Here is a 144,179-nt window from a genome sequence, read left to right as displayed (position 1 = left end):
GATTTATTAGCTTCAATACATAAAGGAGATGGAAGCATTAGGATAACTTCCAGGTTTTTGGCTTGTAAAATCACAGGGGTAGTGCAGCTACTCTTTGAGATATTTATGTACAAGAAGAGTTGCACAATGAATGAGAATTGAAATTCAGTTAAGGGTTTAGAACACAAATCAGCAATTTAACTAAGAACTCCAGGATGTGGCCTTTACAAAGTACAGATACTTTTATAAGTCCTGGAGCTATTTCAATAACAAAATGCATTTGGTATGGTAAGTATGAAAATGTAGTAATGAACTCTTATGTTCTTGTTCAGTTGTCTTCCAACTAGACCATGCATGTCCCCCTGCAGTGGCACAAGGGTACATGGGTGCACCTGCATTTTAATTTTTCCTATCTTAAATTTGTTTTTCAGTATATGCTCATTCATAAAGCCATTTGCCTGTGAAAAGGCCTATCATCAGCAACATACACAAGCCTGCCTTCCATAATCCTACTTTTCTCACTTTTACAATCAAAGGGCTTACTTCTCACCTTTCCTTAATCCTACTGTGATACTCTTAGGCTGGGGTGCATAAGTAAACAAAATCAAACACATTACCTTCTGGATTCCGACTCATAGAGACCCTACAGGACAGAGTAGAACTGCCCTGTAGAGTTTCTAAGGAATGGCTGGTGGATTTGAACTGCCGGCCTTTTTGTTTAGTAACCGTAGCCCTTAACCACTGCACCACAAGGGCTTCAAGAAAACAAAAAACAAAACAAAAAAAACCCTTGCTTCATGGAGTTTTTATTTCAGTTACTAAAAGGATAATTTAAATTATGAGTGTTGGTGTTGAGGTGAAAAAGCTTAATAACGAGATTAAAAAAATTGTGAACTGCATGTGGTTTTTAATATTTGCAATCAAAAGAATTTAGATATCAAATAATTGAGCAGCACTGTCACAGCAAAACTTTCAAATTCGCTCTAGTTATTATTTTAAACCAGATTTCTTAGTAATTACACTATATAAATCAAAATAACTGATGCTGAATCCTATCTTATTCATGCAGTAGGGAATAAAGTCCATGAATATACAAAATAATTTGAGAAATAAGCCTGTCCTTTTTTTTTTCCTCATTTAGGTGCAGTTCCGTAATTCTTTTAGATTCAATTTTTTGTTAATCTAAGTTGTAATATGCCTGTTGTATACTAATTACAATTTTAATGGCATCTAATTCTAGAAGGCACTTTTTTTTTTATTAACTTTTATTGAGCTTCAAGTGAACGTTTACAAATCAAGTCAGTCTGTCACATATAAGTTTACTTACGTCTTACTCCGTACTCACACTTGCTCTCCCCCTAATGAGTCAGCCCTTCCAGTCTCTCCTTTCGTGACAATTTTGCCAGCTTCCCACTCTCTGTATCCTCCCATCCCCCCTCCAGACAGGAGATGCCAACACAGTCTCAAGTGTCCACCTGATATAATTAGCTCACTCTTCATCAGCATCTCCCTCCCACCCACTGTCCAGTCCTTTTCATGTCTGATGAGTTGTCTTCGGGGATGGTTCCTGTCCTGTGCCAACAGAAGGTCTGGGGACCGTGGCCGTCGGGATTCCTCTAGTCTCAGTCAGACCATTAAGTTTGGTCTTTTTATGAGAATTTGGGGTCTGCATCCCACTGATCTCCTGCTCCCTCAGGGGTTCTCTGTTGTGCTCCCTGTCAGGGCAGTCATCAATTGTGGCTGGGCACCAACTAGTTCTTCTGGTCTCAGGATGATGTAGGTCTCTGGTTCATGTGGCCCTTTCTGTCTCTTGGGCTCTTAGTTGTCGTGTGACCTTGGTGTTCTTCATTTTCCTTTGCTCCAGGTGGGTTGAGACCAATTGCTGCATCTTAGATGGCCGCTTGTTAGCATTTAAGACCCCAGAGGCCACATTTCAAAGTGGGATGCACAATGTTTTCATAATAGAATTATTTTGCCAATTGACTTAGAAGTCCCCTTAAACCATGGTCCCCAAACCCCCGCCCTTGCTCCACTGACCTTTGAAGCATTCATTTTATCCCGGAAACTTCTTTGCTTTTGGTCCAGTCCAAATGAGCTGACCTTCCATGTATTGAGTGTTGTCTTTCCCTTCACCTAAAGCAGGTCTTATCTATTAATTAATCAATAAAAAAAACCCTCTCCCTCCCTCCCTCCCCCCCTCATAACCACAAAAGTATGTGTTCTTCTCCGTTTTTTCTATTTCTCAAGATCTTATAATAGTGGTCTTATACAATATTTGTCCTTTTGCCTCTCACTAATTTCGCTCAGCATAATGCCTTCCAGATTCCTCCATGTTATGAAATGTTTCACAGATTCCTCACTGTTCTTTATCGATGCGTAGTATTCCATTGTGTGAATATACCACAATTTATTTACCCATTCATCCATTGATGGACACCTTGGTTGCTTCCAGCTTTTTGCTATTGTAAACAGAGCTGCAGTAAACATGGGTGTGCATATATCTGTTTGTGTGAAGGCTCTTGTTTCTCTAGGGTATATTCCGAGGAGTGGGATTTCTGGTTTGTATGGTAGTTCTATTTCTAACTGTTTAAGATAACGCCAGATAGATTTCCAAAGTGGTTGTACCATTTTACATTCCCACCAGCAGTGTATAAGAGTTCCAATCTCTGCGCAGCCTCGCCAACATTTATTGTTTTGTGTTTTTTGGATTAATGCCAGCCTTGTTGGAGTGAGATGGAATCTCATCGTAGTTTTCACCTGCATTTCTCTAATGGCTAATGATCGAGAGCATTTTCTCATGTATCTGTTAGCTGCCTGAATATCTTCTTTAGTGAAGTGTGTGTTCATATCCTTTGCCCACTTCTTGATTGGGTTGTTTGTCTTTTTGTGGTTGAGTTTTGACAGAATCATGTAGATTTTAGAGATCAGGCACTGGTCGGAGATGTCATAGCTGAAAATTCTTTCCCAGTCTGTAGGTGGTCTTTTTACTCTTTTGGTGAAGTCTTTAGATGAGCGTAGGTGTTTGATTTTTAGGAGCTCCCAGTTATTGGGTTTCTCTTCATCATTTTTGGTAATGTTTTGTATTCTGTTTATGCCTTGTATTAGGGCTCCTAGAGTTGTCCCTATTTTTTATTCCATGATCTTTATCGTTTTAGTCTTTATGTTTAGGTCTTTGATCCACTTGGAGTTAGTTTTTGTGCATGGTGTGAGGTATGGGTCCTGTTTCATTTTTTTGCAAATGGATATCCAGTTATGCCAGCACCATTTGTTAAAAAGACTATCTTTTCCCCAATTAACTGACACTGGTCCTTTGTCAAATATCAGCTGCTCATACGTGGATGGATTTATATCTGGGTTCTCAATTCTGTTCCATTGGTCTATGTGCCTGTTGTTGTACCAGTACCAGGCTGTTTTGACTACTGTGGCTGTATAATAGCTTCTGAAATCAGGTAGAGTGAGGCCTCCCACTTTCTTCTTCTTTTTCAGTAATGCTTTGCTTATCCGAGGCTTCTTTCCCTTCCATATGAAATTGGTGATTTGTTTCTCTATCACCTTAAAAAATGACATTGGAATTTGGATCGGAAGTGCGTTATATGTATAGATGGCTTTTGGTAGAATAGACATTTTTACTATGTTAAGTCTTCCTATCCATGAGCAAGGTATGTTTTTCCACTTAAGTATATCCTTTTGAATTTCTTGTAGTAGAGCTTTGTAGTTTTCTTTGTATAGGTCTTTTACATCCTTGGTAAGATTTATTCCTAAGTATTTTATCTTCTTGGGGGCTACTGTGAATGGTATTGATTTGCTTATTTCCTCTTCGGTATTCTTTTTGTTGATGTAGAGGAATCCAAGTGATTTTTGTATGTTTATTTTATAACCTGAGACTCTGCCAAACTCTTCTACTAGTTTCAGTAGTTTTCTGGAGGATTCCTTAGGGTTTTCTGTGTATAAGATCATGTCATCTGCAAATAGTGATAGCTTTACTTCCTCCTTGCCAATCCGGATGCCTTTTATTTCTTTGTCTAGCCTAATTGCCCTGGCTAGGACTTCTAGCACGATGTTGAATAAGAGCAGTGATAAAGGGCATCCTTGTCTGGTTTCCGTTCTCAAGGGAAATGCTTTCAGGTTCTCTCCATTTAGAGTGATATTGGCTGTTGGCTTTGCATAGATGCCCTTTATTATGTTGAGGAATTTTCCTTCAATTCCTATTTTGGTGAGAGTTTTTATCATAAATGGGTGTTGGACTTTGTCAAATGCCCTTTCTGCATCAATTGATAAGATCATGTGGTTTTTGTCTTTTGTTTTATTTATGTGATGGATTACATTAATGGTTTTTCTGATATTAAACCAGCCTTGCATACCTGGTATAAATCCCACTTGATCAGGGTGAATTATTTTTTTGATATGTTGTATTCTATTGGCTAGAATTTTGTTGAGGATTTTTGCATCTATGTTCATGAGGGATATAGGTCTGTAATTTTCTTTTTTTGTAATGTCTTTACCTGGTTTTGGTATCAGGGAGATGGTGGCTTCATAGAAAGGGTTGGGTAATATTCCGTCATTTTCTATGCTTTGAAATACCTTCAGTAGTAGTGGTGTTAACTCTTCTCTGAAAGTTTGGTAGAACTCTGCAGTGAAGCCGTCCGGGCCAGGGTTTTTTTTTGTTGGGAGTTTTTTAATTACCGTTTCAATCTCTTTTTTTGTTATGGGTCTATTTAGTTGTTCTACTTCTGAATGTGTTAGTTTAGGTAGGTAGTGTTTTTCCAGGAATTCATCCATTTCTTCTAGGTTTGCAAATTTGTTAGAGTACAATTTTTTGTAATAATCTGATATGATTCTTTTAATTTCATTTGGTTCTGTTGTGATGTGGTCCTTCTCGTTTCTTATTCGGGTTATTTCTTTTTTTTCCTGTATTTCTTTAGTCAGTCTAGCCAATGGTTTATCAATTTTGTTAATTTTTTCAAAGAACCAGCTTTTGGCTTTGTTAATTCTTTCAATTGTTTTTCTGTTCTCTAATTCATTTAGTTCAGCTCTAATTTTTATTATTTGTTTGCTTCTGGTGCCTGATGGATTCTTTTGTTGCTCACTTTCTATTTGTTCAAGTTGTAGGGACAGTTCTCTGATTTTGGCTCTTTCTTCTTTTTGTATGTGTAAAAAAAAAATGTGTGCATTTATCGATATAAATTGGCCTCTGAGCACTGCTTTTGCTGTGTCCCAGAGGTTTTGATAGGAAGTATTTTCATTCTCGTTGCATTCTATGAATTTCCTTATTCCCTCCTTGATGTCTTCTATAACCCAGTCTTGTTTCAGGAGGGTATTGTTCAGTTTCCAAGTATTTGATTTCTTCTCCCTACTTTTTCTGTTATTGATTTCTAGTTTTTATTGCCTTGTGGTCTGAGAAGATGCTTTGTAATATTTCAATGTTTTGGACTCTGCAAAGGTTTGTTTTATGACCTAATATGTGGTCTATTCTAGAGAATGTTCCATGTGCGCTAGAAAAAAAAGTGTACTTTGCAGCAGTTGGGTGGAGAGTTCTGTATAAGTCAATGAGGTCAAGTTGGTTGATTGTTGTAATTAGGTCTTCCGTGTCTCTATTGAGCTTCTTACTGGATGTCCTGTCCTTCTCCGAAAGTGGTGTGTTGAAGTCTCCTACTATAATTGTGGAGGTGTCTATCTCGCTTTTCAATTCTGTTAAAATTTGATTTATGTATCTTGCAGCCCTATCATTGGGTGCATAAATATTTAATATGGTTATGTCTTCCTGATCAATTGTCCCTTTTATCATTATGTAGTGTCCTTCTTTATCCTTTGTGGTGGATTTAAGTCTAAAGTCTATTTTGTCAGAAATTAATATTGCTACTCCTCTTCTTTTTTGCTTATTGTTTGCTTGATATATTTTTTTCCATCCTTTGAATTTTAGTTTGTTTGTGTCTCTAAGTCTAAGGTGTGTCTCTTGTAGGCAGCATATAGACGGATCGTGTTTCTTTATCCAGTCCGAGACTCTCTGTCTCTTTATTGGTGCATTTAGTCCATTTACATTCAGCGTAATTATAGATAAATAAGTGTTTAGTGTTGTCATTTTGATGCCTTTTTATGTGTGTTCTTGACAATTTCATTTTCCACATACTTTTTTGTGCTGAGACGTTTTTCTTATTAAATTGTGATATCCTCATTTTCGTAGTGTTTGACTTTATGTTTGTTGAGTCGTTACGTTTTTCTTGGCTTTTATCTCGAGTTATGGAGTTGTTATACCTCTTTGTGGTTACCTTATTATTTACCCCTATTTTTCTAAGTAAAAACCTAACTTGTATTGTTCTATATCGCCTTGTATCACTCTCCATATGGCAGTTCTATGCCACCTGTATTTAGTCCCTCTTTTTGATTATTGTGATCTTTTACATATTGACTTCCCTGATTCCCTGTTATGAGTGTTTTTTTTTTTTTAATTAATCTTAATTTGTTTTTGTGATTTCCCTATTTGAGTTGATATCAGGACGTTCTGTTTTGTGACCTTGTGTTGTGCTGGTATCTGATATTATTGGTTTTCTGACCAAACAATATCCTTTAGTATTTCTTGTAGCTTTGGTTTGGTTTTTGCAAATTCTCTAAACTTGTGTTTATCTGTAAGTATCTTAATTTCGCCTTCATATTTCAGAGAGAGTTTTGCTGGATATATGATCCTTGGTTGGCAGGTTTTCTCGTTCAGTGCTCTGTATATGTTGTCCCATTCCCTTCTTGCCTGCATGGTTTCTGCTGAGTAGCCTGAACTTATTCTTATTGATTCTCCCTTGAAGGAAACCTTTCTTTTCTCCCTGGTTGCTTTTCAAATTTTCTGTTTATCTTTGGTTTTGGCAAGTTTGATGATAATATGTCTTGGTGTTTTTCTTTTTGTATCAATCTTAAATGGGGTTCGATGAGCATATTGGATAGATAACCTTTTGTCTTTCATAATGTCAGGGAAGTTTTGTGTCAGGAGTTCTTCAACTATTTTCTCTGTGTTTTCTGTCCCCCCTCCCTGTTCTGGGACTCCAATCACCCGCAAGTTATCCTTCTTGATAGAGTCCCACATGATTCTTAGGGTTTCTTCTTTTTTTTTAATTCTTTTCTCTGATTTTTTTTCAGCTATGTTGGTGTTGATTCCCTGGTCCTCCAGATGTCCCAGTCTGCATTCTAATTGCTCGAGTCTGCTCCTCTGACTTCCTATTGCGTTGTCTAATTCTGTAATTTTATTGTTAATCTTTTGGATTTCTACATGCTGTGTCTCTATGGATTCTTGCAACTTATTAATTTTTCCACTATGTTCTTGAATAATCTTTTTGAGTTCTTCAACTGTTTTATCAGTGTGTTCCTTGGCTTTTTCTGCAGTTTGCCTTATTTCGTTTGTGATGTCTTGAAGCATTCTCTAAATTAGTTTTTTATATTCTGTATCTGATAATTCCAGGATTGTATCTTCATTTTGGGAAAGATTTTGATTCTTTTGTTTGGGGGGTTGGAGAAGCTGTCATGGTCTGCTTCTTTATGTGGTTTGATATGGACTGCTCTCTCCGAGCCATCACTGGGAAACTAGTTTTTCCAGAAAATCCGCTAAAAACAAATGCAGTCAGATCCCTATCAGAATTGCCTTTGGATTATAACTGTCACCTTGTTCCCTGTAAGGATGAAAGTCTGAGATTTGGATCATATTTGCTTGGCTGTAGCTGGTTCTGTGTTTTTAGTCCAATTAGGGGTGGATTTTTGGTCCCTGGGTTTTTTTTTTTTTTTTTTTTTTTTTGCTCCTTCTCTCAGGCCGAGTGGGTTAGGAAAAGACCAAAAGAAAAAAAAAAGGGGGGGAAAGCAAAGCTGCTGCGGAGCCGGAGCCGTTCTCCCTCTGGCTCAGGCAATTCCAATGTTAATGAAGCAGCCTGGGAAGGGTGGGGGAGGGATCAGAGAGATAGGATTGTGGCACCTCAGAATATAGCCAGAGTTGCTTGTCTTGCTTGGAAAGACTATTATATCTGAGATTCCCGCAGGGCTTGTCGCCTATGTGTGCTGGCTGTGTGGAGATTGCCCCCGGGGGTCTGGCCCTCTGAAGCCACCCGCTGCCAATCTAAATCCTAGCGTCAAGGTTCCCCTGCTGGGACGCTTTACTCCCGGCTCCAAAATCAGTCGCTGCCTCCCGGGGACTTCTCGTCCCGCCAGCCGAGTCGCTGTGCCACTTCCGCGGACCAGCTGGGCCCCCTCCTGGGGTTAGTTCAGGGGAGTGGAGCAGCTCCCCGTGCTTGGGCCGTACCAGCGCCCAGTCAAAAATCCCGGCGGGATTGTTCCCTGGCTGGGACGCTGCTCTCCCAGGTCCAAGACCAGTCACTGCCTCCCGGGACTTCTCCCACCGGCTGCATCACCACACAGCCCGTGCGAACCGGCTGGGCCCCCTCCCGGGGTGAGTTCGGGGGGTAGGGCTGGGCCCCTTGTTTGCGCCATCAGCTCCCCTGGGCTATGCCCTAAATCGGGCGCCAAAGGTTACCTGACTGGGATGCTGGCTCCAGGCTCCGAAAACAATCGCTGCTTCCCCGTATTTGTTCGTTTTCCGTCTCTAAATCTGTGTTTGTTGTTCAGGGTTCGTAGATTGTTATGTACTTGATTGATTCACTTGTTTTTCCGAGTCTTTGTTGCAAGAGGGATCCGAGGTAGCATCTACCTCATCCGCCATCTTGGCCCCCTCCTCTAGAAGGCACTTTTAAAATGTTTAGACAGTTACAGTCATGGGAAATAAAGCTATTTGCAATTCAAGTTTATATGGCTAGATACAGACATACATATAGCTAGGTATAGATATAAGTAGATATTGTTGGAAGTTCATGTTAAAATGATGAAAAACACTATTAAGTACAACAACATATCCTATTGGGTTAAATTCATCAGAAGAATATCCCTCCCTCCCCCCCCCCACCACCAGAGGCTCATCCATTTATTTACTAAATGGTTATTCACTGAACTTGTTAAAAAATAAAAATAAAACAGTTCTCAATTTTATTCCAGTTGATGGCAACCTCGTGTATAACAGAGTAGGACTATACTCCATAATATTTTCTTTTATTTATTTTGTTATTGTCATTGTTGTTGAAAATATACACGGCAAAACATACACCAATTCAACAATTTTGTACATGAGCCATTCAGTAACATTGGTTACATTCTTCTAGTTGTACAACCATTCTCATCCTCCTTTTATGAGTTTTTCCTCTTATTTACATAAACTCACTGCCCCCTAAGTTTCATACCTAATCTTTCAGGTTGTTGTTGTCGGTTTGATCCCTTATAGTTAAATCTTGAATGAGCACAATGCTCAAGGCAGACATACTTTACTAGTTAAGCTAATCTATTGTTTGGTTTTAAGATCACTTCAGGGGATATTTTTGGCTTAATGACATTAGAAGTATAATATAAATCAAAATGATTTAAAATATCCATTTGTAAAAGAAGAATCTGATAAATAATCCAGTTTTTACCCTTTTGGCGTTCTAAAACCACATATATGGGCATACATATAGCTAGGTATAGATATAAGTAGATATTGTTAGAAGTTTGTTCTAAAATGATGAAAAACACTATTAAGAACATACAAGAACATATTTTATTTGGATAAATTTATCAGCAGAATCCACCACCCACCACGGGGGCTGGGGAGTATTTCTTTCTTAAGCCACAAATATATTGTGAATACATTTTGTAGTAGTCTATGGGCAACTTGAGGGCAGAGTTCCTTTCCTGTTCATTTTAATTCCTATCTCAATACTTCCTAAGTGTGTTAGTTATCTATGACTCCACAACTTAGTGTTTTAAATTAACAACACTTGTTATCTCACAGGTTCTGTGGGTCAGGAATCAGGATATGTCTTTGTTGGGTCCTTTGATCCGGGCCAATTAACTCAAGTCAACTGAAGACTAAGAAGGATCTGCTTTAAAGGTGACTCTTGTGGTTGTTGCCTGGATTTAGTTTCTTGTGGCTTTTTGGACTGAGGCTTTATTTCCTCACAAGCTGATGCCTGAGACCTCTCTCAGCTCCTTACCATGAGGCCTCTCCTTAGATGGTTTCACATCATAGAAGCTTGCTTTATCAGATCAAGCAAGTGAGAAGGCATGCAACAGTACCAGCAAGGGATAAAGAAAGGTCTGGAAAGACAGAAGTAATGGTCTTTTGTAACTTAATCACTAAAAATAATATCTCTATATTTTTGTTGTCTTCTCTTGGTTAGAAGCCAGTCACTAGGTCCAACCCATACTTAAGGGGAGAGGAAAAGAGTATGATTACAGGGAGGTGGAGGTCATCGTGAGACGTGTCAGAAGCAGACTACCACACTAAGTAAAATAAACAAACAAAAAAAAATCAAACCAATTGCCCTTAAGTTGATTCCAACTCATGGCAACCCTATGCGTGTCAGAGTAGAACTGCACTCCATAGGATTCTCATGACTGTGACCTTTAGGACCTTTCTTCTGAGGCATCTCTGGGTAGGTTCAAATTGTCAGTCTTTTGGTTAGTAGCCAAGCTCTTAACTGTTTGCACCACCCAGGGACCCCTCACTAAGTAAACAAGTCCTTAATTAATAGATATTTAAATGAAGTTAATTCAACAAACATTGATTGGGTACCCATCATGTACCACGGTGAAAGGAAACAGTAATTACACATACCTTTATTCATAAACCACATTGTTGTTTTTGTTATTTGCTGTTGAGTTGGCTCCTGACTGATGATGGCTCCCTGTAGAACTGCTCCATTGGGTTTATAATCTTTGTATTTATTTATTGTAGAAAACTGTTACAATACATAAATTTGGCCATAGACATGTAACTAGTAAGCTACATAAAGCAATTGGTTTAAAGACCTCATATTACAGAAGTCAAATTACCTTCACAATGGAGGCTGGAGAATTTTCGTTATGTCAGTCCTTTGAGGAAATTTATATGAGAAAATCATGGAGGGATCATATATTTAAAGGGGTTTAATGGAAGAATAGGCTGGTGGCACAGTGGTTAAGCACTCAGCTGCTAACTGAAAGGCAGTGGTTTGAACCCAACAGCTTCTCCATAGGAGAAAGATATGGCAGTCTGCTTCTGTAAAGATTACAGCCTTGGAAACCCTATGGTGCAGTTCTACTCTGTCCTATAGGGTTGCTATGAGTTGGAATTGACTTGATGGCAGTGGATTTGGTTTTGGTTTTGGAATGGAAGATTATACACACACTACATACAGAATCAACTCCATGGCAATGGGTTTATTAGACAATCAATTATGTTTTAGTATCCTATTCAGGGTATTTCAGTAAACTTTAGATCAGTGATTCTAAAAGTGTGGTTCACTTTTAGAACTTGAAGATCACACTTGGAGATTCCTAAAACTATTTCAGGTCCTCCCAGCCAAAATTATTTTCATAATACAGTGAAATCTGTGAGAGCCAGAACTCAAAAGGACTGCATTGTTTTTCTGGGTCTCACAAGTTTTCCATCTTTGACAGGGTGGGGCTTACCACTCTCTATTGCTCTCTATTAGTGGAAAATATTTGATTTTTCCTTCTCTGATGGTTTTCTGCCTTACACAGGCTCTGGCTTTTGCAGGTTTTACTGTAATATTTAGACATCATTTTCACTCTCATTCTCTCAAAAGCGTACAGTAGAGTTTTCCTGAGATAACAGATAAAATATTTTGGGGAGTATAATTATTTTCACAAATATACTATTTTTGTAAATACATAAATGTTAAATAAAAATGCTATTTTTGAACAAAATACATATATGTATTTTTAATTTCTCATATTCAATTTCTAACTATTGATATGTATGTAATATATATACATAAAATCCACTTGGACTAAAGCCGTTAGATATTTTTTAAGAGTGAAAAGGGATTCTTAGAGCAAAAGTTTGAGAATTATTAAATTAGACAATTCTTAGAGTACAGCAGGATTCTGAACAACTTAAAGGGAAAACACTGATTTGAGACAACAATTTACATCATTAGACTTTTTGTCTTATATTTTTGCTTTATTTTAACTCAAAATTCAGATGTTACCACTTCGATAAACATTGGCATTCTTAAAAAGTGGCAATCATCTTTAAAATAAAATCATTTTGTGTGTGAATGCAAAATCAATGACCCCCTTTAATCACAGCAAGAACATTTATTATACTAATGGAACTCAAAAATCTTAAAAAAAAAAAAACCATTCTCCTCTCTAATAGAGTAAGGTTATAAAGTCAAGATCATAATTATATGAGCAAAACCAGTGTGAGGGCAAAGTATAATGGCTTTTAATAGATTTTAGGTGTATATTTTTAGTAAAGTTTGCACTTTATTGAAAAAAACACAGACTGTCAGTGGAATGGGGGCACAACTTTACTAATCTGGGTATACAGTACTTCTTCACCATAAAAAACCACCCTCTGTTACCTCCAGTTATACGTTTGCAGGGACTTGCCTTTTTTAGTAATTAGTTTTAACGATATACTATGGTAGAACATTATCAATCGGTGTTTTAGAAGTAGGAATAGAAAATATCATTACATCTAGCCAGAATGGTAGTGTTCACTGATGGACTGTAACAAGAGAGCCCCAATGACAGATAAAAAGCCCAAGTTTTATTTCATTTTATTAAGAGCCAATGAATTTAAAAAGGGAAAAGGACCAGCAACAGATTACTAATTACAGCTCAAATAAATTAAATTGTTAATTTTATATTTCTCTAATCACAGATTCTTTCAAGATTGTTCTCATTTGCTGTATTCCAGGACCAGCAAATATAATTTCATTATGAGTCAAAAATGTGATTTTTTTTTTAAGTTCACTTTATAGTAGATGAAACTAAAATAATATCCACCTCACTCAAGCACTTAGGCTATAAAGCAAAAATTTCAGAAGGTAAAATTCATACCATTTGGCTTTCCATTCTGCTTGGGATGTAGAAATTGGCAAGATAGTATTGCTCCCTCACTAACAATGAAGACAAGCCAGAAAATGCTGAGATCTTTTTAGGAGAAAAGAGGTCTATAGCTGCCAACAATCGTGGGCATTGCATAAGGAGGATGCTACTTCATATTGACTGGGGTAAGGAGTCATCAGTCAAGCTTTTAACAAACTTTTAATTTTCATATTAGTCCTGGTCTGATGGATTGGAATGTTTTAAGGATCCTCCATCCAGTTCTGTCCTGAGGGCCTTTCACTGAGTGCACAGCAGGAGTATACCAAATCTGAGGCAAAAAAGTAGGGTTGAGAAAGACCACCCAAGAAGCATAATCTTCTATTAACTGAATGTCAGGCAAGAATGCTGACAAATAACCTGAGTTGTACCTGTAAACTGAGAAGTACTTGGTCTTCTACAAAAACATGGCATGGCCCGCTGAAGGCAGAAGAGATCTGCTGAAGAAAACTTCTCAAGATGCCTGTAGCCCTTTCTCAATGCACATCAAAGACTGAAGGTAATACAAGTAAATTGTTAGAAATTACTCAAAATGCACTTGCCCTTTCTACCAATGACTAGTGCCTAAACAAAGAGCTGGGAGAGAAATACAGGGACTTTGGTGAATGCACAGCAAGGGTCCAAGAAGGAGTATCAAAATCGGTATTGTTAAGATAAATCCTCCAAAGCCCACAAGGTCTTCACCAAGTATGAAGCTGCTGCCTACCAAAAACTGGGGAAGGGAAATAAGGCTAAAAGAGACTTCCTCAGGTGTAAAGCTACAGATGAAGCTGAAGTCCCAGGAAAACATCTGAGCAATCTCAAATGACTGTGACTGGGTTGTAAAACATAGTGAGATTTCTGAAGTAGATTCCAACTCTTGCCCAAAAGAAATTTCTGATTTCACCTCAAAACTCTTGAAGCCAGTGATGAACTAAATCAAACTAGATACGAAAAGGAAACAAACAGTACTAGCTCGACTACCCCTATAGCCTGACAGAGGAGGAACCTAAAGTATAAATATTATCTACTTCATTCTCTGCAATTCTTTTGCAAACAATCCAAAACTAGGAAACATGTAGAGAAGTAGTGAAATGGGACCCAGGACAAAAAGACAAAATAGCCTGAACACCCACTATATGATAGGTGCTATGCTCTTTGTCAGAGATCTAGCAGTGATTGTGAAATGACTTCTATATCTTAGGGCTTACACTAAAGTAGGACCCAGACAAGTAAAGTTTAAGAAAAACATCTCAGCACAAAAAAAGTAAGTGGAAAAAGAAATTGTCAACAACACACACAAAAAGGCATCAAAATGACTAAACTAAACTCATATAAAACGATTACGCTGAATGTAAATGGACTAAATGCACCAATAAAGAGACAGAGAGTCTCAGACTGGATAAAGAAACATGATCCATCTTTTTGCCGCCTACAAGAGACACACTTTAGACTTAGAGACACAAACAAACTAAAACTCAAAGGATGGAAAAAAACATATCAAGCAAACAAAAAGCAAAAAAGAGCAGGGGTGGCAACATTAATTTCTGACAAAATAGACTTTAAAGTTAAATCCACCACAAAGGCTAAAGAAGGACACTACATAATGATTAAAGGGACAATTGAGCAGGAAGATATAACCATATTAAATATATATGCACCCAATGACAGGGCTGCAAGATACATAAAACAAACTTTAACAGACTGAAAAGTGAGATAGACACCTCCACAATTATAGTAGAAGATTTCAACACACCACTTTCGGAGAAGGATAGGAGTTCCAGTAAGAAGCTAAATAGAGACATGGAATACCTAATTGCTACAATCAACCAACTTGACCTCATAGACTTATATCAGAACACTCCACCCAACAGCTGCAAAGTATGCTTTTTTTTCCAGGGCACATGGAACATTCTCTAGAATAGAGGTCAATTTATATCAATAATGCACACATATATAAAGAAGAAAGAGCCAAAATCAGAGAACTGTCCCTACAACCTGAACAAATAGAAAGAGAGCAACAAAAGAATCCATCAGGCACCAGAAGAAAACAAATAATAAAAATTAGAGCTGAACTAAATAAATTAGAGAACAGAAGAATAATTGAAAGAATTAACAAAGCCAAAAGCTGGTTCTTTGAAAAAATTAACAAAATTGGTAAACCATTGGCCGGACTGACTAAAGAAATACAGGAAAGGAAACAAATAACCCAAATAAGAAATGAGATGGGCCATATCACAACAGACCCAACTGAAATTAAAAGAATCATATCAGATTATCATGAAAAATTGTACTCTAAAATTTGCAAACCTCGAAGAAATGGATGAATTCCTAGAAAAACACTACCTACCTAAACTAACACAATGAGAAGTAGAACAACTAAATAGACCCATAACAAAAAAAGAGATTGAAAGATAATGAAAAAACTCCCAACAAAAAAAAGCCCTGGCCCGGAGGGCTTCACTGCAGAGTTCTACCAAACTTTCAGAGACGAGTTAACACCACTCAAGGTATTCCAAAGCATAGAAAAAGATGAAATACTACCTAACTCATTCTATGAAGCCAGCATATCCCTGATAACAAAACCAGATAAAGACACCACAAAGAAAGAAAATTATAGACCTATATCCCTCATGAACATAGATGCAAAAATCCTCAACAAAATTCTAGCCAATAGAATACAACAACGTATCAAAAAAATAATTCACCATGACCAAAAAAAAAAAAAAAACACCAAGTGGGATTTATACCAGGTATGCAAGCTTGGTTCAATATTAGAAAAACCATGAATGTAATCCACCATATAAATAAAACAAAAGACAAAAACCACATGATCTTATCAATAGATGCAGAAAAGGCACTTGACAAAGTCCAACACCCATTCATGATAAAAACTCTCGGCAAAGTAGGAATTGAAGGAAAATTCCTCAACATAATAAAGGGCATCTACAGGGTGCTATGAGTCGGAATCGAGTCTACGGCACTGGGTGTGGGTTTATACAAAGCCAACAGCCAACATCACCTTAAATGGAGAAAGCCTGAAAGCAGTTCCCTTGTGAACGGGAACCAGACAAGGATGCCCTTTATCACCGCTCTTATTCAACATTGTGCTAGAAGTCCTAGCCAGAGCAATTAGGCTAGACAAAGAAATAAAGGGCATTCCGGATTGGCAAGGAAGAAGTAAAATTATCTCTATTTGCAGGTGACATGATCTTATTCACAGAAAAGCCTAAGGAATCCTCCAGAAAACTACTGAAACTAATAGAAGAGTTTGGCAGAGTCTCAGGTTATAAAATAAACATACAAAAATCACTTGGATTCCTCTACATCAACAAAAAGAACATCGAAGAGGAAATCACCAAATCAATACCATTCACAGTAGCCCCCAAGAAGATAAAGTACTTAGGAATAAATCTCACCAAAGATGTAAAAGGCCTATACAAAGAAAACTACAAAATACTAGTGCAAGAAACTAAAAGGGACCTACATAAGTGGAAAAACATACCTTGCTCATGGATAGGAAGACTTAACATAGTAAAAATGTCTATTCTACCAAAGCCATCTATACATACGATGCGCTTCCGATACAAATTCCAATGTCATTTTTTAATGTTTTGGAGAAACAAATCACCAACTTCATATGGAAGGGAAAGAAGACCCTGAAAAGTAAAGCATTACTGAAAAAGATACTGAAAAAGAAGAAGAAAGTGGGAGGCCTCACTCTACCTGATTTTAGAACCTATTATACAGCCACAGTAGTCAAAACAGCCTGGTACTGGTACAACAACAGACACATAGACCAGTGGAACAGAATTGAGAACCCAGATATAAATCCATCCACATATGAGCAGCTGATATTTGACAAAGGACCAGTGTCAGTCAATTGGGGAAAAGACAGTCTTTTTAACAAATGGTGCTGGCATAACTGGATATCCATTTGCAAAAAAATGAAACAGGACCCATACCTCACACCATGCACAAAAACTAGCTCCAAGTGGATCAAAGACCTAAACATAAAGACTAAAATAAAAAGATAAAGATCATGGAAGAAAAAATACAGACAATGTTGGGAGCCCTAATATAGGCATAAACAGAATATAAAACCTTACTAAAAATGACGAAGAGAACCCAGATAACTGGGAGCTCCTAAAAATCAAACACCTATGCTCATCTAAAGACTTCACCAAAAGAGTCAAAGACCACCTACAAATTGGGAAAAAATTTTCAGCTATGACATTTCCGACCAGCGCCAGATCTCTAAAATCTATATGATTCTGTTAAAACTCAACTACAAAAAGAAAAACATCCCAATTAAAAATTGGGCAAAGGATACGAACATGCACTTCATTAAAGAAGATATTCAGGCAACTAACAGGTACATGAGAAAATGCTCTCCATCATTAGCCATTAGAAAAATGCAAATTAAAACTACGATGATATTCCCTCTCACTCCAAGGCTGGCATTAATCCAAAACACAAAAAATAATAAATGTTCATAACATGGAGGAACCTGTAAGGCATTATGCTGAGTGAAATTAGTCAGATGCAAAAGGACAAATATTATTTAAGACCACTATTATAAGATCTTGAGAAATAGTATAAACTGAGAAGAACACATTCTTTTGTGGTTACAAGAGGAGGGACAGGAAGGGTGGGAGAGGGGTATTTACTGATTAGATAGTAGATAAGAACTACTTTAGGTGAAGGGAAGGTCAGCTCAGCTGGACTGGACCAAAAGTGAAGAAGTTTCCGGGATAAACTGAATGCTTCAAAGGTCAGCGGAGCAAGGGCGGGGGTTTGGGGACTATGGCTTCAGGGGTATCTAAGTCAATTGGCAAAATAAATTCTATTAAGAAAACATTCTGCTTCCCACTTTGAAGTGTGGCGTCTGGGGTCTTAAATGCTAACAAGCAGCCATCTAAGATGCATCAATTGGTCTCAACCCACCTGGAGCAAAGGAGAATGAAGAACACCAAGGTCACACGATAATTATGAGCCCAAGAGACGGAAAAGGCCACATGAACTAGAGACTTACCTCATCCTAAGACCAGAAGAACTAGATGGTGCCCGGCAACAACCAATGACTGCCTCGACAGGGAGCACAACAGAGAATCCCTGAGGGAGCAGAAGAACAGTGGGATGCAGACCCCAAATTCTCATAAAAAGACCAGACTTAATGGTCTGACTGAGACTAGAAGAATCCCGGCGGTCATGGTCCCCAAACCTTCTGTTGGCCCAGGATAGGAACCATTCCCAAAGACAACTCATCAGACATGGAAGGGACTGGACAATGGGTTGGAGAGAGATGCTGATGAAGAGTGAGCTACTTGTATCAGGTGGACAATTGAGACTGTGTTGACATCTTCTGTCTGGAGGGGAGATGAGAGGGTAGAGAGGGTTAGAAACTGGCAAAATGGTCACGAAAGGAGAGACTGGAAGGAGGGAGCGGGCTGACTCATTAGGGGGAGAGTAAATGGGAGTATGCAGTAAGGTGTATATAAATTTATATGTGAGAGACTGACTTGATTTGTAAACTTTCGCTTAAAGCAAGATAAAAATTATAAAAAAAATACTTTGAGGCGGAGAAGGCAAAGTCGGCAAACAAACGGAGAAGGCGCATGTTATTTGGAAAAAATGCAGTATCTCTGAATTATTTATGGAATTTACAAAAGTAATTCAAATTCAATCTGATTTTTTGCTACAAGATTTTTTGGTAGGATTCTTGAAAAATACAATTATAGAGATATAGAATGTTGAAGAATTTTAAAATTCCTTTTGCCAACACCCAGCTTTTATTTATCAATTCAATCAAAAAGTGAGGGCAAGTTTTTGAAATCATGACTAATATTCTGCCTTCAACATGACGTAATCATTTAATTATTCTTAAAAGTCTGTATTAGTTTCTCATGGCTGATAATTTCCAAATTATCATATATTTGGTATCTTGGAACAACAGAACTTTATAATCTCACAGTTCTGGAGGTTGTAAGTCTGAAATTAGTATCACTGAGCTGAAATCAAGCTGTTGGCATGGCTGTGCTCCCTTCACAGGCCCTAGGGGAGCATTTATTCCTTTTCTCTTAAAGTTTCTGATGTTTGCCAGCATTTCAGACTTGTGAGTATATCTCATTAATCTCTACCTCTATGGTCACATTGCCTCTTCCTCTTCTGTGTGTGCAATCTCTGTCTGACTCTCTCTTATCAGGACACTTATGATGGCATTGAAGTCTTACTGGGATAATCTAGGATTACCTTATCTCGAAATTTTTAATTTAATCACGTTTATAAAAACTCTTTCTCCAAACAAGGTAATATTTACATGTTCTAAGGGTTAGGACATGGATATCTTTTCAGCCAACCACAAACCCTGTCCTCTCATGAGCTTCAGTTTAATTTGTATTTCTTTAAATTCTCTCTCATGCCCTCTTTATACTGTCATAAAGGCTTTTTTGATGGATTATCTAATGGCAAATTCCAAGACCACACTTCTATGTTTCTCAAAATATATTCTAACTTGCTTATAGTATAAAATTGGCATTTTAAATTTACTCATTCAAAACACCATGATCCATGCTAGTAATATGAAGTAAACAAATATTGATTTAATATTCAATCATTCAATAAACCATTATTATGTGCTAAATACTGTAATTAAGATAAGGATGTAAAGACCAGACCCATCTTGGGTGATGCCATGATATTAGACAAGAATAAAGGATATGGGAAATGGAATGCATCTTTGATTAGAATTTATAATTCACATATTATTTTAACTTCATTTTTTGTTGAAGATATTTCAGAGTAGTACTCATTTCTTTGCCAGTCATACTCTAAGGCATACACTCTAAACCCTTTGTTTAGTTATTGAACGCAAAAAGATTATCTTTATAGATGATCCAAACTTACTGCATTTATTTTTGCTCTGCATCCGCTACTTTTCTTTACACTAAAACATAGTTTTAAAGAAAGCTCTGTATTTTGTCAGAAGTTGTGAAAACAGGCATTGTGTCTCATTGAACACTAAACCATTTTAGGGACTGGGAAAAAGAGTTTCTCTACATTCAACCACTTAAAGACTTTCATATATTCTTGGATGTTCTTGAGAAGGAAGATGGGCTCCCAAGAAGATTTTCTCAGCTTAGATGCTACCTAACAAATGGACTTGATTAAAATGATAACAAAATTAAATATCTTTCTGTCAGAGGCTGTATATCCTTTGTGTAGCTTCTATTTATAGACATATTTACTGTTGTACTTGCTTGCAAAGTTATGATCCTGATAATACTTCATAATGTAAATGTCCATTATGCACATTCAATGTACAAGAATTGGCACTACAAAGACATTCTACAAATTTAAAATTATATGTCTAACAATGTTATGAAAATAAAGTAGATGGTAAGAATATGCAGTTTATTGTCAAGAGCATGTAATGTTTGGTATTGGTAGAGAGTATTATATGTGAAAATTATATTTGAAAATCTGGTGTTCTTTTAGGTTTTAAACTAGCTTCCTTTTACTTTACTGTTTTCTTTATGGTATATTAAACCAAGGTTTGCATTCTGTGCTCTTCATAGAAGAGTCAATTATTCACGAAGCCTTGAGTTTGACCTTTATATTTGTCTTCTTAATAAAAGTCTATTGTCATTATTCTTTTTACAAGGGAGGAGAGGAATGGGGGTGGAAAAACACTAAATAGACAACAGATAAGCGGTAACTTTGGTGAAGGGTAAGACAGTACACAATACTGGGGAAGCCAGCACAACTTGTGCAAGACAAGGGCATGAAAGCTCCATAGACACACCCAAACTCTCTGAGGGACCAAATTGCTAGGCTGAGGGCTGTGGGGACTATGGTTTTAGGGAACATCTATGTCAATTGGCATAACAGAGTTTATACATACAATGTTCTACTTTTTACTTCGATGAGTAGCACCTGGGGTCTTAAAAGCCTTCAAGCAGTGGTCTAGGACACTCCACTGGTCTCACTCCTTCTGGAGCAAGGAAGAATGAAGAAAACTAGACACAAGGGAAAGATTAGTCTAAACAACTAATGGACCACATTTACCACAGCACCCACCAGACTGAGTCCGGTACAACTAGATGGTGCCCAGCTACCGCCACTGACTACTCTGACAGGGATTACAATAGAGGGTCCTGAACAGAGCTGGAGAAAAATGTGGAACAAAATTTTTACTCAAAAAGAAAGACCAGTCTTGTTGTCTTGAGAGAGACTGGAGAAACACTGAGAGTATGGCCCCCGGACACCCTTTCAGCTCAGTAATAAAGTCAATCCTGAGGTTCACCCTTCAGCCAATGATTGGACAGGCCCATAAAACAAAACTAGACTAAAGGGGCACACCAGCCCAGGGGCAAGGACTAAAAGGCAGGAGGGGACAGGAAAGCTGGTAAAAGGGAACATGAGGTTGAGAAGGGAGAATGTTGACATGTCATGTGATTGTTAAACAATGTCATAAAACAATATGTGTACTAACTGTTTAATGAGAAACTGGTTTGTTTTATAAAACTGTACCAAAAAAAAATTTTTTTTAAGTACAATAAAAAATATATAAAAATAAAATAAAAATCAATTGAGTTTACATTTTAAGGTTCCAGTTCTTGCAAATTTTCAGGCCAGAATTATCAACAGACAAAAAAATAAATAAATAAAAATTGGGTACATATATAGATGAGAACATAATTGTTTTTAATAAATTGGGAAGGGATCGTTATACCCACTGCTATTTCCTGTTCAAAAGAGACCTGATGGAGACCACCACTAGTAGTTAGTGGGCTAAGGATAGCTCAGAGTTCAAAAGATAAATACTAGCTCCCTTGTGCTTGTTGAAATGTCCTTTCACATATTGTGAATACTTAAAACTGCAAATGTACAGCTATTTACCAGGCTGGAATCTTTTTCAGAGAAGCCCCTTAAACATTAATAATTCCAAGCACCCATAGGATAGTAATTTTATAATTATACAGTTATGAATTATTTTGAATGATGTTAAGCCTCAGTCTTAATATTTAATATCACAATTCATTGTTCACGGTACATTGCCCCACAAAAAGATAATTTTACTCACTTAAAGGACACTATACATTTAGATAATTGTGCAAATGGATTTCATTTAATTATTTCTAAAACAGTTCAAATTCACAGCTCAATTAAAAGGTGAAAGATTGCATGTAATTCATACCCTTTTTATGGATTATAGATTAGAGATAAAATTACCTCTAGAGACTTTTTTCTTTCCACCCGTGGTTTCACAATCTGTTAGTCTAAATGTAAACTGATTGAACACACAATTCCCTTTTGTCACAGCAAGTTTCTGGCTTTCAGAGTTTTTCTGCTTTTATAATTATATATTTTAAGAAGACATGTTAATCAGTAACCATATTCTGGAGTCTCGGGGATCTAGCAATAATTTGTGGCAGGTAATATGTTTAACCATTTTAGAGTCAGATTTATTTGTAACCTAAGGTTACTTATTTGGCACAAAAATCAGTTTACATAACCTTTCGTTTGCTCATTTACAGTAATGACACATAAAAAAATCATATAATTTGCTAGTTGGAATGGACTTCAGAAATCATGTAGAATCATCAATTCCTTTTAAGCATAAGAGAAATGAAACTTGCAGTTGCAGAGAAGGGGCAAGGGCAATTGTAGAAGACCTTGTTTCAAATCCCAATTTTATCACTTATTGGATAAGTTATTGTATTAGTTTCTAATTGCTGATATAACAAATAGCCACATACTGTCTTAAAAGTGTACAAATTTTTCTTTTACACTTCTGGTGGCCAAGAATTCAAAATCTAAACACCATCAGAGCTGTGTTCCTTCTGGAGATTTCTGGGGAGAATCTGTTCTCTTGCCTTTTCCAGGCTGTTGAGGCCATTTTCATTTCTTGGCTACTAGGGTATCACTCCAGCCTCTAGTTCTTTCAATGCATATCTTGTTTACTGCTCTGATAGTCCTGTCTCCCTCTTGTAATTACAAGGAGCTTTTTAATTACATTGGGCCCATCCAGATAATCCAAGATAATCTTCCCATCTCTAGAGCCTTAATTCATGTCCTGAATAAATTAAACCAAGAATTCCATTCTATGTTCTTCATAAACCTTTGCTGTCAAGTCAATTCCTATTCATAGCAACCCTGTAGGACAGAGTAGAACTGCCCCACAGGGTTTCCAAGGAGCTGCTGATGGATTCCAATTGCTGACCTTTTGGTTAGCAGCCAAGCTCTTAACCACTGTGCCACCAGGGCTCCATGTTCATCACATTGCATCCCATTGCCTTTGAGTTGATTCCAACTCAGAGCGACCCAATAAGGCAGAGTACTACTGCCCCATCAGGTTTTCAAGGAGCTGCTGGTGGATTCAAACTGCTGAATGTTTGGTTAGCAGCCAGTCCCTTAACCACTGTGCCACCAGAGCTCCCCTGTTCTTCATAGAGGAGATAATTATTTAGGAAGGCTATAGTTCGGCCCAAAACTAACATGGCTCTTACTCTTAGCTCCTTTAGATTATTTCTACAGTCATTTGTATATAATATGTCCATTGTATAATCATCTGTTTTAGACGGGACTGGAAAAGACACGGAGCATTCTTGACACATAACGTTCTTTGTAAAAATGTATAATAAGAGGAGGTAGTAAACAACAACAGCAACAAAAATCCTGGAAGCAAGGGATGATGGATACTGTGGTCATTCTTATATTAACCTAGAAAAGTTGGTCTATAAACTACATAGTTTTAGTGTGTAGAACCAAGCTGAAAAAAGAAGGGAAAAAAATGATTACTTATTGGAGAAGAAAGTCACTTGATATGCTTTTATGTTTCAAAAGGCAATGCAATATATATCACAGTAAACAATCTGGAATGTTCAAACGACTAGGAAAAATGTGCTGGGTCGAAACCTTCACCTTTCCTTCAGGAAGTTTGTCTGCAATTGCCTACACATAAGCAGAACACCTATTAAGGTATTGGAAAGGAAACGTCTCATCTCTAGGACACTGTGTGTGTGTGTGCGTGTGCGCGCGCGTGCGATCAATAGAACTTCGCTAGCTTTCCTTTGCTGATATTTACCAAGTAACACTTTTCCATCCTTTTTAATTAAATTACTTTGAAACCAAAAAACCACAGTATACCTCATCAATTTGTGAGTTTTGTTCTAAAATTTCTCATTAATTAGGTGAGATAATTATATAATTAAATATATCTTTCCCCCAAAAGCATTTCCATTTTTAAAAAAAGTACCTTCAAAAAATTTTGTGCTCTCTAGGGTTGCTATGAGTTGGAATCGACTTGATGGCAGTGGTTTGGTTTTGGGTATGGCTAAAATATCACTACAATCTCTTTTAAAAATTCATGTGTTTATAAATAATATTTATATTTTGAATAAGAAATTCTAAGTTCAGTTCTGAGAGTGAAGTGGTTTCAGAGCTGCATTAGTCTATCAATTAGTCAATCTCACTATCACTAGAGGGTAGAACTGGTGTCTAAGTATGGCTGGTGGCTCATACTGGTGGCCCACACTGGTGGCCTAACACTGGTCTCAAAATTTCTGGAAATACTTTCAGAAAGATCTACTTCCTGGAATGCAGAATTTACTGCTTAGAGACAATAATTTGGAGACTAACTTATCCTTTTCCATGTAGAAATGTGAAAAATAGGTAATTATATTAAATGAACTTTCTTTGCCAAAAACATAAATAGCCCAAGGACAACACTTCTAAAGCTGTATTTTCAGCTTTTGAAATATTGGAAAATTTTGTGGTACTGCAGAGTGCAACTTGAACTGCTTAACACAAACCTTTTAAAAGAACGTGTTTGTCTTTGCTCTTTTGGCAGTTGAATGAACATGAAAAAGAAAATGCAATTATATCTTACAAATTCAAGGGAGGGATTGCTCAGTATAACCTTTCATGCTAGACTATATTAAGTGGAAGTAATGATTGCTATATCAAATGCTACAAGCAATTAGCTTAAAGTTACATAATATGATACCTGTGTATTAAAGTGTATACTGTGCAGGCAGGGAAAAGTGCCCAGACCCTACTGGATAGTAAATTAAAATGACCAATCCACATCTTGTCAGTGGCACAGTGGTTAAAGCACTCAGCTGTGAACTGAAAGGTCAGAAGTTCAAACCCACCAGCCACTCCATGAAAGAAAGGTGTGGCAGTTTGCTTCTGTGAAGATTTACAGCCTCGGAAACCCTATCAGGCAGTTCTACTCTGTCCTATATGTTGCTATGAGTCAAAGTCAACTTCAGGGCAATGGATTTTATATACAGGGAAAAAGCCGTATTATTTTAACTCCTGTAAAGATCTCGATAACAATAAGACTGAGTATGTTTACTTGATAATCTCTTGCCCTATCCTTTCATCCTCCCCCATTACATAGCGATATGATATATCTAATGGTCTATTAAAATTTGCTTGATTTTCAATTATATATATATATATGAATAACATACTTAATGGTACAAAATTTTAAGATATTTTAATAAATGAAAAAATAATTTCTGTTTGGGGAAATCAACAGGTCCATTCTATGAATCCATAGAATAACCTGAGGGAAATATCCCATATTAACATGTGTTCAAGAAGTTTAACATTAAAACTTCACACAAATAAGCTGACGCAGCAGTGTGCTGCCAAAAGTCACACTGATAATCCAAACTGAATGCCGGCCCTGAAAGCAAACATAAGCTAACAGTGGGCTGATTTGAATTTTTGAATTTTTGTTATGCCCTCAGTTCACCTTGTAGCTGAAAGTGCTAAAGAACAATATAAGACCAAAATGTGGGCACTAACATGAGAAAAACAGCAAGAGGTGTGGAGGAGATCATGTTCAAATAACAGAAGTTCACTACCTTTGCAAAAAAAGAAAAAGACAATGACAATGAAAGAATTAATAGAAATTTTCCTTACAAACAAATCCATTATTTTACTTTTCTTCTTTCTTTTAGCTAACCTCTTTTAGTTAAAAAGAAGTATATGCTTTGATGAATGCTTTGAAAATTGAAATAGATTAAATCAGATTACTTGAGGAGAGGGAAATTCTGGGAACTAAGGTATCTTAAATAAAAATATTAATGAATTGTTTTGTTTTGCTTTTTTTGCCTAATTAGAAAAGCAATAATGTAATTGACTATACAGCCTGGCTTACAGTGGCCACTCAATAGATGTTAAATATTATTATTGTTATTTCCATTACTATTATTAATTACCATACTCACTTGTCAAAAAATAAAACCTGAGTTTGAATGTTGGCCCTAAGAATTATTTGCTTGGGCAGGTTGCATATTTTCTCAGAGTTTCACTTCCCTCTTTATAAGAACATGTGTTTCTTTGCCTTCTTTGTTCCCGTGTAGAAATAACAATACAGCCTTTAGTCATGAAGGGAGAAAAAAAAAATATGTATACATATATACTATTAAATGTCCCTAAAATTTGTTTTGTTTAGAATTTGGCAGAAGAACTTTAACACATTCCACGGGCCTTCTTCAACTGCTTCCCTGAGCCACAGCCCTCAGACCTCTGCTTGGCACCAAGACCCTAAGTAACTTCTGGGTTGGACTGAAATATAATAGTTAGCTTTCTTGTTCTTACTTCTTAACCTTAAATATCAGTCCAACTTCTTACATTATAGAATCACAAGAGTCAGAGGGAGAGAAAGAGAGAATTATATAGTGTCAAAGAAAACAAAATCTGCACTTAAACGAGGACAAGTTTTATTCAAAAAGATCATGGCAATAGGAAGAATGCTCCAATCTTAGAAATCTGCAAGTATCCTAGAATCAAACAGGGAAGGGCTTTTCTTTTAGAGGAAGGAATCAGTAGAACTAGCAAAAAGGGAAAGTTGGGCAAGCAAAGGGAAATAAATAGACAGCATGGTCTACGGTGTGGTTTGACAGAAGCGAGTGCTTAGGAGGTGAAAAGGTTAATATGGTTGGCTGCTGCCTCAAAGGTTAGAGTTCAAGTTCACCCAGAAGTGCCTTTACTTCTGAAAAATCAGCCACTGAAAACCCAATGAAGAACAGTTCTACTCTGACACACATGGGTTCACCATGAATCAGAACTGACCCCACTGGTTACAGGTCAGCTGATTCTTGGGATAAGATGATGAGGGGAGCATATGTTCTGCATTTATGCTTTCTTGGGCTTGAGAGGCAAGCCGAATTCAGGAGGAGAGAAGCTTAACTAAAGATTGACCAAAATAAAACAAATGGTAAGAACTGTGCAATTGTAAATACTTGGTCATGAGAGATTAAAAATTATTTTCTAGTTAAATTCATGTGAATTTTCAAGATATTCCAGTGCTCTCGTCTGGTAGGAGAAAAGAGGATTTTCTAGATTCATACACTCACGTGAATAAGGACAATGCCTTAGTAAATAAAATGGAAAAAGGAGTAGTTTTAGTACATATGATTGTTAAGGTTGTGTGTCAACTTGTCTCAGCCATGATTCTCAGTGATTTGGCAGCTATAATGTAGTTTGGTAGTCATATAATGATGTAATCACCTCCATAATGAGATCCAATATAACATGATTACCTCCATGGGATGTGCTATGAGCAGCCATTAAGTCGAAAGGGAATTTCCTGGGGGGTGTGGCCTGCATCCAATATAGGTAGACTTTCTTGCAAGGCTTGTGGGATTTGCTTACCCTGGATTCTGCAGCTGGCTCCTGTTCATCTGACCCCTAGTTCTTGGGACTTGAGCTAACAGCTTATCTGCCGATCTTGGGATTTGTCACCCTCCACAGCCTGTGAGCCAGAGGTCTGCTGTCTGAACTATTGATCTTTTAGGTTTGCTAGTCCCTATAGCTATGTGAGTCAGGAGAAGCCTCCATCCAGCCTGGGCCACGCACTTGGGACGTTCCAGCCTCTACAACCACGTGAGCCATTTCCTTGATACAAATCTCTCTCTCTCTTTCTCTCTATGTATAGACACTGCACTGGTTTTGCTTCTCTAGAGAACTCAGCCTAAGACAGTATATAACACATATATAAATGTGAGAATCCTTGGGACAGAGATTTTTTGATATGCTGAGGGTAAGACTCTTCTGGAGATCTGAGAGAACAGGCTAATTGAGTGCTTAAGGCATTGAGAACATTTTAAAGATTTGAAGCTGAACTCTTCAGGACTGAATGCTATTATGACTTATGTGCTAAGGCTGAAAAATTATTGCTTACATGTAGCCAGAACTTTGAAAAGAGGAAGAAATGCCAGCAAATAAAAAGTGAAATATACAAATATCAGAGTTGTAAATTTACATGTATTGATTATATTTAGCCTTAAGCAGAAAAGGGGAAAAAAAAAAATACTGAGAAAGTAATGTTTCATACTCCACATCTTTGGCATGACAAATATGGATGATAAATCAATTTTTTATTAATACTGTTGATTTTAGGGTTCATATAAGTTAAAATATTTTCAAAGGATGTCAAATAAGTATGATTTTAATATGTGTGCAAATAAGTCAAATAAATAATACTATTCCACTTTGTCCTTTTGGGAGCAAGAGACTACAAAGAAATTTCACTTTTTTTTTTTTTTGATGATGCCTAACTTTGGAGCCCTTGGGTAGTACAAATGATTAAATACTCGACTATGAACTGAAAGGTTGGCAGTTCAAATGCTTGCTGAGTTGCCTTGAAAGAAAGGCCTAGCCATTTGCTTCTGAAAGATCACAGCCTTGAAAATGCTATGGAGCAGTACTACTCTGCAACACATGGGGTCACCATGAGTTAGAATTAACTCAACTGCAACTGATTAATATAAAGTTAACAATTCTGTCATGGAGTTGGGTATGGAAGCACTGAAAACATATCCAAGACCAAGCAGTCCACCAATATCCAAGGCAATTTGGTTATGAATAATTTGTTGAAGCCTCCACAGGGAAGTTGCATATGTAATCTCTTATAGAAAACCTCTCCCATACCTCTGCCAGTTTGTGATACTGTGGAGGCTTGTGTGTTGCCATGATGCTGGAAGTTATGCCACCATATATCCAAATACCAGCAGGATCACCCAAGGAGGACAGGTTTCAGCTGAGCTCCAGACTAAGACAGACTAAGAAGGACCTGGTGGTCTACTTCTTTGAAAAAGATGAGCCAGTGAAAAGCTTATGAATAGCAGGGGAACATTGTCTGATATAGTGCCGGAAGGTGATCCCCTCAGGTTGGAAGGCATTCAAAATACAACTGAGAAGAGCTGCATCCATGGCAGCAGCAGTCAAGAAATCAAAAGGTGTATTGCATTTGGCAAATATACTGCAAAAGACCTCTTTAAAGTGTTCAAAAGCAAATATGTCTATTTAAGGACTAAGGTGCACCTGACTCAAGCCATGGTGTTTTCAGTCACCCTATATTCATGCGAACGCTGGGCAATGAATAAGGAAGACCAAAGAAGAATTGACATCTTTAAATTATGGTGTAGGCAAAGAATATTGAATGTAGCACGGACTGCCAGAAGAATGAAAAAATCTGTGTTGGAAGAAGTACAGCTAAAATGCTCCTTAGGAGCAAGGATGGCTAGACTTTGTCTCATGTACTTTGGACATGTCATCAGAAGGAACCAGTCCCTGGAGAAGGACATCATGCTTGGTAAAGAAGAGGGTCAGCAAAAAAAAAGGAAGACCCTCAAAGAGATGGATTGACACAGTGGCTGCAACAACGGGCTCAAGCATAACAAGAATCATGAGGATGGCATTGTACATAGAGTGTCAATGTGAGTTGGAACCGACTAGAAGACACTTAACAACAGCAGAAAAATTATAAGAAACATTGTGTACCATACATGTTAAGAATTTATTAACCACAGCAAATGTCAAGGGGTCCTCCCTGTTGCTCAATTTAGGAAGCATTGACAGAACACGTAGCATTATCAGTTCTCTCCTGTGCCCTACCCCAGTTCTTCACAGTATCATAAACCATCCAAGCAGATTCTATTAGAGCTAACAAGGATCTTAACAATCAAATAATCTTCCCAATTCAGTTTACATTCAGGGCAGTAATACAGGGAGATTTAGTCTCAGAGCAACATAAATATTTTTGGGCAATCTAAAAAAAAAAAAAATAAGTGTATTTCTATTGGATTCCTATTACAGTGATATTTTCATTATGCTATCATATTAACCCTGTGATTTTGTATGTTTTTCGTTGGAGGCTTTTGTAGTGCAGCAGGAAAAAAAGGCTGGCAAAAAAAAAAAAGTTGTCAAAACCAGTCAAACAGTAGTTCCATCACTACTGGGGAAGGCTGATCAAAAGTAGATGGGAGTCCACCAAGCATTAAAGCTAAGTTATATGATAACTAAGAAGGAGACTCTTCATAGGCCGCCTTAGTCAGCTGAGAGGGTCTTACTCCAAAGAAAACAAAACAAATATAAAATGAATACAAATAAGGAAGAAGAAACATTCTAGGAGGACTATTCCCCTAACTTAAATAGCTTTAAAGAAATTATTCTAGCTGTTATTGAAGGGGTTAAATAAGATCAGTTTAAAGCACAAAAACTATAACTTGCAAAACCTCAAGAATATATATAAATGGATTACTGAAAATCTGTCAGCAAGCAGAAATGTGTCCTTGCAAATAAATAAAATGGATCATATAAAAAATGGATGCAACTCAATGCGTGTACCATTACTCTATGTATATGTTGCTTCAAAATATTGAGTCAAAAACTTAAATTGAATGAAAATATAAATATTTTAAAATATAGAAATGCTATATTTAATCATGCATTGACTTTGTAACTGCCACACATAAACTAGTCAGAATGATTATATTTATTGATATAATAGAAATTACGTTAGCCTAGACATTCAAAAAATAAAAAACAAATCTGATGCTGCTGAGTTGATTCAGACTCATAGCGATTCTATATGACAGAGTAGAACTGCCCCATTGGGTTTCCAGGGAGTAGCCGGTGAATTCAAACTGCCAACCTTTTGGTTAGCAGCTGAACTCTTAACCACTGCACCACCAGGGCTCCAGCCTCGGCCTTAGGAAACCTGTTTTCCGGACTTAACCTTTTCCACCCAATGAGTTCTTGTGACTTTAATTAATCATGATGTCTATGAAGCTCTCTTTTTTTATTTGCTGCTCATAGTGTTCTTGCATATATTTGATGTTCAATTTATACCCAAAAAAAGGGGGAGGTAGATCTGTGGTTCATAAACTGTGCGTAGCCCGGAGGCAACACAGTAAAATCATTGAACACCGTGGTGTGTTTAAATTTTCAGTTGAATGCAGCCATATCTGTTGCACACCGTACAAACTAATACTAAAAAATTCTTTGTGTGTAACTACTTTAGAAGTGGAATTCTTAGGTAATCATTTTAGCCCAGGGAAATTATGGAGGAATTATTGAAACATTAAAACCACCATGAGCCAAGAAGGTTTGGTAACTCCTGAGTTATATGACCTTTGAATTCTGTCCAATTCCAAACCTGGATGACTAAATAAAAGTGGATTTAATTGTTTGAAATGCAATATGTCTCTATTCTTCCTGAAGTTGGGAAGTTAAAACCTTGGCTTTATTATTGCTCAAAGAAATAAGATTAAGGTTGATTCGTATGTGTGTGTGTGTGTGTGTGTGTGTGTGTGTGATTACTATTAAATCAAGAAAGTGTTTTTCAAATAATTAAGATTTAAGGCACATATATGTACACAGAGAATCATGACAAATGTAGTCACTAGATAAGTGACTACAAGTGGACCAAGTGACAATAGGGAAAAAAAAAAACTTATGGAGATAAAAGTGAGCTTCTTTATTTTAAAATAAAATTTTAAAAAGAAAGGAGAAATGTCAAAGATACAGGGAAGTTTATAATTGCTATTTTTTAAAAGTGAAGTTAGTTATACTCATTGTCATGGATTGAATTATGTCCCTGCAAAAATGAGTGTATTAACTTGGTTAGGCCACTATTCCCAGTATTCTGTGGTTGTCCTCCATTTTGTGATTGTAATTTTATGTTAAAGAGAATTAGGGCGGAACTGTAACAACTTTAGCAGGTCACACCCCTGATACAACATAAAAGGAGTTTCCCTGTGATGTGGCCTGCACTACCTTTTATCGCTAAGACATAAAAAGGAAGGGAAGTAAGCAGAGTTGGAAACCTCTTATCACCAAGAAAGCAGGGCCAGGAGTAGAGCACATCTTTTGGTCCTGGGGTTCCTGTGCCTACATGCTCCCAAACCCAGGGAAGATGGATGACAAGGACCGTCCTCCAGAGCCAACAGAAAGAGAAAACCTTCCTTGGAGTTGATGCCCTAATTTGGACTTCTAGCCTACCAGACTGTAAGAAAATAAATTTCTTTCTGTCAAAGGCATCCACTTGTGGTATTTCTGTTATAGCAGCACTAGATGACTAAGACACTCAGCTAAAGAAGAAAAGAATGAGCTAAAATGGAGGTATAGAAGAAGAAATACCATTCCTACCAGGAAGTAGGTCTAGTGGTCTTGATAACCTGAGGGAAATATGAAGTCCAGTGGAAGAAAATAAAAAGTAGAACAAGAATGTTTTGTTGTGGTTGGGACACAGGAAATCCAGGATGGAAAGGAGGAATGTGTGGTCATATTGTAGGGATAGCAACTAGGGTCACATAACAATGTGTGTATAAATTTTTGTATGAGAAGCTAACTTGAGCTGTAAACTTTCACCTAAAGCACAAGGAAAAAAAAAAAAGGAATTTTCTGTTGTGGTTGTTAATTTAGGAAGAAATAATTTACAACACTGTCCAGGAAAGTATGTCCTAGAACACAGAAGGCTGGTGTCTCTGAAGAGTTTTTGAGAGCACAAAACTGACAACTGAGGACAAGATGAAGTGCTACCATATTTCAGGCAGGGATAGTTTAAGACAAATTCTCTATAGCGCATTCACTACAGAATAACATACTGATTAATATATTGACAGTTTAATTTAAAATTATCTCAGTGATTATGCTGTAGTTCCTAGCAAAATTTAAATGCAGACTGACACTACTCAAACTATCAATATACTTTATATATGTTCAGTAACTTCAAACCACAACCCCAAATCCACATTAAAATTAAAGTCACATATAGAGCTGGGAAAACATCTTAAGCCTGTTAAATACATTCTTAGTTGGATTTTTTTTTTTAAGGGAAGCCTGTTTTATTGATGGAGTTTCAAAGGTGACAGAATAATTCAATATGTTTATATCCTAGTTATAAAATAATTATGTAGTCAAGAGCACATGTAGGCTGTGACACTCATATTTTCTCTCTAGGAATAGGAGTCAGAAAACATGCCTTAAATTGAAATCAGTAATCTTGCCATACATTTTACATAGAGTTATATTAGAAAGGATAGGCTACATGAACAATGACTATGGTGTCTCTACCTCACAGGCATTTTTTGAGAAAGAACATATATGAATCTTGAGTAAAATAAAATGTTCTTTGGTACTAAAGTGGAAGAGGTGTTAGATTTCTGAGTTTAGACATGAAAAACTCTTCATAAACGTCTTCTAATCATTACGCATTAGGAAGAGCAGCGAAAACAGTAATGATTTGTAACTCTTATATTTGACATTTTATTTTTAAAAGATAAAGTGCAGCTTGTAATATTGGGAAGAAAATACATTTGCTGAGAATATATGTTCTACCAATTTTTATTCTAAGTTATGTATGCACATAAGGTACTTGACCAGGGAAGCATGATATTGGGGATCTTTTGATTTATTTCTGAATATAGTGTTCTAATGTTTTACTTTTAGCAAATCTTCTAATTCTTAAAGAAAAAAAAAATCACAGGATTATTTTGATAAAGATTTTGTTAACTATCTAATTATATCTTACTTTAATCAATAAGAATAATGAAAAATTATAAAATTCTTGTTAAAGAACTGTGCGAAATAATAAAACACGGTTATTTTTAACTAAGGCAGCAATTAGATGTTCCCTAATAATTTTATTTATATTATTGTTCAAAGACCAGGGAAGATTAGTCTATTATCTTGTCAGCCTTAATAATAGTTTTCCTTCAAGAAGGGAGGCATGAAAAGGCATGACATGCTTAAACATCCTAAAACCACTTGGAAGGTTCACATTAAATGGTGTGAGCACTGGGGAGAGGGCAAGAATATAAAGGCTTAAAATAAGTTAGCCCTTTCTCCTGGTTCCTGTTTTTCAGTTAATGTCATCATCACTATTTGCTCCCATTCCAGCTATAATACGAAAATTGTATCTGTCACCTGCATTTTCCACACTAATCCAGACAGGTGTTATTTTATAAAGATTCTATACACAAATGTCAATTAAGATTTATATTAACTTCATGAAATACAACAATGCCACTGGATAGTGACATGATACTCCCTTATCTACCATGTCCTACTCAGTCATTTTTCTTCTTTATTTCTATTTCCTTGTCCTCCAAACCAGACTCTTCTTTCTCCTCAAGACTACTGGGTCACGTCTATCTAGACTTTCTGTTAACTGCCAATTTTTACATCAGTTAATTCTATACATCATTACTACAAACTTTCTGAAAGATAATTCTGATCACACCATTGTCTTGAGAAATTTTCAATAATTTTTTTTTGTCCACCAAATAAACGTCCCATTTTTGTGCTTTCACCCTGGTGGTTGCTACATTCACACTGGATTCAGCACAGAGCAGCTAAACCTTGGGCCAAAAGACTTCCATCATTCTGTTCAGAAGAACTGCCGATGGAGCTTGGGGCAATCAATGACATCTGAGAGTGGAGGAGGTAGCCTGGAAAGGAAAGTGCCAGAGAAGGGGAATTCTGAATTCTGTATGTAAAATTTGTCCAGATTTTAGGTTGACCCTGAACCACACATATCTGAAGCAGATTAAAAGCGTCTGAACTAAGATCTGAGCCACAGCCCAGTGGAGGCAGGACAGTCTGCAGTGTAAGTCTAAAGTAGTTAATAGCCTGTGCAAAAAACATAAATATCAGCATTATTTGGGACTGTAACAGAATCCTATGTCTCCACAACATAATATTCAGCATAAGTTAAAATTGTCAGATATATAAAGAACCAGAAAAGTGTGGACATTTCTCAAAGGAAAAGAAAATCAAAAGATAACAATCTGGAAAAGACCCAGATAACTATTACACTTGCATATTAAAACAACAACAACAACAAAAAAAAACCCGTTGCCGTCGAGTCGATTTTGACTCATAGCAACCCCATTGGACAGAGTAGAACTGCCCCACATGGTTTCCAGAGAGCACCTGGTGGATTTGAACTGCTGACTGGCAGCCGTAGCTCTTAACCACTATGCCACCGTGGTTTCCTTAGACATTATAGCAGCCATTACAACTATACTTAGTTGATGGGATTAAGTACATAAGGTACAGTGGAGGCTAGAAGACAGTAAAAAAAAAAAGACAGTAGAACAACATATTTCAAATGCTAAAAGAAAGAGAGAAAAAAACCTACCAAACCCCCCTTCCCCTAGCAATAATTTGCTACCTGGGAAAAATATTCAAGAATGAGTGAAGAAAAAACCTCTTTCTGATGAAGAAAAATTAGGAAAATTTGTTGCCACTAGGCCCACAATAAAAGACATGCAGAAGCAAGTTGTTTGGGAGAAAGAAAAAACACCAGAAGAAAGGGAAGCCTCAGATTTTCAGAAGGGAGTGGAGAATATCAGAAACGGTAACTATCTGGGTAAGCATGAAGACAATATGACTGTTTAAGGTAATACTTACAACTTTAGCCTATAGGGATAATAACGTACATAGATTAAATTTATACACTGACTGTGCCATAAAGGATGGTCCCCAGTCAAAACCCAGTGCCGTCGAGTCAATTCCGACTCATAGCGACCCTACAGGACAGAGTAGAACTGCCCCATAGAGTTTCCGAGGAGCGCCTGGTGGATTCCAACTGCCAACCCTTTGGTTAGCAGCCGTAGCACTTAACCACTATGCAACCAGGGTTTCCATAAAGGATGGTGGAGGACAGGAATAAAAGAGCCCCAATTTCCATATTTATTATTAAATATCGTAACTATGAATAGATAACAATATATCATTCTTGTATTTTGCAATCCCTAGAGCAACCACTAAACTCATACAAAAGGTGAGAGCTTTTGTATGAGTTTAGTGAGTTTTAATATAAAATCCCAATAGGTAAAATGAAATTCTAAAAAATATTTCAGTAAGAAGGCAGAAAGAACACTGATAAACAAATAAACAATAAAAAAAATCAGGGAAAAACAGAAAACAATAAAATTTTCTAAATCCAACCATATTGACATTTACATTAAAAGGTAATGGTCTAAATAAGCCAATTAAAAGTCATATATAAAGGGAATGGGTAAAAATTAAAGAATCAAAAAATGCTATGTACTGATTCACATTTTAAGTACGTAGACAGAGATAAGTAGATAATAAATGTGAAAAGCTGTAACATGAAAAAAGTGAGTATATACATACAATGGAATACTGATCTACAATAAAGACAATTAATACACAAGACCACATGGATGAAGCTCAAAATGATTATGCTCACTTAAAGAAGCCTGACAGAAAATAATACACAACATGTAATGCCACTTATATAGAATATTTGAAAAGACAAACTAAACTAGACTTACAGAAAGCAGGTAAGTGGTTGCTTTGAGTTGGAAGCAGAAGGGGGAGAGCATTACAAAGGGCCATAAGGCATCTTTTGGAGGTAATGAACATGTTCAGTATCCTAACTGAGGTAGAGTTTTCACAGGTACATAAAATTTTCAAAACTCATCAAATTGTAAACTTCACAGATGGAAGTCTTTTGGCCCAAGGTTTAGCTGCTCTGTGCTGAATCCAGTGTGAATGTAGCAACCACCAGGGTGAAAGCACAAAAATGGGACGTTTATTTGGTGGACAAAAAAAAATTATTGAAAATTTCTCAAGACAATGGTGTGATCAGAATTATCTTTCAGAAAGTTTGTAGTAATGATGTATAGAATTAACTGATGTAAAAATTGGCAGTTAACAGAAAGTCTAGATAGACGTGACCCAGTAGTCTTGAGGAGAAAGAAGAGTCTGGTTTGGAGGACAAGGAAATAGAAATAAAGAAGAAAAATGACTGAGTAGGACATGGTAGATAAGGGAGTATCATGTCACTATCCAGTGGCATTGTTGTATTTCATGAAGTTAATATAAATCTTAATTGACATTTGTGTATAGAATCTTTATAAAATAACACCTGTCTGGATTAGTGTGGAAAATGCAGGTGACAGATACAATTTTCGTATTATAGCTGGAATGGGAGCAAATAGTGATGATGACATTAACTGAAAAACAGGAACCAGGAGAAAGGGCTAACTTATTTTAAGCCTTTATATTCTTGCCCTCTCCCCAGTGCTCACACCATTTAATGTGAACCTTCCAAGTGGTTTTAGGATGTTTAAGCATGTCATGCCTTTTCATGCCTCCCTTCTTGAAGGAAAACTATTATTAAGGCTGACAAGATAATAGACTAATCTTCCCTGGTCTTTGTGTCGGATTTAAGTCTAAAGTCTATTTTGTCAGAAATTAATATTGCTACTCCTCTTCTTTTTTGCTTATTGTTTGCTTGATATATTTTTTTCCATCCTTTGAGTTTTAGTTTGTTTGTGTCTCTAAGTCTAAGGTGGGTCTCTTGCAGGCAGCATATAGATGGATCGTGTTTCTTTATCCAGTCTGTGACTCTCTGTCTCTTTATTGGTGCATTTAGTCCGTTTACATTCAGCGTAATTATAGATAAATAAGTTTTTAGTGCTGTCATTTTGATGCCTTTTCATGTGTGTTGTTGGCCATTTCATTTTTCCACATGCTTTTTTGTGCTGAGACGTTTTTCTTAGTAGCTTGTGAGATCCTCATTTTCATAATGTTTAACTTTGTGTTTGTTGAGTCGTTACGTTTTTCTTGGCTTTTTTCTTGAGTTATGGAATTGATATTCCTTTTTGTGGTTACCTTATTATTTACCCCTATTTTTCTAAGTAAAAACCTAACTTGTATCCTTCTATATCGCCTTGTATCACTCTCCATCTGGCAGTTCAATGCCTCCTATATTTAGTCCATCTTTTTGATTTTTGTGATCATTTATCTATTGATTTCCATGATTTCCTGTTATGTGTGTTATTTTGTTTATTTATTTTTTAGAATTAGTCTTAATTTGTTTGTTTTTGTGCTTTCCCTATTTGAGTTGTGTTGATATCAGGACGTTCTGTTTTGTGACCTTGTATTGTGCTGGTACCTGATATTATTGGTCATCAGGCCAAACAATCTCCTTTAGCATTTCTTGCAGTCTTGGTTTAGTTTTTGCAAATTCTCTAAACTTGTGTTTATCTGTAAATATCTTAATTTCTCCTTCATATTTCAGAGAGAGTTTTGCTGGATATATGATCCTTGGTTGGCAGTTTTTCTCGTTCAGTGCTCTGTATACGTCGTCCCATTCCCTTCTTGCCTGCATGGTTTCTGCTGAGTAGTCTGAACTTATTCTTATTGATTCTCCCTTGAAGGAAACCTTTCTTTTCTCCCTGGCTGCTTTTAAAATTTTCTGTTTGTCTTTGGTTTTGGCAAGTTTGATGATAATATGTCTTGGTGTTTTTCTTTTTGGATCAATCTTAAATGGGGTTCGATGAGCACCTTGGATAGATATCCTTTCGTCTTTCATGATGTCAGGGAAGTTTTGTGTCAGGAGTTCTTCAACTATTTTCTCTGTGTTTTCTGTCCCCCCTCCCTGTTCTGGGACTCCAATCACTCGCAAGTTATCCTTCTTGATAGAGTCCCACATGATTCTTAGGGTTTCTTCATTTTTTTTAATTCTTTTCTCTGATTTTTTTTCAGCTATGTTGGTGTTGATTCCCTGGTCCTCCAGAAGTCCCAGTCTACATTCTAATTGCTCGAGTCTGCTCCTCTGACTTTCTATTGCGTTGTCAAACTCTGTAATTTTATTGTTAATCTTTTGGATTTCTACATGCTGTCTCTCTATGGATTCTTGCAACTTATTAATTTTTCCACTATGTTCTTGAATAATCTTTTTGAGTTCTTCAGCAGTTTTATCAGTGTGTTCCTTGGCTTTTCCTGCATTTATCCTAATTTCATTTGTGATATCTTTAAGCATTCTGTAAATTAGTTTTTTATATTCTGTATCTGATAATTCCAGGATTGTATCTTCATTTGGGAAAGATTTTGATTCTTTTGTTTGGGGGGTTGGAGAAGCTGTCATGGTCTGTTTCTTTATGTGGTTTGATAGGGACTGCTGTCTCCAAGCCATCACTGGGAAACTAGATTTTCCAGGTAATCAGCTAAAAAAAATGCAGTCAGATCCCTATCTGAATTCTCCCTCTGGCTCCGGGTATTCGGATGTTAATGGAGCCGCCTGGGGAGGATCGGGAGGGATCAGAGAGCTAGGAGTGTAGCACCACAGAATATAGAGCTGATCACCGCGTTCATGCTCCGCCCCCGTCCGCCGAAATCCAGGCGGGACGGCTCCCTGGTTGGGACACTACTCTCCCCGCTCCGAGACCAGTCACTTCCTCCCGGGGACTTCTCCCTCTGGTTCGCGGCACCGCTGGCGCAAACTGGGTGGGTGTCACCCGCACGACCAGGTGGGCCCGCCCCCTGGGTCAATTCAGGGGAATATAATTGGAACCCACGCTCACGCCCCGCCCGCTTTCACCAAAATCCCAGCGGGATGGCTCCCCAGCTGGGACGCTGCTCTCCCCGCTCCAAAACTAGTCACTTCCTCCCGGGGACTTCTCCCTCCGGTGCGCCGCTCCACACGAGCGAACTGGGTCGGCGTCCCCCAGCACTAATGTGTGGGCCCCACCCAGGGGTCGCTTTAGGGAAATATAGCTGATCCCCCCCTGCTCGCGCCCCGCCCACTTCCCGCCAAACTCCCGGCGGGACGGCTCCCTGGCTGGGACGCTGCTCTCCCCGCTCCAAGATCAGTCACTGCCTCCTGGGTGCTTCTCCCTCCAGCTGCGCCACTACACCACCCGCGCCAACCAGCTAGACTCTCTCCCGGGATGGGTTCGGGGGGGTAGGGCTGGGCCCCTTGTCTGTGCTGTCTGCCCCCCTGGGCTCTGCCCCAGATCAGGCTCCAAAGGTCACCTGCCTGGTACGCTGGCTCCTAGTTCTGAAAACGGTTGCTGTCTGCCTGTATTTGTTCATTTTCCGTCTCTAAGTCTGTGCTTGTTGTTCAGAGTTCGTAGATTGTTATGTATGTGATCGATTCACTTGTTTTTCCGAGTCTTTGTTGCAAGAGGGATCTGCGGTAGTGTCCACCTAGTCCGCCATCTTGGCCCTGCCTCACAAAACCTTTTTTAAATCTTCATTTAATATGCAGCATAATCTTGGTCATGACTGTAAGTTAAACAAGAGAAGAAATAAAAACCAGAGAAAAAATTAGATCGATGTAGGTAAAAAATCATTATTACTTGTGGAAAACATAATGAAGAAATACAATTTAAGGATTTTAAAATAAATGAATGTTCAAAAGTATCTGTATACAGGTTAATGATACAAACGTCAATACTTGTTCTAAATTTTGACAATAACTAACTTCACTTCAAAAAGTAACAATAATTAATATATAGAAATGACCCTTAGAAAAAAAGGCAAGAGACTTTGAGGAAAAAAACTAAAAAAGGAAAGAAAAGATAAGAGAAAAAGAAATACCACCAAGAGATACATAGTTATATCTACTTTGTGAGTGGAAATATTTAATATTGTAAAGATACAAATTCTTTACAAAATAATTTCTACATTGATGAACATCTATTTTAAATAGCCACTTAAATTTTATTTTAAGCTTTTCTAAAATTCCTTTTGCAGAATCAATGGGGAGAATAGCCAGAATAAAAATGATATTCAAAAGAACTAAGCAGTAATTTTTCTCACCAAGTGTCAGAACACAAAGCTACAATAGTTAAGTACATAAGTTTGACAGAGATTACAATGTTTCCCACCAAAGTTTATTCTCCAAAATTTTAGTATCAGGAGTTTTACTATTATACTGGGATATTAGTTGTCCAGATTTTTCTACCTTCCCTTGTGACTAGATAGGTCTATCTGACTAGAGTCTGGCCTGTGTGTTTTAGCAAAAGTGTACATATACACTGCTCCCGGGTTGAGCCCCTAAAGGCCCCTTTTCAGGCTTTCCTGGTCTTAACTGAGCATTTGTTATGATGACATTTTCTGTCTCTCTCAGCGTATTAATTATACTTCTCATTTTTTTTAATGGCTGTCTTAGCGATTTCAATATAAATGTAAATACTTTAGATGCCCTGGTGTCTCAGTCATTAAGTAAGAGTTACAGCTGCTAACCAAAAGGTCAGCCATTTGAATCCGGCAGCAGTTCCTTGGAAACCCTATGGGGCAGTTCTACTCTGTCCTATAGGGTCACTATACTAAGTTCACTTTTAAATAACACTGTACTACTTTTTTTTTCTTTTTTTACGAGCTGTTCAGGTGCCTTATCAGAGAGTATTTCCAGTTCCTTCCTCCTATCCCTTTTAACAGAAACCCAGGTGGTTTAGTGGGTAAGTGCTATGGCTGCTAACCAAAAGGTCAGCGGTTCAAATCCACCAGGCACTCCTTGGAAACTCTATGGGGCACTTCTACTCTGTCCTATAGGGTCACCATGAGTTGGAATCGATTCCATGGGAACCGGTTTGGGTTTTTTTTTTTTTTTGGTATCCCTTATAAAGGAGCCCTGGTGGCACAGTGGTTAGGAGCTACAGCTGCTAACCAAAAGGTCTGCAGTTTAAATTCACCAGCTGCTCCCTAGAAACCCTATAGGGCCATTCTACTCCCTCCTATAAGGTCGCTATGAGTTGGAATCTACTGGACAATGGGTTTTTTTGATCCCTTATAACATTGTTATCATTCATTTCACTTATCCATATGCTATAATTACCCAGTACATCATTGCTATTATTATTTTGAACTGTTATCTGTTCATTAAATCACCTATATACAAGTTAGTTTGTATGTATGCCTTTTATAATGCTTTCGAACTCCATATGCATGTTACTTATAATGTAAACTTAGAGAATTTATGAACATAGAAACATGATACTTCTTTTCAATGATGCTTTCTAACTGCATTAGAAACTTATAAGTCGTTAAAAACTATAATTATAAACCATAAGAAAGTTATGCTAACTTTAGAAATAGTGGAACTATGAGAAAGAAAAAAAAATGATGAGAAGTATATTATAAATAACTTTTTCTTCTAAGATAGCTATGCAGGTACTATGATCAAGAAATATAACATTAATCAAATCTCTATAAATTGGCCTTGGAATATAAATATGACATATAACAGTCCCCTTAATTGATCTTGAGATGTAAACAAGTCATAAATAACTGCCTTAGTTTCTAATCTGGAAAAGAAGATGCAACATGTAGTTAATTTCTGACCTTGAAGAAGCAATAAATCATCCTTGTATTGAATAAGCATGGCATTAAACCCATTGCCATTGAATCCAACTTTCTGACTCATAAACCCAATGCCATCGAGTCTATTCTGACTCATAGAAACCGTATAAAATAAAGTAGAACTACCCCGTAGGGTTTCCAAGGCAGACTGCCACATCTTTATGCTACAGAGGGGTTGTTGGGTTCAAACTGCCTACTTTTGGTTAGCAGCCAAGTGCTTAACCACTGCACCACCAGGGCTCCATTAAGCATGACATTGCTGTCTTGCTGACCCTGACTCAAAGCAACTCTGTAGGTCAGAGTGGAACTGCCCCATAGAGTTTCCAAGGCTGTAAATCTTTATGGAAGCAGACTGCCACATCTTTCTTCCATGGAATGGCTGGTGGATTCAAAGTGGTGACCTTTTGGTTAGGAAATGAACACTTAACCACTGTGCCACCAGAATCCAGCATGACATTAACTTATGCTTATCTTGTTAAGTCAAGGTAAAAAAAAAAATCATATACAAACCCTGGTCTTCTGCTCACTCGTGGAGAGACGGCATCTGCAAAAGGTCTCTCTGATCCTCCCTCTGAAGATCAAGAACTTGCTGAGACAATGACCTTGGGCCCTAGCTAAGGGGACCACCTCCAAGTTCAAGCTGTGGTCAAGCCTTCTTTTCCAAGACCCTTTGTTACAGGTAAATGCCTTAAGTATAAAGATTTGTACTCTCGTCATTAAACTAACATTGTAACAGCTCTGATTGGCTCAGCAGAAGAAAGGGAAGTCCCTTACAACAGCAGCTTCTGAATTCAGGATCATGAATCAGTCCCTTTGAAATTTTCGCTGATCCTCAGTAAAATAGACAAATATGTTTTTCATAAATCTAATAACTTCAAATTACATAATGGAACATTTGTCCTGTAAGTAACTTCACCATACTTGTTTTATATAAATATATTTTATGAAATAAGGTAGGGTGAATAAATGGTAGAGTTTTTGTTTTATTTTGAATTATTGAAAAAATAAGTAAAATATTAATAGTACATATATTTTATTTTTTGAATGAAATCCAAATAGTTGGTCTATTCAAAAGTATTTGACATTATGGTTCTGCATATAATAATGTATGATACAGCCTTAAAGACTATGTATGAGGAGAAAGAATTTAAAAAATAATCTTTTTGTAGTTACTAGAGAAAAAATAAGTTTCTGTATTGAAAAAATGTTGTTTAAAGTTCACAAACAAGTTGGGGGAGTTAAGATTTGTTCATGCATTAGAAATTTACACTTTTAAAAACTGACATTTTCTTTGAAATTTTTGTTTCTCTTGAGATCAAGAAATGTTATTAACCAACTGAGTTTTTAAGTTTTTTTTATACCCTAAATATCAATAACAACTCTAAAAATAACTGAATTTTCTTCAACACTAACTGTTGCTTGTATTAGAGTCTCACCTTTAGAAGAATGTGTGAATTAAAAGAGCCTGGTTTAGTACTGAATACAAATGTTTGATATCAATTTTTTCATTGCTCTTAGGATTATGCTGTGTTCGGATATCTATATTCCTATCTGCTTTATCTATTCCTAAATGCCTAAATGTTTATATGTTATAGTCCTGACCACTAACTATGTTGGGTAAATATGCTGTAACAGTGAATTATCCTCATTCTTTAGAATAGAAATTCCTCTTTGTGAATCTGTTATTGGCTATAGGAGTAAAGAGGGAATTATAAATTATCATCTGCCCCTAGGGCATTAGAGAAAGCACAAATTGGATGCTATTCATTAAAGTTATTGTTATTAGACAACTTCATTTTCATAGTATTGAACTAAGAACATGGCGGTTCATCCACATAAGTAGGAGTAATTGAATAGTAGAAGTCTGAACTTCAGTCAATTTTTTTTCTAATTGCTCTGACATACTTCTGCCAAACCCAGGTAACACTGAACTCTTTAATTATTTTAAAAAAATGCTGTATTGCATCATTATAAATACTAATTGCTATTAGGAATAAAGATGTTTCTATTTTCCAATATGTTTTTACTATTGTAATCCATTGAAATGTGTACTCAGTAAGATTCTAAACAAGATGCAGATATGAAAAATATGATATTTGTTACCAGTGGTCAAGAATTCACAAGCATATATATGTATATCATTTTTCCACTTGAAGTTATATTTATTAATGTTTTATCTCGTGTCAATCATTTTAACCATAACTAGCTAAGAACATTATTCAGGAAATAGCAACAGAGTTCCTTTAGGACTCTGTCATTATTAATTGTCCTTGTATATCACCTTTGAGCATGAAGTCAAAAGCGTCATTTATTAAGAAAACCATGGCTTATAATCTTGAGAGTGTTAATTTAAAAAACTAAGAGTAAATATTTCCTACATTGCCTTCTTCTACTTAAACTAAGATTTTAATTCTATTTGTAATATGCTCTGTTAAATATTTGAAAACTTGAATTTAACCATAAATTTACATGTTACAAAGTGCTCAGGCTTACTGATTATAAGTGCTTGAGATTTATGAACTTTACTTTTTGCAAGGGGACAAGGACATGCTAGTGGATGAGAGAAATCCTGTGGAATAGTGGAGAGTGATCTTAGATACCACGGTTCTGGTTTTAGACTGCTAATAAGTGTGAGACTTTGGGGAAGTTGTATCATATTTTGATCTTTTTTTAGAAACACTTCTCTCTGAGAGTGATTAAATAAATTATTTCTGAAGTCCACTGCTCTTCTACTCTTCCTTATTTTATGTTAAGACTGAAAAGCTTGGGTACTATGATGGTTAGGGTTGTGTGTCAACTCGGCTGGGCCATGATTCTCAGTGGTTTAGTAGTTATGATGTAGTTTGGCAGTTATGTAATCAAGTAATTTGTCAGTTATGTAATGATGTAATCAACTCTATGATGAGATCTGCTATGAGCAACCAATCAGTTGAAAGGGAGTTTCCTTGGTGGTATGGCCTGCCTCCAGTATATAAATGGATGTTCCAGCTAGTCTCTCACTCTGGATCCTTCATCCGGCTCACCATTATCTTATGAACCCCAGTTCCTGGGCCTTGAACTAGCAGCTTACTTGTCAATCTTGGCATTCGTCAGCCTACACAGCCTGTGAGCCAACAGCTTGCCATCTTATTTACTGATCTTAGGCTTGTCAGCTCCTCCAGCTATGTGACTCAGGAAAAGCCCCCAGCCTGATGCCTAACACATGGACCTGGGACTTGCCAGCCTCTACAACTGTGTGAGTCATTTCCTTGTGATAAATATCTCTATATACACATATATACACTTCACTGGTTTTGCTTCTCTAGAGAACCCAGCCTAAGATAGGCAACTAGCAGGAAAACAAATAAGGCCTTTGTCATGGATTGAACTGTGTCTCCCAAAAATAGGTATCAACTTGATAAGGCCATGATTCCCAGTATTGTGTGGTTGTCCTCCATTTTGTGATTGTAATTTTATGTTAAAGAGAATTAGGGTGGGATCATAACACCACCCTTACCCAAGTCACGTTCCTGATCCAAGGTAAAAGGAGCTTCCCTGGTATGTGGCCTGCACCACCTTTTATCTCTCAAGAGATAAAAGAAAAGGGAAGCTAGCAGAGAGGGGGGACCTCATACCACCAAGAAAGCAGTGCCAGGAACAGAACTCGTCTTTTGGACCTGAGGTTCCTGAGATGCTCCCAGACCAAGGGAAGACTGATGACAAGGAACTTCCTCCAGAGCAGAAAGAGAGAGAAAGCCTTCCCCTGGAGCTGATGCCCTGAATTTGGATTTCTAGACTAGGCTGTGATAAAATAAATTTCTCTTTTTTAAAGCCATCCATTTGTGGTATTTCTGTTACAGCAGCACTGGATACCTAAGACAGCCTTCTCCATGAATAGCGAGATGTCCCATGAGAATACACACACACACACACACACACACACACACACACGCACACACACATACACATGCACACCCTGAAGTAACAAATACCAGGAATGTCAAGTAGATAAAAGGAAGTTATAGAACAGGAGATAAGAAGAATCTAAATTACAATCTATACTTACTTATAAGATTTATTTTAATTATTAAAATAGTGTTTGTATAAAATGTAAGAATCTTCAAAATATGTGAGCTAACTCTCATACTTTCTTCTTATTAATAAACTATGTCAGTGGTGTTCAGGTATGTACTGGCTAGGTTAAAATTTTTAATATTTAAGGCCCAATTCCAAGCCTTGTCTTTTGCAACTCCCCATGGGAATTGCATCAGACTATATGCATTTTCCACGGTTCCCCAGATATTGTCATAGCCCTAAGCTTTCCCATAAACTCTCGCAACCTTTTTTCTTGCCCTTCATTCTGCTTAGCATGTTGCTCCCCTTATTCCTGTCCAATGAAATTCTGGTTATCATTTTTTGCATAATATAATCTTCCATGAAAATCCCATTCAACTCATAGGTTAACTGCGGGATCTGTCCTAGTGCCAGGCACATGGTATGCAGTAGATAAATGACTGTGGAATCAATAAATCAATTCATTAAATGAACTTCACTCATGCTTCAGGTAGGTGACAAACAATGGTATCATGATTCAGAGTACATTTTTATAGTTCTCTCCACTGGATTGTAAATGAATTGAGAACTGAGACTGTGTCTTATCCATGTTGTTTCCTCCATGCTGTTAATGCTTAGTACCTTATGGGCACGCCAAAGAGTTTGGAATTGGATTGCCACCTCTTTACTTTATGAAAACTGACCTTACAGAAGAAACATAATGTGCTAACATCCCGAGCTAGATAATCATTAAAATTCTATCCGGTTCTAAAAACCTATGAACTTAGCTGATAACATATTCAATTTTTCATTAGGAAAATCAATATGATATTAAAAAGAGTTCAGAAAGCCTTGTGCATTACAAAAACTCTATTGTTTAATTGTAATTTAGTCCCCTCTCCCTTATCTAGGCTTCATTGAATATACTGTATTAACCTATTTATCTCTATTTGTAGTCTTCTTTACTATCAAGTCTTTGATTCTCCATATGCTTTTAAATATGAAGCAAGAAGAGCCTCTACTAGTCCTTGTTAAACAGCTGTGACCCATCCCCCATGCTGAGTGAAATAAATTGAAAGGGTGTTATTAGTTCTCAATTCCTTATCATTTTTTTAAGAAAATTAAGTTTGTTAGTTTCCTAAAACTGACCTGCAAGAACAGCTAAACTAGATCAGTACCTTAATTAATTGCTGGTTAGTTGATTATTTAAAATATATTTATTGGTGCCAAACAATGATGTAAGTTATCAGGTGAGCCTATTTTTTTTTTAGATTTTCTTTTACACCTATATTTGTATCCTTTGCTAAAACCAAGGTACGAGCTGTTAATATTTTTAGAAATAAATTGAATGAAAGCCAATTCATCTACTGTAAGCAAAGGACAAGTATAACTCCAAGAACAAGAACTATCAGAGTTAATAAAAACATCATCAGCGGAAAGCAGAGAAAGGGTCATTTTCTTGTCTTTCTTACTGAAGAATAAATGCATTTAAGGTGTCATATATTTCCCTTCAAATACTTCTTTATCTTCATCCCACAGATTTTGCTATGTAGTTCTAAAAATATGGCAATCTCCATTGTGATTTCCTTTTTAAACCTTGATTTTTATTAGAGACCATTTCATTACACAAACATATATTGTTTTTATTGATTGCTGCATCAGTCATCGTAAGCTAAGTTATGCTGCTGCTGTAACAAAGAGCCCCTCAGTTTTAGAAGCTTAAAACACCAGGGACCTCATATTACATTTTCACTGAGAATTGCTTTCAGCTGTGTTTTCATGTGCCTTCTTCTGGGACCTAGGCTGACATTCTGCTTTGTTGGCAGACCTACATGATGGCTCTTAAAAGTTACACCTGAAAATGTCACATATCAATTCTGTTCACAATAATTCACCAAAGCAAATCAAATGGCTAAACACAACATTAAAGAAACCAGAAGGTATAATCTTCCCACTGGGAAGGAAGGAGAATATTTTAGAACCGTTATACCTGGAATGAATCATGGAGAGAGCAAAAGGGTATAAAACACAGAACATAGGGTGGTAGAAAGAAAGGATTCAGAGAAAATACTTTTAATGTCCATAATAATGTCAAAGTTATGAGAGAAAAATAAGAGGAAATGTCAAAAAAAAAAATCCAAGTTTGTAACAGCCCGAAAAGGGAGTGTGTGCTTGTATTATAATTAGTATTAAACCAAACCAAGCCTAAGTTAGGGCTGTCGAGTCAATTCGGACTCAGCAGCCCTTTAGGATAGAGTAGAACTGTCCCACAGGGTTTCCAGGACTGTAAAGTGAGTCTTTCCAGAAGCAGCCTGCCGCATCTTTCTCCCTCAGAGCAGCTGGTGGCTTCAAACCTTTTGCTTAGCAGCTGAGTTCTTAACCTTTGTGCCACCAGGGATCCTAGATAAGTAAAACAAACTCTGAAATGGAACTTCTGTGGCCTAGTGGAGTTAGGGAAAAGCCCAGGAGAAAGCAGAAGTTCCAAAAATGAATAGGATTTATCATTTTTTAAATTATTTTTCTTGTTATTCACAAAGATCATTTTATTTGTGAAACTTTCATACAACTGGCCTTCTGGATATTTTTGTTAGCTCTTGTTGTTTTTTTTTTTTCTTGTTGTTTTTAGTTTCTGTAGAGTCGATTCCGACTCATGCTGACCCCCTGCATGCAGAGTAGAACTGCGCCTTAAGGTTTATAACACTGTTACCTTTCGGAAGCATATCTCCAAGTCTGTCTTCCGAGGCACTTCTGGGTAGTTTCTAACCACCACCCTTTCAGCTAGTAGTCAAACACTTGACCATTTGCGCCACCTAGGGATTCATTTAAAAAAACAAACAAAAACAACAAAGCCCAAACCCATTGTCATCGAGTCAGTTCTGACTCATGGTGATCCTATAGGATAGAGTAGAACTGCTTTATAGGGTTTCCAGGGCTGTCAATTTTTATGGAAGCAGACTGCCACATCTTTCTCCTGAGGAGCGGGTGACGGGTTTGAACTGCTGACCTTTCAGTTAGTAGCCTTGCCCTTAACCACTGTGCCACCAGGGTTCCTTGTTATCCCTTATGTTTCATAAATTCTTTTTCATATTTGGTACTGCTCTTAATCCCATTTCTTGAAACTCATCTCCTGGCATTGGTAAGATTATATCATTTTGTACTTCTACTTCTTTGGCATCCTTCATCCCTATTTTCATTACTAGACTTTAAAACTCCTGTTTTTAATTTGTTTTTCTCTCTGTACATTTCTTGCTTCAGTGATCTCATCTTTTCTCTTTTTTAATAGTCATTACTTTGAGGCAGATGACTCCCTTATGCCTATCTAGAGCCCTACTAAATTTTCTTGTACACATAGAAATACTCAATAACATTGCGGAACAAACAAATGATTTAATGGATACAAATCAGTGAAGACAATGGGTCTTAAGGCTAATTTACACTGTAGAACATCATGCCATAGGTAGAATTGATTCTGAGTGACTCATTTTCTTCCTATCTTGGAAGTCCACAATTTAGACAAATACATTATTATCTGTAACTTATCACTTGTCAACACTGCTTCATCTGATTTTTCTGGGACAGTTATCATAAAAAATTAATTTGCTTTGTAATTGTGACTACTCCTGGGAAAGGGGGCAATAAAACAAGTTGGAAATGTTGCATGTGTATCCAGCTCAAAGCTTTTCAATGAATAAATTATCTAAACCTTACAAAAATACTCAAACTTAGGTGTTAGTAAGTTCTTTTTTTTTTTTTTTTACATGTGAAAGTCAGGTACTAAGAGAATAATTACTTGTTCAAAGTTGCAAAATTTGCAAGTAACAAAGACAAGGATAATGGCCACTCTTAATTTATCCTTTTAACTATGCAATACAGCATCCTCTGATTTAAAAGGAACAAGTATTTAAAAGCCCATTACATTAATAATGTACTAATTGTCATTTTAAACTATGAAATTTAATTATATAATGTAATTAAAGGCATAATTAATTTGTTCAATTCCTATTCTTGAAATTAATGGCAAATTAGATATTTAACATATGATTATGTGAAAAATTATCAACCTCATTTTTCAATGTCTTTTCTGTTAGGAAAATTTCTGATATTGATTAACTGAACATAGCAGTGCAATGTGTAATAGAAAATAAAAATAGAAGCTTGTAGATAAGCACAAGTCTTCTTCATTCAGGTTGTTGAGATACGGAAGATACTAAAAGGGAATAAATTCATCAGGATGACTTAATATCTGTAACGTACAACTGCAACAACACAGTACTTCCGATCATGATACAAGGTGAATTACAGGGTGTCTCAGCTTGCTGTACTCAGGGACAAGACCCTTTCCAATTTATGGTATCACCTGCTTTAACATGACTTCAGTGATTAACCACAAGGTGGAAAAGAAAAAAGTGCGTAAACATAGGTTGTCTCGGTCCATGAATAAGTGGAGGAAATGGGTTTCATTGAGCACCAGCAGTATCTGCCTCAGTCTATTCTGTGGTCACCAGATATTCACTTCATTCTTCAATTCCACGTATATTCACTTCACTCTTCAATTCCATTCAATTCCACTCACATCACCATTAAATCCCATTATTTGGTAGCTGCGTTCTTCTCAGTCTCTGTGTTCAATCTTTTCTGTATTTTCTACTACTAAGTCAGAACATGGTTCATCTTGGTCTAAGCAACCTATGTTCTAGAGACTCTGACCTAAAAATCCCCAACATACTATAGTATATCAGAGATGGGATAACTCGGAAAAACTCTCCAATTAGAAAGAGGGAGATGGGAAGACATCAGAAGTTCCACAGAAATGCTGGAATCTTGTGACAAGCACAAAGTCCTTGAGTGGTGGAAATGGTTTATGCTACCTAATAGGAAGTTTGGTGGTTCAGATCCACCCAGTGGCGCCTAGGGAGTAAGTCTTCCCTGGAGATCTATTTCTGTTAGATCACAGGCATTGAAAACCCTGTGGAGCACAGTTCTGCTCTGACACACATGGGTTCATCATGAGCCCAAATTGACTCAATGTCAATGTTTTTGTGTGTGTATGTCGTGTGCGTGTGTATGTGTGTGTGTATGTGTGACAAGGGCATTATTTGGTGTCCCTGTCCTGACAATGAGAGATGTTCTCTGATTAGGTCTGTTTTTGTTCTTTATGACCTCTGGTTCAGTCCTTTGGGAAAGGTAGTGAGCCTTCTTTTACCATATTTGAGGTGGATTTTTGAGGGCATGCACTGACTTATATGCTGTAGATTTTTCTCAGTCAGACTTTTAGAAAATGAACTCGGAGTTCCTTTGACAATATTACTTCTCCCCACCAGAACTGAATGGTATTCTAATCTATTTGTGCCTAGTCAGTTCTTTGTGATGGTAACTATATACATAAATTACTTACATAGCCTTGTGAGGATGGCACAGGACTGGGCAGTGTTTTGCTCTGTTGCACATAGAGTCTGTATGAGTCAGAGCCTACTTGAAAGTGCCTAACAACAACAACATTGCCATATTTCTTAAATTTGCATTATTTCTTTGCATCTTTGCTCAGTATTTTTCTCTCTCTATTTAATGGCTGCTACATGTGGCAATCAAGCTTGAGTATAACAGCTAAAAGCCTAGGATTTAATAGGTTTTTGCTGCTTTCTCAAACTAACTGTCCTCTTCTTTTGTTTAGAAGCACACAAATTTTGGAATACATCAACAACAGAAATTTCCTGGCTCCTTTCTCCTCTGGGTTCCTTTTTCCTTCTTATTGAATAGGGCCTAATCGTTTCCATGCTTATCTTTCTTCCCAAATACAGCTAATAATTTTCAACTCGTGTTAAGGTTTTGGTACTTTTCAACCACTTCTGCTAGAGCTCTTGACATGGTCTTTCTTCTAGGTTATTGCAAGTTATTGCCCCTGTATAACATCCATCATCGTCTTGCTAGTCTCTGAAATCAGTGTCTTGTGTGTTCAATGCCTGATCACAAAGCCAATGCCATATAGTCAAGGTTTTTTTTTTAAATAGGAGCACACCATCATTGGTATCAAAACTGGGTTAGTCATGATAGGCTAACTGCTAAAACAACCCCAAATCTCAATGAATTAACGGTAACTTGCTCATGTAACAAACCACTGGTCTTGGCCACAGGGGGTGGAGCATGAGGAGAATGAGGTTTGCTCCATGGGATCATTTAGATTCCCTAGCTCTTTCCATCCTGCATGACCAGTGTCAATATATGATCTTCAAAATCATTATGGAATGTGAAGAGAGAAGGGGAAATTGTGCACTGCAGAATTTCAAGAGCCAAGCCTGGAATTCATGGACTTCACTTTTGCCAACATTCCATTGGCCAGTACTCAGGCGTATGGCCCTAATCTTATACAGATAGGGTGGGGAACGCAATGTATCTGTGTGCCTCAGAAGAAAAAAAAAAATTGGTAAGCATTAGAAGTTCTTCCCATGAAAGATTTTTATTATCTGTTTCATGTTAGTTAATTGAAATTTTTTTGGTAACTTCTGTGGATAACAAAAAAAAACTCAAAGACATTAAATTCATTTGACGGGCTGTTCCTGGCCACTGTTGTATAAGTTTTTCTGTTTAGAATCTTTATGAAGCAAAAGCTGCCCCCAGCTTATCTTTTAAATACACTTCATTTTAAACAACACCTCTATGTCTCAAGTATGTGGTGCATATATGTAAGTCTGAGTATGCAACATGTGTTTCTAGAGAGATGTACATTGCTAAAGAAGCATCATAGCAAAAAAGAAAATATCAGTGGTCTGAAAGATGGTATCTGACTGGGCTTCTATCCCACAAGCTACTGAATCCACACTCACGTTTAAAGTAAACCATCAAAACGAAACAATACAAAGCAAAAGCACAAATTCAAATTCAATAAATCTGAAGTTGACTCAGAAATCTGCATTTTTAAATTTTAAAACTAGACTAACAAATTCCATTTTTAAGCATGCTGGTATGGCAACTAATAACAACTGGCGTCTAAGGCATTTGTCTGGAGTTGGACTTGTTGTGTGCCTTCCAGTTGATTCCAACTCATAGTGACCTTAAGGACAGAGTAGAACTCCCCCACAGGGTTTCCAAGGCTATAAATCTTTACCAGGGCCAAGTGCCACATCTTTCTCCCAGGGAGCAGGTGGTGGGTTCAAACCATCAACGTTTTGGTTAGCAGACAAGCAATTAACCTGGTGGGATTAAAATATACTACTTACTGTTTTTGTTGCTGTTGTTCCTGCTTTGGGAAATATATTTGCGCCTTTGAACCTTTGATGTCCTTTTAGGATCATCTCTGTGAGTCGGAAATACTCTAAATAATGGGTTATAGCACACTTTATAAGCAATTGCCCTTCACGATTCTTTTTCAGCAAGTCCAACTTGCCTATTTCTCACCAGGACAGTGATCTAGCCTGAGAAGGAAGGCAAGCTCTTCATTTCATTTGGCTAAATGACTGAGATTTTTTTCTCTTAATGAAAATTGAGAAAGGGTTATAATTATACCAAATAAAGTATCTTTTGGCCCCCAAAGGCCAGCTGCAGAGCAGCAGAGCTAAATGGGAACTAATTAACATTATCATCATCAACCAATCCAGAGCACATTATACCTCTTAAAAAACCAAACCAAACCCAGTGCCGTTGAGTCGGTTCCAACTCACAGTGACCCTATAGGACACAGTAGAACTGCCCCATAGAGTTTCCAGGGAGCGCCTGGCTGATTCGAAGTGCTGACCCTTTGGTTAGCAGCCGTAGCACTTAACCACTACACCGCCAGGTTTTCCATTATACTCTCTTAGCAACAAGTAATTCTAAGTTACCGATTATCAACTGCCCTCCATCTTACTTCTTTTGTCTTTTTCTCTATTTTCCCTTTTAAATCAAAGGACGAAAAAAAGGAGTAAAATATGCCCCTCTCCACTTTTTTTATGCATGTAGATTACTGTGTATATTCATTAATGTATTGTTTCCCAGGGTCTCAGATTAAGATGCGAATTATCTGGAGAAGAGTTCTTTAGTTATCAACTCTAATTTTTTTTTTGTCAATTCCTCTCCTTTTAGTGAGGGCAAATTGAGATGATAAATTAACAAGTGTCTGAACTGATACGTGATTAATTACCAGTATTTGATCTGTACATTTCTCATGACAAATACTTACAGAAAATTCATATTGGAGAAATATTAGTGTGTGTTTGGAATCAACTCATTTATTGATTTCATCCTCTCCAAGCTAAATAAAAAAGAGTTGTAAAGTTCACTTACTGGCACATGGGTTCCAAGAAGAAATACCAAATTTCAACATTTTTTTTCCTCGATCTGTAGAAAACCTGTGAGTAAGTCACAGATTAAAGTGAAGGAATATCCTCAGGTTAGTCCTTAAGTGCTGTTTCATTCATTTACGTATCAAACATTTCTTGAGTATTTACTATGTGCCAAACTTAATACCATGTTCAAGTGACACACAGAAGGGTAAGGCATGGAATTATCCTATTTTTATGCAAATAATGCACTCCTTCTATGTTTGTTTGACAACTGTGCCCTCACCCCATGAATTATTATCATAAGAATACTATGCTATTTTTTTTTTTTACAACAACTTAGGAAAAAATTGGCATAGCGGCACTTACAAAAATACTTTGTGGAGGGAGTAGGCAAACAAACCTGGAAGGTGTGCATTATTTGCGTAAAAATACGGCACCCTCACCAGATTTCTGTTTAGTAATTACTTGATGTAAATCAGTGAACAAGATGAAGTTTAGCAAGTTATTCAAGTACTTTTGGAGTCCTTCTTGTTCCATATTCTACACCAAGGCTTTTTCACTGATATTTTATTGTGAGAATTATTTATTTAGGTGCAGTTTAAGATATAAAGACAGTTTCCTTGCTTTTGAAATTTTACCAAAAGTCAGTTGAAGATATTTGTGTCTGTCTGGGTTCTCTTCTGTTTCACTGATCTGTATCTATAATGAATATATATAATATATAGTTTACATTTATTATTTTTTGTTATGATTCTATTTTGGCTCTTTTTTTATTACTTCTATTTCTTTGCTGAGATTTGTTTTTTTCATTTGTTTCAAAAGAATTTGCAATTGATTGCTGAGCCATGTTTATGATGGCTACTTTAAAGTCCTTGTCAGATAATTCCACCATATGTTGCATCTCAGTGTTGACATCAGTTGATTGTCTTTAATCATTTAAGTAGTAATTTTCTTGGTTCATGGTGAAGGGTGATTTTTTTTTTTTTTCTATTTATGCTGTTTCCTGGATATTTTGTTTATTATGTTAAAGTACTCTGGGTCCTATTTAAATATTTTATTTCAACAGGCAATCACCCAGGTTAAGTTTAGCTCCTGGGTCTTGGCCTAATATTGTGGACTCTAATTCCAATGATTGTTTAATACTCAGTTCCTTTACAATGTTATTTTTGTTGGCTTGGTTTATTTGGTGCTTCTGTGGCTCCTACCTGTCTCAGTTGCTGCTGCTGCCTAAGAGGGAAGAAAGGATTTCTCCAGGCCAGACTACTGGATGTCTGTACCTAGGGAAGAGGTGTGGTAGGATACCCTACCAGTACAACCCCCTGTTCCCCTTCCCACAGCTGCTCATGATGCCATAGGGAGAAAGTAGCTTCCCATAGCAGGCTGCCTGCTGTAGCTTGATCTCTCTTGTCAATTTCATCATCCACCTCTGTATCTCTTAGTGGAAAAGGAGAATTTCAGGCATGGTGAGGAAGGACAGTGCTACCCCTGACTACTTATTTTTGACAGAATCTCAATTTGTCTCTCTTGCCAGTGGTGTCCGGCTCATTTGAGTTTGCCAGATAGTAAGGTTGTCTAAGTAGAAAGAAATTTACTTACCACTTTAATGAGTGTTTACCAAAGCTTACTGAGAGGATCAATCATGTCTTAGTCATCTAGTGCTGCTATAACAGAAATATCATAAGTAGATGGCTTTAACAAAGAGAAGTTTATTTCTTCACAGTCCAGTAGGCTAGAAGTCCAAATTCAGGTTGCCAGCTCCAGGGGAAGGCCCTCTCTCTTTCTGATGGCTCTGGAGGAAGGTCCTTGTCATCAGTCTTCCCTTGGTCTGGGAGCATCTAAGCACAGGAACCTCAGGTCCAAACGACGCACTCAGTTCCTAGCACTGCTTTCTTGGTGGTATGATATTCCCATGTCTCTCTGCTCACTTCTCTCTTTTATATCTCTAAAGAGATTGGCTTAAGACACTATCTAATCTAATCTTGTAAACCTCATCAGTATAACTGGCACTAATCCATCTTATTACATCATAGTGATATAATAGGGAATCACATCAGAAGATAAAATGGTAGACAATCATACAATCATATAAGGGAATCATGACGTAGCCAGGTTGGCAGATGTTTTGGGGGGACACAATTCAATCTCTTATAAATCATTTCTCATGATTTTCTTCTGAAAAAAAAAATATGTTGTTTATATAAATCTGGAAACTGTGAATATGCCCATGTTTATAGAGCTCTGATGGCATAGTGGTTAAGAGCTTGGCTGCTAACCAAAAGGTCAGCTGTTGGAACTCACCAGCTGCTCCTTGGAAACCCTAGGGGACAGTTCTACTCTGTCCTATAGGGTTGCTATGAGTTGGAACCGACTCGAAGGCTCCTAGCAACAACAACATAAAATTCCCTGGAGATTACACCTGAGAATGCTGTTTTAGAGTGACTAAAGTTCATGGAGAACCCATTCTTTGTAACCAAAAGAATAAAAAGCTGCAAAATGAAAATAGATAAGGCATAAACAATGTATGAAGTAAAATAAAACTAACTTTTTTCTTAGTACCCTTCTCTATGTTTTTGTCTTACTGGGTAAACCTAATATTGGTGGAGGTCGGTTTTACTATAACTTCAGGAAAATAATGTGTAGAAATGTGTAGTTGGTTAGCACTGGATCTCCAAGATTTCTTTCCAAAATTTCACATGTAAAATTTGGAAAAGTACTGAATGACAATAAAAGTTAAGTTTAAAATATCAAAAGCATTTTATTCTTCTAACGTTTTTGTTGTTAGGTGCCTTCGAGATGGTTTCAACTCATAGCAAAGCAACAATATGTAAAACAGGACTGAACACTCCCCCCATTCTGTGCCATCCTCCTGAGCCCATTGTAGCCACTGTGTCAGTCCGTCTCATCAAGGCTCTTCCTCTTTTTCACTGACCCTCTGCCTTACCAAGCATTATGTCCTTTTCCAGTGGACTGGTCCCTCCTGATAACATGGCCAAAGTACACGCTATAAGTCAGAATCAACTTGAGGGCAGTAGGCTTTTTTTTTTTTAATTCTAATAGTAATTCTAAATACAAATTTTTAAAATTCTTATTCTGAGAGAAATACAATCATAGAAAGTAAACATGACCATATCTTACATTAGCCTTAGTTCAAAAAAAAAAAAAAAAACTACTTATGCCAAAAAATAACAATAAATGATATAGAATAATTCTTAAGTGTGTTTAAGCCTCAAACCCAGGAAAAAATACAGCACTAACCTTCAAGTGAGAGTGTCTTACTTAAACAGTTAAATTTATAGTTGGATATTTTTAGCAGTATCTTTTGATTGTTATTTATTATAGCTGCAAGATCTGTCAAAAGTTTTTAGGGCATGAAATATGATATAAGTCTGCCAGTATATAATTTATATAGAGAATACTTCTGAAGAAAACAAGGAGAAGGATGTTTATAGAGGTGATCTTGTATGATAGCAACGTATCTTAAAATATTTGAGATTTATAGCAATTTTCTTCCCATCTCAAATAGTCCATTTTCACTCTAGTACATGTTTTTAAGGACCATCAAGATTTTCTGTGTTTAAAAAAGCCAAAGGCTACTAATATGAAATTGGAATACTTCAGAAAAGGTTATTTATTATGCAAACAAATTTGTTACCAGCAAAATAGGGTGCAAATGAAAATTGATAATGTCCAGAAGAAATTGTGCTTCCCTGTTGTGAAATGAAAGCCGTGATTGCTAGAGAAATATGACTTGTGCACAAAAAAGAAAAAAAAAATTTTTTTTTTTTTTTTGAGTGGATAAATTAGTCAAGATTTAATCACCTTAAACCTCCAACTGACTTGGGAGGTACTCTGTAAGTACAGAACTCAGTTATATAACAGACTGAATTAACATACCCAAAAAACAAAAATACAGCTTCCTTTAAATATGAAGAGAATGTTTAAGCCTTAAGAAACAGATTGTTTTCAAAATCGACTTGCATTTCTTTGGAATTAAATAGTTCAAATTTGATAGGTCATTCATTTCATTGGTCTTTTTATTCTAATGTTTTACCAAGAATCATCACGTTTCCCAGAAAATAGCAGGTGTGTATGGCATCAGGGAGGCCTTTTGTATAATTCTTCTTTCATCTGGGTTACAGTTTAATGGGAATCCTTACTGGATTTAACATCATCTTCATTAGACTCCACAAAAACAATTTCTCTAGGAATCAAGAATGGTTGTTATTCTGCTAAGCAAATAATTTTGTTTTAAATTTTGTGAATGTCAAAACTGTAACGTGGCCTTATAACTTCCAAACAGCAAGTATAGGTACGTTCAAAAAAAAAAAAAATTGAGAAGAGTAAGGTCAACTAAAATAGGAGACACCTCTGCAAACTATAAATTGAAGAGTGAGGAGGGAAAGGCCACTAACCTGCTAGGACCAAGATTAGATACTTCAGTCTCAGTGGGATGACACTGAACAGGGGACAGGTCTAGGTTCACTATTTGAAGAAAAGAGCTGAAGTGGAGTTCTCCAGTTTTTGAAAAGAGGATGAAGAAACTACTAGAAAACTACTGCCTTGGGTATGCAGCTACCAAACTCCAAAGACACAGACATGGCCTTATAATGAAGAAATGAACCAGACCGCTTGCTGGATCATCAACTCTATAGCAATATCACAATAACCCTGTTGTGTAGGCACCAGACTGCCGTTATAAGATCTGGTTCTGGTTCTAGACTGAAAGCTCTAGGAGCTGGGCAGAAGCAACTGTAAGACAGAATAATACTCTAAAATCAGTAGGAAGTTAATGGCAATGATTGTTTCATGGAATTAGTCACAGTAGTCTAATGATAAATAGAAAGACAATAAATATCAATTATTAAAAATGCAGGACTATAACAGTTCTTAATCTGGACATAAATCTGTTTATAGTTCAATCCAAGATTACTTTAATTATTTTGATTTTTAGAGGAACATTTTTTTTGTTCATTACAGAAACTATTGCCCCAGAATGGGTTATTGGAGTTAAGGATTTCTGAAGTGGAACAGCTCCTGGTGATGACAAGATCCGAAATGTAACTCTGGCAACAGGTGAATGTAGTGGAATGAAGGCAAAAGCTGTTAATATTAAGGAGGACAAGGATTAAAAAGTCTAGACTATTGGGTGAGTTATCTATGATGAACACACCTGTGATTATGATAGAAACGTGAATGGAGAGACAATAAACGAGGTGCTAATTTCTCAGTGACTAAGTGTGAGCTACCAGGAAATCAGAACATGACAGTGATGAGGAGGGGAGAAGCCAAGAATTCCTTGGTTTTTTAATTAAAAACCCAGTAATCAAATACATTTTGATTATCATTTTTCAATTGTTCCTTTTTTCATTCATTTACTCAAATTATTTATTTTGAACCCTCTAAGAGTGATTTACTTTTCTATTTACTTCTTAGTGGACCTTTTCCTTTGTAGTCTTCTACACTCAGCAGAGTACCCCCGAGTTTATTCATTTCACTTCTATGCTCATCTAGTCACACTCACCTCCTTTGTAATCTACACCATTGCCTTGTCTTTGAATACCATCTCTGTGCTGATATACCGTTCCCCTGAATTTCAGACCTCTATACCCATCTGATTATTTGGCATTAACCCTTACTGATACTGAGATTCTGATTAACACATAAGAAGAATCTCAAATTAACATGTGTAAAACTATATTCTAGTTCTCCCCTTCAAAATTTCCTGCTGCAGTCTTCTCCATGGTAATAGATGGCCATTCCATTCTTAAGAGTTGTTAAGACTAAAAACATTGACACTATCATTAATCCTGTTTCTTATTTTTCCCCCAAATCCACATCTGATAATTAATAAATCCTTTTAGCTCTATCTTAAAAATATAAGTGAAATCTGACCACTTCTCAGTCTCTCCCTCATCCAAGCCAACATTTGCTCACCTGGACAATTGCAGTATAACTGATCTGCCTGCTTCTGTGCTTGCCTATTATAAGGCTAGTCTTAACAATGAAGTTAAAGTAATTTTGATAATATATGGGTCAGATAATTTCCCTCATCTTCTCAAAGCTTCCAATGGCTTTTCATCTCCTGAATGTTAATGCCAAACCCTATAAAATTGCAACTGAATTCTTAAACTATCTGTTCTCCTCTCCACTCTTTTGCCTTTGGTTCTCATTCTTTATACCCTCACCTTTTTGCTCTCCATTGACAGCCGCGGAACTTTCTTACTGTCCCTCAAACTATTCCCACCACAAGCTATTACACTTGCCCTTGTCTCTGCCTGAAATATCCTTCTCCCAGGTATCTACATCACTTACTCTCTTTCCACCATCAGAGTCTGGCCAAATGCTACTCGGTCTTTCACAGGGCATAATATCTAAAAAAAAAGAAACTCCTACTTCCACCCTGGCTAACAGGATCTATCTTCATTTTTTTTCCTTTACTTTTAATATTTGTAATTGTATATTTACATACATGCAGCTTATTTATTTTTTTTAATCCACATGTTATAGTTACTTAACTTGTTTATTGTCCAGCTCACCCACCCAAAAGTATGGTCAATAAAGGCAGGGGTTTTGCCTGATTCATTTACTACTGTAATCCCAATAACTAAAACAGTACTGCAGTTCAATAAATATCTTCAGCCAAGATCAATCGGATATCAACAAAGATATCCCTCATTCCATGTCTTCTTCTGAATCCAGCTTTAATTTCTGGCAGTTCCATGTCAACATACTGCTACAATCATTTCTTGAATTATCTTCAGCAAAATTTTACTTCTGTGTGATATTAATGATGTTGTTGTTGTTGTTAGGTGCTGTCAAGTCAGTTCCAGCTCACAGCAACCTTATGTACAACAGAATGAAACACTGCCTGGTCCTGTGCCATCCTTACAATCGTTGTTATGCTTGAGCTCATTGTTGCAGCCACTGTGTAAATCCATCTCGTTGAGGATCTTCCTCTTTTTCACTGACCCTGTACTTTGCCAAGCATGATGTCCTTCTCCAGGGACTGAGTCCTCCTGACATGTCCAAAGTATGTAAGACGCAGTCTCACCATCCTTGCTTCTAACCAGCATTCTGGTTGCAATTCTCCCAGGATAGATTTGTTCATTCTTTTGGCAGTCCATAGTATACTCAATGTTCTTCACCAACACCACAATTCAAAGGTGTCGACTCTTCTTCGGTCCTCCTTATTCATTGTCCAGCTTTCACATGCATATGATACAATTGAAAATACCATGACTTGGGTCAGGCACACCTTAGTCTTCAAGGTGACATCTTTGTTTTTTAACACTTTAAAGAGGTCCTTTGCAGCAGATTTAACCAATACAATGCGTTGTTTGATTTCTTGATTGCGGCTTCCATGGCTGTTGATTGTGGATCCAAGTAAAATGAAATCCTTGACAACTTCAATCTTTTCTCTGTTTATCGTGATGTTGCTTATTGGTCCAGTTGTGAGGATTTTTGTTTTCTTTATGTTCAGGAGCAAGCCATACTGACAGCTGTGGTCTCTGATCTTCATCAGTAAGTGTTTCAAGTCCTCTTCACTTTCAGCAAGCAAGGTCTTGTCATCTGCATAATGCAGGTTTTTAATGAGTCTCCCACCAATCCTGATGCCCCCTTTTTCTTTATATAGTCCAGCTTCTTGGATTACTTGCTCAGCATACAGATTGAATAGGTATGGTGAAAGGATACAACCCTGACGCACATATTTCCTGACTTTAAACAAATCAGTAACCCCTCGTTCTGTCCAAACAACTGCCTCTTTATCTATATAAAGGTTCCTCATGAGCGCAATTAAGTGTTCTGGAACTCCCATTCTTTGCAACATTATCCATAATTTGTTACGATCCACACAGTCAAATGCCTTTGCGTAGTCAATAAAACACAGGTGAACATCCTTTTGGTATTCTCTGCTTTCAGCCAGGATCCATCTGACATCAGCAATGATATCCCTGGTTCCATGTCCTCTTCAGAAACCAACCTGAATTTCTGGCAGTTCCCCATCGATTTAATGTTGCAGCCATTTTTGAATGATCTTCAGCAAAATTTTGCTTGAGTGTGATATTACCGATATTTTTCTAGTTTCCGCATTGGGTTGGATCACCTTTCTTGGGCATAGGCATAAATATGGATCTCTTCCAGTCAGTTGGCCAGGAAGCTCTCTTCCATTTTTCTTGGCGTAGATGAGTGAGCACATCCAGTGCTGCATCCGTTTGTTGAAACATCTCAACTGATATTCCATCAGTTCCTGGAGCTTTGTTTTTCACCAATGCCTTCAGAGCATCTTGGACTTCTTCCTTTAGTACCATCGGTTCCTGATCATATGCTCCCTCTTGAAATGATTGAACATCAAGTAATTCTTTTTGGTGTAATGACTTTGTGTATTCCTTCCTTTTTTTTTTTTTTTTTTTTGATGCTTCCTGCATCATTTAATATCTTCCCCATAGAATCCTTCACTATTGCAACTTGAGGCTTGAATTTTTTTTCCTCAGTTCTTTCAGCTTGAGAAATACTGAGCATATGTTCCCTTTTGGTTTACTATCTCCAGCTCTTTGCACATGTCATTATAATATTTTACTTTTGTCATCTCGAGATGCCCTTTGAAATCTTCTGTTCACTTCTTTTACTTCATCATTTCTTCCTTTTGCTTTAGCTGCTCGATGTTCATGAGCAAGTTTCAGAGTCTCCTCTGACATCGATTTTGGTCTTTTCTTTCCTGTCTTTTCAATGACCTCTTGCCTTCTTCATGTATGATGTCCTTGATGTCATTCCACAACTCATCTGGTCTTCTGTCACAAGTGTTCAATGCATCGAACCTATTCTTGAGATGGTCTCTAAATTCAGGTGAGATATACTCAAGGTCATATTTTGGCTCCCGTGGACTTGCTCTGATTTTCTTCAGTTTCAGCTTGAGCTTGCATATGCGCAGTTGATGGTCTGTTCCAAGGTCAGCCCCTAACCTTTTTCTGCCTGAGGATATTGAGCTTTTCCATTGCCTCTTTCCACAGATGTAGTCAGTTTGATTCCTGTGTTCCATCTGGTGAGGTCCATGTGTATATAGTCACCATTTATATTGGTGAAAGAAGGTATTTGCAATGAAGAAGTCGTTAGTCTTACAAAATTCTATCATTTCATCTTCGGTATTGTTTCTGTCACCAAAGCCATATTTTCCAACTACCGATCCTTCTTCTTTGTTTCCAATTTTTGCTTTCCAATCACCACTAATTATCAATGCATCATGACCGCACGTTTGATCAATTTCAGACTGCAGTAGCTGATAAAAATCTTCTATTTCTTCATCTTTGGCCCTAGTGGTTGGTTCATAAATTTGAATAATAATCATAGTAACTGGTCTACCTTGTAGGCATATGGGTATTATCCTATCACTGACAGCGTTGTACTTCAGGATAGATCTTGAAATGTTCTCTTTGACTATGAATTCAACACCATTCCTCTTCAAGTTGTCATTCCCAGCATAGTAGACTACATGATTGCCCAATTCCAAATGGCCAATACCAGTCCATTTCAGCTCACTAATGCCTAGCATATCGATGTTTATGCATTCCGTTTAATTTTTGATGATATCCAAATTTCCTACATTCATACTTCATACATTCCAGGTTCTGATTACTAATAGATGTTTGCAGCTCTTTCTTCTCATTTTGAGCCTTGCCACATCAGCAAATGAAGGTCCCAAAAGCTTTACTCCATCCAGGTCATTAAGGTCATTGAGGAGGCAGCTCTTCCTCAGTCATCTTTTGAGTGCCTTCCAACCTGGGGGGCTAATCTTCCAGCACTATATCAGACAATGTTCTGCTACTATTCATAAGGTTTTCATTGGCTAATGCTTTTCAGAAGTAGACTGCTGGATCCTTCTTCCTAGTCTGTCTTAGTCTGGAAGCTCAGCTGAAACCTGTCCTCCATGAGTGACCCTCTTGGTATCTGAATACAGGTGGCACAGCTTCCAGCATCACAGAAACACACAAGCCCCCATAATACGACAAACTGACAGACACATGGGAGATACTAATGATATTGTTCAGTAATTTCTGCATTTTGTTGGATCCCCCCTTTTTTTTTTGGAACGGGCAAAAATATGGATCTCTTCCAGGTGGTTGGACAGGTAGCTGTCTTCCAAATTTCTTGGTGTAGACAAATGAGCGTTTTCTGTGCTGCATTTGTTTGTTGAAACATGTTAATTGTACTTCATCAATTCCTGGAGCCTTGTTTTTTGCTAGTGCTGTTAGTGCACCTTGGACTTCTTCCTTCTATACCATCAGTTTTTGACCATATGCTACCTCCTGAAATAACTGAACATCAACTGATTATTTTTGGTGCTGTGGCTCTGTGCATTCTTTCCATCTTCTTTCAATGTTTCCTGTGTCGTTCAGTATTTTGCCCTTAGAATCCTTCACTATTGCAACTTGAGGTTTGAATTTTTTCTTTAGCTCTTTCAGTTTGAGAAATGCCAAGTATGTTCTTCCCCTTTGATTTTCAAATCAGGTGTTTGCACACTACGTTATACAAAGTACTATTGTACTTTGCCTTGTTTTCTCAAGCTTCCCTTTGACATCTTCCATTCAGCTCTTTTACTTCATCATTTCTTCCATTTGCTGTAGTTACTCTATTTTCAAGAACAAGTTTCTGAGTCTCTTTTGACAAACATTTTGGTCTTTTTTTTCTCTTCCGCCTTTTCAATAACCTTTTGCTTTCTTCATATATGATGTCCTTGTTGTCATTCTACAGCCTGTCTGGTCTTTGGTCATTAGTGTTAAATGCATCAAGTCTGTTCCTGAATGGTCTCTAACTTCATGTGGGATATACTCAAGGTCATACTTCGGTTCTTGTGGGCTTTTTATAATTTCCTTCAGCTTAAACTTGAACTTGCATATCAGTAATTGATGGTCTGTTCTGCAGTCAGCCCCTGGCTTTTTTCTGACTGATGATGTTGAGCTTCTCTATTGTCTCTTTCCTTATATTTCCTATTAAAAAAAAAAAAATTGCCATCGATTTCAACTCATAGGACCCTATAGGACAAGAGTAGAACTGCCACATAGAGTTTCAAGGGAGTGCCTGGTGGATTCGAACTGCTGACCTTTTGGTTAGCACCATAGCTCTTAACCACTACACCACCAGAGTTTATTTCCTATAATTTATAATAATTTATTTCTTGTAAGACTTTTTTTAAACCCTAATTCAGTTGTCTCTTTTTTTCTTGTTTAACTTTCTATGTTCCCATTACTAATTCAAATTCAAACTCCATTTCATCAAAGAGTCTGAGGAAATATGCACTGAGTGATTATATAGTTAGGAGAATTTATACCTGATCTGTTGATCCAAAATTTTTGAAAAAATATATCTATGTTTTATACCAGTTCCCATTGCTATCTAGTCAATACCTATTCACAGCAACCGTATGGGACAGAAAAGAACTGCCCCTATATGGTTTCCAAGAATGTAATCTTTATGGAAGCAGTCTTCCACCTCTTTGTTCTGTGGAGTGGCTGTTGGGTTCGAACTGCTGACCTTTTGATTGTTAGATGACCTCTTAACCACTGAGCTAAGCTACTAAGGCACCTATGTTTCATACAAATATAAACAGATATCTCTTCCCCACCCAAAACCAAAAACACTGCCATTGAGTTGATTCCAACTCATAGCAACCCCACTGGGTTGCCAAGCAGACTGGCACATGTTTCTCCCCAGAGCCATTGGTGGTTTCAAACTGCCCAACTTTCAGTCAGCACTCAATTGCTTTAACCACTACACCACCAGGGTTCCTTCTTTTTTTTTTCCCCACACGTATTAATTCTCTGTTCCTAATCCAAAATACTTACATTGAGCAATTTAATTGTGGTTGTTCTCTGTCATTTCTAGGAAACGGAAAATTAACTAAAGACTGACAAAGGTCAAGAGAAAAAAAAATAGCATAGATTTAATTAGGCAGCTGTCATTCTACTCCCTGTTCAAACCTTTAAACAGTACCATTAGACTTTCAGGGAAAGGCCTAAATGCCTTAGCTTGATTTTCAATGTTCTGTGTGATATTAGTCAAACTTAATTTTTCAACCTCATTTTTGTAAATTTATTTTCTTCCACTAACCTGCCCTTTAATCATGTTGATTTTGCTTATTTTCTGCCCGGATGCATTGGGTGGAGATGTTGGCTTTTCTGTTGTAGTGTTCTACTATCCAGTCTCCTCCTTTGTAGTTGTCTTAGTTATCTAGTGCTGATATAACAGAACTACCACAGATGAGTGGCTTTAACAAACAGAAATTTATTTTTCCATAGCATAGGAGGTTAGGTGTCCAATTTAAGGGCACCAGCTATAGGGGAAGGCTCTCTCTCTTTTGTCCTGGGGGAAGGTCCTGGTCTCTTTTCAGTTTCTGTTTTTCAGTTCCATGGCATCTATCTTCCCCATTTCTCCTTGATTTTCTGTGCCTAACCTTCACAGTTCACACTGATATAACCTAATTAATGTATCAAGGAAAACTGTATTCCCAAATGGGATTGCATCCCAAATATAGAGATTAGGGTTTGCAACACGTATTTTAGGAGGACACAGTTTGATCCCTCAGGAAACAAAACACTGATTCCACTATACTGGAAATTAAGGATGCCACCCAGCCACTTTGGGCTTCTCATGCTTCTGGATCAACAGGCAAAAAGGGAGTTACCATATTGGCTAGTGTGCCTGATCCCAATTACCAAGGAAAATCAGAATGTTATTACAAATGGAGATAAAGCATGTCTAGAATACAGGAGATCCTTAGGACATCTCTTAATACACCATGCCCTGTGATTAAAGTCAATGGAAAACTATAGCAACTCAATTCCCACATGACTACTAATGGCCCAGACTCTTCAGGAATGAAGATTTGGGTCACCCCACCAGGTAACTACCACAACCAGCTGAGATACTTCCTGAGGGTAAAGGGAATACAGAATGGGTGCTGGAAAAAGGTAGTTCTAAATACCAGCTACAACTACATGACCAGTTGTAGAATTGAGGTTTGTAATTGTTATGAGTATTTCTTCCTTCTTTTGTTATGTGTGTGTGTGTAGCAAATATCTTTGTTTTCTTCCCTCTTTGCCCCATTACTTGTTATAAAACATAATCCACCCCTTGTCAACTCAGCACCTATACACAGCTCCTTGAACAATTACTAAGGATTATAAAGTCATACTTAAGCCTAACATGATACAACTAACATGCCAAACCCACGTTTCAGTTTCAGTGGGTTTGGCATGTTAGTTGTATTATGTTAGGCTTAAGTATGACTTTATAATTGTTTTTATTTGGAGACTATGTATATTCAAGGAGCTGTGTATAGGTGCTGAGTTGACAAGGGGTGGATTGTGATGGTTAATGTTATGTGTCAGCTTGGCTAAGCTATTATTTCAGTGGTTTGGCAGATGCTCTTCCAAAATGTAATCACCTTCCATTTTGTGATAAAATGCAAGTAGTCATTCTGATGAAAGAGGAGTTTTTTGGGGCGCGGCTTGTCTCCAGTATATAAATGAATGTTCTGGCAAAGCTCTCTCTCTCCACCCTACACTAGTCTCATCACTGCACCTACAGTTCTTGGGATGTAAGCCTGCTCAAGTCTCTAGCCTGCTGCCCAAACTGCAGATCTTGATTTGCCAACCCCTACAACCCCATGAGCCAACAGGAGTCTCCAGCCTGCTGCTATACCCACTGATTTGGAACCTGTCAGCCCCCACAATTGCATGAGTCATTTTCTTGAAGTAAATCTTTCTATTTATTTATATATACATTTCACTGGTTTTCTTTCTCTAGAGAATCCAGACTAAGATATTAGTTGTCAAGAGATCATTGAGGGAGTGCTTCATGGTGCTTACATCACAGCCAAGGCTGTGTGGCAGAATAACATTTATTTTTAAATACTTCTTAACATCTAATGCAATGTTTTGCACATAGTTGTTGTTGTTGTTGTTGTTAGGTCCCGTCAAGGTGTTTCCGACTTATAGTAACCCTACAAACAATAGGACAAAACACTGCCTGGCCCTGCGCCATTCTCATAATCATTGTTTTGTTTGAGTCCATTGTTGCAGACACTGTAAATTTATCTCACTGAGGGTCTCCTTCTTTTTCGCTGACCTTCTACTTTACCAAACATGATGTCTGTCTTCAGATATCGATCTCTCCTGATAACATGTCTGAACTATATGAGATGAAGGAACATTCTGGCTATACTTCTTCCAAGACAGATTTGTTCATTCTTTTGGCAGAATATATTCAATATTCTTTGCCAACACCATAATTCAAAGGCATCAATTCTTCTTTGGTCTTCCTTATTCATTGTATAGCTTTCCCATCCATATGAAGTGATTGAAAACACCATGGCTTGGGTCAGGCACACCTTAGTCCTCAAGGTGACATCTTTGCTTTTCAAAAACACTTGAAAGAGGTCTTTAGCAGCAGATTTGCCCAATGCAATACATCGTTTGATTTCTTGACTGGTGCTTCCATGAGCATTGATTGTGGATGCAAGTAAAATGAAATCCTTGACAACTTCAATATAGTAGGTATTTAAAAATACATATAGAATTTAAGACATTTTTTGCTTTTTTTTTCTTTGAAACAAATACTTATTCCTATTAAATATAGACCTAAAACACAATGGATGGACAAATTGAATTCTCAAGGTCAAATATATGACTAACTTTTTTGAAAAACTACCTTCTGTTATTAATAGTTCTGTAGATTTATGCTGTTTTTGTAACTGAAAGAATATGAATGACAATTGCAATCAGTCCTCAAAAGGATTTTATAAAAAATAACTATTGAAACTGTCATAGTCTGATGATATTAGAAGATGACAGAGATACAGCATAGCTGATGATTGGTGAGGATAACTGGCAGCTTAGAGCCAGGCATTCCATCATGTAAGGGCAGCAGCAGGAAGTAGGCAACAAAGTCAACAATTGCCTTCACATGGTACAGTACTTTATCATTCAAAGACATCTCTCAAAGTACTTTACAAGACTGTGCAATGACTGAACAAAACAGCTAGCAATACCAAGCAAGTAACGGAAACCTAAGAGGGGGGAGAAGTGATCCTTAGGATTTGATGGAAGAGAACAGAACGTCTTTGGGCACGCTAATTTGGAGAAAAAAGATGTTAAATAGTCAAGACATGAGGCCCCACTGTGGGATGTTTTTTCAGTGATCCTTTCCCCAGACTACGCAAATCATACCAGGAGATGCTCAGGTTTAGGAGAGACAGTCAGAAGTCAGTTCACAGAAACAAGTAGAAGAAAAACTTTTCCAACTTTTTTTTTTTTTAGGTCACAGAAAAAGTATACATTAAGTAAATGATCTGGAAATTATCATGGCCACTCAAAATTTCCCCAATGAGTTTTTCTGGAATGGCAACCTGGAATTTGTAACAATATGCTTTATGCCTTTATTTACCTTTCAGAGAGAAAAACAAGATGGTTAAAGAGTGTCTATTAAAATAAGTCCTCTCTCCAAACTTAGTAAATGACCATTTTACTGACAGCAAAGAATCTACTGATATTTACAACCCTATGTTGAGCAACTTAAATCTAAAAGAACAAATGAATGGCACAACGCTTTTAGTTTTGAATAGTAGATTTAGTGCAAGGTTTCTCAATTTTGGAATTATTTACATTTTGGACCAAACAATTCTCTGGTGGTAGGGGTGAGGGGTGGGGGGACTGTCCTGTTGACTTGGCAACATCTCTGGTCTCTCCCACTAGATGCCAGTAGTACCTTCTGCATCCAGACAATCAGTAATGTCTCCAGACATTGCCAAATTTCTCTCAGAGGCACAATCACCCTTTGTTGGGAACCACTGCTGTAGTGTCATAGAAGGTCAGTTGTGTTGAAGTACTTCTGACATTCCAGCTGTGGGAGTTGCTGCTGACTTGACTAAGTCTTTAATGGGCTCAGTTCTACTAGAGCATTTAGCTTATCACACTATATTGTGCTGGCTGATGTCCTTATGTGCTGCCTCATCTGGACATAAGGATGGTAAAGGCAGAATCCATATGTCTATTATTCATCATCTCTTCCCCAAGGACAGCTTAGGCTGGGTACACAGTATGTAGGCAATGAACAATGTACATTTATTTTGTAAACCAACTACATTCTCTGCTATATATATGAGTTCAACAAAAAATAAGAAAATAGCATGGACAAAATAGTTTCCAAAAGCAGAAGATGTTTTATATACAAATAGCTTAAGGCTTGGAAAAGTAACACAGGGACTAAAAGGTAATGCATGGTTATGTAGAAGTTGAGTCTATTGGCTGAATTTATCATTCCTGGTTCCTAAGATAAACATCATATTATCCTCCTGAGGCAAGGAGTTATAACTCAAGTCTCCAAAATTAAATAATTTCAATAAAAATAGATTGGTCATACTCATTCTATTAGAAAATGTAGTATACTGTTATGGACGTATTTACCTGTTTTATAGTAAAACTCACATCATCACTGTGGGGCCGTTCAAGTCATTTAATAAAGATTATAAAATATACTCCAGAGGGAAGTACTCTCAGTTTAATGCAAGCTTGCAAGTAAAAAAATTACAGCACTATATGTCTTTTGTGCAGTCTTAATTTCTCTGATTCATTTGGGGGATTAAGGGAAAAAAGAATGAATGAGTGCACATTTTCTCTTCTAAAAATGTAAAATACACCTGCACAATATTCTGTGTTATTTTGAAATTGTACTCTTAGTACACAAGTTAACGGCTATGAACTGGTTTTTCTATGGACTCATTTTCCTTTTCCTGGGTTGAATGAGATCTTCAAGATAAGGAAAAAAAATTTTTTTTATTGTGTTTAAGTGAAAGTTTACAAATCAAGTCAGTCTGTCATACAAAAACATATACACACCTTGCTATGTACTCCTAGCTACTCTTCCACTAATGAGTAGCACACTCCTCTCCACGCTGTATTCCCCTTATCCATTTAACCAGCTCCTGTCCCCCTCTGCCTTCTCATCTCGCCTCCAGACAGGAGCTGCCCACAGAGTTTAAAGAAAGGAATTTTGTTCCATCTTTTGGTGTCCCCTGAAAAAAAATTTCTCTTGCACATTGTATACTCTTACGATTACTCTTCTTATCCTATCTTAGCTCTAGTAGGGTAAATTCATCTCGTTATTATTTTTTTCCTCTAACAGTTATTTGGAAACCCTGGTGGTGTAGTGGTTGAGAGTTGGCTGCTAACCAAAAGGTCCACAGTTTGAATCTACCAGGCGCTCTTCGGAAACCCTATGGGGCAGTTCTACTCTGTCCTATAGGGTCGCTATGAGTCTGAATTGACTCCACGGCAATGGTTAACCGTTTTTTTTTTTTTAACAGTTCTTCTAGGGATGCGTGGTTAACCATATCATTATATTTTGGCCTGTAATATTTCTGGGCTATTTCTTTATATTTTCATTTTTCAAACCTTTGGAGTTTACAGAAATAATTTCAAAACTGTCTTCGAAATGGCTAAAATAACCGAACATATTTTAAAAACAATTTTTGTACCACCGATTTGCTTTTCTCTTAATTCTTAGTTATCGTTATCTCAAAAAATCTTGTATTCTATCATTTTATATCTAAGAAAATTTTAGGTGTTTGTTTTCTATTTATCGTTAAAAAAAATCACTTTTTTATGTTTGTTTTTGTTTTCGAAAGATAATTTATGAGCACCTATTATGGTGATGCTCTGGTGGTACAGTGGTTAAGTGATACAGCTGCTTACCAAAAGGTCCGCAGTTCCAATCCACCAGCTGCCCCTTGAACGCCGTATGGGACGGTTCTACTCTGTCTTATTGGGTAGCTATGGGCGGAAATCTACTCAAAGGCAATGGGCTTTTTTTTTTTTTTTTTTTTTTAATGGTGTTATTCTATCTTGTACAAAGCTATGTTATATATTGTCTTTGTCCTCTAGGTGCTCATATCTACTACTTGTATCTACTAATAAACATATAAATGTAATAACTTCTATTTAGGAAGCATCCAAATAGGTCAGACACTTCTCTGGACATTTCATATATGTTAAAAAACTTGGCAAATATGGTGATCCCTACAGCATTACCCTTATCCTGCATTACTAGACTAAACTTATTATAATTATCATGCACTACTTAGTATGGGCCACCTTGAAAATTTTAGCCTCTTTGATCTATAATGAATCTGTACTTTAAGAGAAGCAAATAAATGCTAGTAACTAGCTTTCATTCACAGTCTAATACATTCTCTAACACCCCTGACCACCTCTTCAGGTCTACAGTGAATAAGGCTTGGAAGTGATAATTATCTAGAAAATTTAAAGTCTATTTGTTTAAGTGTATTGTCTAAGCTTGTTCTATATGCTAATCAGGAATAATAATGTGGCTAAAGAGAATACATGAATACAAGTAAACCAAATTTAGAAAGGAAAAAGAAAATTTTGCAACCACAGGAGAACTCTGTGAGGGGTGGGAGAAGCAGGAGAGGAAGCTTTGAAAGCACAGAGGAGGGAATAACCACCTGCATGGAAAAGTCAGGAAAGGTTTCACAGAGGTAGTGGTACTAAAGCAAGATATCAAATATATAGGTGGGAATATACTAGGTGGAAAAGAAAAGACCATAAAGACACAGTGTGAATAAAACAGTAGGTGTGTGAGAGTTCATGACCCGGCTTTTGGTGGACAAGTAGAAATTGTACAAGAGTAGTTATTGGACATAAGCAAACAAACAAAAATCTATTGCCTCCATATATTGGATTCTCACTATAAAAGATCTTGTGAACTGCACTGTCAAGAGTAGGAAGTTATGAAAACTTTAAACAAAGTGAGGTGATCAGATCAGTGTTTTAGAAAAGTAAAGATAATGCTAGGCTTGTGTGTGGATTAAGTGGACTGGAGAAGAAAATGAAAGAAGGAAGACAATTAGTAGGGGAAGTGAACATTTTGTTGCTTGCCTATCCAACATTCCCTGCTTCCTCCTTCCTAAGAATACACTTCTCCAGCAAGAAACACACAGGCAATTCGCATGCAATTTATCCCTGCCTGACTCCACCTGGCTCTGAGTAGTTTAAGGGCAAAATCCCCTTGCCGTATTCGTGCCCTAGGTCTAAGGTAAAAACCCATTGCCATCCAGTAGATTCTGACTCATAGTAACCCTATAAAAAAAAAAAAAAAAAAACCCTATAGGACAGAGTAAAGCTCCTCCCAGGGTTTCCAAAGAGTGATTGGTGAATTCGAACTGCCAACCTTTTGGTTAGCATCCTAGTTCTTAACCGCTGTGCCAACAGAGTTCTAAGTCTAGGGTAGTAAAGTGAAAATTAATGAAGCTCAGGATGGTCACTTAATTATTGTTTGAAGCAGTTCTCTCTTTCTCTGTCTGTCTCTTTCTCAATGACAAAGAGAAAACATGTAGCCCTAGCTGAAGGTAAGGTTTCAGCCTGAGTATGCATTCTGTACCTGGATGAGCTCAGAACCATGAGAATTAAAGGGAAACTGAGTCAAAGACCTCATCACCTGTATTTGTAGCTTACCCTTCCTCCATCTTTTCATTCTATGATCCAACAAACCCCCTTTAATATTTAAATTGGAGTTGGCTTATTTGAAAATAACAGTCTCACAACTGAAAGGTATTGCAGTAGACTTGAGATAGATGAGCTCATGTACTAGATAGGACAATAGGATGCTAATTCAAAATTCCATTCGGGGATTTAAAATATTTGGACTAGCTCTCTGTATGTATACCAATCAAATCTTGAGTTTGTGAATAAATATAGATAAAATATCATCTTATTAGCTCATATATTTTCACTGAACAAAGGTGTTTAGTTACTAGACAGAATAAAGAGCATTTCATAGACCATTCTTAAAAAGATGGCAGTCCATTGGAAGACCTATAGACATTCATGCACATATACATACATATACAGACACACATGCATTAGAAGTCCAGGGAAGCCTTACATCTGTCTTCATATTGCCTCTATGTTCCTTCATTCTAATATGCTAACACTGGTGACCTTGGGTGTACATAAATGTTTTTCTGATTCAAATTTGACTTCCTGTAGGATTTTCCTGCTGAGACTTTGAACACCTCAGTATTTATTAATTTTATTTCACAATCATTTATGAATAATTCACTAGAGATTGGGTCCTAGCTGTAGAGTGTAATTCTAAGGGGAGATACATCTACTGACAAGTAATCATAGATATAAAATAATGACTATTACTGTAAAGAGTAAAGTATTCCAGTCAAGATATCTAACTAATACAAATTAATGATTACTTCCCTTGGACTCAACCTTACAGATGCCAAAGATGGAAGGGGTGGTCCAATAGATCCCAGAGTTTAAGTCATTAAAACTGAGAAAACTTTGGAGAGCAAGAAGGCAAATGAATTCTGGTGTGGGATAAATGTGGAATCTAGAATGGGAATGGACACATTCAGCAGAGATTTCTCCCAAGCATTTTCCTGGTTTTATGATGAATTGAAATGTTTCTTCCACATAGGAAAACAGCAGGGTTAGCACAACAAGATGGGGTATCATTAAGGAAGTGCTGGGACCAGAAGCAGACGTTATGTTCATAAGACCCTGTTTGTCCTGAAGCATACTGTCTTCCTCTATTTCTGTCCAGGTCTAGGCTAGGCAATTACAAGAGAGAATAACAACCGTGGAGAAAGCGTAAAATAGTGGCAGAGATAAGAAGAGCAGGCTTCCTTGATGAATGGCCTGAAATAGAAGTGGTTGATTCCAATTACCACAGTATAGACTTTTCACACTAAAGTGTGCTCTCCAAGAGCAATGAAAAGGAACATATTTCCTTCTATCAATGGAAGGCAAAATCATGCCAAGGAATATCAGGTGCTGGTGAGGAGTTGCAAAAATGAAAAAATTCACACTCTTAGTGGGAGTGTAAATGAATAGAGCCATTATAGAGAGGAATCTGAAATACTTGGTGAAATTATATATGTTTACACTCCATGAAACAGTACCTAACTCATGGATTTGTTTTCAAACAGCTCACTATGGACAAATGTGGAGGATGTTGATTACTATATTATTTCTGCTACCAGAAAATTGAAGGTACCTGGGACCCCATCATTAGAGATACAAACAAATAAAATTAGATAAATGGATAGATAGATGATGGACAGATACAGATATGAGTGTGTGAGTGCACTTGCATGCGTGTGATAGAAATATATGTATATATACATAGAGAGACAGAAAAAATACTTATGATAGAAAACTATGCAGCAGAAAGTAATGCCTGGATTTTCATATAACATCATTTATTTATCTTAAATTGTTATTTCCAAAGAAGATAGCAAAATGCAGAGATGTATAGCACATCATTTATATAAGCTAAAAACACATAAAACAACCCCCTTTTTTTTAGGATATATGGAAGGTGATTTGGAAGAACATATATTATGTATGGATCACCTTTCTTGGGAATAGGCATAAATATGGATCTCTTCCAGTCACTTGGCCAGGAAACTGTCTTCCATATTTCCTGACATAGACGAGTGAGCACCTCCAACGCTGCATCCATTTGTTGAAACGTCTCAATTGATATTCCATCAATTCCTGGACCCTTGTTTTCACCAATGCCTTCAGAGCAGCTCGGACTTCTTCCTTCAGTACCATCTATTCCTGATCATATGCCACCTCTTGAAATGGTTGAACATCAACTAATTCTTTTTGGTATGATGAATCTGGGTATTTTCTTCCATCTTCTTTTGATGCTTCCTGCATTGTTTAATATTTTCGCCGTGGAATCCTTCACTATTGCAACTTGAGGCTTCATTTTTTTCTTCAGTTCTTCCAGCTTGAGAAATGCTGAGCGTGTTGTTCCCGTTTGGTTTTCTATCTTCTGCTCTTTGCACATGTCATAATACTTTATCTTCTCAAGCTACCCTTTAAAATCTTCAGTTCTTTTACTTCATCAGTTCTTCCTTTTGATTTAGCTGCTCAACGCTCAAGAGCAAGTTTTAGAGTCTCCTCTGACATCCATCTTGGTCTTTTCTTTCTTTCCTCTCTTTTCAGTGACCTCTTGCTTTCTTCATGGATGATGTCCTTGATGTCATTCCACAACTTGTCTGGTCTTCAGTCACTAGTGTTCAATGCATCAAATCCATTCTTCAGATGGTCTCTAAATTCAGGTGGGATATACTCAAGATCACATTTTGGCTCTCATGGACTTGCTTATTTTCTTCAGTTTCAGCTTGAACTTGCATATGAGCAACTGATGATCTGTTCCACAGTCAGCCCCTGGTCTTGTTCTGACTGATGATATTGAGCTTTTCTATTGTCTCTTTCAACAGATATAGTCAGTTTGATTTCTGTGTGTTCCACCTGGCCAGGTCCATGTGTATAATCTCCGTTTATGTTGGTGAAAGAAGGTATTTGCAGTGAAGAATTCGTTAGTCTTGCAAAATTCTATCATTCAATCTCTAGCATTGTTTCTATCACCAAGGCTGCAGCAGTATATCAACAGGGAACTGCCAGAAATTCAGGCTGGTTTCAGAAGAGGATGTGAAACCAGGGATATCATTGCTGATGTCAGAGGGATCCTGGCTGAAAGCAGACAATACCAGAAGGATGTTTACTTGTGTTTTATTGACTATGCAAATGCACTGGACTGTGTGGATCATAAGAAACTATGGATAACATTGTGAAGAATGGGATTTCCAGAACACTTAATTGTGCTCATGAGGAACCTTTACATAGATCAAGAGGCAGTTGTTCAGACAGAACAAGGGGATACGGATTGGTTTAGCATCAGGAAAGGCGTGCATCAGGGTTGTATTCTTTCACCATACCTATTTAATCCGTATGCTGAACAAATAATCCGAGAAGCTGGACTATATGAAGAAGAACGGGGCATCAGGATTGGAGGAAGATTCATTAACAACCTGCGTTATGCAGATGACACAACCTTGCTTGCTGAAAGGGAAGAGGACTTGAAGCACTTACTAATGAAGATCAAAGACCACAGCCTTCAGTATGGACTGCACCTCAACATAAAGAAAACAAAAATCCTCACAACTGGACCAATGAGCAACATCATGATAAACGGAGAAAAGATTGAAGTTGTCAAGGATTTCATTTTACTTGGATCCACAATCAACAGCCATGGAAGCAGCAGTCAAGAAATCAAAAAACACATTGCATTGGGTAAATCTTCTGCAAAGGACCTCTTCAAAGTGTTGAAGACCAGAGATGTCACCCTGAAGACTAAGGTGCACCTGACCCAAGCCATGGTATTTTCAATTGCATCATATGCATGTGAAAGCTGGACAATGAATAAGGAAGACCGAAGAAGACTTGATGCCTTTGAATTGTGGTGTTGGCGAAGAATATTGAATATACCATGGACTGCCAAAAGAACAAATCTGTTTTGGAAGAGGTGCAACCAGAATGCTGCTTAGAAGCAAGGATGGTGAGACTGCGTCTTACATACTTTGGACATGTTGTCAGGAGGGCTCAGTCCCTGGAGAAGGACATCATGCTTGGCAGAGTACAGGGTCAGCAGAAAACAGAAAGACCCTCAACGAGGTGGATTGACACAGTGGTTGCAACAATGAGCTCAAGCATAATAACGATTGTAAGGATGGTGCAGGACCAGGCGGTGTTGTGTTCTGTTGTTCATAGGGTCACTATGATTCGGAACCAAGTTGACGGCACCTAACAACAACAATAATATTACATATACTGAAATAGGTATCTATAGTGGGAAAAGGAATAAAAGTTGAAATGGAATATAATGAAATACCAGCTGTCAAGTATGTTTACATAAATTGTATTCCCTTAAAGTTCAAAGACTAAAACTGAAGCTAAAAGCAAAATCTAGGCTAAAGGTAAAACCCAAGAGCTGCAATAGCTCATAAAAAGAATAATTGGCACATTCTGTAGACTTAGCAAAGGGTCTATTTTTTACTCAGTTTTTGAAGTGCCAGTTTGAACTTGACTGCTAACCAAAAGGTTGGTGGTTCAAGCCTACCCAAAAGCAGTGCAGAAAAAAAAGGCCTGGCAATCTGCTTCCATAAAGATCACAGCCAAGAAAACCATATGGATCTGTTCTACATTGTAACATATGAGGTTGCCATGAGTCATAATTGACTCAAGCACAACAGGTTTTTTCTTGAATAAAATTTATGTGTATATATATATATATGTGTGTCATGTGCTGAGTCTAAGCATGTCTGAAGAATAGCTAAATGTTTGGTGAGACAAGAGGAAGCCAAGAAGAGCTTAGCCTGGAAAGATGATACAGATACAGATTAAAAACGCAAGCAACCTGGTACAGCAAGGTCATAATCAAATTTTGCTTATAGATAATAGACAATTAACAGTGCAGGCATACCTCTGAGATATTGTGGGTTCAATTCCAGACCACTGCAATAAAGTGAGTATCTCAATAAAGTAAGTCACGTGAATTTTGGTTTCCCAGTGCATATAAACGTTATGTTTACGTATATGTTTATATATACTGTACTCTATTAAGTGTGCAATGGCATTATGTTAAAAAAAATGTACATACCTTAATTAAAAAATACTTTATTGTTAAAGTAACCATTGTCTGAGTCTTCAGCAAGTTGCAATCTTTTTGTTGGTTGAGGGTCTTGCCTGCATGTTGATAGCTGCTGACTGGTCAGGGTGGTGTGTGCTGCAGGTTGGGGTGGCTGTAGCAATTTCTTAAAATAGGGCAACAATACAGTTTGCTGCATTGATTGACTTCCTTTCATGAAAGACTCCTCTGTAGCACATAATGCTGTTTGATAGCATTTTACCCACAGTAGAACTTTTTTCAAAATTGAAGTCAATCCTATCAAACCCTGCTGCTGCTTTATCGACTAAGTTTAAATCCTTTGTTGTCTTTTCAACAATGTTCACAACACCTTCACTGGGAGTAGTTTCCATCTGAAGAGACCACTTTCTTTGCTCATCCATGAGAAGCAACTCCTCATCCATTAAAGTTTTATCATAAGATTGCAGCACTTCAGCCACATCTTCAGGTCCCACTTTTAATTTTAGCTCTGTTGTTATTTCCACCACATCTGCATTACTTCCTCAACTGGAGTCTTGAACCCCTCAAAGTCATCCATGAGGGTTAGAATCCACTTCTTCCAAATTCCTGTTAATGTTGATATTTTGACCTTTTCCCGTGAATCACTGATGTTCTTAATGGCATCGAAAATGGTGAACCCTTTCCGGAAGGTTTTCAATTTACTTTGCCCAGATGCATCAGAAGAATCATTAGCTATGGCAGCTATAGCCTTACCAAACGTATTTCTTAAATAATAAGACTCGAAAGTTGAAATTACTCTTTGACCCAACGGCTACAGAATGGATATTGCATTAGCAGGCATGAAAACAACATTAATCTCCTTGTACATTTCCATCAGAACTCTTGGGTGACCAGGTACATTGTCAACGAACAGTAATATTTTGAAAGAAATCTTTTTTTCTGAGCAGTAGGTCTCACCAGTGAGCTTAAAATATTCAGTAAGCCATGTTGTAAACATATGTGCTGTCATGCAGGCTTTGTTATTCCATTTATAGAGCACACGCAAAGTAGATTTAGTATAAATCTTAAAGGCCCTAGGATTTTCAGAATGGTAAATGAGCATGGGCTTCAATTTAAAGTCACTAGCTGCATAAGCCCCTAACAAGGGAGTCAGCTCGTCCTTTGAAGTTTTGAAGTCGGGCATTGACTTCACCTCTCTAGCTATCAGTCTCAGATGGCATCTGCTTCCAGTATAAGGCTGTTCCCATCTACACTGAAAATCTGTTGTTTAGTGCACCAATCTTCGTCAATTATCTTAGGCGGAACTTCTGGGAAACTTGCTGCAGCTTCTACATCAGCCCTTGCTGATTCACCTTCCATTTTTATGTTTATGGAGACAGCTTTTTTCCCCTAAACCTCACAATCCAAACTTTGCCAGCTTCAAACTTTTCCTTTGCAGTTTCCTCACCTCTCTCAGCCTTCATAGAATTGAAGGGAGTTAGAGCCTTGCTCTGGATTAGGCTTTGGCATAAAGGAATGTTGTGGCTTGTTTGATCCTCTATGCAGACCATTGAAACTTCCTCTGTAGCAGCAATAAAGCTTTCTTATCATTCATGTGTTCACTGGAGTAGCACTTTTAATTTTCTTCAAGAACTTTTCCTTGGCATTCACAACTTGGCACAAAAGATGTAAAGGAGGAAATTATTCCTCCAATAAAAAGAAAAAAAAATCTAGGATTAGAATTATTTTTGGGAGCCCTGAAAGAAAGTTTTCTTTTTCAAAATTATTAAGAACATAAATAATGCCCTTAGCATACAGCAGCTGCCTACTCCCATGCTGAGAATGAATGTATTATGCAGCTTTGGAGTGCAAATGCATGTTTATCAGAGATCACTACACAAACTCAGTGTCCAAGAGCCGGACAGCTGGTAAGAGCCCTGGGAAAAAGGGTACGCTTCCCTTTGGGAGTAGACTGATAATAAATTGATGGTGTTGGTTGAGATACATAGTATTAATATCCTTAAAGATATGTCATCGTGCTTGCACTTATACAAACTAATGGCACAAATGTGAATGCAAATCAAATCAATACTGTGCGCACCTTCCATTTCACAATATCTTGACTTTATGTAAGTGAAAAAGAAAGCGTATGTAATGGTAACATTTTAACGTAAAAGTCAATAATTAAAAAAAAAAAACAGTTATATCGAGAGAGTTTTTATGCCACAGAACATGGTTTCAGACGTCTTTTTTTTAAGGGTTCCTTTGTTCTTAAGGTTTAAGCTATATTGTAAGAAGTGTTTCTCACTGGGAGGCTTTAAGTTCCCCCTCTGGAAATGGCTTTTAGGACATAGGCAACAAGATAAAGCACAGCCTTTTCCTTCCTTGTGACTTTTCATCCTGAGCCTTGATAATCCTGTGCCACTGTATTGATTACCCGTTCTCTTTAAACATTCTTTGCCAGCACCTTAAACCACGAATTGTAGCAATGTAAAGAAAATGGAATTTTCAATACCAGTTCAGTTTGGGGCATGATAGTAGTAAAGCAACTAGAAGTCATTTTTCATGATTTAGAATACATTTTGAAAGTACTCCCCATTGCTACTACGTAAACATATTTCTGTGTTACCTGAAACAGATGCATATAAAGAAAAAAAAAGTTGTTTTTTTTTTTTCATGGTCTAGTCTATTCCTACAGACTACAAAAGTCTATTTACTAATTTAATTATACATTTTAAGCAAAGTTCATGCACATATATAATTTTAGAATATTTCAGTACATGCTCCCAACATTTTTATATGTTTAGAATTTGATATTTGATAATTCTTAATCACTTACTTGTACATTAGAAGTTAAAAAGCATGGATGGTAGGTTTCCTATGTAGATCCTAAAATTTAGCAAGATCTTTTCTACAACTTTTGGAATTTATCATTTAATTTTAATGTTTATTCCTCTTGGACACCTTATGCCTTGATTTAAATTTTTCTGTACTTCCCAAACCTTTCATGCACATTATCATATCTTGCCTTTGCTGCTAATTTTTTTTCACCTTACTAAAGAATCTTTCCAGCTGAACAAATTCAATCATGGTCTACTTAGTAGTCTGACTGAGAGTGAAGGAACCCCAGAAGACATGGCCACTAGACTGTCTGTTAACCCAGAACTAAAACCATTCCTGAAGCCAACTCTTCAGACGAAGATTAGACTGGACTATAAGACATAAAATGATACTCACGAAGAGTGTGCTTCTTAGCTCAAGCAGGTACATGAGACTAAATGGGCAGCTCCTGTCGGAGGCAAGATGAGAATGCAGAAAGGGACAGGAGCTGGCTGAATGGACACGGGAAATCCAGGGTGGAAGGGAGAAGTGTGCTGTCACATTATAAGGAGAGCAATGAGGGTCACATAACACTGTGTGTATAAATATTTGTATGAGAAACTAATTAAGCTGTAAACTTCCACTTAAAGGACAATAAAAAAATTAAATATCATTTACAAAAGTAAAAAAAAAAATATTCTATCATTGTCTAAATCAAACTTCACCTACTCTCTATGGGATTCCCTTTCAGGAGATTTATTTCCTTCTTTTAATTTTCAACCATTATTATGAGAAATAAAAGGAACTAAAATACTATTATTTAGTCAGAGTCTGCCTATTTGGTTCACGTTATCATTCTTTTAACACGCCTGAGCTTACCAAAGTTTAATGCAGTTAGATAACTTGCCCAAAGTGACACAGATAGAACATGGTGGGGCTGAAATGTGAATCAACAGGAAATAGAACAAGCTGCGTTCCTGATCTCTACAAGGAGAGAGTTTTAATTTAGTTAGTCAAATTCCATGCTACAATTTGGTCCTATAATCAATCTGCCAGGTGCCTCTTGGAAACTCCACTGGGCAGTTCTACTCTGTCCTACAGGGTCACTATGAGTCGGAATAGACTCGACGGCAGTGGGTGCTTTTTCCCTTACACTGTCTGCTGGTTAAAAGGTTATCTTCATAGGTTTGGCCCCCTCTCTTTTCTCTCTAACCCTTACAACTGGATGAGCAAATGAACTCAGTACTTTCTTAGAGCATGCCAAGAGAACTCTCCAACACTGTTGAGATTAGACTGCCTTGGACTCAGCAGGTATAAAAGTTATAGATTCTATAACCAGAGGATTATAAAATTTACGGTAAGCCTTGAGATGATGTGTGTTAATAGGAGTGTGCCCTTATACCTCTGATGATATAATCCAATCAAGATTATCAGAGTTTTCCTCATTTCTGTATGGCTTTGTTTGGACATCCAAACTCCCCAGTGATAAGACAACACTTTGATTTTCTCTGCCAGTGTGACTTGTATTTAAATTTTACTCATGAACACAATTTAGGAGATAGATTAGTAATGCAGGATTTGTGAATTCTTGCACTCTGGCCAAACAGTCTCTAAAACTACTTAAATACTATCATTATTTCCAAAAAGCCCTACCCTTTGTAATAACACTTAAATACACCTACCACATGTACTTTCATTAAACCCATTACTGGGTTCTTAATGTCTTATCAATCTCTATATTTCTAGAACATAGCATGTGTGAGTACCTGACAAATAAATATGTAGAGGTAGAATTAAACATTAGGTGAAATTAATTACATACTTTGAATTTACTATTTATCAAGAAAATAGAGGAAATATACCTAATATAATGCAACAATCTTTATGTATGAAAATGATCTAGTTTCCTTTATGAAGGTGTGTTTGGATATCTTTTCCATTACTGTTGAGAATGAACTGAGCCGTATATAATCAGTTCTTTGTTCTGATTGTGGCCAGCCGCAATTATTTGTGAAACATATGAGTACAATAAGAAGTAGAGAGTAAATCTATGGAACGAAATGGTTATCTCTGTATGAAGCTTGCTGTCTCATATGGGGGCTGAACCTCTGACCTTGGCCTCATTAACACCAAGCTCTAATGAGCTGAGATAATGGGCCCAAATTGTTATACCACCAGGTATCACATCTAATTAATTCAGCCATTTCTTGTTTCCATAGGACTGATTTTTTGTAAGAGTGTAATACTCAGGTATACATTTTTTCTTAGATTTCTAATACAGTGCATACTGATGTTGTGGCCACCGGGCCTATAATGTAAACATTGCCATATAGTTTCACACTGACACATTTCAAATACTGAGTTGCTGCCATAAATGGTATCTTCAGGTAAGTGTCATCTCGTACCATATCTTGTAGTTAGTTTGTCAGATACTAATATGTCAAGAAAAAAAAAATCTTAATAATGTATGAGATGAGTAGATGTATTGATTTTGGAAATATAATTTGTTAGTGAAGTCAAAATATAATACTCAATGACTTTGGCTGTTCTCAGCTGCTCACAGGAAGCATAAAAACTCCAAAAATCAAATTATTTAGTCAAAATCATAAACTCATTCAAACAATCAATTTGTATTATCACATAGTTCTAAACACACACACACACATTTAATAGCAAATCTAGTCTAGGATGTGGCAAACTATAGCCTATAGTCTTTGGGCCAGTTCTGGCCCATGGTCAGTGTTTATAAATACAGTTTTATTGGAACACAACCACACCCATCATTTTACATTATTACCTGTGGTTGCTTTCATACAATAACCGCAGAGTTAAGATGTTACAACAGAGACTCTAGGGTCCATAAAGTCTAAAATATTTACTATTTAGACCTTTAGGAAAAATAAGTTTGCTGAATAATTAATACATTAACTGATTGATTAACATATTTTAATTGTCAAACATTTTTAACTTTCACCATGCTGACTTATTTGGACTTTGTAAAGGGAAATGAATGGAGATGTAGCAGTCTTAGGACCTTTGTGTTAGTCTTGATATTCCCAAATTGGCAAACATGATCAAGTCATTTAAATCCCATTGGTCTTAATTCCTTTATCAAAAACTTATTAAATTGGGTTAAATACTCTAAAATATTTTCTGTACCCTAGTTTTACCATTTTAATTTATAAATTTTTGAAGAAACTTTCAAATTTTCTCTAGAATATGTTGACCTCCTCCAAACTATCATTGCTTTGCTGATAATTCAGCCTTTGTATGGAAGCAGTCATTGCCTACTTCCATCTCACCTATGCAGAAACTAGTTAGGGCCAGGTAGAAGCATCTGTCTCTCACTGCTTCCCTAAGTCTTTAACACAGGATGTTCGTATTTTCCATCTTTTTTCCTAATGTCTCCCTTTACCAGTGGAACAATGGCTGAGGATGTGGTAATACGAGAAAAAATGAAGAATGGCATTTAGAAACATCATCTCATTGTAATTATTTTTAGCATTTTTTGAAGAGGTAACATTCTTTTAGAATCTCTTTTCTTTTTTTTAAGTAATCTTGCTTATCTGGAACTGAATCTCCTGTTAGCCTACGTATAAATATTTTTACTTCTTATACGAACCAACATTCTTAAAACATTTTGACAATTTTTTGCTAATTTAGTCACTGCAATTTATCATGCACATTCTCACCTTATTTTATATTATTTTATTTTTTTTTTGGCATTTTGGGAAGGTTAAAATATATACAAAGAGCTTGTCTTTGCTTAGAAATTCTCTTATACTATCCAATTACAAACAATAATAATAAAATCTGCCTCTGACCGAGCAAGAGCAAGTGGATTAAGCTCTGAAATAATCCCAGCAGACCAAATGAAAGCATTAAATATTTAGTGCAGTTTTTCTGACCTCACTGGATGTTCAGCTGTAGGCTATAAACAAATGGTCTGCACACCCAACATCAGAGAACATTGGTACCTTGGTGGCCAAGGCAATTGGGACACATGTTTTTTTTTTTTTTTTTTTTTAATTCAGGCAGAGGAACTAAAACAATATGGATAAAATCTAAGTATAATTTGTGCATTTCATTTCATAAAAAAACTGTCTTTTCATTCTTAAATTTTCTGACTCACTGAGATAAAGCATTAAAAAAAAAGTTGCTCTGGAGTCAACTGCAACTCATGGCGGGCACCCCACGTGTGTCAGAGTAGAACTGTTCTCCACGGGTTTTTCCATGGCTGATTTTTTTGAAATTAGATCTCTTTCGAGGAGCCTCTAGGTTGACTCAAACTTCCATTCTTTCAGCTAGCAACCAAGTACATTAATTGTTTATAATACCCACAGACTCTGAAATATAGCATACCTTGGATCAAAGAGTCTGCCATAACATTGTATACTTGCCAGGACACATATTCATGAAGGCATACTAATCTGTTTGGGTCTATGAAAATTTTTAAGACACTTTTATAGATGCAAATTATGACTACACATTGTGCTTTATTAAATAAGTAAATTGATTTATTTTCCTACTTGTTATTGAATGTCTATCAGTAAAATTAGTTGATACACTTCCCTGCCCCCACTAGACCTAACTTAGAAAGTTAAGAAATATCAAGAAACCGGAAGCCTATTGTGATGGTTAAGGTCGTGTGTCAACTTTACTGGGCCAGGATTCTCAGCTGTTCGGCAGTTATGTAATGATGTAATTTGACAGTTACATAATGAGGTAGCCATCCTCCATGATGTGATCTCATGTGATCATCCAGTCATTTGTAAAGGGAGTTTTCTCAGATGTGTGGCTTTCATCCAATATATATGTGAGCATTTTGGAAAAGCTCACTTGCTTGCTCTGGATCCTGCATCTGGCTCATCATCATCTGACCTCCAGTGCTTGGAACTTGAGCCAATAGCCTGCCTTACTACCTGCTGATCTTGGGATTCGTTGGTCTCCACCGCCTGTGAGTCAGCAGGCTGCAGTGTTACATGCCAGTCTTGGATTTGTCAGTGAGCCAGCAGCCTGCCATGTGATCTGCTGATGTCATGTTCATCAGCCCCTACAGCTACGTGAGGTGAGAGAAGCCTTCACAACATCTGTCTCACAGACTTGGGACTTACCAGCCTTTACAACCATGTGAGCCATTTCCTTGAGATAAATTTCTCTGTCTCTGCCTCTGCCTCTGTTTCTCTCTCTCTCTCTCAATCTATATATATATATGTAAATATATATATGCCTCACTGGTTTTGCTTCTCTAGATAACCTAGTTTAAGACACCCATCCCTCTAGAATTTTCAGGAAGAGTAATAATAAATATATGAGATGGGAACAGTTTTCCTAGATGTCATTTGATAGCATAGACTAAAGATGTGAGCGGAAGCAATAATGGATGTTAATGAGGAGCATCCATACTAAGACCAGTACAAACAGCTGGTCCAAGAGAAATGGCAAGGAGCTAGGCCTGAGATTATCAAGGCAGTAACAAAATCATAGGATAAAAGACTGTAATGGGAACAGGCCAAAACCAGGAAAGGACCAAGGAACACAAAGTAAAATCCAAAGGTATCAAAGTAAATCCAAGAGTCAAGAGAGAAAACAGGAATAAAATTATATTAAAAAAAAAGACTTAAATAAAACAGAATGTTTAAAGAAAAAAGCAGTTTGACCAAATATTTAATGACTAATTCTATATTTATATTATTTAAACTTGCAAGGAAAATTAAGGCAGTTCATGCAGAAATATGTTACATGTCATGGAGACCCTGAGTATCAGGAAAGTTTGTTTGTTTTTCTCCCAACTGCTGACCAAGAAAATTTATTGAATCTTACTTCTTAAAATTATAAAATAGCTGACAGAACTTAGGGAAAATGTGAACTATCAATGACCCAAATGGACAATGATAATTGAATTTCCTTGTCTAATTTACATTGCAAAAAAGTCATGAACACTTTCTTCAATTCACCACCATTAAAATTATTTTGCTCCATACATTTTCATTCTATGTAACATAATATTCAAATTTTCTAAGTAAAAAAAATTATTTTCTCCTACCATAAGTCTTATGGCCATCCCATGACTAACAATTTCCCCTCAACTTCAAGAAAAAAATTAGATATAGTTCTATAAGGGAAATTTAGGGGGATATTACCAAAAGAAGGAAAGGACTAAGGGTTACCAGAACAAGAAATATATCAGATACCAGTAAATCTTAATATTAAGATAACCTTCTAGTATAATCAGAATTTTCTCCAGTCTTTGACCTGCTTGCAATGCAACCTAATGCCACACCTGGAAGATTCTGACCAAGGACAAAATAATCCCATTTTTTGTATAACCAGGCCTGGAAAAACACATCTATAGCTCCAATTTACAAGACAGGAAAAAGTCAATTTCCAGTTGTGAAATTATATCAATGATTATTTTTCTGGTATGTCATAATCATAGTCAATAAAAACCTTGCAATGTTTGCTTTCATCTCTCAAATATTTCTGTTTTATAATGTCTAAATAAAGACTTCCCTGTTTTGAATGTGAAATTCTTAATAAGGGAAAATCTCCAAGACATTTCTAACTAAGCAAATTTTACGGTGTTCTGCAGGAAGTGGATGGACACACAAGGGCATGCAAGGACATGCAAGGGCATGCAAAGACACACAAGGGCAGTGGATGTAGAAGTGATCATGCATTAAATGCATGATAAATTGTTATTTCATCACATCACACCAAGGATGTATGCTACCAACATCATTTATGACTTGTTGGCCTTGTCCACATAGCTGAAATACTGTTTGTCAGGTATCTCCTTTTCCCCTCTTTTCATACTCTACTCTTTGGAAGGAACTCACTATGCACAGCCTGCACTGAGGGTGTGGAAGTTATGTTCCAGCTCACTAAGACAGAGCATCTACATAAACTATTTGGAATTCTTCAAAACAGGAGATTTGTCACTTATTTCCCATTTATGTCAGTATTGATTTATGGATATTTATTTTATACTTTGGGTTATATTCCAATACTCTTGTAATTATTTTGTTGCTCAAATTGTCCCAGCTTTGGTCACTGGGAACTCTACCAGCTGACTCCTGTGCTCCTTTGACAGAATCCCTTCAAAGAGTATGTGTGTGGGGGAGGGGGAGTTATGTGTGTGTTCAGCACTATCTGACACTATAAGATGTTCCAGGTTCATCTTGTGTATTTTCTTTCCCAGTCTTAGAATTAGCCATTTCTCCACAGAGCTGTGTTTCCTTTTATTAGACAATCGTATTAGAAAGCAAAAACTTGGCACTAGGTGTGTTCGTTGTAATTGGAGTGTCATTTCTTTTAAGTCCTCTCAACTGATGGGGCAAAACATATATGTGTTTATACTAACCCGTGTATATACACACATCTGTATAGATGTACACATACCTGTAAATATTTCTATAAGTAACCACCTGTACCTATACTAAGCTAAATATGAGTTCCTGAGAATGAGTCCAACTCTAAACCACTACCATTGGATCATTTTAGATTCCTACGCTTGCTTAAGCAATACGTTTTTGTTAGTTTAGTTGAAAAACAAGATCTAATTCTTACTTCTAAACAGGGATTAAAGTATTTTCCATTGTAAAAAGAAAGTTCAATTGCAAGAAAAACAAACACAAAAACAGATTAAGGAGACAAAGAGCCTCAACAGCACAAATATTAAATTTTGCTTTATCCAAAGGCATTAAAAGTGGCTAAAACTACTCAAAAATTCACATCAAATACTTATAAGAAGCTAGTAACTTCAGAGAAGAAAAAAGACAGACAATTTGGGCCAGAACATGATAGAACAAACAGATTAGAGTCCCCAGAATCTTAGAAAAAAGAGAATATAGCCATGAACACCACCACTCCCTGAAAACAAACTATTGATGCTACAAATCAGGTAATTGCTATCAGGCCACACTGTAAATATGTTAATAATAGATGCTGATATACAAATATAAATTGGTATATATATGTGTGTGTGCATGTCTTATATGTCCTATTTCAGAGTATAGTCAAGAATTCTTAATAATTTCTTTATAATTTTAATAAATATCATACAATTATTAAGTCAGAGCCACCCAAGCATGATACTATTAAGATTATTTAGCTCTTACCTGGTTATTGCAGTGTTTTGATTCCCAGAGTAAAAAGGACAAGCAAGGACCCAAAGAACACTAGACCAAAGAGGTTCATTCTGCCCATATGTGCTACATGCTTAAAAAGCAAAAGGTACTATAAAAGACAAACCCCAACCCAGTGCCATCGAGTCGATTCCGACTCGTAGCAACACTATAAACAAAGTAAAACTGCCCCATAGAGTTTCCAAGGAGCACCTGGTAGATTCGAACTACCAACCCTTTGGTTAGCAGCCATAGCATTTAACCACTATGCCACCAGGGTTTCCAGTATATACTGTAAAAAAAAAAATTTTTTTTTTGACTTGAATTTAAGAATTTAATTACATTAACAGTTCAGTTCTTGGCTGGGGAAATCATTCTAATATGAAAAATATCAATGAAATCAGCACAAGTTTTCCCACCTATAACTCAGAAGTATTAGGAAATCATGGAGTTTGCTTGCCTAAACGGGCAAATGAGGAAAAATTAAGCATTCCTTTTCATGTCTATCTTTGAGCATACACTAAATTTTTTTTTTAAATTGTGCATATAAAAGGTTAATATTATTAGATGAGTGAATCACTAACTCTCCTCACTTTCCAAACCTTACTCTATACCTCCCTGTACCCATCCACCCACCCACCCACCCACACAACCACACACATTCCAGAAATGTTCAGGATAACTATATATTTAAATATTCATTCAGCTTAGTGACAATAGTGTGGAGGCAAATGTAAAATGGGAAAGGGGTTGTCAGGAGATGAGGAAGTAGAGGGAGGCAGTGAAGGGATGAAAATATTACAGCTCTTCCTCAAAAACCTAGAAATAGAAATACCTTATGATCCAGCAATCCCACTTTTAGGTATATGCCCTAGAGAGCTAATAAAAGAGACACAGACATATTCACACCTAACTTCATTGCATTCACAACAGCAAAAAAAAAGAAAAAAACCTAAATGCCCATCGGTGGATGAATGGATAAGCAAAGTGTGGTGCATACATACAATGGAGCTCTATGCAACCATAAAAAACAATGATGAGTCTGCAAGACATATTATAGCATGGATGGACCTAGAGGACATAATGCTGAGTGAAATAAGGCAATCACATAAGGACTAATATCGTTGATCCCACTTTTACAGGAACACCAGAATAGATATGTACAGAGAGAGACCAATGTTCATTGGTAGTTACCAGGGAAGAATGGAAGAGAGGGGATCATGTTCTATATCATAGGTATTTGTTATTTTTGGTGATGGGAAAAGTAGCACTGAGTGTGGGCATAGCGAACACAGCTTGACCAAAGTAAACGATGTCACTAAGAAGCACTCAAGAGAAAAGGATGTTTATACTAAAGAATTTGACATATGTAATTTTTCAAAAACACCAATAATGACCAAAAAACAAGTATATGGTCATATATTTATGTGTACAGGTGTAGAGATATATGGATAGGTACAAGTGTATACATATGTGTGCAGAAAATAGATCTATATATACATGTATGTATATATATATAGATCTATTTCTGCACACATATGTACACACAAATATATATGCATCTATATATAGATGCATGTATATATATACACAAGAAAACCCTGGTGGCTCAGTGGTTAAGTCTTACGGCTGCTAACCAAGAGGTCAGCAGTTCGAATCCTCCAGGCGCGCCTTGGAAACTCTATGGTGCAGTTCTACTCTGTCCTGTAGGGTCGCTATGAGTCAGAATTGACTCAACAGCAGTGGAATATACATACACACACATACACGGATATGTGTGTGCAGGCACATATACTCATAGAAGACAAAATTACAGATAATTCTCAGACATAACCAAACACCTTGAGAGATTGGTTTTCTAGATTTGAAGGCTTAGGACCTTAGTCTTATGGTGAAACTCAGTCGATTGGCATAATATAGTTCACAAAGTTCATGTTCTGCATCCTAGTGAGTGACTACTATCTGGGATCTTAAAAGCTTGTGAGCAGCTATCTAAGATACAACTCCTGGTCTCTACTCATCAAGAGCAAAAGAGTAAGGAAGAAACAAAAATCTCAGAGAAGAAACTAGTCTACAGGGCTAATAGCTCACACAAGCTACAGCCTCATCTACCCCACAACCAGAAGAACTAGATGGTGCCTAGTTACCACTACCGACCATTCTGATCAGGGCCACAATAGATGGATCCTGACAGAAGGGGAGAAAATGCAGAACAGAATTCAAATTCTTGAACAGTCCAGAGTTACCAGACCAGTTGAGACCAGAGGATTCCTTGAGACTATTACCATGAGATAGTCTTTAAACCTCGAACTGAAACTGTCCCCTGAGAACACCTTTTAGCAAAACAACAGAGTGGCACACAAAATGAAGGATATGACCCATAAGTACAGTGCTTTACTGAAAAACCATCTATATGAGACCAAGAGGTCAACAATTACTCTAAAGCAAAGATGAGAAGATAACAGAGACACCAGAGTACTGGATACAGAACAACCAGAAAGCAATTAAAGAGAGTATTGACACATTGTGGAAAATACAATGTCACTGAAAAAATTGTATAAAAATTGTCAAATGAGAATCTAATTTACTTTGTAAACTTTCACCAAAAATACAATAAAATACTATTTAAAAAAAATTTCCAGGTCTGAATGATAAATTATATAGTTGCCCTACCTAAAAGTAGTAATAGAAAGTGTAGATCATTCTACTTGAAATCAGAGGTTGAAGTGGTTTTTAAAGAAGGGGGTGGTAGGATACAATTTATGTTTTCAAAAGATTATTCTATGTGCCATATGGATAATAAGTTAAAGTGGGAAAGTAGAAACAGGGAGAACAGTTAGAAGGCTATATAACAATTTTAAAATGCTGTGATTGATTATAATAGTAGAGCATCCATCCCTGTTTTGTGGCAGCTAACAGTCTATTCACTGAAACCCAACACATCTTAATAAAGAGTAAATTTCAGTATGTCTTATATTAAGAGTATTAGCAAACAATTTAGTGACTAATTTATGTAGAAACAACATGATTTTACATCTTTCTCACTGGCAGTGCAATCATTTTTTTCCCATCTCGATTTATGAATTTCGTCGTTGCTCTACAATTGTGGGAACTGATTCATGTCAATCTAATGGCTATTAAAAAAAAATTAGGTCTGATTAATTTTCCTTATTGCAGATATTAGCTAATATGGAGTCAGCATTTCTTCATGCTATGGGCTCTTTAATGGCTCTGAGACCACACTTGACTCTTCCTCCCCTTTCACTGTTACCATAGAATGTGTCCCACTTGGCTTTGCTGTCTCTTAGGACACCCAGTGCCCTTGCTCAAAACTCTTCCCAGACTCCTCCTCAATCACTGCTTGATGGTCAGCTGCAGTGAGCTTGAGCCACCTTTCCTCTGTCCAGCTAGGATAAGTGTTCAATGAAGCTTACTTTGGTATCTTTCTTTACCCTGTTGTATTCCTGGTCTTGCTCCTTGCCCTTGTTTTAGCTCTCTGGAGCTAGACTAACAGAATCAAGCCTCTGATTTCATCAGTCTCTCTGGTCAGGCCTATTTGAATCTTTACCAGCATTTGATCTAGTTCATTTTGTTTGTTTTTTCTTCTTCTTCCACTACTCCAAACTGTCTACCTGTTCTGAAATAAAGAAAAGTGTACCGTATGTAGGAAAATTTCTTAATGATTGATCTGTCCTACAGTACAAATGAAATAGCAAAATATATACCATATTTTAAAATTCAACATAAGAATTTTCAAAGGTCATCATAGAAATGATGAGCAAAGATGGAAAAAGTACCCACAGAATTAGAAAAGTCTATAGGAAAGAGAAGGCTGACAGTAACATCTACTTCAATAGACCTCTATTTAGTGAACAATGAAGTTCTTATCTTTCCCAATAGGCTGTAATCTTCTTTAGGATGGGACTCTGGATATCAAACATCACCTATCACATAGTTTGGCACTCAGTAGGACCTTGAAAGAAAGAGAGGTAAAAAAGCAGGGAGGAAGGGAGATTACTCCTCACGGTATATTTACCTGACATCCCTGCCAACTTTTCCACCCTTCCTCCACCCACCCATTCTAAGTATCCAATCTTACTAGTTTCTGGATTATCACTCCTATATATTTTGGCAAAAATAATAAGAAGATACACACATTTATTTTTTCATTTTCCCCTCTTTCTTTCACAATATGTTGGATATTATGTACATGTTTTTGCACTTTACCTGCTTTCAGTTATGGTTGTTTGCCGGGAGAGGGTCTGCATAGCACTTTAAGCTGTCGCTGGGAAGTAGACCCTCCTTAGCCTTTTTAAAAAATGACTCTGTGTTTTCCTTCCTTCTTCTTTTGATGGTTCCTTCGTCGTTCAATATCTTGCCTATAGACTCTTCCAGTATTGCAACTCGAGGCTTGATTTTTTTCTTCAGGGCTTTCAGCTTGAAAAATGCGGAGCCTGTTCATCCCTTTTGGCTTTCTAACTCCAGAGTTTTGCATATTTCATTATAATATGTTCCTTTGTCTTCTCAAGCCTCATTTTGAAATCTTCTGTTCAGCTCTTTTAATTTATCATTTCTTCCGTTTACTTTATCTACTTTATGTTAAAGACCAAGTTTCAGAGTCTCTTCTGACAACCATTTTGGCCTTTTCTTTCTTTCTTGCCTTCTTAATGACCCTTTGCTTTCTTCATGTATGATGCCCTTGATGTCATCCCACAACTTGTCCGGTCGTCAGTAATGTTCAATGCCTCAGACCTATTCTTGAGATGGTGTCTAAATTATGACCATACATAATAATCACCAAGTTTAAGCAAAATTCTGTATTATATATCGTTGTTGTTGTTTGGTGCTGTCAAGTCAATTTCAACTCATACTGACCTCATGTGACAGTGTAGAATTTTCGCATATGGTTTTCTTTGCTGTAATCTTTATGGAAGCAGGTTACAAGGTCTTTCTCGTACAGAGGTGTTAAATGGGTTCAAACCACTAACCTTTCTCTTAGCAGTTGAGATCTTACCTGTTTGTACTACCAGGGCTCCAGAATGAGTGTGAGCATCAATCAAATTATCAGTGAGGCAGGTATAAACATTGACAAGCAGTTCAAGTTATCCAGTGCTGCTACAATGGAAATACCGCAAGTAGATGGCTTCAACAAACAGATGTTTATTCTGTCACAGCCTAGTAAGTTAGAAGTTTAAACCTAGGGCGTCAGCTCCAGGGGAAGGCCAACTCTTTGATGGCTCCAGAAGAAGGTACCTGTCATCAATCTTCCCATGGTTCAGGAGTCTCTCAGTGCAGGGACCCCAGATCCAAAGGACGCAGTCCGGTCCTATCGTTGCTTTCTTTGTGGTATGAGGTCCCCAACTCTCCGCTCACTTCCTTTTCCTTTTATCTGTTGTAAGATAAAATGTGATGCAGGTCACACCCCAGGGAAACTCCCTTTATATTGGATCAGGGCTGTGACCTAAGTAAGGGTATTATATCCCAACCTAATCCTCTTTCAAAGGCACTGGGTAATCCTCTTTAACATAATCTAATCTTGCCTTATTAACCACAGGCAGAGATTAGGATTTACAACACATAGGAAAATTACATCAGTCACAAAATGGAGGACAACCACACAATACTGGCAACCATGGCCCAACCACATTGACATATGTTTCTTGGAGACACAGTTCGATCCATAACACAAGCACATGTAAAGAAATACAAATTTTTTTGAGGTATATAAAAAAAAAACTTCAGAACCTTTCTTTTTTAAAAAAAACCTTTCTTTCCTATTCTATATTTCAGAGTCTGTTAATTTTATTGTTCTTATCTGAAGTTTCTCCAGAGATACATGTATTACACATTAGTTATATATAAGATGAAGAATGACAGGTTCTCATATCCTTATAGCTATCTAGCTTTCCTAGGTCAGCCAACCAGTCTTTTCTCATATACTTCACAAATCTAGGGCATAGTTGCTTCACCGCACTTTTAGTGTTCTCTTTCGTCTGGTGATCATATATTTCACAATTAATTAGAGGTATATTATCAGCTTAAGTGAATTTTTAGAATTTTTGGTCTGGCGCACCAACCCAGGGGAATAGAACGCATGTCATATTGTACAGATAACTTTGTAATTATTTCGATTTACCATAATACAATCTTTACAGCATGTAGCTATTACCAAGCATGACCACAAAATAATGTTCTCTTTTCCCACAGTTCCTGCAGCATAAATCAGAATAGAAAGCCTAGAGTTATCATAACTTAGTGTATAAATTAAATAAAGTCTGGTATCAAATTTCCATGAAATTATATGGCATAACACAATATTTTGTATATTCAAAAAACTTTCCAAACTGAGGTCAATCTTCAGGGATTTTTACTCTCTTTTCTTTTTAGCACATAACCCGTTAATTATAAAATAGCAAAATTCACAAAGCTCAGTGGGGTAATTTATATTTTATATCCCAAGAGAAAATATCCAAAAGATCGTTCACATCTAAGAAAGCTACTTGTTTTTCTAATTAGATATTCTGAATGCTTTATGGAAATATGACTACTGAGCAAAAAGAAAAATAAAGGAAACATTACTAAACAAGAGTAGAAAAATAGTGGCAATCCTTTCATAAAAACAGAACAAAAACCCCTTATTATTTGGCTTATTTTTACTGAACTGGGGGCGGGAAATCATTGTAGGTGATTCTGTGAAGGATAATTACGCCTTATCAGCAAAGCAAAGCTGAGAGAGGCAGGTCAACTCAATTCTAAAAGACAAGTCTAATTTTCTGGCCTTCAACTTGGAGAGGCAACTGGGGTATATCTACAAAGGAAACTAAAGACAACATACTCTGTGGGACAAGAGACCACTATGTGTGCATCAAGGACAGTGTCCTTCCATATTTCCTCAAAATCCAGTCACCTGAATGAAGAATAAAAGGTTATGGAACTTATAGTTGTCTCCTGAATAGACACAAAACCATGTCGGTGCAACCAAGAAAAACTTCTTCAACTAATTTCTGTCCACAAGTTGGGAAACTCTTGGATTTGTAATTAAGCAGAATTGGATCCAGACCCTGATTCTTCCAATAACCAAATGTACTACCTTGAACAAATGACTCGACATATAAATTGAAGTTTAAAATGACCACCTCATTGTGGGGCAGATGAATTACATGCAATAATGTATAAGATGTGCTTGCAAGATAGTGGACTGTCAATTTAATGTTGCCCTTCTGTCTACTTAATCACGTTATATAAGCATTTCTCTGACAGGAGAAATGAGAGAAACAAGAGATCAAGTTGTGGTTTTATTTGACAACATTTATTGAGTATTCGCCATGAGAAGATCCATACTAAACCCTGGAGAGAAATATAGAAAGGATAATACTGATATGAAATATTTTGGAAATACACTGAAATAACATACTCAAAGAGAATATCATTCAGCACATTTATGATTGTTCTTTTTCATTTTGATGAGTAAAACAGCATTGTCTTTCTAGCTTGGTCAATGGTTTCTTAAACTTTGACCAATCATATTTTAGATTCCTCTAAATATAAGTGTTTCATATGTCAATTTGTAATTTTAAGTACAGAATTCTGGAGTCAGAACTGGTCTTAAAGACAATCCTGGCTCTTAAATGTTGAATGACTTTGGCCACTGCATACAGTTTCTAAGCCTCAGTTTCTACTTTTATAAAGTGGGGAGTATTTATATCATGGAGTTTTTTTAAAAAAATGTAAACACGTAATAAGTGTTCAATAAATATTGGCTGCTATTATTATTACCATTTGGAAACCGTGGTGACGTAGTGGTTAAGTGCTACGGCTGCTAACCAAGAGGTCAGGAGTTTGACTCCACCAGGCGCTCCTTGGAAACTCTATCGGGCAGTTCTACTCTGCTCTGTAGGGTTGCTATGAGCAGGAATTGACTCGACGGCAGTGGGTTTTGGTTTTGGTTTTTCTTTATTTTTAACATTATTACTGTTATGTCTTACAGGGACACAATAAAAAAAAAATCCACACAGAAGATTGTGACAAGAATTAGAATTCTTGATATTTTCTCAATAGTTTTCTTGAATTATTCGTGATGGAGGTGGACCCAAAAGCAAAGCAGAAGAATGATACAGGAGTGACTCCTTACAGGTATCCTTTACTATAAATTATGTCGATAATATTAATAGAATTCCAAAAAAGTAGTCCCTAGACAACAAATGAAAGGTTTGTATTAGAAAAAGAGCAGAGTGAGAGAAAATAAAATTCTCCTAAATGTGATAGTGGTAAAAAAATTCCCCCAAAGTTTTTTTGAAATAGGCAGTAATATTTTATAGATTAAGACTCATTTTGCATAACTAGTAAAAAGCCATTAGATTCATTTATGGAAGATCAGTAAAAGAATGACATCATAAAGTATTGAATATTTGAGATTTAAAGTTCCTTTACCACTTAGAAAAGTGTTTGCTACTAATAATGAAAATTTCTGTATTTTGTTGCTGTTATTGAAAAGCAGTTTCACAGTCTAGATTTTCACAACACCTGTAATCAAGCTATGGGAAATTGCCTTGTTCATCACAAACCATTGGTAAATGGTGACGTTTCTGCCTAAACCCAAGCTTTCCAGCCTTCTAGTTAAGAGTTCCACATTTTTCCTGTTTATTCTACTTAACTGCTGCATTCCATATACTGAGAAAATAAGATGTAGAATTAGAAATTTTGTTTCCTGTTCTAATGACTTTATCCTGAATTTATCTTGATATTGCAAACACTATAATTTTTCCTAAAGTTAATATGTAGGTAGTTTTCTGCAGAGTTTAAAGTGATAGAAACTGATCACAAGTAATATAAATGTACTCAATGTGCTTAAAAATAGTTCTATATATTATAAAAATGGGATATACTAGAATAGAATATTCTTTTGTTAGCAGGCTGATTCAGTAGCAGAGAAAGAGAGCATTTGACTCTGAATATACAGAAATATTGGTTATTTGGTTTCATTAATCTGGTCATGTAGAATTTGCCCTTAAAATAGAATATAAAATGCAGTATTTCTTCCAGATATTGGCTTGAGTTTCAAAACATACCAGAATTATCACTGATTTTCTGTGATTAAAGAACTCGAATATTTAGCTAAAAATACTTTTTATCTACATTATATCCTGGTCAGTTTAAGCTCAGGTAGTTATAGCATAGCAAAGCCCTCTGTAATTAAATTGCGGATCTCAGTTTTGTAGATACCCCTGAGGCCTAGATGAGGACACAGCTGAACTATTCCTGGCCCACCTTTCTTCAGCTATAATCTGTGCCGCCTGTATTTAGAAAGAATTTCTGGCACCACTAATTGTATCTTATCTCAGAAAATATTCTTTTGGAATATTCAACACAGCTGAAAGCAAGATGTAATGTCACAACATCAGAAAAGTCATAATAGGGCATATTCTAAAGTGTATGCAATGTCAGGACTAAAGTCAAAGAGGCAGGAAATTTCAAAATGCTCTTATTAGAGCACTAGCCCTTTTTGGCGATATCATTTGCCATCAGCTTCTGTCATGAAGAAAAAGAAAACATTCACTGTGTTTTCTTCACCTTTCAATGATACTACTCATATTCGAAACCATATTAACATGTGTTTGTAGTAGCGGTCCCTCTACGTATTCAAGCCCTCTTGTACCACCTGTGATTATCCACATTTTTAGTTTTTGTCCTTTTCTTTTTTTTAAGTTGCCCTTTTAGTCTTTTTACAAGTACAAGAGCAGAACCAAAGACTAACAGATTTATCATATTTTTCTCTACTTGAGGATCACATTGAAAGGACTGATAGAGAAGATTGGAACTCTTGACTAAGTAAGGCTGTTTAGCAACCTGCGTCAGAATTTTTCAGGAGACGAAAATGTTTTTAATTTTTAAATGATATAATTTGTAACAGGCTAAGAAGAGAATTGATGATAAGGCCATTTAATAAATACATTATTTTTCCAATGTGGGTAATATTTCATTAAGTCGAATCCCAAATCCATCAAACATAAGTAAAAACTCCGCTATATATGGTGAATTTATCGTCATTTTAAACCAACGTATAAATTTGAGGAGCAATGTAAGCAGCGATGATTGAAGGAGTTAACAAATTTCATTTTGTGAAAGAGCATAAGCATTACGTTTGTATTTTCAATGTGCACAGCAAATATTATAAAAATACTTTTGACAAATAGGTAACATAGACAAGGTACACTCAGTCTTTTTTTTTTTAATAGCTTTCAGTCAGCTTGCGTTAGGAAATACCAATTTAAGCTCTGTTTACCATTTATTATTAGTCAATCACAAGCCAGTGTGGTGAAAAACATTTTCCCATTTCATAATGTTCAATGAAACTTGAACATTACTTCCATTTTCTTTGTGAAAAGGTGAATTTTTTTTAAACATATGTACATTTCGATGGGAGAGTTTTTCCTGCCAAATGAAAATAAAACACTTGTCTTCAGTCAAACTGGGGAAATTAATGAAAAATCTTCCAACAGTTCCAGTATTATGGCACATGTCTGTTCTCTGAAAATAATGTTGTTTTTTTCTAAATTAAAGATGAGACCTGTGTTATGAAATTTGACAATGTACTAATATTTCATGTTGCCATATCCAAGAATCTCAGAAATTATTATAAATTATAAAGAAAAAAATCCTTAGTTGAAACACATGCACATATATATACACACACATACACTTTTTAAAATAGATTATTTCCAGTACATATTTCCCCTAATCAATAAGTCTATACGCTTTCCTGGCCCTCATATATTCTCCCCGGGGAGTGATGGTGGGGCTTAGGGAATTCATGAACTTAGAATTTTGAGGTGTAACTTTTATAAATCCAAGCAATTAAATAACAATTTTCATATATCCTTATCTTTGGTCTCTCTCCTCTTAACTATAAACATGTTCCAATCACCCCACATTAAAAAAAAAAAAAAAACACCCAAATCATTCTATTATGCTGTGTTTTCAAGATCAACTTCCCTACCAAGTAGATAAGAATTGAGAGGTAGGGAAAAGGCCTACATTCTATTCATCATTTTCCTGGAGTCTCCTTGCTTTAGTACTTGCATGATATTTACCACGTCACTTTTATCTTGACTCTAGTCTCCTCAACTCATCTACGTCCTTCAAATCAGTGCTGTAATTATAGTACTTAAAACAGCAAAAAAGAAAAAACATAGATCATATAAAAATGCTTCCCTCAAAGCCCCAAATCAGTTGCCATTGGTGAAAGAACCAACCAAATCAAACCCATGGACACCAAGTGGATTTCAACTCATAGCAGCCCTGTAGGACAGAGTGGAACTGCTCCACAGGGTTTCCAAGGAGTGGCTGTGTGTTCAAACCACCAGACCCTTCCGTTAGCAGCAGAACACTGACCACTTCACCACCAGGGCAGTGATGAAACAACAGGGTGAAGAAAGGCCAATAAAGCTCAAGGTATTTAACTTATATCTTGATTATGTAACACATATGTTTTACCATTTTCTGTACATGCTGCCTCGTGGCAGAGGAGGCCGTGACCTGCAAACAAATGCAGAAGGCATTATTTGTGTAAAAATATGGTAAATCCAAACATTTAGCCCCTTAATAATATAGTAGAATGAACCATCATTTTTAATAATTTAACAACTATTAAAATACAGTAAGAATTTTTCTTAGGCGTATCATTTTGCTGGGGAGGGAAATGATTCATCAATATCCAATATTTGTAGGTAGGTTATAAAATCTCTGAAAATACGGTGGAGATTTTCAGTTATACACAGAAAAAATACATCCGAGTGGAAACCATAGTAAAGGAAGCATCACCTTCCACTTTCATATGTTGATAACTTAGGAGAACATTCAGTTATTCTTTCACTTGCCAAGAAATTAGGAAAGACTTCATTAAACACTGGATTTGAGCTCCTGGAGGTGTCATCAACTCAGCAGTATTTTGGATGAGTCATCGAAATACACACAGCTAGAAGCTTAATTTCTCCTTAAAAGTATTCTTGAAAGCTATGCTGTTTCAGAAATAGAAGCAAAGTCAGCTGAAAAAGCAGTCAAATTCACCTTTAAGTGAAAATAAAAAAAGAAATCAATTTTGAGTAAAGTGTTGTTATTTATTATAGGACAGAATTTAATCCAACTAGGTTTTTGTTGAGGAAACTTAATACACTGCTTGATCCTATATACATTTCGTATTGAAATGTTATTCCTTTTTCCATTCTTTCAACTGTTGGACCTAATCCTTTGTCTCTGAGGGCTTAACTAATGTATTGCAAAGCCCTGACTTGCAATATGTTGTGAGAAATAACTTAAAAAGAACAAGGCAGCCAGATCTGACAAAAATAAAGTTACTCTTGCTGTATTTTTTTTTTTAGTTCCACCTGTAACTTTCTTTTTATTACTTTTTTTTTTTTTTGTACTTTAGATGAAGGTTTACAGAGCAAACTAGCTTTTCATTAAACAATTAATTCACTTTTTTTGTGACATTGGTTGCCACCCCCACCATATGTCAACACTCTCTCCTTCTCGACCTTGGGTTCCCCCATTACCAGCTTTTCTGTTCCCTCCTGCCTTCTTGTCCTTGCCCCTGGGCCGGTGTGCTCATTTAGTCTCATTTTGTTTTATGGGCACTTCTAATCTTTGACTGAAGGGTGAACCTCAGAAGTGACTTCAGTATTGAGTTAAAAGGGTGTCTTGGGGTTTCTCCACTCTCTGTCAGACCAGTAAGTATTTCTTTTTGTGCAAGTTAGAATTTTGTCCTACATTTTTCTCCAGCTCTGTCCGGGACCCTCTATTGTGATCCCCGTCATAGCAGTCAGTGGTGGTAGACGGGCGCCATCTAGTTGTGCTAGACTTGTGGTCCATTAGTCCTTTGGACTAATCTTTCCCTTATGTCTTTGGTTTTCTTCATTCTCCTTTGCTCCAGATAGGGTGGGACCAGTAGACGTATCTTAGACGGCCGATCACAAGCTTTTAAGACCCCTGACGCTACTCACCCAAGTAGGATGTAGAACGTTTTCTTTATTAACTATGTTATGCCAATTGAGCTAGATGTCTCTTGAGACTATGGTCCCCAGCCCTCAGCCCAGTAATTTGGTCCCATGGAGTTTAGATGTATCTATGAAGCTTCTGTGACTTTGCCTTGGTCAAGTTGTGCTGACTTCCCCAGAATTGTGTATTGTCTCACCCTTCACCAAAGTTACCACTTATCTATTGTCTAGTTAGTGTTTTTCCCTCCCACCCCTCCCTTTCCTTGTAACCATCAAAGATTGTTTCTGTGTGTGAACTTTTTCATGAGTTTTTATAACAGTGATCTCATATAATATCTGTCCTTTTGTGATTGACTTATTTCACTCAGCATAATGCCCTCCAGATTCATCCATCTTGTGAGATGTTTCCCAGATTCATCATTGTTTTTTATCATTGTTTAGTATTGCATCATATGTATGTACCATAGTTTGTTTATCCATTCATCTGTTATGGCCACTTAGGTTGTTTCCATTGTTTTGCTATTGTGAATAATGCTGCAATGAACATGGGTGTGCGTATGCCTATTCATGTGACAGATTTTATTTCTTTGGAATATATTCCTAGGAGTGGGGTTGCTGGATTCTATGGTATTTCTACTTCTAGCTTTTTAAGGAAGTGCCATAACATTTTACAAAATAATTGTATGATTTTGCATTCCCACTAAGAGTGCACAAGAGTTCCAATCACCCACAGCCTCTGCAACATTTGTTATTTTCTGTTTTTTTTTGATTTGTGCCAGTAATATTGGGGTGAAATGGTATCTCACTGTGGTTTTGATTTGCATTTCTCTAATGGCTTGGGTTTAATGGCTAGTGATCTTAACCATTTCCTCATGTGTCATAGCCTGAATGTCTTCTTTAGTGAAGAGTCTGTTCATAACATTTGCCTATTTTTTAGTTGGATAATTTGTATTTTTGTTGTGGAGGTGTTGGATTTTCCTACAGATTTTACAGACTAGACCTTTATTAGATGTGTCATAGCCAAAAAAAAAGTGTTTTTACAGTCTGTAGGTTCTCTTTTTACTCTTTTGGTGAAGTCTTTTGAGGAGCGTGAGTGTTTAATTTTTAGAAGATCCCAGTTATCTAGCTTATCTCCTGGTATTTGTGTATTGTTAGTCATGGTTTGTTGGGTATGCTATTTATGCCATGTATTAGAGCCTCTTTGACTTAGTTTTTGTGTATGGTGTGAGACATGTGCACTGTTTCATTTTTTTACAGATGGACATCTAGTTTTGCCACTTTACTGCAAATTTCAAAGCTCTTCTCTTTGCCTGAGAACAAGGTAATCAAAGCCTAGTTTTTACTAGCAGGAATGTGTCCCTTCTGCTGGACAAATTATAAGACAACTCTTCCCAGTTCCTACGAATTCAAATTAATTAAGATAGATAACATTCCTTGTCATCTTTTTTGTTTGCTTTGTTTTGTTTTTTAATTTCAATGTCCTTTACAATCCAAACCTAATTAATTTTCATGGCATTCCTCAAAGACTGACAAATTAAATTGTATGATGGCAACAAGAGGGGACAAGTTTAAATAAATACCTCAGTATCTAGAGATAACACCAAATCATGTACAGAGATATTCAACCACAATCAAAATAATCAGAATCATTCCCATAGGCCTGGCACTAAATGTCTCATTAATACCAAATAATAAGATGCTGATTTCTGATAATTCCATGTGCCACCCTTTACAGACGATACCTTGAGAAATTACAGGTAGAATCTTCCAGACCATTTTTTGATTCAGTGGAGTCACTTCAGCGGAGAAATCTACATACAAGAAGCCCAAAGACAAAATATTTTAAGTAAATCTTTTGACATTTCTCTGTTGACCATGATGACAAAGGTGATTCTTTGAGATTCAAAACAAATACATAATACTTAATACCTGATTTAATGTTCTGGCTGTTATGAATGAAGAATCATATATTATTCTCATAAAATATGTCTATTTTAGAGTTTATTTCTGCAAGCCTTTAAACTATTTTTTACTTTCTTAAAGAATGCTAAATATTCTCGAGCTATCTTCCTTTTTTTTTTTTTAATGATTTCAAATCTAGGATGCTCCTTAAAATACCAATTTCTTGAAGAAAGTTTAAATAGCAAAGAAGGGCAAAATAGATCTCTTAGGTGAGAAATATGCTTGATTTTACTTGGGTTTTTTTTTTTTTTTTTTTGGCTAAAACCTATTACTATTTTTCAAAATTCTATGTTGTTAGTATTTGTTTGAAAGTGCATAATAATTCCCATCAAAATGGATTTTACAATTGAGAAAGAGGATTTTTGAAATATACCTCACTCCATGATTTGGAAAGTTATAGAAGGGTAAATTTTTTTTTTTTTATTTAAATAAATGAAAAGATTAGTACTATTGGGTCCTCAAAATTACTTTACATTTCATTTAATAATTCTGTCTTACAACTAGAGTTATTTAATTATTTTCTATTATAGCTTTAATGTCTTGTAAACACTATCAGTGGTAATCAAAAGTCTAATAATAAAAATACTTTAAATTTTATTCAGTTTGTTTATTGTATAAGTTTAAATGGCACAATGCCATCTGGTTCAAGAAAGTGATAACTTTCACTTAAACCTTGAAAATTTCTTCAAAAAGGGCAAGACAGTATTGTTGCTATAATCAGAAGAGGTGACTATTATTCTTGGCTAGCTTCTATATAGCAATCCTATAGGGCTTAGTAGAACTGCCATTGGGTTCCCAAGGAGCAGCTGGTGGATTCCAACTGTTGGCCTTTTGGTTAGCAGCTGAGCTCTTAACCACTGCATCACCAGGGCTCCTGTGTGTGTAGTGTGTGTGTATATATATATATATATATACACACACACACATACATATGTACATACACACTTTTCATTATGAATTTATATATATATACATTTTAATTCTGGGTAAACAAATGTATTTCAGTATAAATATATTGCATTTCAATATAAATATATTGAATTCAGTATAAATATATAAATATGTTCAAACCTCTAATAAACAAATCACTCATCCAAGAAACATTCGTAAAGCACATTCTCTGTCCCCAGTGCTGTTGTAGGCATGGCAGATTGTCATGGTATCAGAATGTGGCTTTTGATCTTGGTTGTGCATATTTTTTGGATGGTGAATTTACTACAGTTCTACCCGTATGCTCCAGCCTCTGGCTTCACACTTGGTTCTGTTTCCTTTAGGGTCAGTGAAGCTCTAGCTTCACCATCTGTTCAGATACACCATACATGTACCCAGGGTCTTTCTTTGTTTTATAATTTCTTTGCTTAATTGGAACTATATACTTCCTCAATTCCACTATATTTAGGAAGAATTTGGGCACATTGAGGCAGGGCACACTTTTACTTAATACCCTTTAACATTTTTTGAGCATTAAAAAAAAATTAGATTTTACTGGCTACTTTTGTTTTCATAGAAACTTTCCCTAACTTGTTTGCTTAAAATTATTTGAAGTTTTAAGATGCAAGGCATATATATAATAAGAACTATGACTTATTTTTATGTCATGTTTTGTAAAAACTGATAGTCATAATGTAACAGAGCAAATCCTCCTCAGGAAGAGATAAGAATTTGCCCTGAAGAATATACAAAATACAGTTAGATTTCAAATTTTTACCTGTCTCTGCTTAATATTTCATAACTATTCCTCCTATTGTTTTTATCATAGCAACTCACAGCGACCCTATAGGACAGAGTAGAACTGCCCCATAGAGTTTCCAAGGAGCACCTAGTGGATTTGAACTGCTGACTTTTTGGTCAGCAGCCCGTAGTACTTAACGACTACGCCACCAGGGTTTCCTATGAGTCAGAATTGACTCGATGGTAGAGAGTTTGTTTGTTTGTTTGGTTTTATTGTTTTTATATTTTGCAATTATTTCTTTCACCTGTTGCTTATGTTTAGGGAATTCTGGCCAGTGAAGAAGCGAATATGTATTAAAAGCTATTGGATTTTTAACCGCCACAGTAAAGAAAGCAAGAGAGATATGGAGTTAAATAATGATCATGGGCGGGAATTACAAACCACTTGATTTGTTTATTTTTCATGCAGCTCATGGGCTCAAATTATAGTACTATTTTGAGAGTGACCTTCCTTAAGCCTTTGCAAAAGTCCAGAGCAACCCTCAAAAAAAATACACTCAGACATGCTCTCTCTCTCTCTCTCTGGCTCTCACTCTCACTCTCTAGAGCCAGTGGTCTAGCCTCAGTTACGTAAAACAAAACAAAACAAATATTAGCTTCCTGCAAAGCCAAACCAAACCTGTTGCCATCATGTCGATTCCAACTCATAGTGATCCTATAGGACAGAGTAGAACTGCCCTACAGGGTTTCCAAGGAGCTGCTGGCAGATTCAAACTGCCGACCTTTTGGATAGCAGCCAAGCTCTTCAACCACTGTGCCACCAGGGCCCCAGCTACCTGCAGGAGCAATATTAAACATATTTAACAACCAGTACAATGTTGACTAAGAGCAATCCTAACAGGGTATGGCTGTAACTGCTGACACAGCCATACTGATGCTTACAACTGTGTTCTATATAAGGAAACAGGAACAATTATTGCACCCTTGGGTATTAATGTAAAACACCAAATAACAATATACATGCATTTGTAAGCACTTTATCTTCCTGATGAATCATACATTTTGGTGATATTTTTCTTAAATCATTGTGCACCATTCTGCTTATGGTACAGTTATGCAACCACCACTTTTCAACATCAAATTAAATACGAAAATTCTGGAAAAGAAGAAGAAAATGGTAGAAGCGTGGGGTTTGTATTCATCGGTTTTTGATAGTATGTAGCTGAATGATAATTTCTGATACAATTTCTTTCGACTCCTGAGGTAGCAAAAGACATTGGAGTTAATGGACTGAAAACGTTCTTTCACAGTGTTCTAAAGCTTCCGACTTCCTTATACCAGGATATTCTTTAACAATAGAAGCACATTCATGGGTATTGTGTTAAGATGGTCAAAGCACAAATTTTCTTACAAGTAAGAGTTTTGCTTCATTTTATTACTTAAGTACAAATATTTTGTAAAGAAATTAGTGAATTAGTAAATCCACACTTACATATTTGAGTATGTATGCACGTATTTGAGTATGTATCTTTATATGTAATTATAGAGAAAAATATATACATACATATTTATGAAATGCAAATTATTAGATATTTACAATTATATTAAAAAAAAACACTGTCACCGAGTCAATTCCAACTTAAAGAACTGAATCAAACTGCCCCATAGGGTTTCCAAAGCTGTAAATCTTTTGGGAAGCAGGCTGTCACATCTTTCTCCTGTGGGGTAGCTGGTGGGTTCAAACTGCTGACGTTAAGGTTAGCAGCCTAGCACTTTAACCACTGTGCCACCATATCTCCTACAATTATACATCAAGCTTCATATGGTAAATTTAATATATGTTTAAAATAAATAGATACCAATTTTGAGAGGAAAATACTTCAGGAATGTTGTTTCATTTTATGCAGAAATATTATTGCTCATGAAAAGCACTATTTTAATTTCAAAAATACCTGTTATATTTTATAAGCATTTCTATTACTAAAATGATGTTCTTTTAATGATAATTATGCAAATTATCACTGGGGTTTATGGAAATATATTATTAAGGATAATTAATTGTGACAGCAGTTACATTTTTGTGATGCTTTCTTTTGAGAAGTTTTAAAGTTTTATCAATGTCACTTGCTTTCTGGTTCAGATGAATATTTATTATAAATGTCATTATACTGGAATGAGATAGGAGGTTGGTATGGATAAAAAAAAAAAAAAAACCTGTTGCGTTAAGTCGATTCCAACTCATAATGACCCTATAGGACAGAGTAGAACTGCCCCATAGAGTTTTCAAGAGGTGTCTGGTGGATTCAAACTGCAGGCCTTTTGGTTAGTAGCCATAGCACTTAACTACTACGCCACCAGGGTTTCCATAGTATGGATAAAAGAGGATCAAAAAGCCAACTGACCAACCAATTATAAATAAAAACCCACTGCCTACTCCTAAACTTTTAGCAGTCATTGCCGCATTCTGTTTATGCTCTTTCTACAACTGTTGTGTAAATAATCTTTCAAAATGAGGAAATGAATAAAATGGGGAAAACCTGGTACTGTTTTTACCTAGTGAATGCCATAAAGATCACCAGTCTAATAACAATAACAACCCATTACACGTGAGTTGATTTCAACGCATGGCAATACTATAGGACAGAGTAGAACTGCCCCATAGAGTTTCCAGGTTGCAGTTGGTGGATTCCAACTGCTGACCCTTTAGTTAGCAGCCCTAGCTCACCATAGCTCCAGTAATAATAGCTTTTCAGTATTTTTTAAAATGCTTAGTACATGTCAGGCACTGTGCTTAGAGTTTCTCGCCCTATGAGAATAATAAAAATATATAGACTAAAATGATTTTATAAAATATGATTATATAGAATATGCTCTTCTTATAACAAAAGAAATACAATTTTATTTTATGTGATTTAAACAGAACCTGAAGTGAAAATGACAAAGACACCAACTTTAAGGGATAGTTCTCACTTTTCCCCCAACCCAGCCAAACCCTTAATTCTTATTCTCCTAATAAAATCATCAGGGACGAGTTTCTGTGCTCTGATTCTTATTTTTAGGGAATTGTTTTTCACACATGGTCAGAGAGTATATGGCTCAGGTTTTCTTCTTCTTCATTGTTTTACTCTGTAAGTAAGCTTCACAAGCGTTGGTGTCCTTGTTCACTGATGTGTCCTGAGTAAACACAACAGCACCTCATGCATAGTAGACTCAATAAATACGTGTTCTGTGATGACCAAATGTCACACTAAATGGAAGATATGGGTCAGTGTGTGTGGTTAGGATCAACGTTATTCATTTTTTTCATTAAAAATGGTGGTTTTCACCCTTTTTTCTTTCTTTTAATTACTCATTGTAGCTTTTTGAGAAAAAGTTCTTGTCTGTAACTAAAAGTTTTGTTACCAAAAAGAAAAAAAACTTCCGTGTGGCAATTAGCCAAAAGCAACTGTTAACATTTCTAATAACTGATATTCACAAGTTGAAATATTTGTATAAAGCAAACCCACTTTCTGACTTTATTTTTTTTAAATCCACCTTGATGGGAGTCAGATGGATTTTTTTTTTTTGAGATTTAATTAATTTGCTCAATTTTCTGACTTTTAAGAGAAAACACGTTTTGTGAACTTACTTTTCAAAGCACCATATCTATATTCAAGTATTTATCAGATTTCCACCCTGAAATATAGTGCATTTTTGTGTGGTGAATAGGTCTACATCTGTCTCCAAAACAGACCTCCTTTTCTCATATACAAATTTTATCTTTCATGGCAAGTGGAACTTGCACCTGACTGGGAGGTCATGACAAGCCTTACTTATCTGGACAAAAGGTGAAGTGTAATCTGAAATAAAATTGTCATTTCCTACTCTGATTCACAGGACAAGTATAATATACACAGAAAATGCTGCCTAGTGTAACTGATGATGGAAAGCAGACCAGGAAATCACTTTTCTCTCCAAATTAGGTATCGATGTCCAGAAAACTAGGAATGAGACAGAGATGAAATGAACATAAAATGAGGAAGTATCAATTTTATTAGAAAGGCTTTTTTGAATTTTCACTATTATAGTTAAATTAATATTTCTGTTTAGGTAGATGGTTGCTTTTTGAATGCAAAGATGTACACTCAATTTCACATGGCCGATAATCATACAAACACATATATTACTGAGGTATAAAAGGTCATGTGTATTCATTTGTGATCTATCTATATGTATGTCCACTTATGTGATTAAAGATAATCTTAATGAGGATATAATATAAGGGGACAAATAGAAGTTGCAAATTTTAAGCACCCACAAACTTAAGAAAAAAAAAAAGACTTTGGGAAAAATGCCATAATTTATTTTTTTCATGCAAAACCACAGAATTGATACTTGAATCACTGGAGATGAACATTATGTATTTACCGTAGTAATTTCTCCAAATAGTATGAGTCTCATGCATTCAACTAAGATTTTAACTTTAAAGAAATTAATAAAATTGTGAACTTCTTTTTCAGCCATCTTTTCCCTGATAGCCATTTATAAAACTGGATAAAGCCTTTATCAGTACAGAAAAGTGGAAGAAAAAAGTGACATTAACTTCTCAGAATTTTAGAGGACTTCCAGAAGAGTTCAATACAACTCACTCCACAAGTTGAAATGAGGCTTAATGCACTACTTTATTTTTCTCTCCTAATGATTGTGTACAATAATTTTTCTAAGGCAAAAACCTGGAAACAGAATTGCCAGTTTGTTGGCTCAAGACTATTCAGCATTTTTAAAATGTTTTCCTAAGTGTTTGTAGAAATTTACAATTCCTTCAGAAGTGCTTTATCCTTACAAAATGTGGTACTGGTATTTCACATAATTTTAAATGTGGCAAAGCGAAATGGATGCTCTCCCCATCCAATTACTGACGGTCCAGAAAAACTTTTTATGTGTATATAGGCCATAGTAACAAACAACCCAAAAGAACTCAGCAGTTTTCAACAACAAAATTTCTCACTAACGTCAGCTCTGATGTGGCTCCGGCTCCACTCCTGGTTTTGGCTCTGTTCTATGCCATGAGCTGACTGGCTGGCTGCTCCACGGACCTTCATTCCAAGATACAGGATGAGGGAGCAGATCCTATTTGGAACATAATCCTCCCTCTTATGGTAGAAGGAAATGTGCGAAAGGACTGGCATAAGCACTCATTAACTCTTACCCACCTGCTCATATGTGGTATGGAAACCCTGGTGGCGTAGTTGTTAAGTGCTACGGCTGCTAACCAAAGGGTCGGCAGTTTGAAACCACCAGGCGCTCCTTGGAAACTCTGTGGGGCAGTTCTACTCTGTCCTGTAGGGTCGCTATGAGTCGGAATCGACTCCACAGCACTAGGTTTGGTTTGGTTTTTTTATATCTGCTATAGATCATGTCAACTCGCTCATCATTGGCCAACACAATTTAAAAGATCAAACCCAAAACCAAGGGTGTGGGAATGAATACTCACTAATTCACTTGGCAATGAACAAGGGTGCACGGTACTATTCCAAGGAAGAGAGAGGAATAAATACTCGAAGACAATAATACAATCAATGACAAGCTGTGTCTATTTTCTCGAGAAATGCCTTTTCCTAACTTTTGCTTCTGTTTCATTGTGATTTGACGTTTTTCTTGATTCATAGACATTTTTCCTTGTTCTGGAGATCAATCTTTCACTCTTTTTTTGGTGTTGAAATTTCTCCTCCCAAATTGTGGGCTTTCATTTCACATACTTTATAATTTATTTTGAAAAAAAAAAAAACCAGCGCCGTGCAGTCGATTCCGACTCAAGGCCTCCCTGTAGGGCAGAGTAGAACTGCCCCATAGAGTTTCTAAGGAGCGCCTGGCGGATTCAAACTGCTGACCCTATAGCACTTAACCACTAGGCCACCAGGGTTTCCATTAATAGCCAATAACATTTCTTATTTATTTTATCATTTGCATGTGTTGTGTGTTACTTAATAAATCATATCCTACCTTCATGTCATAAATATATGTTTTTATAGTTTCTTCAAAAAAGTTTATAGAAGTGTCTTTGAAATTAAAGGCTTTATATACACTTGGGATTGATTTTTGTGTATGGAATGAGGTAAGAATCTAATTTCATTTTATTCTGTAGGAATTCTAAGAGTATTAGCCGTTTGTTGATTAGACCATCTTTTCCCCTCTGATTTTTAGGGCCCATTATGACATCAGTAAAATTAACATTTTGGAGGGGCTCAGTGTTTTTCTTATTGTTTTATTTGCTTATTTGTTGCCCAAATACTGAACCTCTCCAATTTAGTTCTTTAAGACTAACTTTACTACCTGGTAAGAACTACCCTCCCACCACCACACACACATTTATATATTAATTTCAAAACTACATGGCTAACTTTTGCACTTTTCCATAAACATTTGAGAAATAGCTATTTATGTTATTTTAAAAATTGGTTGGGACTTTACTTGGTGTTGAATGAATATACTGCTCATTTTAAGGATAATTGTCTTCTTTGAAAGATTTGTACTTCTTATCTCAAGACATGAAATATCTCTACATTTTCTTAGGGATTCTTTAATGTCTTCCAATAAAATTATATGATTTTCTCCATAAAGGAATTTTATATCTAGCTTTATGTTTAAAACACTAGAGATTTTAGGTATGGTGACAGCCTAGTTCTAAAGTTTCCCACTTCTAAAATTTATAGTGCCACAAGGAATTAAAAAATAGCCCAATTTTTAGCAAAGTTAGGAAAAGAGAAAATTTCAAACAATAAACTACATGTAACTGCTATCCAAAGCAGTGAAGTTAGCAGTCTTATAAGAAGCCCCATGTAAAGGATCAGTGAGAGAGGTGGAGGACAGATGGTAACATATCTCAGAAATAGCCAATGAAAATGGATTTCCTGAAATAAAGGGTCTCATTCTCAGTCTGAAATGTGTCGATATGGGTTGAGATAGCTCATAGCATGAGCCTTATGGAAGACTAAAATCCCCAACTGAATCTAGAGGTAATCTCTGAAAACACCCATAGATGTACATATGCTCAAGATGGAAGTTTCCCAAGTTACTGGGTGCAAAGTTGGGTTAAGGAATCCCTCCTGAACATGGTTAGGTTTTGAAATGCAGAAGAAGCACAGTTACACCTAAGAAAATTATTTGGACGAAACAGTCCCATACTGAAGTGGCAGAAGTAGTATTATTTTAACCCTTGAATCTGAAAGTTTAACTTGACCATCATCACATCAAAGGAGGTACAAATTGTTGGTTAAAGAAAATGTGTGTAATTCAAATACAAATAATGAAATACTCATTACAGCCAGACCATATTCTAGGGGAAAAGAATTACACTCCATCTGTTGTTGGGGGAATTTACAAAGAATTTAAGGACAGGTTGTAAAAAATACCAAACTATTAGAACTTTTGCATCATTCTTCATAAGTGATGTTTTCTTTAATAGGATTTTATTCTATTATACGTTGAATTTTGCCAGACATATTTTAGCCTGTATTTGTTTTACTACATTTATCTGTTATTATGAATCACATTTACCAATTTTTCAATAAGCCAGCATTACATTTTGATGAAAAAGAAAACTAACGATGGGGAAAATAAGCAAAGCCAAAATATGGTTCTTCTGGAAAAAAAAAAAAAAAAAAACAAAAACTAGTTCTACTGAACAAAAAAAAATAGACAAAATATAAATGACTAATATCAAGGATGAGAGAGAAAATATTACCACATATTCTACATATTTTAAAATGATAAAAACATTATGATTGAGTTTAAATCTGTATATTTGGCAACTTAAACATAAACATACTTAGATTCAACAGGAAAAACATTAGTAAATGACTTACTAATATTGACACAAAAAGAACTTTTTAAAAAATCTGAGGAACCCTATATCCATTACATAAATTAAATTTATAAACAAAAAACCTTCCTAAAGTGAAAATTCTATACTCAGGTTATTTTACTTGTAGATTCAACCAAACCTTTAAAGGAGAAAAATTTATTTCTTATACAAATTCATTCAGATGATAGAGAAGGAGGAAGGAAATATATTAACATAAAAAAATACTACTTAAAGTACATCTTGAATGAACATGCAAAAATCATTAACAGAATATTAGCTAATTGAACACAGGAATATATAAAAAGTTTTATTTATCACAGCTAATTGGAGTTTTATACCAGAAAATGCAAGTATTGTTTCACAATCAAAATTTAAATCTATATAACTTACTGCATCAAAAAAAAAAAAAAAAAATGAAGAAATGCTATGTAATCATCTCAATATATACATTAAAAGCATTTAATAAAATTCAAAAACAAACCAAACCCATTACTGTCAAGATGATTCCAACTCATAATGGCCCTATAGGACAGAGTACAACTGCCTCATAGGACTTGCAAGGCCATGATCTTTACAGAAGTGGATTGCCACATCTTTCTCCTGGGGACAGGCTGGTCAGTTCGAACCACCAATCTTTCAGTTAGTAGCTGAGAATTTAACCACCGAGTCACCAGGCCTCCCTAAAATTTAATACGCAGTTATTATTATTAAAAAAAAAAACTTATCAGCAAAAAAGATTGATAAAAGAACGTTATCAATCTGAAAATGACCTTCTACAAAAATATTCACAGTTAATACTTAATGACATAAGGCTAAACACATCCCTCCATTATTTGAGAAGAAGGCAAAGAGGTACGTTGTCCTCACTTCCATTCGACACTCTATTGAGGGTCCATGCCAGTGTAAAAAGGCAACAGAGAATTAAGGGGTATAAAAGATAGTAACTAGGTAATGGAAAAGTATGACTGACTTTATTCACAATCAACATAAGTGTTATACAGGAAGTCTTTAGGAATCAACAAAAAAACTTAGTATTAATAAATAAATATAGCAAGATCCCACAATAAAAAAACCAATACATATTAAAAAAAAAAAAAAAAGGACTTGCATTAGCAGCAAAGATTTAGAAAACAAAATTTTCAAGAATTAGTGTAGTATCAGATAATCTAAAATACAATAAATTTAACAAATGACGCCAAGGCCTCTACACTGAAAATAATACGAAGAAAGAAAATAAGCGGGTATCAATAAATGGAGAGATAGAACACGGTTTGGGTTTACTAAGGTATAATATCTCTCAGATTTGATATGAAGATTCAATACAATACTAATCAAAATTCCTTCAGGGTTTTGTAGAAATTGACAAAGCATATTCTCAGGTTTATCTGGAAACGCAAAGAAGAGCCAAACTATTTTTGAAAGAAAAAAAGAGAGAGATGGATGACACATACTACTTGATTTCAATAATTACTATAAAGCTACAGAAATCAACATAGTGTAAGGTATTGGAAAAGATCAATGGAAAGAAATATAGATTCTAGAAATAAACACATACATGACCAAATGACTCTGGCAAAGTTGTCAAAGCTATTCAATGATGAAAAGAAAGACTTCTAAACAAATGGTGTTGCAACAATGGAGTAAACCTATGGGAAAAATTGAAACATTATTTTTCATATCACACACGGAAATTACTTTTAAGATGGATCATAGGTTGAATTTTAAAAGATAAAACTATAGAGCTTTTCAAAGTAAATACAGGAGAACAACCTCCACACGTTGGAATAAACAAAGATTTCTTTGAGATGCTACATAAAACAGTAACCACAAAAGAAAAAAAAGCTGATTTGCTAAAACTTTTTTAAAAAGAAAAAAAAAACAGGAAATCTAAAGAATCAGGCAAATTACTAACAGACAATCTGAAGACAAACAACCCACTGTGGAAAAAAATGAGCAAAATGCTTGACACTTGCAGAAGGAAAAAAAAAAAGGACAAAGAAAATATGAGAATGTCAAATAAACAAGTGAAAAATATCCAAAATTATTATTATAATCAAAAAGTAAAATAAAAATGAGATACCACTTTACACATGCCCAAATGGCTAAAATTAAAAAGCCTAATAACAAATATTGATGAGTTTGGAGCAATAAGGACTTTTGTGTATAGCTGATAGAAATGCTTGGATAAGTTCAGCAGTTTCTTACAAAGTTAAACATGTTACCCACCTATGAGACAGTAATTCTGTTCCTAAGTGTTCGCTAAGAGAAAGGAACATGTATATTCACAAAAGTACTTGTTCATAGAGAAGCACCTTTATTCATAACTTCCAAAGACTAAAAATAGCCCAAATATTCATCAGCAGAAGGAATAAACAAATTGAGATAAATTCATCCAATAAAATATTACCCAGCAATAAAAATAATTCACAACTGAGGCATGTAACCATATGAATAGTTTCAAATTTCATTATTTTGAGCAAAAGGCCAGATACTCAAGTGCATTTTGTATTTTTTTTCATTTATATAAAGTTGCAAGGCAGATTCTCACTAATCTATGGTGATAAAAATTGGAATAACGGTTCTTATGCAAGGTAAGAGTTATGAGCAAAGTATCTGGGCTGAGGGTAGTATTCTATCTCTTGATTGGGTTGTTGGTTACAGGCATGCATCTATTAGCAAAGCTCATCAAATTTTACACTCAATATGTGTGCATTGCACTATATATATTTTATATCTGTTAACAATAATAAGGGAGAAAAGAAAGCAAAAACAAGAAAACATTAAAAGACTTACCATTTGCCAGGTAATGTAATCATATAAAAAGTACCATCATGAGTGGAAACAGAAAAGATCAGCACCCTTCGTGGAGTTCATAATCAAATAAAAATCAGTTAGCCAGTTTTCCTCATTGACCAGAAAAAAACATAGAATGAATAATAAAAAATAAGCATAACTCAAATTTAGATATAAAAAAAAAAATTTTTTTTTTTTTTAGATATAACTATAGTTTAATTTGAAGAAGGCCTGGTGACCCAATGATTCAGCACTCGGTTATTAATCAAAAGGTTTGTGATTTTAACCCAATACAGAGGTTAAAATTTCCAAGCACAAAAGTATGAATGCTCTGCAAAAATTTAGCTTCAGTTTGTGAAGAAATTCTTAGGAGTTTGAGTGCTGCAGTAATATTTTAAAACACTTTGATCTAGCCAATTCTTATGGCTCTTGCCTGCTGCCAGCCCAAGGTGAAAAGGAGATTGGGATGGGGACGAGTAGTTGGGTAATAAAAACTTGAACAGCGGAGTGTGTGGATGCTTTGGGACGAGCCAGGCAGTTTTCTAGAAAATGTCAATGCAGCTATGCAAAAAAAAAAAAAAAAATTTTCTATACCCCAGAATTTTTTTTTTTTTAATGTATTTTTGCACCACAGTGAGAGTATATGGGAAAATCCTGCATAGAATGCCTTTTTTTCTGTTAATCAATGCCTTAATATGCCACCCTAAACTGATATTTGGGGAAAATATCTATTACAACTGTGTTGGAACTCCTCTAATTGGAGCACAAAACCAGGTTTAAAAGTTCAGGGGATCAGTTAACTGTTAGCTGAATCTAAAAGATGTCTTTTTGTTAGATTAGTTTGCATGTGAGCTCTTTTTTTTCCTTGAAATATGAGAGGAGCTTGAGACACAGAACCAGAGAAATGAAAGGCAAAATCACTTCTCTCCCCCTTTGAAGTAAGTTACTGCAGGGAAAATTTAAAGGTATTTTTACACGAAAAGAGGGAACTCTGGTGGTGCAGTGATTAAGCACTCAGCTGCTAACTGAAAGGTCAACAGTTTGAACCCACTAGCCACTCTGCAGGAAAAAGATGTGGCAGTCTGCTTCCACAAAGGTTTACAGCCTCTGAAACCCTATAGGGCAGTGCTATTCTCTCCTATAGGGTCACTGTGAGTGAGAATTGACTCAAAGGCACTGGCTTTCACATTAAAAACTCTTGGAGACACTGAGAAACAACACATGTCATCAGTGTACAGTACGACAGAGTTATTTCTTATGTGTTTCTTATGTGTTATGTGTTACTTAGAAAATCAAATAAGGAAGATGTGGTAATAACTTGGATATTGGGGAAAAGAAGAAGTAATTGGCTAGAAGGACTTCCTAGATTTTTGCTTGTATAATTGGATAAAGGGTATTACTACACTCTTAAGTAAAGAGTGGCTGGTGTGGAGGTAGGAAGAAAGATACCATGACGTGTTGAATTTTAATTAACATCAAGATTATTCAAGAAAGTATATCAAAAAATCATTTGAACATGTGGGTCTGAGGTTTAGAGGAATGAACTGGGCTGAGATATAAATATGGGGTTCTTTAAAGACTTGAGGAAGGAGACCTGGTGATACAACCTGTTAAATGCTCAGCTGCTAACATAAAGGTTGGTGGTTCAAACCCACCCAGAGGTACCTTGGAAGACAGGCCTGGTAATCTTCAATCTGCTTCTGAAAGGCCACAGCCTTGAAAAGCCTATAGAACAGCCTACTTTGAAACACATAGGTTCGCCAAGAGTCAGAGTCAACTTGGTGGCACCTAACAACAACAATAAGGGCTAGAGGTAACTGATAAAGTGTACTGAGATTTGAAGAACTCCTGCATTAATGTCTGGGTAGTGGAAGAACGAGCAATGTGGAGTGAGAGAACATGTAGCCAGAGAGGTAAGAACATAATCAGAAGTCAAGTATGGAGAATATTTGCAAGACAGGAGTCATCAACAGTGTACGAAACTTCAGAAATTACGAGCAAGACTGAAAAAAAAAGTCTTTTGTATTTCCCAATATAGAAGACATGCGTGACCTTACAAAGATCTGTTCTTGTGGAGTGATGGGGGCAGGCACCATCTTAGCATTAGTTATGGAGTGAATGGAAAATGAAGAAATTATCCCAGTGAAGGCATCCTTTTCAAAACTTTGGCTATGAGGTAAAAAAGAAAGTGAAATGATAGAGGGAAAAGGATGAAAGATGGGGCAGTAAAAGACATTTTTCACTCATATTGTTTTCTTTCTGTGTGAGAGACTTGAACACACTCAATGGTTGATGAAAAACTTTAGTTGTGACAGAGCATGGAAGAAAGAGAAGAGATAATGCAGACAGCAGAGTTTCCGAAAAAGAAAGAAGGGTGGGATCCAAGACATAGATTAAGGGAGGAACCAGAGAAATGTGCTTGTTCTAATTATTATGGCCTCATTTTTTATTTTATTGTACTTTAGATGAAGGTTTACAGAACAAACTCATTTCTCATTAAACAGTACACATACTGTTTTATGACATTGGTTAACAACCCCACGACATGTAAACACTCTCTCTTCTCAACCCTGGGTTCTCTATTAACAGTTTTCCTGTTTCCTCCTGCCTTCTATTCCTTGCCCCAGGGCTGGTGTGTCCCGTTAGTCTTGTTTTGTTTTATGGTCCTGTCCAATCTTTGGCTGACGGCTGAACCTTAGGAGTGACACCATTACAGAGCTGAAAGGGTGTCCGTGGGCCATACTGTCAAGATTTCTCCAGTCTCTGTCATATCACCTTATTTTTTAAATCTCCCACCTGAAGAAGCCGAGAAAAGTATAGGGAACACTGCATTTTTTAGATGATTTTGCTTTTATATTCTCTTGCATGCTTCCCTGAGTTTAAAAAAAAAAAATCAATTCCACTGCCATGGAGTCAATTCCAATTCATACTGACCCTGTAGGGTTTCCAAGATTGTAAACATCTACAAAAGCAGAGCTACATCTTTCTCCCATGGTTTCTGTTAGCAGTGGATTGCTTTAAAACTTTGCCACCAGGGCTCCTTGAGTTTAGGTACAGGATTTATAGAAGCAGACTGGTAGTGTGGCACTTAAATCTGTCAAGAACTTCAAATGCCAACACTACTATTGAGCTAATTGCATGATCTCTGGTAATTTACTCAAGCTCTCTGAGCCTTGATTTTCTCATCTCAAAAATAAAGATAATTATATCTTTAAAGACTTTTTGGAAGACTAAATGAACTAATGCAGTGTAAAACACCTAATGGTTTTTCTCTCACATTGTAGGCACTCAATTAACCTTAATTCCTTTCTCAGTTCAGTCTGATGAAAGAATGAAATTTTTAGGTGCATGGTTGAACTTAGATCAAAATCTTTTCCCTCTAAACATAGACTTTGTTCCAGAGCAAAATCTTTCAGATGCTCTTAAAGTGAAACAAAGGGATTTATTGAAAGCATAACCAACATTTGAATGAGGACACATTAGCCCAAATAAAGTGAGAAACAACAAATCCAAGGGGCAGCTGGTTTGCAGAGATAGTTACAGGGTGGAACTATGAACTTCCCAGCAAGATTCTGATTGGTTGACCTTCCCTGGACTTGCCTGGTCTTGCCCAGACTTGCCTAGGCATAGCCATGATCAGGTAAGGATTATTTCCTCAGACCCTCCCTGGGCTTGCTCACACTTGTCTAAGCATAGCCACAGCTTGCCTGAACTCGTTTAAGTCCAACCACATTGTATGTTCAGCAAACTGTTAAAATTAGTACTAGGGTTATGGCTTTAAAGCAGAAGCAGGAGTGTAAGACAAAATAGAGCCAAGCCTACTCCTAGACCAGCCACACTAGATAGGCCAGGCACCTCTGTTCTGGAGCTCTTATTCATTCCCCCCTTTTGACCAAGAATTTCTAATAAATTATTTGACCACACTATTAACTGCCATTTTGGGGAGTTTTTTTTTTTTTTTTTTTTTTTTTCCTGCATGGACTTGGATTTATATTTCCCGGTAGGGCAGCATTTTGCTGTTTTTCAGAGTTTCTTAATGATGGCTGTTTACTATAGTAAGCCTTTAAGGCCCAAGAAACTATTTGTAAATAGCTGGGCATCATCTAAAATATTCACTATGCCTTAGCTGAAGCCTCTACTTCTGCACTTGGAATGACATGTTAAGCAGGCTGCATAGAGGAATAGCCTGGCTTTAAAGGGGCTGGTTTAAGGAGGGAACATGAGTCTGTCTGAAATATGAGTACTTTTAATGCACACAAATTATTTTCCTTAAGACAACATTTGATAGTTTCAACAATTATTACAACTACAGTAAGTGTCATTAAACAGCAAGCAAGATAGATTTTTATCTATTATCCTACTCCTTTTGGTACCAATTGGGTAGATCTAAGAAAGGTAGGTAAGGTGGGGGAGGGATGTGAAGACAGGTAGCCATCTGGAAAATATGTTCGACATTTTGTTTTACCTCCCTTGGTGCGTTTATCCAGGCACAACAAGAGGTGTTAGCAATGATGCATATTCCTTCTTGTTGGGCTAAGAGAAACTCCAGGACAATTCTATTATCATCATGACCTTAGCCAGAGAATTTAGAGACCTTTGTTGGGCTTCAATGCTATTGGTAATATCGCCTGCTAGCATTTCCATATTACTTGACAAGTTATGGATTGCATGTTCTAAATTGGCCACTCCATACCAGAACAAAAAGTTCAATGAAAGAAATATAAAAGCCCTGGGTTTTTGGCTAAGGTGTTGGCACTTATTCTTCCTTGAGCATCAGCTCTTTTGGTTCTTCTTCTTTCCAGTAATTTTAAATCATGGGTCCAATGTATACTATCATTGTAGGAAGGAATTTTAAAGGGGAATCCTAAATTTAATTTGTAACTGAATAAGCTAGAGGGTCAGAGTTCTCGTATCTGGATCAAGGGTTTGGGTGGCAAATCCAATAGTTACCTAAGTTGCTGGCATTACCTTCTGCTTGGGACAATTTGATCAAAGCAGTTTTATGCCAAGCCTCAAGGAAAGTGGTGGGCCACAGCAGAATAAAACCAGAAATCTTCATAACAGAGGAAGACTTCCCAAAAATAATATACCAATGCAAAAAGTAAGCAAATGATGGCTACTACAAAATAAACCTCTTCAGTTACTGTCATAGGATTAGCTGAATACAAAGTATATAGGAAAATGATTAGCAGAAAAATAGCCAAAAAGCTCATATGAAAATATATATACAGCAATGATTCTAATATTAAGCAGGTCATCAAATCAGAATGACTAACAGAGGATAATGACAACAATATTTGAGCAGTAGGTTGATAACACCCAAGAGAGAAAATGATAGCAAAACATCAATAGAAAGCAATGAGCATTAAGCAAAGTCCAACAATTTCAAAAGATTTTGTTAGGTGTGGATTGCACACAGACCTGGTGTACAGTCTTGGGAAGAGCAGTCTACAGCAGGTGTCATCTGCTTCTGATTTTTATAATGTTTAAAATTTAGCCTAAGTTCATCAGTGGGTTCAACAGTCCAAGTAGAGCTGATGATGGCCTTCTTCAGTTGAATTTAGAATCATATGGATTGGTAGGAGAATTAAATAAGGTTCTTTCCACTGGAGCTCAAGAGCCTGGGGTAATGTTAAGCATATTTTGAGATTTTAACTTCTGGTCATCAAAGATTTCTTTAACCTATGAAAAAGAGTCTTTCAAAGTAGAATTTCATATGGCAGAGTCAGCATTTTATCCTAGGTAGCAATTTTTTTTTTTCTTCATTAACGTCAAGAGGAAAACCAATTATGTATATCAGTTAAGGAAGGAATAGGATTTCTAAGATTCGACATTAATGATATTATTACATTATAAGAGGGAAAGAAGAAAAAATAAGGTTTCTCATGTCTAAAAATAGAATATTGGACATCAGCAATATTCTCATATAAACTTCATAGTAATTGTTTTAATTTACTCAATCCTGTGTAGTTAACTTTGGTTCCATGCAATTCTGGATCAACAGCAGTATGAAAACTTTATTAGTTCCTATGTAAGAGTTCTGGAAATTTTGATTTAGCTTAGTAGTATCTACATTCAAAATATCGCAGTCTTTTTCATAAGTCCAGTATATTCCATCTTTTTGTTGAAATATTTTGCTCAAGTATTTTCAGTAAGTCAGCAAAGTAAAAGCTTATCTGCAAAAGACAAAACTTAATATGGCCATGATTAACTTTTAAAACAATACATTTAAAAGTTAAAGACCTGATTGAAACTAATTATAAAATTAATGCAAAGCCAAATAAATCAATTTAAAAAAAACTTTAGACAAAAATATATCTAAACATAATGATTAACCTTATTTTCAAAGAGCTTCAGATATAACACATAATAATCTTGAGACATAATACCACATAGGATATATCAAGAATATACTAAGATTATTAAGTCTCTAAATACCTGAATAGTAGAAAAACAAACAAACAAAAAAACTCCATGGGTAAATGATGTCAATTTTCCATTTAAAACCATTGGCTTTGATGATGCTAGATTCAAGGGGAATAAAATCATAGCTAAGTTAGCAATAATAAAGTTATGACATAATATTATGTGCTTGTTACCTATTATCAGGCAAAACTGTAAGAAGAAATATTAACACATAAAGTTTAACCTAAAGAAAATCAGGCCCGGATATCCCTGGGACATGCTGTTTTCACAGAGGCTGCCACCTGCTCTGGTACTGTGCCTGGCTTGGGGCTGCTGGAGCTGTGCGAGGAAGCATTCAACATCACCAGCTTTTACTGTGTGCTGGGCATGAGGTACGAATTTTCTGATGGCAAGGTCTGACATGGCTACCATGGGAAGTCCCTGCAGGTATTAAAAATATAATTGAATGTAGATTGTTTGAGGTATGTCTTTTCATATGATAGCATTAGAACAGTATAGTAAAATTAAAAAGTCACCCCAGTTTATGATCTCTTGAATTATTCACTCCGAAGATTTAAAAAAAAAAAAAATCAGGCTTCTCTTGATTTGACAATTCATTTTATGTAACTCATAACACACATTAAACCTTTAAAAAAAAAAAAAAGGAATATATCTTTTGCAGCTTTCCATGAAGCTTCAAAACAGTCAGAATTTATCGATTTATCATAGGGCACCGGGAAACAATACTCAAATTACTTAACTAAAGAAGTTAAAAGTAAAATCCTTACCTTTTATCCAAACCATGTGGCTTGATTTTGACTTAGGTACTTATTCTGTGAAACTCTAGGCCAGCCACCCTAGATATGCCAGCCACCTCTGTTCTGTAGCTCTTATTCAACTTTGAGATTTGTTTGTGTCTCCTCTTCTGACCAAGAGGCCTGTTATGGTTTGCGTTATATCTTCTAAAAAGATAAAGATACGTTGCAGTGTTAACCTCTTTATCTGTGAATGAGACCTTGTTTGGCGAAATAGGATATTTCTTTTTTTATTAGTTGGTCAATGGAGGTCATACCAAAGTAGGTTAGGTCCTAGTCCTAATTCCTTCCAAAGTGGTGTCTTAGAAAAAAGGGAAAGACACACAGAGGGAAGATAGATGCTTGTGATGAAGGAGGCTGACAAATCTATAAGCAGCAAAGGAAAACAAAGAATTGTCAGCAGCACAGGAAACTAGGAAAAAAAAAAATCACAAAAATAATTGACACAGTTGAGATCCTGATTTAGACTTTTAACCTCCAGAAATGTGATAAAATAAATTTGCTTTCTTTAAAGTCACCCACTTTGTGGTTTTTTGTAATAGCATCCCTGGGAAACTAAGCCAAGCTCTGTTAATACAGGTCCCTTCTCATTAAGCCAAAGAAGTAACTACAATTTTGGAGATGACATCCTGGTACGGGTCTTCTGACACGATAGACTCCATAAATCCCTTTCTCTGATAATAAGTGTCTTAGTTATCTAGTGTTGTTATAGTAGAAATACTATAAGTGGATGGCTTTAACAAACAAAAATTTATTCTCTTACAGTTTAGGAAGATAGAGGTCAGAATTCAGGGCACCAGCTCCAGGGGAAGGCTTTCTCTCTCTGTCAGCTCTGGGAGAAAGTCCTTGTCATCAATCTCCCCCTGGTCTAGAAGCTTCTCAGCACAGGGACCCTGGGTCCAAAGGACACATTCCTCTCCTAGCTTGGTGGTAATGTGATTCCCCTCATTTCTGCTCACTTCTCTCTTTTATATTTCAAAAGAGATTGACTGGAGATGCAACCTAATGCAGTAGATTGTAACCTGCCTCATTAACATAGCTGCCTCTAATCCTGCCTTATTAACATCATAGAGGTTAGGATTTACAACACAGAGGTAAATTACATTAGATCACAAAGAACAACCACACAATATTGGAAATCATAGCCTAGCCAAGTTCATACACATTTTGGGGGGATACGATTCAATCCATTAGAAATGAGTGACCAGGTGTCTTAGTTATCTAGTGCTGCTATAACAGAAATACCACAAGTGGATGGTTTTAACAAAGACATTTATTTTCTCACAGTGTAGGAAACTAGAAGTCTGAAATCAGGGTGCCAACTCTAGGGGAAGGTGTTCTTTCTCTGTTGCCTCTGGAAGAAGGTCCTTGTCTCTTTTGAGTTGCTGCTCCTGGGCAATTTTCATGTGGCTTGGCATCTCTCTTTGCTCATCTTTGCTTCTATTTTGTTTTATCTCTTTTATATCTCAGAAGAGATTGACTCAAGATACACCATACAGTAATTCTGCCTCATTAACCTAACGAAGACAACCCTTTCCCAAATGGGATTATAACCATAGGCATGAAGGTTAGGGTTTACAACACATATTTTTGGGGGGACATAATTCAATCCATAACACCAAGCAGGCAATTGTAGACCAGTTAGAAAGTGATAGATTTATGTTTCTCGGTGTTCATGTTTTCTCAATGTAAACTCATAAAGGTCTTTGCTGCGGCTTCAGATTGTTTAATGTTCAGGACTTAGGTAGTTATACATGTTATTTGTTCTATGTCACCTATAGAATCCACTATATGTGTCTTATAATGATGAAAGTTGGTTTTACACTCAGACCTCCTGGATCAGATTGTAGTTTCATGAAATAATAGCTATGTGACCTTGGGCAAGTGCCTTAAAATATTAGTACTTCAGTTTCCTCTTTGGTAAAAAGGAGATAATAGCACAGGGTAATTTTGGTGATTAAATGAGATGTTATTGTTGTTAGGTACCTTTGAGTCAGTTCCAACTCTTCTGACCCCACAGAACAGAGCAGAACTGCCCCATGGAGAGGCTGGTGGATTTGAACTGCTGACCTTTTGGTTAGTACCTGAGCTCTTAATCACTACACCACCAGGGTTCCTTAAATGAGATAGTGTATCTAAAGTTCTTAGAGCATTCTCTAGGATATAGATATACTAGATATAAATGTTCATTTAATATGATCACCATTTTCCAGATATTCCGGAGTTTCTACTCTTTCTTAGCAAAAATGGTTTCATACTTTTTCTTTTTAAGGAAATTCAGTATAATTTGTATGGAATCTCAGTTTTTCAAACAAATATTTTGTCTTAGAAATTTGCCTGCTGACACTCACACTCCAAAGTCTTCTTCTAGATTAAGGAACCTGGAATTCAGAAAAAAAAAAGCCTGGAAAACCTTAAGCTAGAGTGCATGTGGAGTGAACACTCTGCCTTCTTTTGCCAAAGAAAAGACAGAAAAAGAAAAAAAAAAACTTGTTTTTTTCAAATTTGTTCCTATATTTTTAACTTCTTATAACAAGAAATTTAATAATTTAATCCCATTTCCATTTACATAGGGAAAAACGAGTAACCATAATATTTTATGATGATGAAAAAATTAATTGAGCATGCTTAGGAAAACTTCAATTAGAAATGAGTCATCCTTTGTTATTCAATTAATTTTAGGAAGGCACAAGAACATAGTAATATCGGGCAAAGGCATGTTTATTTGGAAATAAAGGTAATACTAAAATATTATCTTTGAGGTGCACTGTGGGAAAAATTAATTCAATAAAATGTCATACTCTGTAACAGTAAGCTCAATAGAAAAGCGTAGAATGAGGTTGGGAAGCAGCAAAATATTTAAACAAGATTCAAAGGGAAAATGATTCACTCTCCATGATAATCTTGAGTATTTTCGTCAATTTGAGTTACTTTCCTAGTGGTTAATACAGTGGAATCTGGTATCATATATCTTGTTTCAAACATATCTCTTCCACTCTCCAGCTATATTATCTGGAGAATTGCATACCTCACGTTGCTTTTGTTTTCTTGCTATAAACGAACTAAAAATAATCAATATTTCATGGAGAAATTTTGTGCTTTAAGTGATTTAATAAATTATAATAAATTATTTAAAATTAGGAAAGTATTTTGGGAAACACCTAACTCAATTGGCATAACATGATTTAAAAGAAAAATATCCTATATCCTACTTTGATGAGTAGTGTCTGGGATCTAAAAGCTTGTGAGAGGCCATCTAAGATATGTCTACTGGTTTCACCCTATCTGGAGCGAGGAAGAATGAAAAAAGCCAAAGACACAAGAGAAAAAAGCCAAAGACTAGCCCAAAAGACTAATGGAACACAACCACCACAGCCTCCACCAGACTGAGTCTAATACATTTGGATGGTGCTTGGCTACCACCACTGACTGGTCTGACAGGGATTACAACAGAGGGTCCCAGACAGAGCTACGAAAAAATGTAGAACAAAATTCAAAGTCACAGAAAAGACCAGACTTACTGGTCTGACGGAGACGGGAGAAAACCCAAGAATATGGCCCCCGGACACACTTTTAACTCAGTACTGAAGTCAATTCTGAGGTTTACCCTTCAGCCAAAAATTAGACAAGCCAATAAAACAAACAGTAATACATGCAGCTCAACCACGTATACAAGACTAAAGGAGCACACCAGCCCAGGGGCAAGGATGAGAAGGCAGGAGGGGTCAGGAAAGCTGGAATAATGGAAATTGCGAACCCAAGATCGAGAAGGGGAGAGTGTTGACACATCACTGAATTGGCAACCAATGTCATGAAACAATATGTGTATTGTTTAACGAGAAACTAATTTGCTCTATAAACCTTCACCTAAAGCACAATGAAAAATTAAATTAAATTAAATCAGAGAAGTAGTGGACATAAACTAAGCATGTTATATGTGTTTCATAGCAGATTTTGCTATTATAATCAAGGTATTAAAAGGTCAGCTATGTGCTCTTCATATAACTGTAAAATGGCAATAATAAATAATAACTTTAATTAGATTTTCACAAGATTCTCTCTCTGGGCCCCACTTATTGGATACAATCTTTCTCTGAGCAAATAAAAAAGGTTTGGCATTTCAAATAGACCTACGACTTAAAAGTCAGTAAGTCCTGACCCTGATGAATAAATTCTAGGATGCTTCTAAAACTTTTTTTGTGTGTGTGATCAGAGTTTCTCCTCTACGTACTTTAAGCTCTCATGAAATTGGGGGTTGGCTATTTAGCATCTAGTCTCTTATTATCCTAGAAGAATTTAATTTGGTACAGACATCTATATTCCCCCACATAACTGAAAAAAAAAAAAAAAAAAAAAAAGCTCATTTACAGCTTCAGGAATGGATCTTGATTAGTTTAAGTCAATTAGTGTAAAGCATTTCCCAGGTGACTGTTAATGCTCAAAATGGAGAAATGCGACTTAAGCAGGTCTAGATTAAAGAGATTTATATTACAAGTTTGGGGAAACCCTCTCTCTCTCACTTTCTCTCTCTGTCTAGCTTCTCTCTGTCTCTCTCCATCTCCATCTCTCTCCATCTTTGTCTCTCTCTGTCTCTGTCTCTGTTACTGTCTTTCTCTGTTTCTCTCCCCCTTTCATTGCCTTCTCTTTCTTGTCAAGAGAAAGAATTTAGCCTAACTGCCACAGGTAGCCATCTTATGATCATGAGGGAACAACTATGAAGAACCACTCACTCTGATACTGAGTCTGCAGAGCTAAGAAACTGAGTAAATCAGACCCCTAATTGCATCAATAAATCATTGAGTTATCACACAATGCTAAGATTCTATATTATCTTTTGATTTCAAATTTTGTAAAATAATAACCCAAAAATCCAGTGCAGTCGAGTCGATTCTGACTCATAGCGACCCTATAAATAATACATTTATTAAATAAGAAAGTTTAAGTCAGGATATTATGATAATTGGAGCCCTGGTGGTGCAGTGGTTAAAAGCTCGAGTGCTAACCAAAAGGTTGACAGTTTGAATCCACCAGCTACTCCTCAGAAACCCTATGGGACAGTTCTACTCTGTTATAGGGTCACTATTAGTTGGAATCAACTTGGCAATGGGTTTTATTACGATAATTGCAGCCAAAACCACTGTAACAGATACAAGGAGTAGTAAAAGTGATAAACTCCTAACTAGATTGACCAATACATTCTGAATATATAAGGAGGCATCTGAGCAGATGCTAAAGATAGTATAAGGAGAATAACAGAATGTTTTTCACAACAATATGCTAAAAATTTTACCACTTAGATTAAAATGACAAATGCCTTGAAAAACACATTAGAAAAAAACACAAGACAAAATTTAAAATCCAAATAGTCCCATATCTATTTTTTAAAGTGACTGTATACTTAAAAATCTATTCATAATGAAAATATCCAGCCCAGATTGTTTTATTGGTGAATCGTATTAAATATTTGAGTAAAAAATAATACCAATTGTACATATTCTCTTTCAAAAACAGATGCATAGAAAATACTTCCCAACTCATTTATGCAGTCAGCGTAACCATTATACAAAAACCAGGCAAAGGCAGTAAATGAAAAAAAAAAAAAAATTCATGTCAATACTTCTCATGATTAAGATGAAAAATCCTTAACAGAATATTAGCAAAATAAATTCTGTAATATATACAAAGATAGTGCATCATTAGAAAGAGGGATTTTCTTAGAAAGTAAGTCAGTTTATCATTTAAACATAATTGAATGTAAGTTACCATATTAACAAATTAAAAAGAAAAATCATGTGATCCTTTCAACTGATGCATTTAAGCCTTTCAAAAAATTCAACAGCTATTCATAATAAAAACTTATCAATATGTAATAAAGAGGAATTTTTCTTATACCCATAAAGTGCATTTATGTAAAATACGCCTAGCGTGGTACTTGATAGTAAGACACCGAATGATTTTTCCCTTAATACTGGGAGAAAGGCAGGATGTAACCATCTCTATTCAACATTTTAGGTTGTTGATGTTGTTATTAGGTACTGTTGAGTCAGTTCCAACCCAGAGGACCTTATGTACAACAGAATGAAACACTGCCTGGTCCTGCACAATTCTCATCGTCGAACCCACTGTGTCAATCCATCTTGTTGAGGGTCTTCCCTCTACTGACCTTCTACTTTACTAACAATGATGTCCTTTTCCAGGGACTGATCCCTCCTGATAACATGTCCAAAGTAATCAAGATGAAGTCTCACTATCCTTCCTTCTAATCAGCATTCTTTTTGTGCTCATTCCAAGACAGATTTGTTTGTTCTTCTGACAGTTCATGGTATAGTCAATATTCTTTGCCAACAGCATAATTCAAAGGTGTCATTTCTTCTTCAGTCCTCCTTATTCATTGTCCAACTTTCAGATGCATATGAGGCAAATGAAAATACCATGGCTTGGATCAGAGTCACCTTAGTCCTTAAAGTGACATCCATGCTTTTCAACACTTTAAAGAGGTCTTTTGCAGCAGATTTCCCCGATGTAATATATCATCTGATTTCCTGACTGCTGCTTCCATGGATGTTGATTGTGGATCCAAGTAAAATGAAATCCTTGAAAAAGTCAACCTTTTCACCACTTATCATGAAGTTGCTTATTGGTTCAGTTGTAAGGATTTTTGTTTACTTTATGTAGAGGGTGTCAAAGAAAATGGTGGAGTAGAGAACTCCAAATGTCTATACGTCTACATAAGAATCAAATAAACTGGCAAATCAGTCAGAAATAACTTTTCAGAACTCTGAAAACTAACCAATAGCTTGCAACAACTAAGAGAACACTTAAGAAAGAAGAGAGGGGAAAAAAAAAAAGGAAACAGTTGAATTTCAGTAAGAGAGTTTTATCGAGTTTTAACTTACTCTGGTCCCATCACCCACCCCCCACTCTTCACATCCTCATTCCATGTCAGCAGCAGAAGGGAAATGAGGAGAAAACATGGACCATTCAGATCTCTCAGAACTACCTGAAGATCTATTAAAATACTTCATTGGCCAGTAATAGATAATCTTGCCATACCTAACTGTAATGGAGGACCAATGGCTTCATTCTTCTTGGATCAACAATCAATGTCCATGGAAGGAGCAGTCAAGAAATCAAGCAATATATTTAATTGGACAAATCTGCAACAAAAGACCTCTTTAAAGTTTTAAAAAGGAAGATGTCAATGTAATGACTATGGTGCACCTGACCCAAGCCATTGTCTTTATTATTGCCTCATATACATGTGAAAGTCGAACAATGAAAAAGGAAGACAGAAGAAGAATTGATGCATTTGAACTGTGACATTCATGAAGAATATTAAATATACCATGGACTGCCATAAGTACGGACAAATCAGTCTTAGAAGAAATAGAAAGATTTTCCTTAGAATCGAGGAATGCAAGATTACAGCTTGCTTATTTTGGATACATCTTCAGGAAAGACAAGTCAGTAGAAAGGGACATCATGCTTGGTATAGAGTTAGTGTAACTGAGGGAAACCCTCAATGAAATGGATTAACTTAATAACCAAAACAATGGACTTAAACATACCAACGATCATCAAGATGTCAGACGACCAAGCAACATTTCATTCATGTCACACATAAGATCTCCATGAGTCCGAGTCAACTAAAGAGCACCTAAGAATGATAAAAACAATAGAGGATAGAAAATATGGTCTTCATTCTGGGCATCGGTATTTCTAACTAAATAACGGAATTATTTCACTAAAGAAGGGTGGTATTGGCTGTCAAATAGCTATACCTGTTATGCTTTGAATGGAGATAAGGACAATGAAGTTTTAGGTCAATGACTCCTAACTTTTTGATCAGGCGCAGTTTATTCAGCAGGCAAGGTAAGCACGGTGTTACCTTGCTTATCAGATCATCTGTAGTGAACAAATTCCACATTTTTTCACCGCATCAAAGATTTGTTTTTAGGTACAGCTGACATCTCTCTTCCTCCCAATGCCACACCACCTTCCTGCAAAATCAAACCCTCTTTTCAAATTTACAATCCCTGAGAGGGGCAGACAACCCAGTAAGCAAGGTAAGTAGGGCTTACTTGTGTTTATTTATAAAGATGTGGTGAAACCAATGTGAAATTTTTCACTACAGATGATCTGGTAAGCAAAGTAAACACCACGCCTACCTTGTCTATTGGATAATCTACCACTGTTTTGGATCATAGGACGCGCGCTTTTAACCTCAAAAGTTTAATAATCCTAATCATTATATATTCAGTAACAGGTAAACCAAAAAAAAACAATACCCATCAGGTTGATTCAAAATCATAGCGGTCCTATAGGACCACAGTAGAACTGCACTATCAGGTTCTCAAGGAGTGGCTGGTGGATTGGTGGATTTGAAATGCTGCCCTTTTTGGTTAGCAGTCATAGCTCTTAACCACTGCACCACCAAGGCTGCCAATAATAGATAAGATAGGCATATTCACTGGTGAATACCTTTTAGTAAACACACAAACCCTCAGAAATGGGATATACACAGTGTTGCCACTGTAGAGGTTAAAAAGATGTGGCCAATATTCCATTATATTGGTGTTGTTAAAAAAAAAAAAAGATATTGTTTTAAATAACATTGACTAAGCTAAGGAAGATTGATATCAGAAATGAAAACAAGTAACCCTTTTTAGAAAGTAGGGCACTCTTTGAAATAAGCCTTCTTCCAATATGTTTTTGTAAAATGTCAACATAGGATAGGCCTATGGCTCCTGCTGTTCCAATGCATTACATTATCTTTATCAAAAAGAGACCAAAAAAAGAAAGAAAAAAAAACCCTCAAAAAGCATGTTGGTATCAGGCATTTTTTTCTATATGCTGAGTTATAATCTTCCTAATACAAACTCTAAACATGATCAACATTTTCACGAGGCTTCAGCTCTGCTAATATGATTTTAGTAATAGCTGGCCCGAGGACTGGTACTGAAAACATATCCTGATTATGTTACAACTATAACATTTCTGCACATTGCATTGATTTACATATTTCAGGACCTAAAAGTGCTGTTTTATCTTTATGTATTTTTACTGCCCCTGAATTTTCTAATGAAACTTATTTCACACTGCTGCAAAAATTCAGGCTGCTACTTCATTAGCTGAAACTTAAATACTATAAAATGAACTGAAAAGTTAACCATCAGGTTAAAAAAAACATATATTTCTTCAATAAAAGCAAAAACCAGCAGTCCCTGACTGCTACAATTGTCATGTATAAAAAAATAATTGTTGGTGTTACCAGCATCTCTCAGTCTCTTGTCATTCCTGACCACACGGCAAAGATGCTGAGAGTGAGCGTTCTCATTCCCAATTTACAAATGAAGGTCTTAAACCCTGACTGCTGCTTTCAATTGATTCAGCTCATTATTTTCTACTGTAATTTTAGCTCCTACATGCACCTGGAATCTAATAATTGAGATGCCAACCACACTCTTAAAACTGTTTCAGTAATGTAGCACAGAGAATTTTCAAGGGAAGGCAGTAACACATCTAAGGAAATGAAGGCTTTTTCTGGATAATTTTGTTTTGTTTTGTTTTGGCATTTATTTGTTTTCTGGAAAGATCAAAAACAATAAAAACTGAATCGTATCTCCCAGGACCCATGAATAGGTCTGATAATTAGAAAAACGGTTTTATGGTTTGAAAACAGAACGTGTTTCTTAAGGAGAACCTCTTAGCGATTTAGTAATTGACTATCTATCAAAATTTAAATAAAATTGATCTGTCTTTGTTCTGGTCTCTCAAAGACATGTCTTTCTCCCTGAAAAAATATATTCATTAACACCGCCGTCAACCTTTGTTGGATTTCTGTGGTAACCCTGAACTTGACCTACCTGCAGTCTTGCTTCCCACTTAAAATCCTTTCCCCCTCTGCAACCAGAATTTAACATTACAAAGTGTGTATCCGAGCTTTTTTTTTTTCCTGCATAAAGCTTCAGTGGTTCATTATGGTTCAGAATGAAGTTGAAACTCTAACGAGTCACATCTGTTTGGTCCCAATGTCTTTAGTCTTGTCCCCCACCCTTCACTCCAGCGATACCAAAATACTTTTAATAACTGTAATACACTGCACTCTCTCGCAATATTTGATCTTTGCATCTGTCGTTTTCTTTATGTTGGGTACATCACAGTGTTTATTAGAATTATTCACAAGGAGTTGGCTTTATAAAATTGGTAAATGAATGAACAACTTTTCCTTTGTAATCTTGATTTAAAAGGAGGAAAAGAGTATAAATTTCCATCCATAGTATATTTGAGAGCCTATGCCTTGAGACACCGTCTTTTGATTTAAAGTTAAATCCATAAATTGGAAATTTCAAAGCAAAAATAAGTAATTAAATGATTAATTTTTCACTTTTAATGGCCTAATCTGCTAAATTTAGCCTGCTGTCTTTAAGTGACATCAAGTTACTTTTGACTCAGAATAGAACTGCCCCATAGATTTTTGTGGCTGTAATCTTTACAGAAGCAGATTGCCAGGTCTTTCTTCAATGGAACCTCTGGGTGTGTTCCAGTGGCTTAGAACCGCCGACCGTTCGGTTAGCAGCAGAGCACTTAACCTTGTGCGCAGTGAGGGCTCCTAAATTTAACATAGACTTTAAATATTCTGTGTTGAAGGGAAGAATCCACTCATATTATTACTGAGTTAGGGACATCCCAGTGGTTTAATCTGCTGCCAGTGGTATCTTAGTATTACAGTATAACCATGAAGTTCTGGAGGCCTAGTGGGAGGGAGCCAGCAGGTCAGGAACTGAGGAGATGTGTCACGTAAGTGGTTTTACTTCCAGCTTTAAAAAAAAGCATCATTCTGCCTGAGGTCATATTGAAGCTTGAGAGCCATCTCAGAATTGACCCCTGAACTACAGCCCCAGTTTGATAATCACATGTAAAGCCGTAGTCCTTTAGACAGTAGCTTTAAAAGAGTTCAGTTTTGTAATAAATGACTATTCTTGTCACCATTACCAATAATGCAAGACTGTTTTTTGTGTCTCTTCTGTCCTCTGTTGAAGTATAACTTCAAGCAAGGGAATACCTGGTAGTGGTTCATCTTTCCACAGACTCTGTTTCATTTATTTACACACACACACATTTTTTTTTTTTCTGTTTCTTGGATAACTTGAAAAAGTTAATTTCTCCATCATTTCAGTGTAGGTCAATGAAGTCTTTCTTAAATATTGTATTTTTAAAATCATTTTCTAGATTACTGTTGATAGCAAGCACAAAAACAAAAACCTAAACAGACAACTAGCTTTGTGGTGTACTTTTTTTAATTCATGCTCAGTTTAAACTACTCATCACCCCATTCACTCAGATTCATTTGACAGCTGAAATTGTAATTGTAGACCACAATTACACACATACGTATTTATAAGAATTTTGATGCTCCCTTAGTTAAGAGATAAAAAATTTTAAACAACTTACATGTTTAGTAGTAGAGGCATCATCCCATTTATAAATATAAGTACCATATAAAATATGCGTACATAAAAAAATCAGGCAGAGCTTTGAAGATCTGAGGTATATCATTGGGAAAAACAAGTCATAGAACACTATATATAAAATGATATATTTTCTGTAACAAAAGGAATAAATATTACACATATGAGCATATATGTGTATTAAATGTGCACAGAAAAAGAACTAGAGAAAGACACTCTGAACAGATGAGAAAGATATTGAAAGGGAGAGTAAAATATGATATTTATACTTGGTTATAAGTTTTTATTATTTTAATTTTAGCAATGGCAATGCATGTATGGTTTACTTGAGCAATTAGAAAAAAAAGTAATTGTACATCTCTGTGCATCATATTTCCCAAGCTAAAATTATAAATGGTAAAATTAAGGGAAGAAATGGTAAGACATAATTTCTCTGATACTTGTTTCTCTTATCCAGTGTTAATGAATACAAGAAAGGTTTTCCCAGATCATTCTTATCCGCCATCATATTTTTATGCTGAGAGTTGTTCAAATGATCATGCTAAATTAATCTTCAGGCAATCACCATGCAAATGACTGAGCGCTGCACGTAGCCTAAAGCAAATGTGATTTATCACATTCATTTAAAACTGCCAAAAAAATCACAGTTTAAAAAGCATTTTTTAATTTCTCAGCCATTTCTTTACTTAAGGAATGGTAAATCATGGGAAAGAAGCCAGGGAGAATGTGAACTCTATGAGGGCAGGAAATTTCTTTTTTATCTTTCAATCACAAGTATGTACATGCTGCCTGAAATGTAGAAGTATTCAAAAAACACTGTTGAATGAAAGGAGAGGATTTTGGGACCAATTAACCTGCCTCTTCCACAAAATAAGTTGGAAGGTAAATTAATTTGTTTCAGGGGATGGTGGTGATAGAGTGGTAAGAAAACCACTTACAGATAAAAAAAAAAATACTGAGTGTTAATTCAGAGGTTATATCAAGGGAAGTTAGAAACACAAGTATTATACCTAATGAAATTTTTGAGAAAGTCTCATAATGGAGTAATGAATGAGGAGGGAGATAACACATAATCTATTTCTCTGGTCATCTCCCAGTGATACATTAGTGATTTCATCTTTATTTTCTTTGAAATTGGAATAGAACACCACGAGTAGAAGATTCAGACCTTTAGTAAAGTGAGACTGGTAATGCCAATCAGAACCTTGAAATGGTGAGTGTTTATAAACTGTGAGGCATCTGTAAATTTACATTGCTTTAATCATGGGAAGAGTATTGATGTCAACAATATAAACATTTTAAGGGAGGACATGGCTAGCATACACACTGTAACCAAATGGCCCATTTTATTCACAGAAAAAAACTTTGAAAAATGTAACAATTAAAACAAATATGCTTATGTGAATAGTGGTCTTTAGAAAGTGAGGTTCCAGATAATATTCTTTTCTTTTTACTTTGTTCTATATACCAAATGTATCACAATTAGCAAACATTGATTAAATAGCTAATATAAATTATTTTAGAAGCCATATACTAAATATAATATTAAACACAGGTCTCTTTCTCAAAATAGGAAAAAGTGAATCTCTTAAATCCCTCTCTTGTCCTACAACAACAATTCTTTCTGGATTTCCATAACTGTTTGGTCCATTTGCCCCTCCAGCCCTAGAGCTGGTAGATTCCCTTCTATTGCTAAACCATTGCTTCTTGTTTTCTTTTAAATCTGCCCAAACCTTTGTGAAGAAAACCTTCAATGTCTCCTCAATTACCTTGTTCCCATGTACAGTCTTTTTTACTTCTGGCATCATATCTGACACACTCTACTATATGATCTATGTGGTTATAAAAAAACTTTCAATCTTCCATCCTTGTACCCCAACACTGTTCAGAGTTTAGCCAAGTACTTTGAGTTCAATACAGGTTTATTACATTAGTGAATTCCTAATCGATGTTTCTAATCCTTATACAGAGAAAATCTCAACTGAATGTTAGGAGGAAAATAGACCTATAGGACTTTGTTTATGCTTCGGCTTTAAATTATTCTTGTTAACCTATTTATTTTCCCTTTGAGCATCCTTTAAGAAGCCAGTGTGAAAATGTGAGGTTAAAAAAATAAATCTATAAGGAGTAGAGTTGAGGAGGTGAGAAAAGAAATAAGGGAGTATTTTATAATCAAAGCATAGATGTCTAGCATTTCTTCCAAGGCCAAAATATGGATGTCTATTATTTCTTCCAAGGTTATGCATCTTGCTCTATATCTACTTTTTATTGTCAAGTATGGAATAATCTATATCATTAGGAAAATGAAGCCGATTTTAAAGGAAAATTATTTTTACAGGATAATGATTTTAAAATCAGAATTACCTAAAAATACATCGATTGATTGTTCATTCATTCAAGCTAAATGCATTGAGTGTAGAAATGTGTTAGATTCTGGGGTAATAGGGCATAAAAGCAAACTACCAACTTAGTAATATTTTTAGGAAAACTCTGGTTTTATACCTTTGATCTAGAAATATTATGGTCTCAATATATAACTCTTTAGAAAATTATTTTAACTAATTGACATTGACTATATGCTTTTTCACCTTTTACATATGATTTTACACTCCCATCTAAGTAAAAAGTAGAAAAGCAAAGCACAGAAGCAATATTATAAAAGAATTTACAAGAAACTCAAGTGATTATTTAATACAACTTTTCAACTTCAAATAGGACTTAACTATTATTCCACTATAGACTGCTATACTGCTCTTAGAACTAGTTAAAATGTAATTCAGAGCACTAACAAATTAAATTGACCTACGGTTCCTACTGGAAGATGATTTTCAGTAAGGCCTAAAGGGAGGATATATATTCAGGTTTTCAGGTTACATTTTATAAGGTTTTTTTTTTTTCCCAGTTAAACTTGATGTCTGTCTTTTAAAATAAATTCTATATATTTAGAGCTTATGGTAGTAATTTTAAACTATTGAATAATATGAATGTGAATTAGTATGCCTTATATTATATTTAAACATATATCAGGGCCACTTAATGTAATTTTGTCTTTTAACAGTATGGAACATAATTGTTTCCAGTTATTTCCAGTATTTTCATAAACATTACTTTTATTTCTATACATGAAATGTATCTTCAAATAATTTTCATAAAATATTTATCTTTTCAATACATTCAATTATCTATGTTTAGTCCTATTTAGCTTGATCTACCACACATAATAAGTTTAGATGGTTTTAATATTTACAAGAGTATATATTTGTTTATAAGTAACTGTAGTACTTACGAAGTACCTCTACTACATTATACCATATTATGTTCATACTAAATCTCTGAGGCAGACAGGTCATCTCTCCTATGGATTAAAAAAAAAAAAAAAAATCAGTCTCAGGGAAGTTATATAAGGTTCATACCCCCAGGAAGTCAAAGACTTGATAACTAAACTCAAATTTTCACACACTAAATTTTAGGAAAAAAAAAAAAAATTAGGAGCTAAGTATTATTCCCAACCATACCAGACTTTCATGTCTTTGTATGATCTTTTGAATCCCAAGCCACATAAGCCTAAGGCTTAATGGAAGAACACAGAAATAAGCTTTTTATAATAATTCTGCTGCAAAGATGCTGACGGGTATCTCTGCAGAGTGGAAAGATCACAGAATGTTAGCATAGCCATTAATTATAATACTGTGCTGAGAGAAAGTAGAGAAAGGGATATTAAAGTGCAGCTGAAGAATGGACGATATGGGGCTCAGTAGAACTGATTTTGAATCTTGTTATCACCTCTCACTTTGCAGTGGTAGTTTAGGTCAATCAACCTGCCTGAGCCTACTTTTAATTTTGTTTTCATAAATGATGACATTCATATGGCAAGATTACTGTAAGGATTCTCTTCAGTATACATACATTCAGAAATCAGATAAATGTAAAATTTTTATTTCCTATATCCACTTTCTTGCTCTTAGGCTACCATTTTCACAAACGGCAGAAATACCTGCTCTTTTCAATTAAATTTATCTGTAGTTTTTAAACTAAGTCTTCTTTGGGATCATCCATCTTTCAAGATGTTTGTCCTTATGCTCTTTTTTCCCCAGCAGTGCAGAGGGAAGCTGTTGTTATCACTGAATGGTATTGGTTGTTAACCACTAAATGGTATTGGTTCTTCCTGACCTTGAGTTAAGGTGTTTAATTCTACTTGGCCTATGTCCACTAGTCTCTGTTTTTGTTGTCTCTGGCCTGGCAGAGTTTGGACCACTGACTCACTGAGTGTCCTGCACTTTATATGTTCTATTGTCCCAGGTCCTACCTGGTCTTTTGTATGTTGGACTGGGAATTTGTTAATCACTGTGGACCTGTAACTGATTTCAGTTGTGAGATCTCTTTATTCTGCAATCATCTCCTTCCAAATCTATGGCTGTTCTGATATATCAATTCCCTCCCCTGGAACAATATCCTACTTCTTTCTCTGTGTGAATGTGTATGTGTAGCCTACTATGGTTTTACCCTTACCTCCCACAACAATTGCTAAGCTATTATAAACACACCATGTTAAGTTTAAGACAAAATTGATTGAGAATCTTGCAAGCTTTCAAGGCTTTGAAATTCACTACCTAATCCCATAAATCAATCAATATATTTCTAGTACCTACTCTTAACCTTTGATCTTGAAGGTGGTAAAATCCATGAGTCTCACTTTTTGTCACTGTCTTGCTTGCCCCCTGAGTTCCTTTTACCAGAACCAGTTCAGTGAGGCAGAAATATCTCTTGCATCATGGTTTTTAGCTCCCCTAAGTAAAGTTCACACTTTGGTTCTTCTTTCATTTTCTGGTTCTTGATATTTAAAATTCAAATTTGAGGAATTTCAAGAAAAGATTATTTTTCTCTCTCTCCAAAATTTCAAGACCATTATTTTACTAAAGTAAAAATTTTTATGAGGGGACAAAAACTGAAGTAAGGCATTCTTATTTTAAATAGCACTCCTCTTTCCTTTCCCCATGGAAATAATCCTCAGCCTAATGACCATATCTTAACTGCAAAAGGCACTGAAAAGGAGAAAAATTTACTCAAAAGGGAAAACAAGATGGTGGAGTAGTCAGGTGCTTCCGGTGGTCCCTCATACAACAAAGACCTGAAAACACAAGTGAACCATTATATATGACAATCTAGAAGCCCTGTAAGCATCAAAGGCAAAGTTGAGTAATTGGACTGAATGGGGAGAGAGAGACAGTTGATAAATAGTGAGGAGGTGCAGACCTGACCCGGTGGGAACTGGCACCCTGCCAGCCAGATTGGCTGATGAGCATGGTGAGGCAAACAATGGCATTTGGGGCACGTTTTCCACATCAGGACAGACCAAGGAGCCAAGAGTCTGCTCAACCCTCCAGAACCAGCAAGAAGCAGCCCTCAGTTGGCAAAAGATAAGTACATGCGCCCAACCTACCGAGTGGATAAAAAACACCCTGATTGGGAAGAACCACTCTCCCTGCTCCCTCCACACTCTGCAGTGGGTCCTGGGACAGCTTCAGTGATTACCAATTGCCACTTCCCCTGTGCCAGAAGTAGGCCCCATCACATACCCTGAGCCATTCTCCCAGCCTGAGAGAGGGAAGAAATTAACAAAAAGGAAAAAATAATCTGCCAGGTCTCCTAAGCTGAGAACTCAGGGCAGGCACAGCTCATTTGCCAAGGCACAAGTATAAGGGGTCCACGGCTTTGAATGTCTTTCACCCCTGCATAGACCTACGAGGGCCCATTTCAACAGTGTAGGCCCTCATTAGCACAGTACAACAGGGTATATACCTGAAGCCTAATTTCACTGTATCAGCTATACGGTGTAGAGGCAGTTTGTGACATTTGACACCACTCTGCCATTAAGCAGAGTCCTCACTTACCCACATCAGGAGCCTGAGGACTGATGGCTTTACCCACGCCATCTAGTTATCTGCAATAATACAAGAATAAGTGGTGCCTCCCAGTCCTTACAGTCAACAGCATTGGATGCCCATAGTCCAGCTGCAAAATGCACCCACCACTGTAGGGAACAGGGACAAACTTTCTTCCTAGACATTCAGGGGCACCTGTCAGCCCCTGCCTTGCTCAGTGAGTGACCCCCTACTGCAGCCAGATACCTGTGCCTACTCCAAGCACCCCTTCTCATCTAGTACTCTAGGTAAGAGCCTGCACCACACACTTGGTGACTGACTATCTGGACATGAAAGCTGAATCCATACAAGAAAAGTAAATGGACTCCTGGGCTCACATACCTACTAACAAATCTAATTACCTGGTGGCAGGACTTTAAAGTTTCAAAGGCAGCAATAATCCAGCTAGCTCACACGAGCAGCCTATTTGAGCATATCAAAGCAAAACAAAACAAGAAGCTAGGACACAGTATGCAAACATAAATAAATATAATAATTTACTGATGGCTGGGAGACAACAGTCAATATCAAATTACATAAAGAGGCAAACCATGATGCCTTCAGCAAGCTCCCAAAACAAAGAATCAAGAAATCTTCCAGAGAAAGAGAATATCCTGGAATTACCAGAGATAGAATACAAAAGATTAATACAGAGAACGCTACAAGGAGATTAGGAAGAAGATAGGCAAAACGAAGAACAGCCAAGGAACGCACAGACAGAGCAACAGAGGAATTTAAGAAGATTATAGAAGAGCGCAATGACAAATTTGACAGACTGCAAGAATCCATAGAGAGACAGTGAACAGAAATCCAGAAGATTAACAATAAAATTTAATAATTAGACACCTCCATAGAAAGTCGTAGGAGCAGAATTGAGGCAATGGAAGTCAGAATTAGAGAGATTGAAGAAAAAACACTTGACATCAACTTATATGAGACAAAATCAGATAAAAGAATTTTTAAAAAAATGAAGAAACCCTAAGAATTATGTGGGAGTCTGTCAAGAAGAATAACCTATGAGTAATTGGAATAACAGAACAGGAAAGGATAACAGAGAGAGTTGTTGAAGATTTATTGGCAGAAAGCTTCCCTGATATCATGAAAGATGAGAAGATATCTATCCAAGATGCTCATCGAACCCTAGATCCCCCCAAAAAGTCACCAAGACATATTATAATCAAACTTGCTGAAACCAAAGATAAAGAGAGAATTCTAAGAGCAGCTAGGGATAAACAAAAAGTCATCTGCAAAGGAGATTCAGTACTACTAAACTCGGACTACTCAGCAGAAACCATGCAGGCAAGGAGGCAATGGGATGACATATACAAAGCCTTAAAGGGAAAAATTGCCAGCCAAGAATTATATATCTAGCAAAACTGTCTCTCAAAAAATGATGGCAAAATTAGGGCATTTCCAGAAGTTTAGGGAATTTGCAAAAACAAACCAAAATTACAAGAAATACTAAAGGAAGTCCTCTGGTTAGAAAAATCAATAACATCGGATAACAACCCAAGACTGGAACAAAGGACAGAGCAACCAGATATAAACCCAGATAGGGAAGTCACAAAAATAAATCAAACCTAAAACACTGAAAATAGGGAAACAGAGACGTTAATATGTAAAAGATGATAACACTAAAACAAAAAAAGGGGGACTAAACAACGTAGTCATAGATCTTTCATACGGAGAGGAAGTCAAGGTGATATAAAGAAGTAAAAGATTGATTTAAAGATAGAAAAATAAGGGTAAATATTAAGGTAACCACAAAGGAAACTAACAATCCTACACATCAAAATAAAAAACATAAAGACTCAGCAAATACAAAATCAACAACATTGAAAAAGATAAAAAGAAAATACATAAAGAAAAACAACTCAGCACAGAAAATTAAGTGGAACAAACTGTCAACAACACACAGACAAAAAAAAAAAAAAAGACATAAAAATGACAGTACTGAACTCTTGGCTAGCAATAATTACGCTGAATGCCAATGGACTAAATGCATCAATTAAGAGACAGAGGTGGCAGGATGGATACAAAAAACCACAATCTGTTCACATGTTGCTTACAAGAGACACACCTTAGACCTAAAAACACAAACTAAAAGGATGGAAAAAATACATTGAGGAAAGAACAAGCAAAAACGAGCAGGAGTGGCAATATTAACTTCTGACAAAATAGAATTTAAAGTAAAATACATTTAGGTGTTCGGCTGCTAACCAAAAGG

Source organism: Elephas maximus, chromosome 15, assembly GCF_024166365.1.
Source record: "Elephas maximus indicus isolate mEleMax1 chromosome 15, mEleMax1 primary haplotype, whole genome shotgun sequence".
In the NCBI taxonomy this organism is placed as follows: domain Eukaryota; kingdom Metazoa; phylum Chordata; class Mammalia; order Proboscidea; family Elephantidae; genus Elephas; species Elephas maximus.
The sequence above is the reverse complement of the archived record's forward strand: the minus strand, read 5'-3'. Positions refer to the sequence as shown.